The sequence below is a fragment of the Ambystoma mexicanum genome, chromosome 4q (assembly GCF_040938575.1).
Source record: "Ambystoma mexicanum isolate Mex_15411 chromosome 4q, UKY_AmexF1_1, whole genome shotgun sequence".
Lineage (NCBI taxonomy): Eukaryota > Metazoa > Chordata > Amphibia > Caudata > Ambystomatidae > Ambystoma > Ambystoma mexicanum.
In genome coordinates, this window is record NC_090928.1 from 1201643443 (window position 1) to 1201787621 (window position 144179).

The 144179-nt window shown below is 45.9% G+C and overlaps 1 long non-coding RNA gene across 1 annotated transcript; it reads right to left on the bottom strand.

Annotated features, from left to right (window-relative positions):
- Positions 1-3422: 3422 nt before the first annotated feature.
- Positions 3423-112198, bottom strand: LOC138467166 (uncharacterized). Its single transcript, XR_011268088.1, has 3 exons — positions 111985-112198; positions 111797-111884; positions 3423-3503 (listed from the first exon to the last, which is right to left on the bottom strand). It is a non-coding gene; the product is annotated as an uncharacterized lncRNA (long non-coding RNA).
- Positions 112199-144179: the final 31981 nt, after the last annotated feature.

Sequence of the window (144179 nt, forward strand, 5' to 3'; positions counted from 1 at the left end):
GTGGGAATTCCCAGAGAAATCGTCACAGATCGGGGAACTAACTTCATGTCCAATATTTTGAAACAAGTCTGCAAGATTTTAAAAATTGAACATCTAAAGATAGCAGTGTACCATCCCCAGACTGATGGTTTAGTTGAGCGCTACAACCAAACCATTAAGCAAATGCTCAAGAAAACCACTTCTCCGGAGAATAAAGACTGGGATAGACTGTTACCCTGGATACTGTTGACATTAAGAAATAACCCGCAATCGTCAACAGGTTTTTCACCGTTTGAATTACTCTTTGGTAGGCCAGTACGGACTTTGTTGGATGTTTTGAAGGAGAAATGGGATGAAGAGCCAGATCAGGAGTTAACACTTACAGAGTATGCCTCCGAGTTAAAGGAACGCATAGAGAAGCTACAGTCCATTGCCAGAGATAATCTTCTTCAGTCCCAGATAAAGCAGGAAAAGTATTATAATCAGAACTCTCGTCTATGCACTTTCAAAGCTGGAGATCAAGTATTAGTCTTAGTACCAACATCAGAAAATAAAATGTTGGCAGCGTGGAAAGGCCCATTTGAAATACAGGAAGTGTTGGGGCCATTAACATACAAAGTGAAACAATCGGGGAGCAGGCTGCCTTTCCAAACGTATCATGTAAATGTCTTAAAAAAATGGACTCCACCACCTCAAACAGTAGCCATGTTAACTCTTGATGTGTCCCAAGAAGAACATTTTCCACAAGTTAAGGAAAAAGTAGGACTAGAAAGTCTAAATCTAAACTCAGAGTTATCAGCAGCTCAAAAATGTGAGTTAAATAGTTTGTTGAAAGAATATACTGAAATATTCTTCTCCTTACCGGGAAGGACGAAACTAACTTATCATCAGATTGTCACCAAACCAGAAACTGTAGTAAGAATTAGACCATACCGAATACCTGAGGCAAAGATAAAGGCTATTAATCAAGAAATCCAAGAAATGCTTAATCTAGGGATAATTGAGCCATCACACAGTGACTGTAGTTCTCCTGTTGTCTTAGTACCAAAACCGGATGGCAGCGTTAGGTTCTGTATGGACTTTCGAAAATTAAATGAGATGTCTAAATTCGATGCCTATCCAATGCCACAAATAGAGGACTTGTTGAACAATCTAGGAAAAGCGAAATTCCTGACCACCATAGACTTAACAAAAGGTTACTGGAAAATACCTTTAATACCATCGGATAAAGAAAAGATAGCATTTGCCATGCCTACAGGCTTGTACCAGTTCACTGTGTTGCCATTTGGGTTACATGGGGCTCCAGCAACGTTTCAAAGATTGATGAACTATATTATGAAAGGTCATGAACAATACGTTGGGGCCTATCTCGATGACATCATAATCTACAGTCAAACGTGGTCAGAGCATCTAAAACATTTAGAAGCCTTACTCGGAACGCTGAAGCGGGCTGGTTTACATGTGAATCCTAAAAAAAGTTATGTGGCGACCTACCACACTAAGTATTTGGGCTACTATGTGGGTCAAGGTACAATCAAACCTCAGGAGGACAAACTAAAAGCCATCAAGCAGCTGAAGTTCCCAGAAACTCCGAGACAAGTCCAAGCCTTTTTAGGTTTTGTGGGTTATTACAGGAGGTTTATCCCACACTTCTCGTTGTTGGCCTCCCCATTAACCGACTTACTGAGGAAAACTCCACTTCAGAAGAAAATGTGGCAGACAGAGGAAACACTAAAAGCATTTAACTCCTTAAAAGAGGCGTTGGCCAGTAACGCTGTGTTACATTGTCCGGACTTTACAGCTCCGTTCTTTCTACATACGGATGCTTCAGGTACAGGTGTTGGAGCGGTATTATTCCAAAATCAAGGAGAAGAGGAAAGGCTGATCTTATTTATAAGCAGGAAGTTGTTACCACATGATTTACGATATCCAACAATAGAGAAAGAGTGTTTGGCGGTCAAGTGGGCCATCGACGCTCTAAGATATTACCTACTTGGTCGAGATTTTACCTTAATAACAAACCATGCTCCTTTGGTATGGTTAGCACGCAACAAGGATTCAAATCAGAGAATACTCCTATGGTTTCTTTCTCTCCAGCCCTTCTCTTTTAAGACTATACATAAACTTGGCAAATTATTAGCACAGGCTGATTATTTGTCCAGAGCTGAAACCCTTCCCGAGCGTAAGGGCTTAGTAGAGGGGGTGTGACGAAGTGGTTATTACTTATGCAGGTACAACATTGTAAACAAGGAAGTACTTCTCTTTGTATACAGGGGAAATACAGTCCTTTTTTAGTGTTTACATATGGAGTGCTTTGTAGTATGAGCTTTCCTCTAATGAATACATGTCTCTGTTGTTGGTTGCTAGGAGACAGGGGCCGAAGTGGAGGATGTCGAAAATAACGGTCTCAGCTGGGCTTACTGAGATACGGAGAGAAGCCCTGGACAGCTGTTAGTCCATGAGAATCGTTATAAAAAGGAAGTTCCTGAAGTTGGGTAAAGCGAACCCTGTTGGTGTGTACACGTTTCCTGTTGATTTAGTTACGAGGCGCCATTGCGCTCGTTGAAGAGTTAAAGCTGTAAACAGCTGTTCGGCCGCGGTGCCAAGGCGAGGCGCCGTTGCGCTCGTCAAAGAAACAGCTGGTCGATTGAGGAGTGAAGGTGAGGCGCCGTAGCGCTCGTCCAAGGAACAGCTGACGAGTTACGGGGCTGCTGTTATTTGATCGGAAGTTGCGGGAAGGAGACGGGCTATGCTGTCGGTGAGCGGAACGAAGAGAGAACAGACGATCGTTGGTGAAGGGGAGAAACCGTAAGTGCCAATCAGCTGTGGGAGAAATCTGTCCTCTTACGAAAAAGTACAGACTGGGTTAAGGCGCCACAGCACTAAATAAAGAGTGAGGCTGAAGCTGGAAAGGTTCTGATTACCTAAGGTGCTGTCTGCCACGGGATGAAATGGAGGAGTCAACGCATCCCAAGCTGCAATATAAACGCATTATATGAGCATTAAAAATGCATTATATGAGCATATTGTAGGAGAACAGGAGAGCTAAAAAAATCTCTAAAGAACTGTTGAACTGTTTGTCTAGAAAAAACGGAGGCAGGACAAAACAAGCTTAAAGTTAAAAGAGGAGCCGCACTAGTAAAGACGGAGAGGGAACCTTTAAGTGCCTGAGACAACGTTCAGGGTCACACAAGAGTAAAAGCCCTAGAGAATTGTGGGCCACCCTGTTCACATATGATGGTCCTTCTGCATAGCAAAGAGACATACTACTGCGCTCTAGTGAAGAATTTAAAACATAGACAAGAAAGACACAAAAGCTGTCTAAGAACTGTTGAAGCTGAAAAGAGAGGAAAAACTCAAGAGACAAAGAAAGAAAGACAAATAAATATTCTGAAGAAGTAAGAGGATAGAACAAATACTTTGAGAAGAGGAACAAAACTTACCTGAAAATATTGAACTGAATGCTCCTGAAGCAGAAGACGCAAGGAACTCCCTGAAGACGTATCCTTTTTTTCAACAAAAGCCTATAAAAGAAAAGAGTTATATGTTAATAAAAGAATTGGATTCTCTTCGTAATCCATACACCTACTCACTGGCTCTGTCTACTTATTATGCAGATGTTAGCTGAACTGTAACAGGATCATTTTGTAAAAGGGAGCCCCAAGCATGAGTGAGTTGCACATTTCCCTCATCTTTTAATTCTGATTCCAGTTGATCCTACAGTTTGTTATAATGTGTGGTCACCAGTTCCCTCATATGCTGTTGATCCCAATGTTTTCATGTGGCAAAAGAAATTCCCAAACTTTCTTCCAGGTTCCTTTCTGGTATCCTTCCACCAGAGCCATAACCTAGGTTTCGTGCCAATTTATCAACCAACCCAAAATAGCCCTGTATTCTTCTGATGCTCTTAATATTACTCGGGTACCCCATTGTAAATAGAATGTAAGGCGTAAGCTTGCTAGGTTCCGTTCAATGGTTTATCCTTCTTATCTTGGCGGAGTCCCTTATCTTACATGCAAAATGTTCTAGGGCAGTGGCGAAGAGGAGAGGTGGAAGTGGGCAGCCCTGCCTCATCCCTCTGGAAATAGTGAAAGGCTGTGCCCTCAGAAGGCCTGTGGATATGTGAGCAGAGAGAGAGTCATACATCAGCTCATCTACGCAAAAAACGTCATTGAAGCCAACCTTTGTGAGGGTCGGTTGAAAGAAAGACCAATCGGCACATCCGAATGTCATTTTGGCATCGGTCTAAACTAGTGCTTCTGTACCTAATTATGCTCCGTTATATTATGTGTATTACTTGCCTCATGTTATCTGAGGAGTTTCTATCCAGGATACATTTCATTTGATCCGAATGTACCCTGTGATCGATGAGGAATTGGACCGGTCAGTACTGATTTTGGCTAATAGTTTTAATCTGTATTTCAGACGTTAGTTCCCGAATGGAGTGTAATTTTGTACAGTTTTACTTGTGACAAGATCATAGTTTTCAGCCTGTCCTGTCAGATTTCATGTTGTTTGCAAGGTGAAGCAAACAGAACTTTGACTAGGCCATCTACTATCCGGCCAGTGTACCGGGCAGGTCTAGAGATATTCGAGGATGTATTCTTTAGACATACGGTTGGTGTGGCTCATATGTACCATTAATAATATTTGTGAACTTTCTTCCTCTCTTCTTTTTCTTATCTCTTCTTTTTCTTCTTCCTCTGCTTTATTGTTAAGTAGATTTTAGCGCGTTCATTCTTTTAGTTATCAAGTCTGGTTGTTCATCTGTAATTCTGCTTCAATTACTTGAATCTAACGTTGTCATGTATCATCTGTTGTTTATGACAAATAAAATAAATTATCATCTGAATATCATATGGTCCTTCCCAGGTTTCACTATTAGTGATACCGGAGCTTGTCTCCAAAGCTCAGCGGTAGACCCCCGAGGAAAGCATGTGGTTAGAGACTTTTGGCAAGTAGACTATGAGGGTTTTTGTCCACTGCTTGTGAAATTCAGGTGGAAAACCACCTTTGGCTGTGCTTTCTTATTCTGGGAATATTCTATCAAGTCTTTCACTTCAAAATCCTTGAATTTTGAAGTGCAAAGAGAGCTTTATAAGCACGTGCACTCTTCGAGCGTTGCTAAGTCTGGAAAAGACCCTGTGCTACGCTCATGTTGGGACTGTCGAGACTCAGGGCTATCTAGCCTTTTGGTTGTAGCCCCTGAAATTCTATCCGGGCTACAACCAAAAGATCCTGGGCTATAGGCCCCTAAACTGTCCCCCTAACCCCACCCCCAGCAACTCCTCAGCTTGAAGGTCAAGGTGGTGGGACCTTATGTTGCTCATATCATTGGGAAGTGTCCAGACATCTGCAGGCAAGGGTCTTCCACCATGTCTTAGTGAGTCTGCTTTCTAGCTCCTAACCAGTATCAGGTGTAGCGATGAATTCCAGTCTCTTCCTAATATCCCTTTTTCACATACATTGCGCAGTGCCCCGTCGAGACCCTCAGAGATTGTTTTACTCATATAGCGCGGGTCATAGGCCGAGATGGACGTTAGCTCTTTTCGACGCCTAACTTCCTAAGTACCATAATCCATCGAACTTGAATCTTTGCGAGTGTGTTCCGCTTTAAATGACATTGACCCCTTCCAAGAAATACTACTCCATGAGCTGCAGAAGGCCTCCACCTTCGACCTTCTTACCATCTTAAGATGTACCACATAGCGGGGGAGGGAGGATTCTTTAATGAGGGCCTTGCCTACCTCTTCCTCACATCGAAATGTCGGAATAGTTGTCCCCTTAGCTGGAATGTGGACCACATTAACAATTTACCTAATCACTGTCAACATTTGATTGCCCATGGGATGGTGGGAGATTCTCAAACTGTGGAGGCCACCTAGTCTGAGCCCCCTGCCTGCGGAGCGTAAGCAAGCTCGGTTTGCAGTACGTCGACATGTATTGAACGCAAGGGCAGAGTACCCTGGTTCTAGTTGAAGATGAGAAGGCAATCTTAAGGCGTGATGTTAGCATGTTGCTTGTGGTGTTCCCCTGTCAGCGAGTCCTTTTGCATTTCCTCTTTACTTTTCGATTCTCCAGGTTGCCCTCGTTAATCTATTTGGATTTCCTTCGTTTTCACAATTAAGTGTTTTCATTTACTAATCTTGATCAGCTTCTGTTGAAAATGTGGTCTATAAAAGGTTATATTTGTTTCACATCTGCAATGTCCAAAATGCCATGTTATACAGAATATACGTGATACTGGAACAAAGCCCCCCCCCCCCAAAGTAGCATGCTCCTCTCTCCTTTAGTTTGCAGTTCACCTCCTCGATTATCCTTTGTTTATCCAGAGTGACTGGTTTTAGCTCCTGGGAGAAGAACATTCTATGTTTCTCCCATGAAATTTGATTAATTTCCTGTGCCAGCTGTAGAGCCCTCACTAATGTGGGATAATCGAGAAATGTGGTTATAATTGGACGGGGAGGTTTTTCTTCATCAGGTCTGGGGCAAAGAGTTGAGTGGGCCATATCTGCCTGTCTAGTCTTTCAGAGGCACCTGGTGGGTAGCCACGAGGAGACTCAATTGACTGGCGGATTTTCTACCAGCTTTCTGCTGGTGGATTCCTAGTGTAAAGCCAGTGCAGTGCAAACTTAAAATAGAGTCATTTCCACAGCGGTAAAGAGACAGATGTTATATCCACGACACTCAACATCAGGCCTTTGGTGTCCATCACTTGCTGACCCAAAAGTGCCCATAACCAAACTGAGTTAATGCACTGCAATATAGTACACCTACGACATTACGTACACATACGTAGTACTTAAGGAGGTAAAGGGAAGTGCTGATTGGTTAAAACATTATAAAGGTTACTGATACATTAAGTGATAGAAGGTATTTTAAATGTTGGATTACTTAGTGAAAATGCTTTAAACAAATATTACATTTGGGCCAATCAATTCCATATTTTTATTGGAGTTTAAAACTTTGGGAATTCTTGTAAAACTGTAAAAAAAAAATGTAACAACCGATACAATATTTTAAAAGACAAGCAGTGTCAACGCCAATAGTTTGTGCTTTTGACAAGGTACTGAAGAGTGACTCTGGTATTACCATCCTGTGCTCAGCTACTCGAACCTTTTGGCAGCTATTTGCCACACAGACCCAAAAATGTGCATCATCAACAGGGACCGACTTCAAAGGTCCCAGTACAAAACATAGTGGTGTCACTTTCCATGCAATGCTCAGCCACTCTCAAACCTGTTGTGTGTGTGTGCACCTGTGCACTTTGTTGGTGTTTGAAGTTTGTGTGGGGCTAGTGTGTGGGTGAAACGTGTCTGTGTGTGCGTACGTTGGCAGTGTTAGTGAATGTGTGAGTGACTGGCATGCATTTGTAATATGTGTGGGCAGTGTGTTTGTGTGGGGGTCGCTGTTGTGTGACTGTGCAGCCAATGTTTGCAGTGGGTTTGGGTGAAAGTGGTGTGGGGACAGTGTGAGTGGCAATGGTCGAAGTGTGCGAAAAGAAGTAGTGGAGCTATGTTCTCTGCTGGCCAGCCCCGCTCCCCACAAACTCCATCCCTGGCCCCCCTCCCACACACAATCCAAACCTGAAACAAACACACCTGCTCTTTATGGGAATGTGCAGTGCAGTGCACTGAAGTGCAAGATTCAACTTCTTCCTACACTTTTATTTTAAAACTAAACCATTCCAGAACGGTTTCTTTTTCAAATAAAAGTATAGGACCGCTCCCTCCCACTTCGACCTCTGGTGGGTGGGAGCTATGTGTGTTAGGGCAGTAAATGTGTGCGGGCAGTGTTTGTGTGTGGAGGGTGTAGTATCTTTGTGGGTGTGTGTGTGTGTCTGTGGGTGCACAGTGCCCACATTTGGGGGCAGTGTGTGTCTGGAGGAGGAGTGTGTGTGGGGGCAGTGCATGTTGATGTCTGGGAGTCAGCAGATTATGATTGAAGGGGCAGTGCATCTGTTTCATCGCAGTGTGTGGGGGATGTGACAGTGTTAGAAGTGTGTGGGCAGTGTTTTTGGGGAAGAGTGTAGAAGAGCTGTGTTTGTGTGTGTGGAAAGTGTGTTTGAGGTCAAGTGGGTTGAGGGGACAGTGTGTGTGGGGGAAGTGTGTGTGAATAGGAGGAGGACGCTGTGTTTGGGGGCACTGGACATATGTATTGCACTGTGCACGTGGTGGCACTGTGCACATGGTGCAGTGTGTGAAGATTTGTAGAAGAGTGTGTGGGGGGGTCAGTGTTATTTTGTAGGGGCAGTGTTAGTGTGTGTGGGCAATGCATGCATGTTTGCTGCTAGCCAATTTGTGACAAGAAATCTGCATGGGGCTTGTGTGAGGGAAAATCTGCATGGGGCAATGTGTGTGGAGTTAGTGTGTGCGTGTGTTATCGGGGGAACGTAGGGGCTGCTTGTGGGGGCTCTGTATGGTGGTATAAGTAGTGTGTGTGCATGGTGAGTGTTTTGTTGAGGATGTGTGCGGTGGTTGGTGTGTGTGCGTGCAATGGGAGCAAAAAACAAAAGGTCGGTTTACCCTACTTCGCTGGCGGAGGGAAGCAGCTATCAATGTAAATAGAGGTCAAGCCAGCGGGACGAATTGAAGACACTCGAAAAGAAGGCTGTAAGGCCGCCAAAATGGGAAAGGAACCCCCAAGGAGCACATCACAGATCAATCCACTAAAAACGCGATAGTCATTAAAAATACTATATTTATTAGAATTTGTGCTTGGTTAAAATGAGTATTAAATCATCTGGAATTCTATACAAAAAATACGCAGGGTAACAACATTCATGTGTCAATCATAAAGTGCATCAATAAAGTGACTAAGTGCTAGTTTCACTGTTGGCTGTAAAAAGGATTCAAAACGAAGAGAATTACAGTAGACCTTGATGCTATTGAATTGATCCCAAAGAGAGTTTCCTGTGCGGGCGAGAAGCACTTGATGCGGGAAACCTCAATCGCCTATTCTAATCTACAGGCAAAAGGGCCAAAAAAACAGATCAGCAAAAAGCAATCTGGTCACTTGGTGAATCTAGTCGTAAATAAATCATACAGTCAAACGCAATAGTTAGTTGCAATATTGCACAGTATAATGGACACAAGAATCATTGAAAAAACGCAAAAATTAGCCAAGGGATGCTTATGCATGCAATGGGAGAGCATGTGATTGTGGAGGGGCAGTGTGTGTGTGTGAATGGATGGGGTAGTTTGTGTGTAGGAAGTTGCAGTGTGTTTGGGGGAATGGCAGTGTGTGGGAAATGGCACTGTATGTGGGGCCAGTCAGTGGCAGGAATGTGTGTGATGCCGCAGTGTGTGGGTTCGGTTTGTGTAGGAGAAGTGTGTGGATGTAGTATGTAGGAGCAGTGCATGTATGCATGTGTTTGTAGTGGGGGAAATATGTGCATGGGGCAGCTTACAATGTGTGTGGGGAATGTATGTGGGGAAGAGTAAGGCAGTCCGAGTGTGTGGTGAGCAGTGTAAGTGGGGCTATGGTGTGGGGTAATTGTGTGTGGCAGGCAGTGTGGATGTTCAGTGTGTGGGGCAGTGCATGTGATTAATGGGTGTGGAGTGAGAGGGTGTGTAGAGCAGTGTGTGGGGGCACTGTGTATGTTTGCAAAGTGTTGGTGTTTGGAGAGCAGAGTGTGGGGGCTCAGTGTGCATGTGGGGGCAGTGTGTGTGTATGTAAGCAGTGTGGTTGGGGCCATGTTACTGCGTGTGGGCATTGTGTGTATTTGTATGTTCAGTGCATGTGTTGACATGTGTGGGCATTGTGTGCATTTGTATGTTCAGTGCATGTGTTGACATGTGTGGGCAGTGTGTTGGCAGTGCGTGGGGGTATTGTGTGTGCATGTGGTGTGCAACAGTTTGTGGTTGGTGTGCCACAGTCAGTGTGTGGTAGTTTTGTGTGTGTGGGGCAGTCAATGGGGGTGAGGTGAGTGTTTGAGGGGCAGTGGATGTGTAAAGGGTCAGTGCAAAGTGTGTGTGTGTGTAATTGATATCGGATCATCTCAAGACTATGGGGGTCATTATGAGCTGGGCGGTAAGGGGTTAACAGTGTCAGTAATGATGCCAGCGCCGTTAACCCCTTACCGCCCTATTACGAGTCTGCTCGCGGGACCCGCAAAGGGTGCCTGATAAAACTAGGTGCCCTTAGCGGGTCCCGGTAGAAGACCAGGGAGCTAACAACGTGCCCGTTATTAATGGCCCGGTAAATCCTCATTTGAGGAACCCACACCCGGTACCTGGTAAGGAGGTAACCATGCCGCAAATTGCAAATTGCGGCATTGTTACCTCCAACCTCGTAATGGCCCCCTATATCTTCATAATCTATGCAGTTCCCGTACAGGCTAAAAAAAAGCCTCTCTCAGATTGGAAAAAAGGCCCAACTTCATAATGAAGCAAATAAGCTAAGAAAAATGAACAAACTAAGGAATAGGTGATGGTGACCTTCAGGGGATTCAATGGCTGACCACTGTGAGGGCAATTTCAGTTTGTAGTTCCTCTAGTGATCAATCTGCTGCACCTCACAGGCTTGCAGATAAGCCTATGAGACATGAAGTCAATTGACAACATGGTAAATAAATCCACAATGGTCGTGGTTTGGGCAGAGAGGGGCAGGGATGGGGAGGGAATTCACATATGTCTTAGCATTGCCATTGGTGTTGACGGGGAGGATAAATGACGAAACAACATCTGCAGGATGTGCGCCCCCCTCACATGCCATCTCCACTACATCTGCTAGTCCCTTGCCAATAGTTTAGGCTTAATAGGTGCCTAGTGCCACCTAACAGCCCAAAACTAAAAATAGGGAAAGTTCAGAAATAGTTATACACATTATTCGTAACGGTTCCTAGTGATTGCATCGAATGCAAAAGCTTCGAATGCAAAACCTTTGAAAAAAAATGCATCGAAAAAAAGCATTTAAAAAAAAAATAATAATGGGGGGGCCCCCTAATCCCTGTTTTTTTTACCGCTTAAAACCCATTATAGTAAAAAACAAACTTCATTTTCTCAATGTATTTTTTTTCAAAGCTTTTTTCATTCGAAATTATGTATTCGATGCAATGTCTGGATACCTTCTTAACTCTTGACCAATTATACACCGTTTGCAAGCCCAGGGAACATTATTTTCTTTTGTTTACTGCCACCTCATTTTTTGAGTCACATTGCTGGTCAAGGGATCAAGTCTTTAACACTGGGCAGATATGCAGGTTTACCACATGATTGTTGGTAAATATCCCTGGGGTCGTTTTCAGCTCTAGACAATAGGATTATGCCCGGAAATACATTGATTTGACATACTGCAATAGCTGACTCCCATTGGTTCTCCAACTGCACTAGGGTAGAATATGTACTTATTTTTTTGTTTATTTATATTTATATTTATATACAGGGAGGAACAATGTCCTTTTGATCAGAAAATAACACAATATATAAGAAATCCGATGTGATGGAACGCAGCACAGTGAGCTTCTTACAATGTGGTGAGTTTGAATGCCATTGTGCCCAGGTTTTGGAGAGTAAATGGAACCGTCACTGCGGACAATACGTATGTGGACATACATAGCTTAAGGACAACCATCAATGGGCATTTTTAAATGCAGGTAGACGGCACGGCCAGTTGTGCTTGGGATGTGACCATGATGGGTAAAGTTCTAGCATGGATGCAGAGAAAGTGAGGGATAAAGGAAGGTTAGAGGCGAGGGAAGAATGTTAGCTAGAAGGCAGATGAGAGATAGGTTAAGAGGGCAACTCGGAGGTGAGGAGTGAGGCTTTTTAACTTGGTTTTGAACAAAAGTGAGGGAGTTCAAAGAGAGTCCTGGTAGCTAACTTAAAGATCATGCTGTGAGGACAGAAAGCATAGTTGGGGAGACAAAAGATGATACTGGCACAGTAGCCTAGTTTAGAGAAGTTAAGAGTGGTTAAGAGATGAGTCGCAGTGTAGAAAGAAAGGAAATACCTGATTTTCCTAATATTTAGGAGGCGGAGCTGAGCTGCTGTTTCAATTTTGGAGATGAAAGTAGAGAAGGTTTCAGAAGGGTCACTGAGGTTTCTAACTAAAGAAGAGTAGGGAAAAGTGTCAGGTTGGAACTAGATAGGCAGAGGAAGAGATGAGAGAGAACATTTGGCAGTGAAGAAGAGCACCAATGTTGTGAGTGTAATATCAGAGAGTGCAAAGCCATCCAATATTTAATGACGGATAGACTGTTGGACATTTTGATAAAAAAATCAGCAGTGAGTTCATGAAAAGAGAAGACTTGAGGTTGGCCCACAAAGAGTTGGCACGAGAACCTGGAGGAGGAGATATGTGCCCCAAGAGCACAGGTGTAGAGTGTAAAGAGCAATGGACTAGAGGCGGAGCCTTGTGGAACACCACCAGTTAGAGGAGTGAGTTGAGAGGGAATCCATAGAAAAAAAAAAGAAAAAAAGAACAAATGGGAACGAATATTTCAAACAGCCGAAAATAACAAATATTCCATTCGGTGCCACTATAGTGAAAAAACCAGGTCCCTGCGGTGCCTGTTCCAATGCACGTAAGTGAAGGGAACTGGCATCGCAGGGAATGGAGGAGTCGGCAGCACACATCGCAGTGTACCACCAAAAGGTAAGTAAGGGGGTGAGTGGGTGCGGGTTACCAAAATGTCAGCGGGAGAAATAACCGAAAGTCATTTTCATTCAAATAACTTTTGTTTTTTTCTCTCTCTGACATTTTTGATTCGGCTATATCATGGACAACCATTTGAGAGGTGTTGCTGCTCTTGAAGACTGAGTATTGGCGAGGTACCTGATTGGATTCAATCCAGGAAAGGGCTGGATCGCAAATCTCAAGAAGAGAGTATTAACGAGATCAGAGTGATCGACAGTGTCGATGGCAGCAGACAGGTCAAGGAGAATTAGGATAGAGGATAGGTTTGAGTGCTTAGCACAAGAAATGAAGTTTGACACATTTATGAGAGCAGTTTCTGTGGAGTGACAGGAGTGGAAAGCTGCTTTTAGGGGGTCTCAAAGATTGTGGATGTCTAAGTAATTAGTAAGAAGGTTGAACTCAATACTGTTGAGCACTTTAGAGGAATTTCAGTCGTAGTAAAATGATTTGTGGTGGAATTGACCATAGTCAATGTTGCCGCAAATCACTCTTTTGGCAAAGCAAACCAAATGTTGCCCTACACCAGCCCCCCCCCTCCCCTACTTATCTGTTTTCTCGCTGCTGTTTCTCCTGCACCCCTGAAGCATCAGATCCATCCCTCTAACGCAGGTTGGATCCGGCTGCGGGGTCCCTTTTTCTTTTTTCTTTTTTATGTGATATTTGGTCTCCTGCCTCCAATCTTGTGGAAGCGGGGAACACCCCTGCAGACCCCTAAGCCCAAAAATACCAAACATGGGGAGTGGAGGACACCCCCCAAACCCAGCTCCACATGTTCGGTATTTTTAAAAATTAATCGAATGGTACTGGCCAAAATCTGTCAAATGTACCATTCGATCAATTTTATTTGGTCCATTTGGGTAACAGCCTTTAGAGTAGTGCGGAAGGAGAGACACAAGGCGAAGGATGGCCTTGGCTGGTTTGAAAATAGAGGAAAGGCAAGCAGAGTTGAAGGACAGGTTGAAGAGTTCAGCGGGTGAGAGGCCACTAAAGGGGTAACAGACTTGACAAGCTGAGGAGCAAAAAGGTCTGATGGGTCACAGGCAGGGTTGGCCTTCATCAGTAGAGATAGGACTCCTTCTGTATTAGTGTGACTGAAATGTGAGATAGCGGCAGAGGATGATGATAGAATAGGCAGAGTGTAAATGTAGGAGGAGGGAGTGTGAGGAAGGTCAGTAGAGAGTCTCTCATTTTGGAAATTTTTACAGCAAAGTATTCAGCTAGGGCATTAGCTGTGAGAGTGGAGCTGGGAGTCATATACTTAGGAGCAGTAAGGAGTGAGTGTGGGCTACCTTGTAGCCAGTCAAGAGGGTTGAAGTGAGAGTCAATGAGGGTTAAGTAGAATTCCGTTTTTGCTCTATCAAGAGTGCACTTGAGAGAGTTCAGGGCAGAGAGGTAGAGTGGCAGGTCCTCATGTTAGTGGGTGCACCTCCATTTGTGCAGTAGCCGACGTATGGTTCTGCAGAGAGAGCAAGAATGGAATGACCCATCGTTGAGGATGCTGAGACTTAGGAGTGAACGTAGGCAGTGGGATGTGAGAGGAGAATGAGTCATATAGTACGGATTGGAAGCTCTGGAAGGCAATGTCAGTGGACGTGGCACCAGGTGTGAAGGAGGTGAGTATGCAATTTAGGTCTGCGAGGCAGTAGGTTTAAATTTTCTTTTAGTAATAGATGAGGCTAGTGGTGAGAAGAAGTCAGAGGGTGGAAAGGAGATGGTGGTGGAAATAATTTAGTGATGAGATATGAATGGTGTGACAATAGTATTAGTGGTTGACAGAGAGGGGAAGACGAATAAGAAATCCAAAGAGTTACCCCCTGTTAGGTTATGGATAGAGTGGAGAGCGTGGTCACTAAGAAAAGACTGAAGAAGGAAGTTAAAAGCCACAGGAGAGAATGAGGTGATGATTAGTGGAAAGAGAATCAAGGAGTTGCCCAAGATCATCAACGAATGGTTGAGTGGGACCAGGAGTGCGATAGACAGAGATGATGTGAACCAAGTGAGATGGAGCAATACTGGGGATGGTGAATTAAAAAGAGGTAGGAGAGGACGTGCCATTGAAGATTTGTGAGGAATTGAGGTGAATGAGAGTTGGTAATGGATGCCTCCACCTCTTCCAGTCACTCGAGGGGATTGTACAAAGAATGGTTTGAAGTCCTGTGCGGCTTCCAGAGTGGCATTGCCAGATGGAGAAATTCAGGTTTCAGTGATAGCAAGAAGGTCTAGGGGAGGAGAGCTGGAGTGAAAGTAGTCAGTGATAAAGGAGGTTTTGCTGCATAGAGACTGAGCATTCCTGAGTGCAATGTTCAGTAATGAGGCAAGGAAGAGTAGAGAAGTTGAATCTCAGAGGACGAGAGGCGAGGTGGATAGGTGTTAATGATTAGCTCGCTGGCTTTGTTGGAAGGAGGTGGACGAGAGATGGGGAAGTGGGAGTTTTGAGTTGTGAGTTTTATAATAGGGATAGGAAAGAAGGAAGGTGTAGCGTGACTGGAGAAATCGTATGGAGAGGTGAGTAGCGGGAGCAGCAGGAGGAGCAGGAGTGAATGCATTATAGGTGAGTAGTGCGGTGTGGAGAGACACCATGGTAATTAGAAAACCTAAGGTAGTCACAGGTGCAACAGGGAGGAAGGCAAACGCAAAGGCTCATAGACTAGAGGCAAGAGGCTGGCCAATGGCTGGCCTTTACTTACACAGCTGCACCCTTCACTAGGCCGCCCTTGGCTGAACACCGATAGGGAGTTCAAAAGGGATGAGACACGGTCTCGTCACCTGATTGGTTAGTTCATCAGTGGTTGGTCTCTCTGCTATTGTCCCTGGTGTTCATGGGAGGAGGTGGTTTTTTCCTAATTGTTGTTCCCAGAGGAGCCTCTTGTGGCCATCAGCTGAAAATAGGGCAGATCCAAGATGGCCCCAGGAAGTGACATCACCAATCCAAGATGACAGTTGGAAGTGATGTTGCAGACAGAAAGTGAAGCCAAAACCCAGAAGGGATGATCCACGCTCTTGTCGCTGATCCCCTAGTACATACGAATAAAGATGGCATAGCATTTGCCAGGTAGTGTCATGGTAAGTTGTACGCTTTGAACTCACTTGCTCACTCACTCAACAGTAGCTACTACATCTGTCAGTTTCTCAGTCTGGGCACTCATCAGTCACTCACTCACTTATTCACTCAATGTAAGGGCAATATAAATCGCTTCTAAAAGTCGCAGCCATTACTTGAGACTGGCATTTGCTCGAGATGAAAGCGCTTGGAGGAACACAGGTTTGTGTGCCCCCGTTCAGGAATAATGAGCTCGGCAAGTCAGTCACCGCCTCGTGGCGTCTGCTCGGCGCCCTCGCGCACAGACGCAGGTGCTTTAAAGGACACATAATTGGGACGGTGTCATTTAAGAGCAGACAATTACTGCAGCTCAGCCTCCGAATTCTCTGCAAAGATGACCAGGGACTGTGCTGCAAATCCCGCCGAACTCCTGTCGCGGAATGAAGCCTCCGGCGACACCGCGAGCCAATTACAGTCCCGGGCGTTGACACTTAATAACCTGAGAAATTACAGTTAAGAATCTGGAGTTGTCGTCCCTGTTTCTTGCCTGACTTTTGAACCTTGGAGTACAAAACGCTCGCCGAAATCTGTGCTAAATTGTCAGGCGTTTCCTTGCCCTGTGATTGGTTCGATAAAGGCCCGGCAGCGCCATGATTCTGTTTGGTGACCCTTGCTACATTTTTTCTAGGATCCTGAAAGTTTTAGTTTGGGTGAGTTGGTGATATCTACCCCAATTAAGCGATGGTAATATACAGGGATTGTTTAAGGTGTGTAATTGATGTGTAATGTGCACATATGTTTAAGCAGACACTCACACAGAAAGGTGGCAGGTTCGAGTAATGGACCTTTTTGTAAAATATGGGTGTAAACGGAGTAGAGTAGAACATTACCCAGTTGTGCTTAATTCAGTAACCTTATATCAGTGTAAGAATACACAATGCATATACAGTACGAAGGTAGCTTGGTGCAGCTGGCGCCTTGTACATCACGCATAATTAGGGAAGGTAAGTTTGCGTGACTTTCCTTTGACGCGTCTCTCCTTCCATAAATGTGTTCCTGTAATGTGCACATGATGAAAATAGTCCCATCAGTTGGAGACCATTATTTTTTTGTTCATTTTTAGGCTTTCTGGACCAGTTACACTCAGACCGTGTGTTGGGTTTTACGTGCGTGTGCAGATGTGTGTGCCGACTGTCAAGAGCACACCTGCAGGTTTGTACATTTCTGCCCAGTTTACGACTGGGTGGGTATTTACCCCTACTTCCATGACCACGACCTTGCTCCTTTCCTGGGAATGACAACTTGTGCAGGTTTGGTGTACCATTATGCTGAACACAGACAATGATCACACAGCTGAAAAATAAAGGAATCCCACTCAAATCAGTCAGTACTTATGTTAGCGTGGTGAGTGCTATTCGAATTTATTCTACACGTCTAAAAAACAGAGCTTCTCTAAAACATTCGTAAATGTCCTAATTGTAACATTATTAGCCCCCCTTCCACAGGCACCCACAAGATATTTCTTTTCACCACTGCATACTATACGCCAGGGGAGTGGGGGGGCACAGGCAGGGACTTGCTAATAGGGCAATGTCCAAACCCAAAACGCAAAATGCTAGCGTGGGCCAGTTTTTTGGGACAAAGTGGGCGTTTTCTGTGGCCAATGTGGGCCAGTTTGATGAGTTACTTCACTATGTGGCTATTCATTTTGACCATTGTTACTAAATACATATTCTATAAAATGCTCAATTTCCATCACATGTTATCAAAATACTTCCCCTTGCATACTACTCAAACAGTCTTTCACAAAAGAAATGAATTGCCATTTGCAACTATTGGCCACTTTTTAATTGGTGCCCGGAAATGTTTTATTCCCCGGTCCGACCATGAGTGGGGTTTGGGTGGCATGGGGCATTAGGGGGTGTGGGGGCTTGCTTCATGTCATGTTAAAGTCGTGATTTATGATTCAGAAGAGGAAAAACGAAAGGGGTGATGACTGGAAGGTTCTGAATTAATTTAAACCTCTGGCCTTGCTCTGGGCCACCCTCAAGACCATTGTTCTTCACCTCCCAAGTCATTACAAAAAGGAGAAAGACCATATGCAAATCAGGCTTGGTCCCACCTCAAAAGGGGGCAGTCCAGCCCACACTGCTTGGTCCCATCCCCTCATCAGTGAAGGACAATTATTTGAAGTATGTAGAAGCAAGGTAACTCTGTCCTTCCTGTCTTAACGATGGCCATGATAGTCTACCAACAACTGCACATTTCTTCACAGTTCCTTGTGCCGTAACCACTGGTGAAGAAGCACAACACTTCCAAGCAACCTCTCCTTTAGAGCTGATCGGCATAACCATGAATCCACCAGAAGAGGAAAACTAAGATCAATTCAAAGTAATGACTGACAAAGTCCACTTGCCCCATCGAGTACCAATCGCAGCAGCTGCAAACCCTACGAACAACCCGGAGTGGCCTTCAAGGGTAAGACACCTTTGAAATAGGCTCCTCCTCAGCTACCAACCTCACTTCCAAGGAACATCTCCTCTCCCTTTAGAGCTGATCGGCGTAGACGTGAATCCACCAAAAGAGGAAAACGAATAATGATTGACGAAGTCCACTTGCCCCATCGAGTACCAATCGCAGCAGCTGCAAACCCTACAAACAACGACCTGGAGTGGCCTTCAAGAGTCAGACTCCTTTGGAATAGGCTACTCCTCAGCTACCAACTACACTTTCAGATGCATATGTTCACAGTCACACTTTCCCCCACTGAGCAGTTCCCCAGAGGCCAGGTCAGAACAGGGGTCACCACTCTCAGGTGTTACAACTCAGCTCAAATGCTCACGATTGTGGACGAGAATGAGTCGTGTGTCACCGGGGAGCATGTGCACATCACATCAGCATCCCCTCTCCCCCACCGAGCGGCACCTGTGCTGTGTTTGGATATGGGCACCATCAGAGTGGACTCCTCAGGTCAGTTTACTAGTCCAGGAACCGTCTTGGGGCGGTCATGTTGGAGATTTACAAGCAAGATGGCGTAAGAAAAAAAAGTCTTGCAGAGCACTTTGCACAATAATGGTGCTCTACTGTTCTAAGCCATCTTAATAAGGTAAACAGGAAATGGGGCATCTGCCAATGTAGACTGCAGCCTTGTGTCACGTTGTTTCTATTGCCCACTCTTCAAGTCTTCTCAATCCACAGGGATTAGCAATTTGGGGCTAGACTCTCAAGACCTTCTTTTGGTGCAAGTGAAGAGGTGGGCTAGCACAGAAAAAAGTAGCATCCCAATCCACACAAGGAATCTGATTCTGTGAATATAGGTGCTCTTCCCCATAGCCTGCTTGGAACAGGTGTAAGGGGACATGCATTGCACAAGAGGGTCATTTCTAAACCTTTTATGCATTTTCTTTGAAGTGGAAAAGCAGCAGTGTGAACCACGGCTCCCCCACTTGCATTTCTAGCCTTCAAACAAGGATAGAAATGTTGTTTTCTTTTGAATATCATTACAAAGTGACAGCGTCATCACTTTGAACTGCACCTAGAACAGCCATGTGAATGCTGTGAGCTTTTAATACATAAAAATTGCACGCTCAATATTTGTAAAGGAACTGGTTAGCGCATGTTCTTCAGTGCAGCAGAGCCCTTGGACATATGCAGGTCAATTTTGAGAAAAAGTTGATTCCCCTGCATTTATTAAATAACGCAAATAATAAAAGTGCATCCACTTCAAATTATTTTATGTATGATAATTTTTGAGAATTTGGCCACGGGAGTTTGGCACTAGTGTAATGACATCCCCATGTCTAAATGTCTCCCGGGTACAGGTGGGGAATTACGATCTTGTGGTGTACTGCAAAGTAAACGGGTACCCAATCCAGTATTGACGTGGAAACCAATTATTTATTTTCGTTTTAATATTGTTGTCAACATTGAATGTGCATTTGTGCATCTCTTGTAAAACAATTCAAATTCTATGGATTCGTAATGACCAAATACACTGTACATCCTCTGTTCTCTTCAAAAAGAAAATGATTTTCACTGTTTTTTTTTGTTTTTTTTTTTTGTTAAGGGGAGCCTGTCACTTATAAATAGGGAAAGTTCATGTATCAAACACAGTGAAGTGAAAAGCTACCCCTCCCTCGGATCTCCAGTTATAGTCAAACCTCTATTTCTGGTGCATGTACACTATTAGAAATGCACTTCGCCATAATGTCCTTTTTTGTACTCACAAGATCATTTTTATTTCTACTTGTTGAGCACTTTCCAAACTTAATCATACTGTTCAATATGTATATTTCTTGACAGACATTACAAACATTTAACAACATTTTCCTCATACAATATGAGCTAGGATTGTAGTCCTCTCATGGGTTACTATTCAAAAGTGTTTTTATTGAGATCAACATATCAATTTCAATTCCAATCGTTTATACAGTGTTTTTATTGGTGGCTCTTCCACAACCAGAAGGTGTTTTTTCTGTCTAGTGGGGACCAGTTTTGTATCACTTTTCCCTATCTAGGCCACCACCCGTTTTCTTTAGTTATGGTTGCAAAACAAAACTTAAGGCATCGAGTGGCTACATGCAGATGTACATAGTCATCACTATTCAATTTGTTGCTCGGATGTTATTTCACAGTAAATGCGCCGACACAGGATCTTTCGGCCTTTTTAGGTAATGGTGCGTACATCCAGGTGACCATACCAAGCGTAGTTTCCAATAGGCCTTCATCAGGACGGGTGTTGTTCAAGGCACGATGTGAATCGATGTTCTAACCCTTTGTTTAGTGTATGAATCTGGCAATTGCTCAGATCCTGGGGATTGTTCTATTCTTTACAGTGGGTGAACCCTAAAGACCGCTAATCTGTGCTCTGGTATACACCTAATAACACTTTGCCAACCAAGCCGTGTCAGCCGAGCACCGCCTCTAAATCTCCTCCCACTTCCCAGTCTCCCTTACATACTGAACGAAAAACCTGCACTGCTTGACCTTTTTTATTTGTAATACATCAGATATCATCCTCACTTCCACCTCAATGCCACTCATCCTGACTTTCATCAACTTTCTCTGCATTCTAAACAAACATGTGCTAATTGTTCCACCAGCCCGGTGTGTGTCCAGAGGAGATTGTAGACTCTTTTGTTTGTTTGTTTGTTTATTTATTTATTGTGCGCGCCAGACCCAGAGGTAGCAGGGCGCAAGTGACACGAGGGCTTACAGCTTGGTTACAGAGGTTACAAGTTTACAGAAGTTACAAGAGTTACAAGTTTGCAGAGCATGGTAGGACAATTTTCTTGGCTCCACAGAGGTAATAGGGTACAAGTACAAGCGGAAAGTGACAACAAGTCAGCAGGCTGACTTAACAAGACAGCAGATCTGTATCAGGTGCAATATAATGCATGCAGTAGGTGCGTGGGTAGAATACGGGTTACATGGCATTTTCAGTGAGCCATTTTATTGTGTTCTTTCTGAATTTGTTGAACGTTAGGTCAGATCTAAGTGCGTGAGGTAGGGAGTTCCACAATTGGGCTGCCCTAACTGGGAAGCTGGACCCTCCAATAGTGGACAGTTTAAATCTGGGCACTAGGAGGCAGTTAGGGCTGGTTATTCTAGTAGGTCTAGTAGAATTTTTTCTGGTAAATCGTTCTGTTAAGTAGCTAGGGGCTTTATTGTTTAAACATTTGTGGATGAGGGAGGCCGATTTGAGGTTGATTTTTTCTTGGGTAGAGAGCCATTTATATTTCCGTCTTATTTCAGAAATATGTGCTCTTCTGGGGATACTTAGGGCGCTCTAAGTGCGTTATTTTGGAGCACTTGTATTCTGTTGATGGTTTCTTTGGATGCCCCTATTTATAGGGCATTACAATAATCTAATTTTGATAGGATAAGGGCTCTGGATAAAATTAGGCAACTGTCATCTGATAGGAATTGTTTACCGGCTCAAATTAATTTACATGTATAGGCTGTGGATGAGTCCAATGAGTTTACCTGTTTAGTAAAGGATAAGGTCGAATCCAGATAGAAACCTAGTGTCTTTACTTCTTTTTCGACCTTGATGGTGTTCCCATCGATGATGAATGCTGAGTAGTTAGGGTTGAGTTTGGAGATGCGAGCTGTGGTACCCAAGATGATGAGCTCTGTTTTATCATCGTTCAGGCATAGGCCATGGTTGGCCATCCATGCCTGAACGATGCTCTAGACTCTGTTCACCAAAGCCAAATCTTCCACATAATCCCCAGTAAGTGGTAGGTGAATCTGGGTATCGTATGCGTATTGGTGTAGGTGATGCCCAGATTGTCAAGATCGTCAAAGAGTGGCTTGGTGGCTTCCACTAAACCTAACAAGAATGGTACCTCTGCCAGTTTTTAGAAAAAAATAAAAAAATATACCCGTTTAAATAGATTTGAGAAAAATGTTTTGGGTAAAGGGAAGCATACTCATGTACTGATTGAGCTATCACTCTCAGGTTTGCAACATCTGCACTGTGATACGATTTATTTCATGGAACAAGCGCTATACAAATACCTCAATCAATCAATGGAACTGTACAGAGAAAGGTACATCCTGGCTAGGATAACTTTGTTTTTTAAAGATGAAAGGGGCCTGAGGTTGGGGAAGGGAACCCTGCGAGGCATAAAAAGGATTGTGTGAGAAACAAAAGGTCCATCCTAACTGGAAGAACTTTGTTTGTCAGTTGTTAAAAGAAGGAAGGGGCCTAAGTTTGGGGAAGGGAACCCTGAGATTCCTAGCAATAGTTGTGCAAGAGACATTGGGCCTCATTACGAGTCTGGCGGTAACCGAGGTGGTAAAACCGCCTGGTTACTGCCGGACTTGTATCACCATTCTGCCTCCGTGATTCCCGGAATTATCGGGGCATTACAACCCCGGTGACCCGGGAATTCCGGAGGCGGAATGGTGTAAATCCCCATTTCCATTGAGTCCCATAGGACTCAATGGGAATGGGGATCATGGAAACACCGGCACCATCTTGTGATGGTGCCGGTGTTTCCTCGTCCGCCTGCAGGCGGGTGGTGTTAAACCCGCCAGGTCAGACCTGGCGGGATTGCCGCCTCCACCTGCAGGAGTCGTGATCACCCCGTATGGAAACAACGGTGGCGGCGGGTTTACCGCCACCGTTATTTCCATACCGGGCGAGTTGTAATGAGGTCCATTGTTGTTAAACGACGGAAGGGGCCTAAACTTGGGCAACGGAACCGTGAGAGGCCTAACAAGAGTTGTGCAAGAGACATATTTGATCTGTGTAATGAGAGGCCTACACTTGGGGAACGGAACACTGAGAGGCCTGAGCGGAACTGTGTATTCTTTTTCTGTTTAGAACTGGAATACTCCTAGCTTGGGGGAAGGAAACCCCAAGGGAACCAAGGATATTGTGAACTATGTTGATTAGCTACAACAGCCCTGTGTGGAAGGTTCTAAGAGCTCCCCCTTTTGAATTGAACTATCTTGCACTGGCAGAACTACACCCATTGGCAAGACTATCTGAAACCAGCTGTGGTTTACATTTCCTTTTCTTTGAACCACTATCTTTTTCCTTTTTAAAGAATTTGTCACTCATTTTTGTAAAGAGTAAATTAATCCATAGGTTAAGACACAGACAGATTATTATTTTGGACTTTTAGACATCGACAGCCATTAGAAACATCAGTTAAGGCTACCATCTCTTCTGAGCTAGGGCCAGTTAGGCATTACAACAACCCAGGAACCTTAGTAAACAAAGGTTTTGAAACTAGCATCTTTGAGTTTGTGTCTCTCTCTTGATTTATTTATTTATTTATTTTACATTTATAAAGCGCTCACACAGCCCGGCAGGCATCGAGGCGCTGTTACAGGAATTGTTTGTTTTTCTTAGTTGCGTAATTGTGTTTTTTTTGTTGTCTTAGTTCCGTATTTATAACGCGCTTAAACACCTAGAGGTTTCTAAGCGCGGACCCGGGGATCGAACCTGTTGTTGCTTCGTGTCATCTTGCTTCCAAGACGCCCACCCTGCCGCTGAGCTATCCACTGAGCTATGATTACATGCCTGTTGTCCAGCTCCTTAACCCTCTTGTTCTCCACTACTTATCTGGGTGCTGGTCCCAGACTAGCAAATATGTGAACAGTTTGGTTTAAACTCCTGCCAAGCCGTTTATAATAAAGCTGCAGTTCAATGATTTATTTGGCATTAAGGTTAATGTATAGTGAGTTCCGTATAATCCTTCAACTTCTCAAGTCAGGACCAACTGACATTTTCCTTCTAAATCTCCGCCCAATATGCCTAGGTTCCAACCCAAACATTCCAATGTAGTCACAGCAAGACACACTCAAGATTATATGAGGTATTGCCATATATAACACACCTCCTTCCCTTTGGACCACCACAAATAATTTGCAGGTGGTCAAGAGAGAACAGGAAGGGGAAGAAGAAATACAGAACAAAATGAAAAGAGCAAACACAGAGAACACACTATGCTATACAACAAAGATGCTTTATTTCTCTTGACCCCAACAAACTGAGGGGGTATGGAGGGGAAATGAAAACAAAAGGGAAAAACACATCACATGTTCACTCTTTCACACAACATGCGTTCATGACTCTCCCTTTGTTCTGTACATCCCCTCCTGCCAGATGTACAACATTCCCATAATCCTTTAGCACAGTTTTTAGTCCCGACAATTTAGACTCACGTTTTCTGCCCCTTCTGGGAAGCTTAATTTTGATGCAATCACCAGCCAGCATCTCTCTGGACTTGCACCCGTGCTTGGCATCATACCAGTGCTTGGATGCTTCACTGCCCTTTCTCATCCTGTATCCTACAAGTTTGGAATCAGTGTCAACCATCCTGGAGCAATGCAACCAACCTGGAGTTAACAACATGTTTGGTTTGCGATGCCTAATGAGTTCAAATCGTGAAACAACACTGGAGGGATGGGCAGACATCCTGTTTTGAAACACTCTCAAAATCATATCTCTCTAGCAATCTCCATTATTCTGAACCGACAGCGTAACCCCTTCCATGATCGTCCTGTTAAAACACTCAAAAAAACCATTACTTTGGGGATGGTAGACTCCCGTTCTTTTTTGCACTACCCCATTTTTATTCAGCTAAGACTGAAATTCATTAGATACAAATTGCAGTTCATTGTCACTGACAATTTATACTGGCCAAGCTTCCCTCCAGAAGACATTCTCCAGAAATGTAATCACATTTTTAGAAGTGATATCTATGAGGACCCCAACTTCCGACCATTTAAAGGTCCAAGTTAATCCATTGCTATGGTCTTCCATGTCATCTTGGGTACCTCTGTAACGAATATAGGAGGAACCATAGTCTTCAACACCTTTTTTCAGTCCCAACAATCCTCACACTCCTTAACAGCATCTCAATGTACTCATCCATCCGTGGCCACCAAAGATCCAACCTGATGAGTGACTTTGTCCTGCAGATGCCTATGCGAGCATTATGACTCAGCTCCATAACTGTCTCTCTCATGCCACATTGGATCAACAGCCTCTGACCCCTGCAAACAAACTCATCTACTACATTCAATTTATCTTTAACCCTCTTATACTACTTCAAATAATTCTCCCCCAATTCCTGGTTTCCTACCTTCTATGTATCTTGAACCAGTTGTTTGACCTGTTGGTAAACATCATATTCCTGACATGCTGACATGCCGCTACCCACTCATTCTCTTGAATACACTCCTCTATTGCAAATATGTCCTATACATCATCCTCTATCATATACCTGTCTGACTCCTCCTCCTCAACCACTGGATGTCTTGAAAGAACATCAGCAACAACATTGTCCTTACCTTGTACAAGTTCCACTGTGAACTCTAAACCCTGTAACCTGGTGATCCACTTCGAAATCCTTCTCAAAACTCCATTAAACCCTTTGTTATTGAAAATCACCACAAGGGATGTATGGCCATTCTCTACCACAAATGCTCTATCATACAAGTATACTCTGCATTTTATGATGGCCCACATGATGACCAATGCCTCCTGCTCAAAGACAGAGTAGTGACTCTCCACTTCATTGAGTGTCCTGGATGCATATCCTATAGTGTGCATACCTGAACTGCCTTCTTGCATGAGCACCACTCTCAAACCAAACTCTGAGGTATCTGTAAACACTGTGGTGTGGGCTCCTTCTCTGAAACCTGGCAAGATGGATGCATGTGTGATGTTATGCTTCACACATACAAACTCCTCCTCACAGTTCTTAGAACACTTCAATCTGACCCCTTTCCTGATGTGTCTTCTCATAGACATCTTATTGGCCAACCCCCTGATAAACTTGGAGTAATATTCAATCATGCCTAAGAATCAAGAAACCTCAACTTTGTTTTTTGGTGGAGTAATCTCTATAATAGCCTTAACGTTCCTGAGCTTGGGATGTACACGATCCTCAGACATACTGTAACCTAAATAGTCCCCTACAGATTTGCCAAATGTTCATTCATATGGCATCAGAGTTATGCACTGTCCAGCATTTTCAACACGTCCTTCAATCTTAAGTCATGTTCCATCCTGTCGCCACCCGAAACCAAAATGTCATCCTGATAACATTTAACACCATGTATTATCACCCAGAATACTGTGCATCACTCTCTGGAAAACACTTTCTGTTGAAATGAGTACAAACAGCATCCTAACACACCTAAAAAGCCCCACATGTGTGATGAATGTAAGATTGTCATAAGACCTGTGATGCATGCAAATCTAACAATATGCTGACTTGAGGTGCAATAGGGAATACACCTTGGAGCCAACTAAATCAGTGATCAACTTGTTGATCTTGGGCAACGGAAACCTCTCTATGACAACATTCTTGTTGACTTCCCTTAGATCTATGCAAAGTCTGATGGCCCCATTGGTCTTTTTCACCACCACAATGGGGCTGACCCACTCTGATGCCTCTGTGCATTCAATGATACCCTCTCTTAACATTCTGTCAAGTTCCATCTCAACCTCCTTCCGATATGACATAGGAACAGACCTGAGTTTGGTGACAGAGGGCACAGCATCTTTCTTGAGTTTTATTTTATGTATGAATTCGTTAAGACAACCTACTTCATCTCTTAAAACTCTGTGAGCCCACTTAGCTACATCACCTTCACTGAGGGCTTCAATTTCTAACACAGCATTACTGCTACCAGTGTGTACTTGTTCTGTGGCATTGGGATCTAACTTTATCCGCAGCACAACCTGGCAACTCCAAGATAGAAGATTGCCCCCAACATTTGTTAAATACATTCATATGGCTATGCTCCTTTCTATAAATGCCTGTTAGGAAGAATGTTCATTACTGTTGCAATTCCATTTAACCTTAGAGACCCCCAGCTCTTTCGCTGGACTCAAGCTTTTTAATTTTTAATCCTGAGTAAGGGGGGCCTTTTTGTCACTCGCTCATGTGTTTTCCTGACTATGATTATCTGTGTTGCATAATGTTTTATGGAGTCTGGTAAACGCCATAGGCATCTGCTTTTGCATTGTGACACACTGCACCATTTGCATAACCAGCAGTTGGGTTTCCGAGCCACCCATAGCACGGAAACAGCAATGCTCGATTTACAGACGCATATGCTGAGCATAGTTGACAAAGGCAACACTGGGTTACTCATACTTCTTGATCTGAGTGCAGCTTTTGATCTTCTAGATCATGAGCAGCTCAAACAGGCCCTTAACAATAAGGCAAATTGCTCCAAAGATGCAATTGCCTGGCTATCATCTTTCCTTTCAGAAAGGAAATCTAAGGTCCATTGGGGGGATACATTTTCTCATGGGACATCCATATTCTGTGGGGTTCCACAGGTGCAGTTTATCACCACTCCTCTTCAACCTTTCCATCAGGTTCAGCTGTATAGTATTAGATAAAATCGGTGCACATTTCACCAACTACGCAGACGATACTCAGCTGGTGGTAGAACTGAGCGGTAATTACACACAAGACAGTGCAAAGGTTAAGGCACTATATAAGACAATTGAAATCTGGATGGACAACTGGATGTGTCTAAATGGCAAGAAAACAGAGCTGATGATCTTCGGATCTAATCAAGCTCGGGGCAAGTTAAAGCATCAGTATGAGTCTTTTTTTGCCAATGACTCCCCCATAAAAGTATTTGGCAAAGTGAAAACACTGGGGATGTTCATGGAAGCCTCAGTGGGCACTGAGGCTCAGGTTATGCAAATGAGTAAGAACTGCTCCTATTATTTACAGCTCCTCAGGGAAATTCAACCTTACCTGAGTTAGGAAAATTGTGCATCTATAGCCAGAGCAACCATATTGTCCCGGCTGGATTATGGTAATGCACTATTATTAGGGGCAAACAAATGGTGCAAAGCATAATGTAAAATGATTCACAACAACACGGTAAGAATCATAAAAAAGAAAACTAAGAAGGAACATATTAGTGAAGACAGAAGAGAACTGCATTAGTTATCTGTGGAAGACAGAATCCAGTTTAAAGTTCTGACCATGGTTCACAGGTGTATACATGGGAAAGCACCAGTATACCTTAAGGAAAAGATCACTCGCTATGTACCAGGTCAAGGCCTTAGATCAGAAGCACAGGGCCAAATCAAAGTTGAACCTCATACTCGAACAAATGGCCTAGGCAAAGCCTTTCACATAAAGGCTGCAACCAAATGGAACATTCTACCACCATATTTAAGAATAGAGCCTACATGTTCCGAAAGAAACTTAAAAATGACCTGTTTAAATGACTCCTGTATCAGAGTTAGAATAGCCTCCCCCTGACAATTCCACTATGTTTTACGTTTGTGTCTTGTCATCCTGTTAGTACCTTTTCATGTCTTAATGTTGGCGCCCTAATGCCTGTAGGCTTACGGCGTAGTGTAAGCAAATAAATAAAATGAATAAATAAAAAATAACATTTGTGCAGTGGCACTGAGAAGTCCCTTGGACTTCTCCTAATGTTTAACTACATTTTATTGGGTGAACTACTGTTCCCAAGAATAGCAAGATCATACTTTTCTTGTTTACCTTTACTTTATGGGTCCAGCACACACCACCCTATAAAGAGTGCTGAGGGGTTACATAGTAACTCCTTTCACCATTCGTCATATAACATTCTGTTACATTAACTTACTTGAATGGCTGGTGGCAATGTTTTCTTTTTCACTTCCTGGTGACATGTATTTGCAGGCTGAGCAGCTGCAGTGCTACACCCAGTGTGACCATTTTATCAAAATGTCCCCTGTCTTCTTTTTTTGCCATTTCTTGTTGATTAGTTTCTTATTGGCATTTACTTTATTGTTTGCAGGGCTCAAGTCGAGGGTACATGCGGGTGGGGGGGGAGTGGCGGAGTCCACCCACTTTATTCAGAGGGTGGATTCAGTTCCCCCCAGCTAAAATGATAAAAATGGAACGACCTCTTCGAATTTATGAATGAAAGACATCCTCTGGGATCAAATCGGGCACTTTACCACTTCACTATATAACCTGATGACAAATAAACAACTAAAGGTGAAATGTCCCATTTTGGTACTGCAAGTCGCAGGGAAAACATTTGTATTGGTTGTTGGAGTTTAAAACTTGCACACCTTTTAAAGTTTTCAAAAACATATTGAACAAAATATCCTCTCTTGGTTTTGTGTGTGTGTTGATTTTATGAAAGGCAAATGCGATTTGTCCTGTTCAATTTGAGTGGTTATGCAAAGCCAATTTAATGAAATGTGCATATTTCACCTTCATATGCTAATTTCTGACGACATCACATCCCATTGCGTTTGTTGATGAGTCCCCCCACTTTAATTTTTAGGACTTGACTGCTGGTTGTTTGGATCAGGTTTGAGTCCTTTGTGTGCTTTTCCTTTGGCGGGCTTCAGCCCTGAAGCCCGCCCAGGCTCCAGTGTGTCTGGAAAGGCAGGAAGTGAGGGAGGGTGCCGAAACTTCCCTGTCCTTTGTCTCTAGGTGTGCCTGAGTGAAACCAGTTCCTTTTGGCTGGCTGGTTGTCCTGGAGGACAGCCATCCTGTTGAGGGATGATAGCCTAGGGCTGTGAATAAATGGGAACTTGCATAAAAAGTGAGGTTTTTGGGTCTAGTAGCAGAGTCATCCACTGCCAGACAACATACAAAGCAGAAGATGAGAGAAAATGCCAGCAGCACACTCCTGGGCCGCGAAGTGCCCAGTGAAGCAGGATATCCACATCCAAAGTCCCCTCCCCATAGTCCCGGAACGAGGGATCAAGAAACTTCTAACCGAAGCTGATTGTTTTTTGGCGCGGAGAAAAAAAGGTGCCAAAACCACAAAGAGCCGCAGAATTGAGAGAAATCCATTGCTGCTGAGTCCCTCTCTCGAATGCTTCTGCAGAAGGCCACCAGACACCCTCCCTTTCGAGACCACGATCAAGGACCAGGAAGAAGGGTCTGCTGCATTGCATCCAGAAGGCATCCAGCTGGAATGCCTTTTTCAGTTCAAAGGTACTGTGGGCCTTGGGATATAATATCCTTTTGCCATTTGAGGTGCTTCCTATCTTTGGGAGTGCTATTAAACCCTACTCTGAGTTGACCTCAACTCACTTGCACAGGCCTTTCAGCTTGTTCTTTCTAAAGGTGACTCCTCTTGAGTTGCTGTGATTTATTTTTGAACACTGACTATTTAAGAACATTATTAGAACTTTTACTTTGCCCATTCTGTCTCCCTAAATGCCTCCTTCTGAATCTACTGGCTTTGGCAGTGCTTGTTCTTGTACATGTTTAAAATGTTGAACCCCTGGATAATAGACTGCCTGCATCCCTTTGGGGGAATCTAAATGGTCTTATAACCTGTCAGTCTGTTCTGATCTAACCCTAACCGTTCCTTCCTTAAATAACTCAATACTGCAAAGGTGATACCAATATTAATGTTATACTGACCTCAACTGACATCACCCCTGGGTGCTGGAACATGTGTAACATGTGAATTAATTACTCACCTGTTTTATTGTTCACTTTTTCAATTGAAGCCTAACTTGGGATTAATGTTACAACTAATTGCTACTTTTTAAAGAATGCTTTAAATATCTTTGTGTATAGATAAATAATTAATGTATTATTATTTTAAGTGTGTTAGTGTTTACTTGAATACTTATATTTACTGATTTAATTGAATAGCTCTACAGCTCACATTTGCCCCTGGCTGCTCAGTCACACTACCAACTTGTGTAGTACAGGCCTCTACTAAAAGGTGCGTTACCTAATACCAAGAGAGAAATCTTGTGTAGTCCTGCATGACTGCACTCATTCTTACCTAACAATGGCAACTTGGCGCTTGGCTCACCAACAATCATCACTATCGGGTTTTCCCCATAAACCTGTGCTTTGACACTTGCCACTTTCAAAACACATTTGGAAAGTTTATTTTCCCACGAGAACTTGCTGATCAAGGTATAATCAGCCCTGCTATGAACCAGCATTTCTATACCCACTCCATCAATCCCATTCGTTGTTTTGGGTTTCTTCACTTTACAAATCGCATTCGCCACTTGCATTACTTCCACACCATCAAACACTCCATCATCATCCCCCATATTTTCAATGACCACTCCAAAATGACCACTTATCAACCTGCAACATTTCATAAGTTTCCCCTTTTTGTCACATATCCAACCCTCCACATACATGGCTTTACATTCTCTGTCCATTGCCAAGTGATGTGTGCTGCAACATCTGTAACAGTACTTGACCTGTCAATTCCCGGTTCCTTCTCTGCGGAAAACTGTGTTTCATCTCCCTTTTCCTTTGTTCCTCCAGTCTGAATGTCTTTTCCTGATGCTATCTTTCTTGAATGGCGGTTTACTGGCTGATGTGTCGTTACATACGAGTCTAGTGTCTTTTGATTCCTCTGCCTTCTTTTGCCTTCCTTTCACAGCTCCTTGATGCACAAGGTAGTGTGTTCTATCTGCTATGCTATTTCCACTGCTCGATCAAGATTAGAGTCCCTTTCCCTTCAAAGTTCTTTTTGAACTTTGTCCTTCGAGCACTTGATCATTAAATGGTCCCTCAAGTCCTCTCTTGAACTATCTTTCTTTCTCTTACAGGGATCCAGACCCTTGTGTACCTTGATCCTTCAGGCCTTTGCCTTTCACAGAGGTGCGGGTCTCAGATTCACAATGTAGGGTTGTACTTGCTTAGTTTACTCTCCTGCCAAGCATACAACTCCTCCATTGTTACTCCTTCAATTAGGGTCCCAGACCCTTCATTATCATATCTGTTTGGTTCACTCTCCTGCCAAACATATGCTTCCTCTCTCTTGGTTATTCTCGGGGTCCCAGACCCTTCCCTCTCTCTATCTCTCCCTCTCTCTCTCTGTTATTCTCCAGATCCCAGACCCTCTTATTCTTTGACTTTCAAATGAGTGCAGGTCCCAGACTTATAATGTCGCTTCAGGGTCCCAGACCTGCTTTTTCTTCTGGGTCCCAGACCCACTTATACTTTCAGTTCTATATGGCTGTGGCTCCCAGATTCTCAGTCCTGTCTCAGGGTCCCAGACTCTCTTACTCCAACTTCTCTTTTCTCCTCTTGCTTTCCCAGACCTCCAACATCTCTCGTGTAACCCACGTACCTGTTAGTATCTTCATTGTAGGTACCAGTGTTCACCGAGGAGGTGCGTTGCTTCTCGAGGCTCCGGTAGCGTTTAGGTGTGCATCAGGGTCTGCAGCGGCTCTGTGGACGCCTGACTCTGCCAGGCTTTACGTACCTCCTTGCAGGTCATTCGCGGGGCCTGGGGTGCCCAGAGTTTTGTTTCGGCAACAGCGTGAGTGACCCTTCCAGCATGGACCAGGTTTGTGTTCTCCTTTTCCTCCCTTTGGGGGTTCCGGTTCTGCTCTCGTCTGCTTGCCCAGTGCACGGCTCCCGCAGTTCCTCCTTGGAGGATCGTTCTCCTTCTGCGTCCCAGCTGAGCGCTGGTTTGTTGCTTTCGTTTAGGCCAATGACATTCTGTGTGAAGCTAGACTGCTCATGCTGTGATTCTCAGTAACATCTTCTTCACTGAATTGCTTTTCAAACCAGATGCAAAGTACTTAGTTGGTATTTCTGTCTTGTCAAATATATTAGTCTGAATTCTTTGACTATAGAGCATATTGCCTCTGGCTAGAGGGAGGGAAGGAGGACTTGCTACTGGAGAAGGGATTGGTGGTACTGAAGCGGAGGCACACTGTATCTTCTGAGAATAGTGGTCCACTATGTAATAGGGTGCTTCATTCCCCATGTGATCTCCCTCAATGCACCACCCCCAAGAGGATTATTGTCCAGTGGATGCACTGCCCTTGCCCCATTGGAAAGGTCTCCCCCTAGGGAAAAAGGGGTGACATCCGCAGATTCGTCACAGAACACACAAATATTACTGAGTGGCTGCAATGTGCAGCCTCTCCCTCTAAGAGAACCTGAGGAGCTTAGTGGGTGCCTGTGCCCTTTAGGAAGTTAGGAAGCCAAAGAACGTCTGTGGGTGGCTGCGCCCTGTGAGGAGACCCAAGAAACATAGTGAGAAGCATTGCCTATTGAGAGAATGTTAATGTGTGGCTGCATCCTGTGAAACAAAATGGCTGACGGTGCAGTTTAAGAGAACACAGGAAGCTTAGTGGGTGGCTGCACCATTTGAGAGGAAACCTGAAAACCTTAGTGTGTGGTTGGAACCTGTGGGAGAACCTGGGAATCTTCCGGGAAAATTAATTAGTGGCTATGCCCCATCAGCGAACCTGAGAAACTTAGCAGGCAGGTGTGTACTTTGTGAGAATCTGAGAGCTTAACAGGGTGGCTGCACCCTGTGAGAGAACCCGAGAAACTTAGTGTGTGGGTGCGTCCTGTGAAAGAGCCTTAAGGACCAGATGTGGTCTGTGAGAAAACATGAAAAGCATTTGCAAGTGGTGTGATCATCATGAGACAATTGAATGATTCCACAACTTTATTTGCATAATTGTCCTAAAGTTAGCCACTGTCAGGGAATCTGTCACTACTACAGCTATCGTTTCCCAACCACAAGCACCATGAAACAACCCTGGCCCTTATTTAAGTACTAGGCACGGGCTAACAAATGATTATCCTCATCTGAACAGGTGTGTTGGCAATGGAAATACGCAATCAATTGACTGCATTTTTTAAAATATCAATTTTTCAACATGCCACCCTGTGAGGCTTCTCCTGCAGTTAGAGACAAAAGCCCCAACTACACTAAAAACTGTCTTGGACTGCACAGTGAAGGAGAAGCATCTTAATGACTCAACAGCATCTTGCGCGAGTGCCGATGGCCAGGCAGATAGCTTGCTGTACCAGAACGGTAATGGGTCATCACCCCTTTCCAAGGATGAATGATCCAGTAGATAGATACCAAGCATCTGTGCGGCTGAGGCTCCACTGTCTGTTCCTTTTGATGACTGCTCTATATTCAAGATGCCTACATCACTAAGGAGGGTGCCTCACAGACTTTCCTCCCCATAGTCTATGCCCACACTGCTCACAAAGCTTTCTACATGTGTCAGCAATGTACTGCCAGTTTGTGCTGTCAATCTTGAGCTTGGACTCCCATTTTACTTGGCAGAATGTGAGCCAGTTGGTGTTCTTCCTTCTGCCTGTGTTCCTCCTACAGTTGATATTGCCAGTGCTGCAGCAGAGCACCCTTGCACACTTGCAGAGAGTCTCCTCAATTGTGACAAGTGTTGAAAATGATCCTGCCTTGAGATGTGAAAAGCAGATATGTTGACTTTGAAACGTGTGTTTACAAAGGATGCCAGCAGGTACTTAATGTTACTTTTAATTTCAACCTCTTGATTGCCATGCAAGGCTGGAAGTCGGTACCTCACCAGCTGTGCCATATCAGCATCACCTGTCAAGGCACAGGCCCTCACCATGTTGGCAAGGTTCAGCTCAAGCACCTACTCCAGTTGGAGAATTGCATTCAAGGATGCATGTGACAGATATCCTGCTTGAAAGCCTACTTGAACAGGAATAGCTTAGATCAGACATTAGACAGCAGCTGACACTGAAACACTGCTAAATGGCCAGCCTGGAGTTCTGCTGTAAGCATTGAAGAAATCTGTCCAATTTGTGCAATGTGGATTTTTCAGCAGGTGGCCACTGCGGTCTTCAGGTTGTGCAGCGGTAACTTGTAGCATACTGACAGCTGATGCAGTGCTTGTGTGGCATGGTAAGGCCAGTTATATGTAATATTTCTGCATTTTAAAGGGAAAACACAACAAGACTGTTTTTCTTCAGCCGATTTTGTGAGGCCTTTAAAATGCCAACATATAACATAGTTTAGGGAAAAAAAGGGACCCCCCCAAAAAAAACGGGTAAAAATAAAAAATAAAAAAATTCGACCATTTGGTTTTCCACCAAATTGGATCGACAATTTGTCCAGTCGACCAATTTTTTTCGATCAAATGTCTGGTAACCGCGGCAGGTGCATAACAGTTTGATTTAGAAAGGCTGCTCCTTGGATCATTCTAAGATTCTAAATAGTTTTTTCCCCACATTGTTAAATGTAGGTTCTTCACTCCACATCGGTAAGGCTGGCTGAAATGGAAGCAAACCTTCTTGACCCTAGCAACCATTTCTTTCACAGATCCCAATTGCTGACAAAGCCTGTGACCAAAAGGTGAACACCCTGCACAATTCTGGGGTCGTGCATTGCCTTGCCATTTTTGCAAGATAGTAAGGACATTTGGCACATTGTCAGCTGCAACAAAGCCCAAATACAGACTACCATGCCTCAGCCACTGTCCCTGCCCATACTTTACCATCTCCCAGATGCCAACTCCTTTGTGGCTTATGCCTTGACAACGTTTCATGTACAACATTGCCTGGTGCCAAATCGCATACGTAAGTTTCCCCCTGGATTTACTCTAGGACCCCTCTTGGCTTTGTAGAGGATGTAAAGTGAGGAGGGAGTGCAGAGACATCTATGTAGTCAATTTTCTGGCTGCTGGTCGACATGTCATGTTGAAGAGAACGTTTCATCTCAAGGATGGCTGTATTCCTAGCTCATTTTCAGGCTACCCTCAGCCTCCTCCTCTCCTTCCCTCATCTCTGACGGTCTGTCTGCTATCCAAGGAATGGCGTGCTGCCAATGACCCCTGCCTTAATGCCAGTAAGACTGAGATTCTACTCATTGGCACACCCACTCCCTCCTTCCCTGCAGCTCTCTGGCCGGCCTCTCTTGGTCCTCTTCCTGCCCCCACCTGCAACGCTAAAAACCATTGGGGTCATCTTCGACTCCACACTCTCCTTCTTTCCTCACATCTCAGACGTCTCTAAGAAATCACACTACCAGCTGCTCCTCCTCCGAGGTATTCTTCCTTTCCTCTCCTTCCCCCAGAAGCTCACCGTCTCCAGAGCCCTGGTTCTCTCTAAACTGGACTATTGCAACAGTCTCTATCTTAATCTGCCTGCCTCTACTCTCCGCCCTCTGCAACTTATCCAAAACAGGACTGCGAGACTTGTCCTTGGCCTCAAGCCCAGGGATCGTATCTCTCCAGGACTGAAATATCTGCACTGGCTCCCAGTGGCTTCAAGGATTAAGTTCAAAACCCTCTGCATTGTCCACAAGGCCTTCTGGGGCAGCAATACCTTAAACTCTCTCTTCCCAAATACCTTCCTTCTCGAGCTCTTCGCTCATCTGCCTCCAACTCCCTCAGGGTCAGTCGCTTCTCCAAGCAACGAGTGGGTGGACAAGCTCTCTCTTCAGCAGGGGCCTCCTTCTGGAACAGCCTTCCTGCCTCCCTGAGATTTGAGGAGAACCATCTCCGTTTCCGGAAACACCTCAAAACCTTCCTCTTTGCTTCTGCTTTCTCTGCCTCTCTCCCCTGCTGATTTTCCTGTCTGAAACTGCACTGGTTACCTGGCCACCTTTTCTGATCTTGGGTCCAGGCCCCGCACCTGCCCTGCCCCCCTGGTAGCCCCCTGCACCTGGGGACTGTTTTTCTGTTTCCCTACAGTCCCCTAGCAGCACTTATTATTTCTCTTACCCTGCACTTGCCACCATCTGGCCGCTTTTATTGATCTTATTTATTCTTCTATCCCTTGCACTGCACTTTTCCCCTCTTCCTTCCCCCAGGCACTTGCCCTTCTCCCTACCCTTGCACTTGCACGATCTGATTGACACATGGCCTAGTAGGATCGTTGTCTGTCTTCCCACTGTTTCCCCTCCCTTTCCTAGTTGCTCCTAGAAACACTTGTGTATGGGTGCGTTATAAATGCCATATCATATCATATCATATCACTGTAGCCATAACCTTGTTGTATAATTCTGGTAATGCTTTGTGAGAGAAAAAACCTTGGCTGGGCACTTCCCAGTGGTATTGGGTTTTAATAAAAGCCACAAAGAACAGGGTTTTCCACACAGGAAAAGGGCCAAAGCTCTGCTGCCAACTTTATAGACAGGTTAGCATCGAACAGGCACTGTGAGTCAGGATATTGTTGGACACTCTTTATCACTTTCTCAAGTTTCAGAACACTTGCCTGAGGCAATAGGGATCTCCTCTACGCATCGCTTGAGTAAAGGGGGTGGAGTCTTTTGTGTCATACTCCCAAGAGCTATCACAGCTGCATTATTTTCACTTCTGGCCATGTCTATACATAGTGTAGCTGCCTATGGGACTGTATAGACGCAGTACCAACGTTTGCCCCTACCTTCCCTCAGCACACTGCTTTCTAGTAGAGTGTACAACTGGACGGATGCAGTTGGTGTTCCTACTGTGTGAAGTGCTGCCACACTTTTGACTTTCATTTTGTGGGCTAATGCAAGAGCTGTGCTCATGTGGGCATGATGGTGCAGGAAGTTTTTATGATTATGATATTTATTAAGCGCAGACCTAGCTTGGAGAAGCAACAGAGCGCTTTACAGAGGTATGCAACAGTACAGATGCATAACAGAGCGCTTTACAGAGGTATGCAACAGTACAGATGCATAACAGAGCGCTTTACAGAGGTATGCAACAGAACAGATGCATAACAGAGCGCTTTACAGAGGTATGCAACAGTACAGATGCATAACAGAGCGCTTTACAGAGGTATGCAACAGTACAGATGCATAACAGAACGCTTTTCAGACGTAACAACAGACATAATATAACAGCACAGAGGATGGGTGCGGCTGTACCGGGTGGCAGGGAGGAGAGGGGCTGGTGGTGTCATGTAAGTCAGGTGGTGCGAGAGAGGATGCAATGGCCTAGGTGTTGATATTCCTTGAAGAGGTGGGTCTTGAGCTCTTTTCTGAATTGTAGGAGCGTGGGGGAGAGGCTGATGCTGACAGGGGGAGGTTCCATAGTGTTGGGGCGTAGGCAGAGAAGGCTTGTTTTCTGGTCCTTTCATTTTTGCAGAGACGGATTTCAAGTCTGCACGTGTCCTGGCTTCTGGTGGTGTGCTGTTCGCTGGGTTACTTGGGGGCGACTGTCTTATAGATGATGCAGCAAGACTTGAAGGTGATTTGTGCATGATGTGGGTGCCAGTGAAGGTCGATGAGGGCCAGGGTGATGTGGATATATCTGCGTAGACCTTGATGAGGCGTGCTGCCGCATGGATGACACGTCTCAGGAGCTCAAGGGAGGACAAGAGGAGACCTTCAAGGAGTACATCCAGGTGGGATAGGACCAGTGCTTGAATGGTGGATCTAAAGCTGTCCAGAGGGAAGAGGGGCTTGAATTTCCGCAGGAGGGAGAGCTGATACCATGCTGTCTGAGTTTTCATAGCTATGTGACTCCTGAAGGAGGTGTTTGTCGATGTGGAACCCGAAGGACCTGGCACAGGAGATGATCTCGGGTGTGAAGCCCTAAGAGTTCATGGTTAATAGCCAGGACTGTATGTCTCGGTGTTCAGTGTTTTTGGTGAATTCGCTCTTGAATCTGGTTTAGCTTCAGGTATGTACTGGACATCCATGACTGGATCAGTGAGAGGCAGGGTTTGAGGCTATGGTTGTCCTTATTGGAGTAGATATTGAGGTATAGCTGTGTATCATAGGCGTATTGGTGGATATGGATGTTCTGTGTTCCTAGGAGGGCTCCCAGCTGCTCCATGTATAGGTTGAATATCACTGGCGAAAGGAGAACCCTGCGGGACTCCACTGGTGATTGGTAGCATTGGTGATCTAGAGGAGTCCATCTGAACAAACTGCTGGTGGTTGGTGAGGTAGGACTTGAACCAGCGTAGGACAAGGTTGCTGATCCACATGCGCCGATGTACGGTGTCCATAGGTGCCTGGTGGTCTACTGTGTTGAAAGTGGCCAATAGGTCGAGTAGCCCCAGCAGGCCTGCTGGTGCTACTCGACTACACCTGGACTCTGATGGACAATATTTGTCTTGATCACCACCACTCTGATTATCTTCCGTATTGACTGGCTTTACAGCTGATGGTTTAGCAGGGAGCGGCACTTGTCCTTTTACATCTTCTTCCTTAGTCACAGTGTAATTCCAGCTGTTTTACTTGTACAGATGCATGAACCACATGGCAACATGAGACAGGGGCTTAGAACATTTGTTGTGTGATACCTTCATTGCCCACATGCAATTCGAGGCTCCCGAGTACACACAGCAAGTGCTGCAACAGGAGTGAAAAGATGATGAGCAGAAGTCTCCCCCTACCTCCTGCTCGATTCGGTGCTGACATGTTTTTCCAGATGTGTTGTGAAATCAATGACTGATGTTTCACCCGACTCCCTATATACTTCTGCTTCCCTGCAGAAAAATAAGGTGAGTGTGTCTCTCCCACAAGCCACCCAGTACTTCCCAGCTACAACCGCTCCTCCTCCCATGTGTCTCTCTCAATGGCACATGTATTGCCTACACGCCTCAATAGAATGATACAGACTGGTGTGAATCACTGCTGCTTCCTCTCAGTAAAATCAGTTTATCATGTCTCTTCCAGGATTTCGAGCTGCTACTGCTCCTCCTCCCAGATGTCATCTGATGACACATGTCTTGCCCACACACTTCACGTGACAGACACTGAGTGCTCTGTCACCCATCTCCCTAAATCACTGCTGCTCCCTCCCAGCAAAATTAGGCAAGTTTGTCCCTCACACAAACTTCCTTTAGGGATTGCTACCTCTTCTCGATCCTCTTCCCAGGAAAAACCCAATTTGTGCCTTAATGCAGTCTAGTCTGACTGGTGGTACGTCATAAAGAATTGTCAGAAATCAGAAAACCATCCACTCCTTTCATGAGAAGGACACTGATTGGTTTATCACCCAACTCCCCAAATCTCTGCTGCCCCCTCCGAGAAACATCATGTGAGTGTGTCTCCCCCACAAGATGCCCTCAGGGATTCCACACCTACTCCATGGTTTCTCCTGACGGCATGTGTCTTGTCCATTTACATCCAGACACGTACTCTGCCTGACATGTGACCCACCTCTATGAATCTCTACTGCTCTCAGAAAAAATAGGTGAGCATGTCTCTTCTACAGGCTGCTCTCAGGGGTTGCCGGCTCCTCCCATATCCCTTTCCAGGTGTCACTCAATAACATGTGGCTCACGCACATGTTTCAGGAGACAGACATTTGTAGAGATATATTTATTTTGCCATGTTTAAATTTCAGTTTCCTATTGTTATGCCATGACTAATTTAATACCCCTTGTATACATTCCACCCCACAACCCGGAGCAAGACAATGAGACAGTGTATTTCTCAAAATGCGAAAATAAAAATAATAGAATCAAATTTTAATCACAGTGGTCTCCAGCTTTACACCACAGAGGTCACCACAATGCTATGGGTTCAAATGCAGTTAGTCAATTAAACTAATTTTACCTGCCTGTAAGAATCCCGCTACTGGCTCTCATGCAAGCACTCAAAGCAACTTCATATACATGTATATATGTTCTATATATATTACTAGGCATTCTAAAGATTTCTAATGCTTCTATCAAAGCAACACACAATATTTCAATTATAACAATGCTGCTTTTTGGCCAGCGTACCAGTATTCATTTCTCAAATAAGCCAATGCAATATACTATAGGTATGGTATTGGAGAAAAGTTACTAAAACAAATAACCTTTCAAAGAGATATTCCTTTTACTTGCTTCCCCTATAAGAGTGTGAGGTTGGGATTGTATTGGCTTTGTGCAGGTCATCTAAATGTAGACAGTGGGCAGCTTAAATAGGACTCATAGATATTTCAATTCACAAGATAATACTATCAAGGATTATTGTGCTCTGCTCTGAACTGATGGGTGTGCAGACTTCTCAGAATATGGATCTACAGATTTCTCTGAACATGTGGGTGCTGCTTTGAATCTATACATGTGTGCAACTGTCAATCCATGTATTCATGTGCAGGTTTTAATGTCACTGCAGAAGTGGGCAGAGCCTAAAGGGTTTCCTTATGGGAATTCAGGATAACAAACTCACCCTTAGCGCTCAAGAGGTCAAACAAGGGCCAGGGTTAGGTACTACAGTGAAAGACATACGGGGGAGAGTAGAAGAGAGACTAAGGAAGGAGAAACCATCTGGGAGTAGAGGCAACAAGGCATTCAAGGAGAATAGGTTGTTTTGAAGAGTGGAAAGTTGATGGCAGGAAATTTGAAGAGAGTTGGGAGTTGGAAGAGGGGTTCTTTCAATACAGGTAATGAAGGGTTGAATGCGTGCGAATGGGGAGAGGCCCAGGCCCTCAGAAAGTAGACTGGGAAGAAGAGAGAAGCTAGTGAGACAAAGGAGAATGGGAGGTCTATGAGAACCATGTTGATTCAATGGAAAGTGAACAGGCAAGTGGAGGAGGCAAGGCAGTCCATTTATACTGCGGGACAGGAAGGATGGCCTAAGAGTAGGAATGGCAGGACAAGCATCCAGGGTAAATCCCGAGAGTGGCATGGGGAAGACATGGGAGACTAGCAACATGCTTTTCCTTTGAACCCCAACATGATAAAACTATACTGAGGTGCCAACTTGAAAACCAGCCTGGCTGGTGGTCTTCGCTGGTCTGTCAGAGGACTGCCACACCTGCAAAGGAGGCAGCAAGCAGAAGGACCCACGCACCCCCAGCATCGGGCTGCCCAAGAGCTGTTGGTCTGTCACAGAAGAATGTTAACAACCCCATTCAGGAACAGTGGACTGGTAGAACCCCACCGTTATGGCCCTGATAGGAGCAACAATACCATCGGTGACGAATTATCCTTTTGCTTTGACTTTTCTATTTGTTAAGACTTTGTGGAAATTCAGAGTATTATGCTTGGAAAATACCACTTTTTAAAATTTAATTTGTACTGTTTGCTGGAACTTTGATGAAGGTGACTATTATTTTAGGAAACCATTGGCTCAAGAGGGAGAACCATGTTTTTTTGAGAGCCTGGCCCTTCTTTTCTCTTATTATCCTGACACTAATACTTGGAGACCAAATCATCCATATACTTGTTGAGGCATTGTCTTGACAGCTGGGCACACAAGCAAAATGACACTGTATATTCTGTGCTGTTCAGTATCCTAGCAATCTTTTGATTTAGATCGTATATGAACGGGTAATAAAATATTGTCACAGTCTGGCACGGACTAGTTGTTTTAATGAAATGATCAGTAATATGCTTATTTTTTATTAATGCAAATAAGTGTCTGAGCAGTGGGAATTCTTCCAGGAAATTTTCTGAGTGACAGGGTTCATACAGAAAGCAACGTGTTCTTCCGTGAGCTGGGCGTACAAGTGCCTGCTGCAGTTGGCTCACCGCCAACTGCAGCAAATGAGGCCCTGGCAGAGGCCAAGGCTGGTAAGGCGGGTTGATGAGATCCCCAGTAGAGAGGTAGCCGGATGTGGCGGACTGATGAGGAACACGATGGAGAGTGTGTGTGGAGCAAAAAAGGGACGTGAAGTGCCTCCCAACATCAGGGAGATCCCCTGCCATCTCTGCGGGAGATAGTGGAGAAACAGGAAGTGCATGCTGCATCACTATGAGAAGGAGCGCTGCAGTTAAGCGTGGTGGTCAGCGGAAAGAAACCTCTTGATGTGAGCTGAGAATCTTCTGGTAAGTCTGTAAAGAGTCGGTGCATGAACGGTGCACTGGCTCCAGGAGACTCATACTGTCTTCAAGACCACCCCATCAGATGGCAGGGGTGAGTACCATCAGCCGTTCTTGTGTTTGCGGGCCATAACAAATGCCTTTGAATCTTAAGTTGCTATCTGACTCTAATTTCTGAGAACATTGTGGTAAACCAACATCTATTGGCCATCACGCATAAGCAGGGAGCATGATGACCATGCTGCCGCGGGGTGCTCTGCGTGCTGCACTATGTGAGCGACGAAGCAAGGGGGTTATGCATGACCACTTGCACCCAAACCTTCCAGCCACCACTTTGCATCAACATTATTATTGAAAATGACACAAGATCAGTGGCAGCAGGTGAATATGAATAGGGTAACACATGGAAAAAAACAGTATATGCAAAACTGGTGGTAGACTCCCAAGGAGAGATGGCATAAAGAGTGGTGGGCATTGCCTAAAAGGAGAGGGTTCATGCCCCAAACAATAAATCATGAGACCCTGCAAACATGTACTTTCTGTCACTCATCATGGTCTCGAGTGGTTTCGTTTGCACCCATTTTCCATATTGTAAATAAATATTGGTGTCTTGAAATAACACACTCTCTCAATCAGTATTTAAACAATTCAATAAATCAGGCTCCTTTTGTTTAAAGTGGAAATTGCATGCATGAGAGAACCAATATTAGCATTTACGTGCTAGAAAGTTCCCTGCGCGTAATTTTCCACTTTTTCCAAAATGGGGTAATCGCCTTTGCTCTTTCATTTTACTCCCCGTTTTGAAAGCATTGTAAAAACTGTCTGTAAATTACAATTTGTAGACAGCATTTACCATGGATCGCTCTGTAATACAACTGCTTTTAGCAGGTGCTAAATGCATTTGGATTTGAAGGAACATTTCATACAGGATTGAAAGTAGGTGGTTTGAAGGTAGAGTAGGGGTAGAGTAGGGGTGATGAGGAGGATACCAAACAGACTGCAATATGGGATAGACGCAAGTGTCTTCTTTCACACTTTGACCGCGCTGTGGCTTTTAAATTAAGCCAAAGTTAGTAAATTACCCTTTTTCTGTAAATAAATGATTTACAATAATTAGGAGGTGAACACATAACACCATGTTACTTTGCATATAATCCTAGAGTATTTTGAGAACTTAGTATTTTGCGTATTTGAGTATTTTGAGAACTTAATAGTGACCACAAATGTTTATATTTGACTGTGATGGTGTATTAAGCTGAAACCCTTCGGAGCTCATCATGCACACTGGGCTTAATGCTCAATGTATCTATCTAAACACTCACCCTAGCAGTATCACGACTGCCTACAATGAGACATATACACTCATTTGGACAATATTTACTTTCTGATTGAGTGTTGGGCTGCTGCTTTGCTTTCACAGCTTGTATATGGAATGCCCAGGAAAATGGTGGGATGGACTATTTAGGGGACCAAAGACCTTATTGTATATTTTGAGGAGGCCATGACACCCTTAACCTCCCTGGTAGTTGCACCTATGCTGTTACTCACTTGCAAACCCGTGCAGCCTGCCTCGGACCCTCTTGCTTCAAACCGTGCCGAAACACACTGCGCCGTGATGAGTGTTGCAACACATGCTGAGAACTCACGGCCATACCTGCCTAGTAGTCCCCAGGTTTATCCAGGAGACTCTGGGTGTGTATGCTCTTCTCCGGGTCTCCAGGGAAGAGTGTGGCGTCTCTGGGATTTCCGGCCCTTCCAGTAACTACACACACTTGGATCTGATTGGCTACAAACAGATGGATAGTAGCCAATCACATTGAGGTATGGGCAGATGAGTGTAAATCTCGCTCAGAGTGGCGTCAAATGACATTGATTGTTGTTTTAAAAAAATGTGGGTGGCGCGAGTGGGTGGAGTTTCTTGGGAAAAGGGGCGGGCCATTCGATGACAACATCCTCTGGGTTTTTCTTTAGCAAATGTAGGCAGGAATGTTCACAAACTCCTAAGTTTATTTGTTATAAAACATATAGCACTCTTTATCATTAAAGTGTGTGTGACTGGGTAAAAACTCAATTCATCTATTTAACATTCTGATTGGTGGCTTGTGATTCCTGCCAGTCGAGGGGTGCACTGTGCCAACATCTCTGCTCTTGAACGAACGACGCAAGCTGCAAGTGGTGATCACATCGGAGAGGCTGGCACACACTGACTGCTGCCAAAGATTATATGTGAGGGAAAGGGAAAAGGGACGCCAAGGAAGCAACGTTTTGATAGCATTGATTGATAACCTCCATCAAAACGGATTGATTAGGAAGCTGAAGCAGCCGTGCGCGGCCCAAGGGAAATGGGCTGTGGGATTTGCCAATCCTGAGACTCATGCAGGGAAGATGTGAGCAGAGGAGCCTCTTATGGTACAGCTGGGTGGAGAGGATGGAGACAAATAGAAGGGGGATGGGGTGCAACACAGGGCCTGCAGAAGATGTGCGGGGAACCCATTTCAAAAGGATATTCAGGGGCTCCGAGCTTACAGCTGAGAAAACCTGCCTGAACGTGTTAGCAACCGAAATGCACTGTTCTGGTGTAGTTTAGGGGTTCTAAATGCAAAAGAACAGCAGGAAATGGAAAATACTTTTTTTTTTTGCTGCACTAGTAGTTTCAGTTGGTTGAGGTTTTGTAGTTCTGAAGCACAAATCTGGTCACAAAATCAATATATTATGAGGGATGGGAAGAATGAATTGGCTGCAATATAGGTAATTGACTTCTGATGTGGGAAAGGCGGCAGCTGTGTGGCACATTGTTTGTAATGGAGAGCAAATTGCAATGGATGATTTTCCTGGTTTTATCATTGAGGTTGCATAATATGGGTCCCTCACTTAAACTTTGGGATATCCCGGGGTTCTTTTGTTCACACAGCAACTGGGTTATCCCTAGGTATTATCACTTTAATCATCCAAAAAACCCTCCTGGACTGCTAGTATACAGTAAATCTTAGAATTTCAATTTCAATCAGTTATTTCATAACATATTAATCCAATTAAATGCACTTAATATTAACGACTTAAAACATGTCTTCATACAATTCAACAAATTCAGATATCAACACATATTTCTAAAACAATTATACATTTAAAACTTTGTAATAAAAACAATCTTAAGTGCCATGTGCAATCTGAAGTGTCTCCACGTTAAAGTGCTTCCAGTTGTATTCTCCTCTCCTAGTGCACATCTTACATTTACAACTCAGATCTATTTATTAAATCTGCTTTCAATTAGAAATGTTTCATTCCTCAATCTTAGAGTTTAAATCATTGGGAACTTCTTCAGGGGATTGGTAATTGTTTCTACTGAGCTATGATATGAAATCTTCAGTAGCCTATTTCTTTATTCATGTTTATCTGAGGGTACTACTCTGGGCTACTGGGAGCCTCACATTCTAAGGGGCTTCTTTCTACTTGTGCGTTTGCACGTTTAAATTATACTGACATAGGTTTCACCTATTGCAATCTTTTGTATTGCTTTGCTGACCGTCTAAAGTTAATGCTGAACCGAGATACAGACCGTAATAAGCACATACAGACCAACCCAGCGACGAGTAAGTGAAAGCAGAACACACTTGCAACGAAACTAAGAAAGTATGAGTCAAATAGTTCAACTTAATAGTCTGTCTGTGTCCCAAACCTATCCATGCCCTCACAACTAGCACCAATAAATGTGTAGAGATATCAAAGTCAAAAGGAACACTGTTTAACGCAAAGTTATGAGTTTCTTCCAGCTCACAGCTTTCTTTCAGCTCCCCTTCCCCAAGCATACAACAGTTCTCCCCAAGCATATGAAAGTTCCATTAACGAAAAGTTTACCTTCTCCAGTTAAAGGTGATAAAGTTCAAAACCAATCCTTGGGGTTGCCTTCCCCAAGTTTTAAGATGCACAAACCAAACAAAAAAGGCCTCAGGACTTTGTTCCCAAGACAAGTGTTATAATACCTCAAGCCTCAGGATCCCCTTCCCCAAGATTTCACTTGCTTCAGTCTTTTCAAAAGAGTTGCGTGGTTTTGTTGGGCTTATTTTGTGATGCCCTTTAGTTTTCACCATTCAGAGCTCTCTGGTGTAGGCACACTTGTCAGACCGCACGGTCCACTCATCACAGGTCACACAACCAGGATCCCTGGGCTCCTTAGCCCACATGCTGGTTTCTTGGCATTAGCTCCTATGCACCAAGTCACATTCACTTGACTCATTTTATTGGCATCTTGGCTATAGGGTTTACTCTTATATTCTTCTGGCTTCTCCTTGGTCGCCTCGTGGCTCAACCACCATGTATCACACACCCCTTGTCAGGTTGCAGCTTTGCCACACGGTATCCAGTTAAATTTTCAAAAACACATTTTCGAAATGCGATTTTGTCGAACCAAAATTGCCCAAAAAAATTCTGAATGTTTTTTTATTTTATTTTATGTTTTATTTTTGTTTCGTTAGTAAAAAAAAAAGTGTCAATAAATAAAAACGGGGAACCCCCCCATTTAAACCCCCATTTAAAAAATAAAATTAAAAAAAAACATTCCAAATTTTTTTTGGGGCATTTTGGTGTCGAAAAAATGGCATTTCGAAAATGTGACGTTCGAAAATGTCACTATACACCTTGCCACACTGCACTCGGTCATTGCCGTTCATGGTTTAGGCTTCCTTCAGCCATTAACATATTCAACTTCCAGGTTAAATGTAACTCTTTGTGCAACATAGATTCATTATGGTTGAATTTTACTTACTAAAAGTGGTTTCATGTTGCTTAATTATATCCGGTTTGAACCATACACTTGTTTGCTTCGAAGCCAAACTAATATTGAGTTCTATATTCAATGTGTTTGCATGCCTAAATGTTAAGTTTTCATATAGTTTGGCATTCAATATATATTGGTTTTCTTTCAATTTTAAATGTTCATAGAGTTTGGTATTCAATATGTGCTCAATTGTTAAAGTTCACGTACCGTTACTTAATGGAGGTCCTTTAGCAGCTTCCCTGTGCCGGTCTCTGACACTCACCAGCTTCCTTTGTGTTCGTCTGATGGCTCCCACAACTTTCAGCACTAGAAGCCAGTAAACCTACAGGTGAGAGCTTCACATGCGCACCGTGTAGTTTCTCCATCGTGCCGGAACCGCTGACGCTTGTTTTCAAATGCAGATGACATCCTTGGAGTTCTGCACTCTCCAGCAGCTCCTGCTGCTTGTGCCAAGATTTGGAGGCTCCCAGGCTCTAGGAAAATACAAAGCCCATTTACCGAGGATCCATCAAATCCTCGGGGTCCTTTGCCTGCGTCTTGCTTCTTCCTCCTGGACCAGCATGGCTGCCTCCTCACGTGGGTCTCCTGCTGCTCCTCCAGACTCAGGTCTCCCTGTTGCTCCTTCTCTTTTAGCTGCTGGGTTAGTCTCCATTTATATATCTGCAAGCCCCTTGACAGGCTGCAGGTGTGAAAACCTGACTGGCCCAGCCTGACTATGATTAGGGGGACATGCATGACCCTCACAGTTCCTGCCAGGCATCTTTTTCATCCCAGTACCAAAGTGGTGAAAAGAAGTAATCTTCATCACTCTCAGTTGTCTCCTCTTTGTCTCAGTACTGTCAGGTGCTGTATGTTGAAAGATGGGGGAAAGTGGCTTGTAATAGCCCATAAAAGATGGGGGTGGGTTAGGTTGACTGTCACATGAGAAAGAAGGTACCATGTCTCCTTAGTAAGGCCCTCTCTTTTCCCCTGCTTCTCCATCTTCAAGGGTTATGACTCTTCTTGATGTTAACCTGACCAGAGGCTTCTGGAATTATGAGTTCATTATGAAATGGGAAGGGAGAGTACTGGGCTTCCCTCAGGGATGTCCTCCCTCCAATCCTCAAGGGCCTTCCGTCTAGGTGATCTTCCATTGCTTTTCCACCCCCAGGGTGGATACAAAAGCAATGGCCTTTCCCTGCCAACCTGAGAGGAGGACCCAAGGGGAGTAGATGTGAGGACGGACTCAGGTTTCTCTTTCTCTACTATTCCTCTAAAATCCCCAACATGTATGGTACTCCTACAGCCGTCCTCTCTCTGACTCCCCCTCGCACCTTCTGTCCACCACCTTTTCCTACTCCTTCTACTCTGAACTACTTCTCCCCAACCTCTCCTACCAAGTGAGCATCCATCCTTCGCAGTGCCAACACATCTTGCGCTACTATCAATCTGGATGCTATTCAAATGTTCAAAGACATAGCCTCAATCACCTTCCATAATCTGGCGAGCTCTTCAATGGCTCTATCCCAGCTGGACCTTTTCCTGACTCCTTCAAATCTGAAACTATCCTACCCATTGCCAAGAGAACCTCTTCTGACCCAAACATCCCCCTTCCCTATTATTCAAAGGTCCCTGCTTGGTTGGTCATCAAACAGATCACTATGTACCGTGAGGATAATGGCATTGCAGATCCACTTCAATCTGGCTATTGAAGTAAACACTCCCCCGAGTCCAAACTCATGCATGTCTCCAACTTTCTCTCTGATGCTCACCTCTCCAAACTCGCTTTCCATCGTCATTCTTTTGAAACATTCTGCCGCTTTTGTCACTGTTGACCACACCTGCTTCCGTGGGTTTCACAAATCTACTTTTGCTTGGATTTCATCCTATCAGGAAGTACACAACTTTAAAATCTACCTGAATTGGTAAACAATTTACCTCACCCCTGTTCCTATCAGCGTCCCTCAAGGATCAGTCCTTGGACTTCTGCTCTACACCTTCTATACATCTGCCCTAGGAAGACTTATATCGTCCCCTGGCTTTCACTATCAACATTTTACTGATGACAGTCAAATATCTTTGTCCTTTCCATCATTCACCCCAGCCATAACTATCTCACAGCAATCCGGCAATAGATGGCTCTCTGCTGACTCCAATTGGACACTTCGGAAAGGAAGGAATCTTTCTCCTGACTTTCAACGCCATCAGTACCCACCCCACTCTGCTCCTCTATTTTTACAACCTGTTCTTGTTCTCTTGCACAGCTCTCAAAACCATGAAGTCCTTTTTGATGGTGACCTCCACCTGCAACATTTCATCATTACTGCTTCCTCTGCTGCTCGCATTACCCATCTCAATATTCTGAACATGTGCCCATTTCTTATTCTCAATGCTATGAAAACACTAATCTCCACCCTTGTGCTCAGAAAGGTTGACTGATTGTGCCAGCGCCTTGGCCATCCGCTTTACTCCATCCTCCCTCTAGAGGAAGTTTCATCTTCACTATTCTCCCTCTCTAGAAGCCACCTACATCCTCCCCCACTTCTATCTACCGTCATCATGCTAGTTGGCGCTGAAAGCACAAGCATTCCCTTTGGAATTCCCACCCCTACTCTACAAAGCTATTAAGAGTCTTCCTCCTCAGTACCTGTCGGACTTTCTCTGACTACTCATGGTCTTGTTGCCATTGCTCTTCCTCTGCACTCAACCTCACTGTCCCATGACCCTCTGTGCTTCCTCTTGCCTCCTCTCTTCTTCCTCTACTTGTACCGCTCCACTGCCCATAACAATCAAAGCCACCGCAACTGTTTAACTCTTCAAAGCTTGGCTCAACCTTCACTTACTTGCCAGAGGGTGGTCCCTGTGCCCTTTGACCGATCCTCCCTACTTGGCCCCGCCCCATGTCCAAGAGCCGCGTGATCATGTAATTGTGTATATTTGTACAGTACCCCTATGTAGTTTGAAACACTTGGCCCTCTAGACTATGTTACCTTTGTGAGTCATCTGTTTCTTATATTTGCATTGTTTACTTTGTTTTGTCCCATGTCTATGTCCCACTTTTTCTCACCCTCATAAACTAGCTCATCACTTCATTTCATCCTTGTGCTTGAGGGGGATGCCTTCACCATTTGCAAATGTCTTATTGCACATCATTTCTGATCACTGTTGACGTCCCTGTTCTTCAAATAAATACAAATATAAAAGCTGAAAACAGGGCAAAACATGTATGTGACGATGGGACGCCTTCTGAAGAGCGCTGTCTTTTGTTCACACATGTAATGTGACTCTGCCTTCAGTTTCCTGGGACTGATGCTTGCTCAGGAAATATGTGCATACCAACAGTCCTAATTTGCAGCTTCATTCTGCGGCAAGATTCTCGATGACACAATGGAGGTAGGGGGCGGGTGGCTGTGCATTGTCATGGGGTTGTAGGTTTATTGGCCCTTGCACAGCAGAACAAAGAAATACCCACTTAATAAAAGCTACCAAACATTGTTTATCAGAGTCAGATGGAGGCCTCAAGGTGCAGTAGTCCATGTTAATTGGAAACAATGCTGGGCTTGATGGGAGTGGGGGGGTGAAGAAGAACTACACCGTACCTAGTGGAGGGCCAAACATTTGTACGTTTTAATGGGGTCCAGGAGATGCAGTGCTGCAAACATGTGCAGAGGAAACGCTGAACTGTTAAGAATCAGCCCTGAAACCTCGACTTCTGCAGCCCTCACCCAACCCCCCCCTCACCCCTCGTATGCACTTTGCATCTCCCAATTAACACCCTTCTCTGGTGTTAATACACGGCCATGGTGTCAAGCAGAACAGCTGCTCTTCAAGCAAAGAACGTCAAATGAAGGCATGGGAGCAGCAAAGAAAGGCGCAGACTCAGTTCAGATGAAGATTAACCATGACCTAAGGGACACAGGCATCTCGACCAAGCAGCTGTGTCCAAAGACTGTGGCGACCCAGAGCTCCTGGGTCCAGTAGGTGACCACTAAGGTCGGTCTATGGGCTTACAGTTCATCTATCCCTTGCCATGTCTAGCAGTATTGCCTTTCAACCCTTGTCATTGAAGTGGACTGTCACCTTGCCCCCTCCCGCCCACTCCCCGTTACATATACCATGTACGCGTAAGACCTTTCCTAAAGGGACTGCCTTTGTTCTTCTGCGCAGAGGCCAAAAGAAACTGCCCCATGCTAATCTGCAGCCACTCGCCCCCTCGCTCCATTGCTTTATCTAGGATTTGGCCACAGAATGAATGCCCAAGGTGGGCTGATGCTATGTAAATATTCTCTATAGAAGGAGGCAATGGTGGTCATTGACTAAGGGCTGTGCCACTTCAAATGTGCCTTTGCTGGGATCGACGGGCCTCTCCAAAAGGTGTTCAGTAATCACAGCCATGTTTGACCTTGCTTTCAGCTCTTGGGTGTGAGGCAGCGAATATAGTTGGAGATTAGTGAAGTTCAGGGTGGAGCTCATATTTTGCACCCAATTGATAAAACCAGCGAACTCGCCCATTGAATTGTGGTCTTGGAAGCATATTCTCCATTACCATGTGTGTGTGTGATTGGTTATTGATAACGCGCTGCGCGGACCCGGGGATCAAACCTGTGATGCTCTGTGTCGTCTTGCTTCCAATGTGAGTGTGTTGCCCCTGAGCTATCCTTGTATGCACCACACAGCTGCTTCCCCAGATTCGTTTACCTATGTTGCACTGAAATCAGTCTTGCCATATTGGTAGTGATACGACACAGCATTTTTACCATTTTTCCACTGCCCTTTTGTGATTTAAAATCTTAAAATACAACAGATCTATGCATTTTTGTTGTTAAAATGCACAGGTAGGTTTTCTCGCCTGTATGCGAGGGAAACCCCAAGCATCATTTTGCCACCGAACCCCCTGCCCCCCCCCATCTCCACATATCTTCTCCTGACCCTGCACATCACGAATAAAGAAGCAGCTCAGCATTTGAAAGCAGAAATATACAACCGGTGTGAACTTGAGTTTAGGGATAACGCACAATATTATAGGGCCTCATTATGAGTACAGCGCTGTGGCAAAAAGTGGCGGTGAATTGGCAGTATGTCTATTACCACCACTTTGCTGCCACATTACCACATTGCGAGTTAGAAAGCAGGATGGAGGATGTACTTCCAGCAAACGATTTGGAGGTAAACCCTCTACCCTGACCCCAGAAATGAGCCCCAATGGAGTCCCAGGGACTCCAAAAATGGGCACTAACACAACCTTGACGGTACCTGATTTTCTGTGACAAGTCCACCCGATCAAGTGGCAGTAACGGTGGTAAATACCATTGGTTTACCCCCAAGCTCATAATGAGGCTCAGTGTTCAGCTGATAGATGCTGGTCCTTAAATGTGCAGCTTCCCCGTAACATGTAACTTTTGAGATGTGCATTATGGTCTTCTCGGCCATGGGCCAGACCAGTTATGGTGTCCGGGCAGAGGGCAGGATCTTTGACGTGAACACATCTGTTTTGTCCCACAGACAATCATACTTGCATGGTTGGAGATAGCAGAATTACTAAGCAGCAAGCATGTAGTAGCTCATGCAGAACCTGGTGCATTTTAATTATGGTTATGTGGTTGAACCCCGCCGGTACCTGCGGGTTACCCCTATACTCGTAACACTATTCTGGCATCTGATATCCTGGTACCACCGGGACATTACAAGTCCCGACAGATCGGGAAGTCAGGCACCAGAAAATGTTGTTCCCCATTCCTGTGGAGTCCCAATGGACTCCATGGGACAGGGGAGACAGAAGCACTGGCGCCGTTGCTAACGGTGCCATTGCTTCCGTGACAAGTCTGCCTACCGGACCATTGCGCCCAGCGGGTCAGACTTGGCGGGGGCAACAGCCCTTGCAGGCAGACTTGTAGTGTGGCGGTCTGCAAAGGGTGCCGGTATGTTCCTGCTGGCACCCTTCTTTCTGGACAGCCACACTTGTAATGAGGCCCAACGGCTAGTACGCAAAGTGGGGGATAACCATCACAGCTCTTTCCGACTCAGCAGCCAACCAGGCAACATATCTCTACCTCCCACAACTGACCCTCTACACACCCCACAAAGCACAAGCTCCTTGGTGGAAGATCCCTCAAGCACAGGTCTTCAGGATTGGGTCTCTACGGTCTAGACCTGCCTAATTGGTCGATACAAACCAATGGCAATAAAACAGATCTGTTCTATGCAGTGATGGGCATTGACCTCCTGTGAGACTGTCTATAGTGCTTCAAGCACCAGCGTGATCTAAGGAAGGGCAGGGTGAGCCGCTCAGCTCACACTGATTCTTGATTCATGGGATCTTGTGCAGATTGATGGGTTCTTCAGGAGCTTGTTTTGGGAGGGCAAGCCTAGTGTAGTAACAAGTGTGAGGGCAAACCTTGGCTTTCCTGTCCGGATTGCACATAATAACAACTGTGAATGACATCAGAGTCCCCATGGGTTTGAATTGTATTCTAAGCCCTTGTTCCAGAACAGATTGTGGGTAAGGCAGAGAGGGTTTTTTCATGTCTCTTTGCTCGACTGGCAACCATTGGAAGGATTTCACAACTGGGGGATTCGTGTACGGGTTTCTCAGACACAGTATGGGCGTGTGTGACAAGCAGTTCTTATCTGGGCGCTCTTCAGTTTAAGCTTGTTGTAAAGGGACTGCCCCTATTGTATTTGTAGGTTAGAAACTACAAAGTTGGTTGACCCCAATGAGACACCAAGCCCAAAAGGTAAACAAAACTGGGAAAAGCCCCTTGACTACGTGGGATCAGTGTCTCTGTTCCAGAGAAGGAGGGAGAGCTGCAAAGACTTTCAGATCCAAAGACGGTGCATAGATAAGTCTTTGCCCTGGCAGAGCGGTTCATTTGAGAAAGCCCTCTCTGATCATAATTTCAACAGATACCAGCGGTCTGGGTAGGGGAGCAGAAAATTGGTGGGTCGAGTGGCAGCATTAGGAAAACTTGGTCCTTCTGTAATCAGGTCCTCTAATTGGGAGGGGCCTGACATCTTTTTAAAGGTATGCAGTCTTTCCATCGAAAAGGTTTCCAAGGAAACTTTTTCCATCGAAAGTTTTCCAATTAAAAATCTTCCATCGAATGCATATATGTGTGGGGTAAAAGGTTCATTTTTTTGGGGGTGGGTTTTTAAGGGTAAAAACGGGGGGTTGGCATTCCATAGAAACATTTCCGTTGGATAACTTTCGATGGAGAAACATTAGTTGGAAAGTTTTCGATGTAAAGACCTGTAACCCTTTTTAAAGGCCCTGCAAGTGTTTGGCCCCAAAGTATTGAACATAGCAGTGATAGTCGGAATGGATAATACGTCAGCAATGACATCTGTTGACAGGGAATGGAAGCAGGGAGAAAGGACAAAGCACAACAAAGAGGAAATGTGAAAGGAAGTCATGCACTTTAGTGTGCAAGGTCTCTGCAGGATCTGGCAATTATATCTGTGCTGCTAATCTGGCGACTGATCCGGAAGCAGAATTTCATCATGATAATTGAGGCGGATCCAACCAAACAAAGCGGCCATCTTGGATGGACAAGAGGAGGAACAATTGGAACAAAGAGAGTGATCAGCCGTGAATATCCCCCAGCAGCCACCAATGGCAGATGTTACATTGGGCCAAGTGACTATTAACGGTTGACCCCTTCTAAGACCAGGGGCATTTGGTTTCCACGGATGACAATGGCAGAATTTCTTGTTCAAGCGAGGGGTATTCACATAGGCATTAGGTGTCCAGGTTCTGTTGCAAGGATTACATTCTTTCCAAACAGCCAGATAGTGGAAACATCCCCCCTGGGGTCTGGAATCACATATGCTCAATACCTCATATGCGATATTCCGTCGGATACGGCAGGTCGAGGTTTATGATATGCACCGATCTCTCATCTAGCTTTGTAGGGTTTCAACAGCGAAGCATGACATATAGGATGGATGCATCTTCAGGGTCAGGTAACTATCCTAAGTCCACCAGATTGATCTGTTCCAGGATGTTGAATGGTCTGATTTAGGTCGATTTTCCTTATTGAGTGATATTCTCCTCATGTTGTGAGTCCCCTGGCATTTTTGCTGGACTTTTGATTTTTTTGACTGATTCTCCTGAGTGAGTGGGAACCTTTTTCTACACTCACTCATTCTTTCCCTCTGACCATGGGAACCCTTTTTATTTCTTTTAGATACTTTTTAATGGAGTTCTGCTTTCCTCCATATTTTCTGGCATCTGCATTTTATTTTGCCAGCACGCAGCACTTTCTGTGCAGTGTTGTAGGGAGCTGCTTGAGCTTTCTGTTTTATTTTACCTGTGTTAGCGCATGTTACCAGGGCCAGGCGACACCCTTTTGTCCCACCTGTGTTTTATTTTACGGGATGAGCACACCCCACCTTAACTGGAATGCTGAGGGGAAACATTGTCTCCCTTTTCTACGTTTTACGGTAACGTTTAGTTATTGTTACAAGTCCATTTTACAGGCTGGTGGCAGTGTACCTTTTTACATAACTTTCTTTAAAACTTTTTTTGCAGGCTGCCTTTGCGGCTGAAGTAAGGGACACAAGTGTCACCATTTGCCAAAAATGGTGGCTGTATTTTTCTAAGCCCTGTTCTTGATGACTTATTCTACTTGAGCCTTCTTCTACCTGCCTGGCTGGGGGAGGTCTTGAGGGGTCTTTTGTCTTTGGCACGCTTCCTTTGGAAAGCCTGAGTACTGTGTGCCTCAATACACCCCTCATCTCATCTAGGCTAAGCCTGCGTGCTCAGCCATTGCTACCAAACCCTTAGATAGTTCATCCAAGATTGTCTTTCTAAAATCTTGTCACAGACAGGACTTTGCTAAAATCCCCTAACAGTCTGTAATGCTGGGGTGACAGTCTTGGGGGCATCAAGTGCTTATGGAGATACCTCAAAGACAACCATACTGTCAGGTGTATTGACCCATGTTCGAGTTATTATGCTGCAACATTTGGTGCTCTGGGCTTAGAAAATCCAAGATGGCCGAAAAGCCCACATTTGCGCCAGAATCCAGGGAAACTGTGCAGTATTGCGCACACCAAAATGGTCGCCTGACCTGCCACCCACCAGTGCGAGCATGATGGGCCAGAAGCGCCATGAGTGAAACGTGGTGCCAAAGGAAAAACAGCAGTGCCTGTTAGCTCAGAAAGCACTTTGAAATCACCTTTGTTTCTCTGAATGCAAGCTCAAAATGCATATTTCAAACATTGCAAGATAGTTAATACAGGAGACTATTGCCAGACCCTATCCTTTGGCTGCACACAGAGCGAAATCAGTGCAAAGCAATATGGTGCTGTTCAAAATCCATTTTAATTTATGTCAAACATTTCTAAAATCATGAGCACAAAACCACCAAACAAAAATCCAACTTCTGGTTGGGTGTTCTACAGTACTCTACTGCAGAATCTACATCAATACAATGTTAGCAAGGATCATATGCCATCAAGTAAAATCCCCATTTTGAAATGCATTAATTCAAGGCAGCTGCCAAAAAATGGGTGCAGTACCGGTGTTTGACACTGACCGGCGCTAGCGATCTCAACTCTGACAGGAGACCTGTATTTCAGGAGCTGAAAAGCCACCTGAGTCAGCTGGGACTTCAAAGCCTTGCTGGTCAATGAGAATTCTTCACACCTACTGTTCCCAGGCCCTATACCAGAAGGCAGTCTGAGTTAATTAAAAATTCAAGAGGCCTCTGTCCATGGGAAACCTCTGCTGCCCCCACCAAAAGGAGATCATACCTCTCTGATTGAATCAGGGGAGAGGTACCTGGGACTGCAGGGAAACAGAACAATGAACTTACCTTGGCTCAAAGCAATTTCTAAATCAGGGGTCGTAAATGGCTACCTCTTGGAAGGAACTGGGAGGGGCACTGCCTCTGTGAGCCAGCTGAGCTTGTAGGCGGGGATGAACAAGGAATTCCCCCTTGTGCTTTGGGACCTAAACACGCCCATCTGGGCCAGAGCATAATTTTAAAAAGATGGATAATTCATAGTACAAAATTGTCAAAAGTATATAAATAATATCATTATTCCTGTGATTTAGGTATTAGGACTCTGTACAATGTTCTGAGACTGATTTATTAATATTACAGACACTGTGGTTATCTCAGAAAATTGAAAACTTATTGTAATGTGCCCAGAGAGGGGGTTTACCTCCAGGGAAGATTTGATGAAAAACCAATATGGTGAAACCCACTAAAAAGCGCAAAATGGTTTCATTTCTGAACCCAAGCTCGCAGGAACATGGGGCTTGAACAGAGAACTGTCTTACATTTACCTGTGATGTGTACATGCATTATGAACCGCTTGTGTATCTGGGAAACATGTTTGATTATGAAATATGGGGTTCTAAGTAAAAGCAAAGGGGCGTTTCTTCAATAGATTGTAAAAGGGTAACATAACTCTGACTCAAAACTCAGTTATCCAGTTAAAGGACAGAAAATCCTCTAGCCTATCAGGATCCTTTGTGGGTCGGGCATAGAAAGTTAGCCTTCCCACCCAATTTCAAAAGACATAAAAAGAGCCACTGAGACCTAGGTAGGGACATTCACTTCCCACTTCAAACTGATTTCTTGCAAAGCACTTTGACGGACGACTCCAGTTTCCAGAACTTTGAAGCAGAAGGCCTACTGCAAGCTAAAAGTATTCTCAGCTGGCCTTACAATCTTGCAAACTGATTTTACCGCAGACTTCCAAGGGGCACATCAGAACAAAATAGCCGGGCTGTGCTGTTTCTTTGCCAAGAACTTTCGCCAGAACCAGACCCAGAGAGTAGTGCTGTATCCAGAACCGCAGACCAGACCAGACCAGACCAGACCAGAGCGCTGTGCAGTGCCAAGAACCTTTGCCAGAACCAGAGATCCAGACCAGCAGAGCAGAGCTGACCCAGATAGCTGTGACTTCAGAACCACCCGCCAGAAGTCCAGTCTAAACCTGTTGACCAGATCTTTACGCCTATTTCAAATTTATAGTGTGAGTATCCAGCCAGAGCTGTGCAACACCAATCTCTTAATTTAAAATAATCTAATTCAAACCATTTCCACCTATCTAGAACTGCATCATAGAAATTGTGTGTCCATTCTGTCATTTCAAACCTGTGAAAGTGTCATTTGCCATTTGAACCTTACTTTATTTCTGAGAATCTACCTCCTTTAAATTGTCTGTATCTTTTGAACCGCACGTCCGAGATTTAACTTTCATTTTAAAACTAAGATCCTAGGCTTTCCAACAAACCCAGAACGACATTCCAACTCCTTATAGTTTTTCCGTAATCGCGATTGACACACTCGGAAAAAGTGCCGCAAATTGCAATTTGACTCAATTTCTCCACCTGTCAAAAATAGCTGTCTTTTGCTTGCAACTGCTGAAATTAGTTTTCAATCTGATAATCATTCCTGAATAATTGCTAGTGTTGACCTGAACTAATTCAAAGTAGCTGTCACCTGCCCAGAATCTCCTATAGGGAATTAAAATCATTTTTAGCATATTTTTCACTTAATTGCAAATTACATTTATAAGTATGTTTTACTGTTTAAAAAGCATACCGGTCGCTCTAGGCTGGCTAGGGGGGAACGGGAATTTGAATTGCAATTTGATTGTATTCCTGATAACTGTGTGCTCTTCTTTCCATCTCTTTATATGGCATCAGGTGGGGAGTGAATTGCCACAAGGGGAAAAAGTGATCATATCATCTCTTGTTGAAACCATATCAGTTTATTTCTGTGCTGCATTCTTTCCATCATTGCTTTTCTTGAAAGCATAAAAGTATTCTCTGCTACCTTATCCTTTCTATACCAACTCCTAAGTAATTAAAGAAGTGTGCGAGTGTAATATTATCCATTGTTGATCACTGTCATATTCATAAGTGTGCTATCGAATATTAATTTATTTATAAAAGTGTGATATATAACTATTGTTTAATCTTTCCAATAAATCTTTTAATTTGCTAAACAAACCTACTTCTTGGCTCAGTGAGGTCAGGGGGATTCAAAGAGAGGGGCGTTATTTAAGGGTTTATCATCCAAATTTATGAACTTGTCATAGAAATATATAAATAAGGGCTTCCCTTGGGCATCCCAGACTAGGCATTGACTTAGTTGGAGTGCTGAATTGGAGTCACTTACAGAGTGGGGGCTCTAGCCGGAACGTCTGGATTAGATCTACCACTTGTGCAGCTTAATACAGTGTGCTAACTGACAGGATACATAAATCCTGTTGGATCACCACGCTGTGTTACACTGTAAAAACACCCCTCAAAAGAAGGACGCTCTAAGGAGATGGTCTGTTTTGCAAAATAAAATACTAACTTCTGTAAGTCAGGAAGGAAATCAATTTCCAGAATGACAACCTTGGTAGATATCAAAATAGCCAGAGAGCACCTCTTACATAAGCTATTTGTGAGAGGCGAATGGACGGAATAGGACCAGACGGTGTGGTTGCAGACAATCGCACCCCAGATCGCTGCAACAGGGTCAGACATATGGAGAGATCAGGGTCCATTACATGTGGCCCTGAGTGAACTATATATGGCCCCTAAAGCCAAAGATGAACATGACAAGATTGTCAGGATAGCGGCATATTTATATTTATATATGGGAGCCATACAAGACAAATGTGCTGAAGGCCAAGATCTGGCAAATAGGCAACAGATGGCATTAGAGAAGGCCCAATCTGACCTGGTCTCTTCTGACCAGAGGCTGCACAGGAGCCAGGAGTCAGAAAATGAGAGCAGACAGTATCTCATTAAAATAAAAGAGGATATGGGGATACTGCAACAGGAAAAGACAGACCAGGATACCAGATTTCTGGCTTTGCAGAATGAATACCAAGAACGTTTGCACTCCCTACTGCATAGCCAGAAAAAGCTGGATCAACAACTGGACTTCAATAGGGCATGCGCAGAGCAGGTAGTCACCCTGCAAAGCCACCTAGATAGGGAGAAGGCAGAGAGCAACAAACTGATTCTGAAAGACCTGGATACCCAGATAGAATTTGAGGAAGAGCGCCAGAAAGCTGGTGCTCTTCAAAGGCAGAGGGACGACCTGGCGGCACATAGGCAGGCTCTTAGTCAGGAAAGGGACACCTTAGGCCAGGACGTCTGCCACTTAAAAAGAAAAATGGAAGAAAATCACCTGGCCCTTCAGGGGCTGGGTGACCTCCAAAAAGAGCATCAGAACTTGTTAGAGCACACAAGGAGGGTGGAAGATGCTCTGGCAAGAAAGGAACAGGCCAGTAGGGACGGTACCCAGCAGGTAACCCTCCTGCACCAAAGACTGGCCCAGTACTCCAGGACAAGCCAGGAGGCACAGAGAGAAAATTAGGCTCTCTGTCAGCACAATGATAGGCTCCAGCAACAGGTAGCCATGCCGGAGAAACTGATAGAGTCTAGTAAGGCCTTGATCGAGGAACTGAAAGCGCAGGCTCTTGCATTGCAACAGGGAGCAGGGGCTGACAGAAATGAAGTTCGCTGGGAAAGGGAAACACCTGAGCATAACCTCAGGAGCCCTAGTAGCAGAGGTGAAGGCCTCTGCTACTAGGGCTCCTGAGGTTATGCTCAGGTGTTTCCCTTTCCCAGCGAACTTCATGGACTCTGCCACCCCCATGTCCCCTGGCGCACATGAGCCCAGGGCCACGGGGATGGCAGACTACTATCCAACCAGAAGTATGCGGCTCATAGGCCAGTACCACCCAGGAATGGATGGGCGGGCATCCGGGTATGGGCACCCAAGTACAGTGAAATTTAGTGGGGAACCCCAGGAGAGTAGACCCACTAAGGGCATTCTAAAAGCCTCTGCCCAGTTAGGTCAGTGGGGGGGTACTCATCAAGTCCTGGCAGCAAGGAGGAATCTGAAGACTCCTCTGAGCGTCACAGGACACAGGAGACCAGGTCCCCACATTCTGCCAGCCATTCCCAGGCTCGCAGAATCCGGGAAAACCTGGACGATCAGAAGGGCACCTCTGGGAGCAGTGCTTCTGAGTCAGAGGATGAATGGACCAGGGGTACCCGAACCAAGAAGGCCAAAAAGGCAAAAAGTGCCTTGCTTAAGGACCCCTTAAAACAGATTAAGGCAATCAGGAGTGTCATCACGCCTTATCACAAGAATTCCAAATATCCTGTTTGGGAACACTTGGAGCTCTTTGGGAAAATGATGGAGACTTTCCATTTGAAAGACAGCAGTAGCTGCATTTGGTGTGTAAAATGGACATTCTCCCCAGAATACTCCAGCTTCTTTGCGGGGCTGGAGGACCAAAATCATGCAAGATGGTCCACCTACAGGGCGGCCATCTTAAAGCACTTTTCTGTTCAATGGAATCCCCAAGAGGCTCGCAAGGCAGCCTAAAATTTGCAATGTGCAGGAATTGAAGCGTGCCTTTGCGCAGACTACCAGACAGGTGCGCACGGACAGCAAAGAATTTGGTAACACTTTTTTCCATGCCTTGCCCAAATACATCATGACCCAGCTAGTGAGAGATTTTCATGAGAAAAGGTCACTAGACTGGGTCATTGAACAGGCTACCCGGATCTATGAGGTGCAGAAGCCCATAGAAAATAAAAATAACGCCCAGAAAAGCCCCAAATCAACCAGCACCCCTGCTGCTGCTAAGGTGGCAAAGGTAAAGGTTGCCCCCATTTTAGATTTGGAGATGGGGGGGCCTAAAAACTTGCCTGCGCAGAATAACTCTAAGCCCAGAAGGCCCTCGGGCCGGTCCTCGGGCCGGTCACAAATAGGGAGTCAAGGAGGTAGTCCCACAAATGGGATCCCTCATTCCCCTGATTATGTAAATCCCGTTACAAGGGAAACCGACCCATCCTCGGTTATGTGTGAACTCCTCCGGCCCAGGGGGGGGGGATCCAGCCAAGCCCCTAACCCAGGGAAATACCCCAAATACTGGGCAGAACTTTTTCCCAGGTATCCACAACAATTTCCAACCCCAAAATCATCCATCCTTCTTTCCCCAATTCCCTGAGCCCAGACCACTTAATCCGGGAGAGGGGAGGCGAAGGGTGGAGGGGTACCCAAATCTTCCCAACCTGGGGTACTACCAGAGAAGAGATAGCTACCCTTCCCGGGATCAGCCCAGGGGAGAAAACCGAACCCCGTATTAGCCTGAGCGGGTTTCATAGTTAGAGCGCCAGGTCCAAAATATGGCACGAGATCTGGGTCACATGCTCATCTGAGGGCTCAACGGAACCCTCAGATGAGCATGCCGGCGCAGAATGCCCCAAACTCTGGGCCTGGTGCGCCAGAAGAATGACGGGGGCAGCACCCCGATAACCCACCGGTTCCCAGGGAGGAGGCACAAGGGGAAGGGGGGTGAAAAGCCTTAGAGGAAGCTTCCTTCCCCTCTTGTAAACAGCCCCTGTAAACCCAGGAACCGGAAACAAAATCTCCTACTCCTGAAAGTCTGCCACCCAAGGAGCAGAGTGGAGGTAGGAGAAACAAATGACCCAAACAGACCCATTTTGTGGAGGAGGTACAGATCTTCCAATATGAGGGAGAGGGATCCTCAGAGAATCCTGGGGAAAGGATCTTCTCCTTCAGAGATGGGGGAACACCTCCCAAAGAAAAATGGGTCCAAAGGGATCCAAATCCAGATTGGGTAGATGTGGGGACTGAGCTAGCGCCACCCATCATCTCATCCCAGAACCAACAGCATCAAAATCCCCTGGTTGAAACCCATTCTTGTGACTGCCTCCAAAAGGGGGGGGCGGCCCAGAACCGGAACCAGGGGAACCCACAACGGCTCTGATTTCCAGTTGCCAACTTTTTCTTGCAGATTCCCATGACTCTCCACAGAATTCTGCCCAGATCTCTTCTCTCGCAATGTCCAAAACTAAAAAATTAGCCCACCAGTTGTCCAAAAATGTGCATTATCTGTGCCCCCTTGAGGAGAAGGAGGGAAGATACTATGCCCCGGAACAAGTACAGGGGCAGGGTACCATTTTGGCACTGGTGGACACTGGATCCCAAGCTACCCTTTTGTTCAAAAGGACCTTTGAAGAACTAAATGCAGGAAGGGGGGAGAATTACCGTATTCCTCTCACCTCTCTTCCTGGACAACTTCAGAACTTTGACGGGAAGGAAATTCCCATCGAGGGGACTGCAGATTTGGACATTAAAATTGGGCGACACAAGGTGAAACACCCGGTCATAGTAGTGACTCCAGAGGGCACGCCTTCTTTACTAGGGAATGACCTCCTGAGAAGGTTGTCACCCCAAATAGATTGCCTAAACAAGGTCCTCTGGACCCAGACTAGCCGACCAATAAAATTAAAACAGAGTGTCAGCCACGTTAGTTTAAACGGCACATGAGACATGGTTGAACAAAAATCTGACCAAGTAGAATTTCACTTCCAGAACAACCAAATTCCAGACGAGACAGTAATATCAGTAGGACAACAGACCGGTGATGCGGGGTCCTCTCTATTTCTGCAAATCAACCTTCCTTCCAGTTTAAGGTGGTATTCCACACTGGAAGGAAACACTCTGAAATTCTTTACTAATCTACAATCAGACTTTCCCACTCCAATAGTCCAGAAAGATGTGAAATCAGCTAAGAGCCTGGCTGATATTCAGCAAATTGGAGAGCAGTTGTTCATCCCTGTTCAGTTAAATGATGTTCTCGCCCGAGTGTGTGTGAACAAAGGTAAGAACTTCATCAGCGAAGCCATGTTCCACCAACTCCCAAAAGATCCAGCCATTGCCACATTCAAACTGATAGACAAATGGGAAATGGACCTGGAAGCACCCAATTCCAAACAACTCCTGCCAAGCAGGTGTATGCTCAAAATCTCCATTGGCAACAAGAGCATAGTCCATAATTTTTGGGTCGTGCGAGACGTCACAAGCGCCTCTTACTTAGACAGTGACATTCTCAATCGCTTTGCCATTAGTTTGGACCTAATAAACTTCAAAGCTTGGTCCCGATTAGCGGATAATCCCATGGGATTTGATGATCCAGAAAAAGCATTTAGTTCAGCTCAATTGCTACTTTATGCAGTTGAAATTCAGATTAAAGAGGAAGTCACCATCCCAGAAAGGACCCGACAATTCTCCCTGGAAGTGAAAGTTAAAAGCGGACAAAAATTGAAAAACCCTGATGCTTCTATTCATCTAAATGCTTCTCTCCAACAGCAAGGGTTGGGGGTAAACCCAACACCATTAGTCAACATAGAACATGACAACATTCCAATAGAGGTGGATAACAGTGACTTAAAGAGTATTACTCTAGCCGCAGGCACCATTATTGGAATTGTGGTTGATGACCGACATTTTTCCTTTGATTTAGGAAATGAACTGTTAGGACCAATCACCAAGGACTGTTTTGACAGTGACAGTGATGACAATACAACACCAGACAGGATCTTTACCCGGCATGGGGGGAAGTTCCTGGTGTACACTTCCTGTCCTTATGGTAAGGAAGATGTGACTTGTGACTTCAGAAGGGATGAGGTGATTTTCCAGGTCCATGAGAGCTGATTTTCCCACCTGAAGCCTCCAGTCCAAATCAGCACGCTGACCAGGGACTTCTCCACCCAGCTGGAGGAGGCCGCTGAGATAGCAAAACCAGAAGTCTATTCAGGCTTCAGGCAGATGGTGGAAGAGAGAGTCAACCTAGCTGATGCCTGTGTGACTCTGGAACAGAAGCAAAAGTTGAAACAGGTTTTCTTGGATTTCCAAGATCTCTTTGCGGTAGACTCATATGACTGTGGTCGCACCGACATCCACAAAACAACAATTCCCACGGACCCTGGCATGACTCCAGTGTTTGTGAAGCAATATCACTTGCTTCTCGCATCCATGGAGTCCCTTACTGAAATAATTAAGAACCTTGAGTCCCTGGGGATAATCCGTCCAGTTCACAGCACCTTCAATAGTCTGGTGCTGGGAATATTGAAGCCAAACGGCCAGTGGAGACTCTGTGCCGACCTTAGGGAGCTCAACAAACGGGTCCATACTTCTCGATGGCCTCTTCCCTACATTGACCAAGGGCTGTCCCAGATCTAGGGGTCACAGGTACTCACTGCAATATCCCTGACCAATGGATACTGGACTGTGCCTGTCAGTAGGGAGGACCAATACAAGATGGCTTTACCTTTGGGAGCCAGCAGTACACATGGACCCCGACTCCCTTCGGATATCTCAACTCCGGCAATGAATTCAACATTTTCCTACACAAGGACATGCCCGACCTGGGTGCCAGGGGTAACCTGGTTTATGTAGATGATGTCCTCATCAAAAGTTCATCTGTGGAGGAACACATAGCGGAGATCCGTTATGTTCTGACACAGTTGAGGACCGCCGGAGCAAAACTTTCCTTTCAGAAAGCACAGCAGTGTAGAACCCGTGTTAGCTTCTTGGGGCATGAGATTACTCCTCAAGGTCTCTGTCCCCAGGAAAAGAAAGTGGAACCTCTCAGAAATTGAAGGAAACTACAACTCTGCGGGAACTAAGGAGCCTCCTTGGACTGACTAATTACAGTAGAAAGTTCATTGAGGGCTACGCAGAGATCACTAGACCCCTGATTCATCTCTTGAAGGGGGGGTCAAGTGGGAATATGGTCCAGAACAATCCAAAGCAGTAAGACAGCTCAAAAGAAGCCTCTCACAAGCGCCGTGCCTAGCTTACACTTTCAGAAACAAGGGGTTTTTCTTGGAGACAGGGTTCTCTAAAACATGATTGACTGCAGTATTATATCAAAAGCATGACAAGGTCAATAAAGTAATCTCCTATGGTAGTAAAACTTTATCCTCTGTGGAGGAAAAATTCAGCAATTATGAGAAGGCACTCCTGGCAACGGTGTGGGCATTGAAGCATTACCGCCCGTTTATCCAGGGGGAACACATCATAGTGGAGACTCCACACCAGCCTCTGCAATATCTCCAAAGTGACAGAATCCGGGCCGGAAATGTGAGTAATTCCCAAATTACTTCCTGGATTCTGTCAATGCAAGGCTTTCCTGTGGAGGTCAGATATAGCCAAAACAAGAAGATCCCCCTTGCGCAAGGTCTGGCTGACTTGCATGATTGTGCCAGAGAAAACTGTCTCGAGGACGAAAGTCTAAAAATCAAGGACAACATGGAGGCATACCTTAATTCCCCACACAAAGTCTTTGAAGAAGACAAGTGTGAGGGAATGCCCACTGTTTATGTGGATGGACGCTCTTACCATGTTTACAACAACAGGGAGAAGGAACTGGTGGCCGGGGTAGGGAATGCATGGGTGAAGGAGTCCCCAGAACCCTCCGCTGGGTACAAAATTGGTCCCTGAAGTAGTCAGGTGGCAGAGTTGATGGCAGTGCATCAGGCCATCCTCACCGCTGTCCAACATCAACTCCACAAATTGGTCATAATCACAGACTCGGATTATGACCGGAACGGGTTCGTGGAGCACCTGGTTAATTGGAAAACCAGAGGCATGTTATCTGCTAATAACAAACCCTTGAAACATGGGAAGTTAATCCAAAATATTGATGATCTGGTCACCTCCAACGGGATGACCATCTACTGGAATAAGATCAAGGGTCATTCCAAAGTAGAGGGACCAGACAAAACTGGAAATGACTTAGCTGATCAGCTGGCCAAAACCGGGACCATCCAATGGAATCTAATAGAGATTGAGTCCCTGTTGGGGGAAATCCAGGTCACTGCTATCACTAGGTCCCAGACAAATGCTCACAATGATCTTTCAACTGCACAATGGAGTAAGGAGACCCCAGATGCTGATTTGATTACGGCTCAGAAAGGTGATCCAATAATTAGTAAGTTTTACCAACACATTGAGGACTCTGAGAACTTTCCCCTGATGGATACCAATTACATTGGGAAAGAGGACCTTAGAGTCAAGGAAATCCCAAGCTGGCCATGATCAGTGGGTGGTTCCTACCTCATTCCGAAGCCTGATGTTAAGTCACGCCCATGATGCGGCCACCGCCGGTCATAGGGGGTTTCATACAACACTTGAAATCTTAAGAGAGGTTGCATACTGGCCACATATGGGGCAGGACCTCAACCAATACTTGAAGGGATGTCTTGTGTGTGCACAATTTCAGCCAACATCCCTCACACACCGTGCGCCTCTCCAAAAGAGGGGGATGACACTGCCATGGTCAGATGTGCAAGTCGACTACATAGGGCTCGTGATTCGCTCCTCTAGGGGAAATAAGTACATGTTGACAGTGACATGCTTATTTACTAAATGGATGGAATGTCTCCCGGAATGTCTCCCGGCCCCAAACTGCAAGGCAGAAACAGCAGCTGCCCTGATGATCAACCACATCTTTTCCCGTTTTGGTCTACCCTAAAGGTTCGAGTCAGACAGAGGTAGCCATTTCACTAGCGAAGTAATGACAAAGATGTGGAAGATACTTGGGGTTAAAAGGAAGCTACATATTGCTTACCGGCCAGCTTCTTCTGGTGCAGTAGAACGTTACAACCGAACCACTGTGACCATACTAAAAAGGTTTGTGGCAGATTCTGGGCCAAGTTGGGATATTCGATTACCTCATGTCCTAATGGCCATCCGATCTACCCCTTCATCTGCAACTAAAATGTCACCTTTTTCGCTGATGCCTGGACACAGGATGGTGCTTCCCCAGCATTTGCTCTACAGGACCCAAGAGCAAACATTGATCAATGCCTCCACAACGCATGAGTATGTTGAAAATTTAAGGAAACACCTTCAACATGCTTTTGCCTATGCTCAGCGAAACCTAGAATGCCGATAGCATGAAGAATCATTATGATTTAAAGACTAATAGGAAAGAATACAATGTGGGAGACCGGGTCTATCTATACAATTTCCAAAGGAACTAGCCCAAACAGCAGAAATTTATGCCTACATGGAAGGGACCTTTTGAAATTGTAGACAAGATCTCACCAGTCGCCTACAAAATCTGCATCCCCAAAGGCAGTTTGGCGGAAGGGGAAGACAAGTGGGTCCATATAAATCAGCTAAAGTGTTGCCATCCCAGGCACACTATGCAGCAACTGGAGGAGTCCTCTGCAATCGCAGAGGGGGCCGCTCCAGAGTAAAACAAGTCCAACCCTAAAATATTCCACATATAGCCTATATAATTCTATGATTCTTGAATGCAAATGTCTCCTGATGTATAAAATGTACATGTTCGCCCCACCATTAATAGTGGTGGGGAAATGTCTACGAATATGTTTCTGCCGCTTTTGCTTTGTCATCCTAGCTGAGAAGAGAGAGAGATAAACCATGGAGACTGCCCAAGAAGGATGACCCAGGGACCGGGAGCCAAGATCCGAGGGGCCCGGGTACCGTCCGAAATTCCCATCAGGACTGGTGAGGAGAACCGACTGATCCACGCTGATGGAGGAAAAGATGCTGAACTGTGCCATCTGCGGAATCGGAAGAAGATGGTGCGGACATCCCAGCGCGTGGATCAAAACATACTTTGCACCCAACTCCCCCTCGACTCGAAATCAATGCGCAGTCGGGCGGGGGGGCTTGTCGGTGTATTGACTCATGTTCGAGTTATTATGCTGCAACATTTGGTGCTGTGGGCTTAGAAAATCCAAGATGGCCGAAAAGCCCACATTTGCGCCAGAATCCAGGGAAACCGTGCAGTTTTGTGCACACCAAAATGGTCGCCTGACCTGCCACCCACCAGTGTGGGCATGATGGGCCAGAAGCGCCATGAGTGAAACATGGTGTCAAAGGAAAAACAGCAGTGCCTGTTAGCTCAAAAAGCGCTTTGAAATCACCTTTGTTTCTCTGAATGCAAGCTCAAAATGCATATTTCAAACATTGCAAGATAGTTAATACAGGAGACCATTGCCAGACACTATCCTTTGGCTGCACACAGAGCGAAATCAGTGCAAAGGAATATGGCGCTGTTCAAAATCCGTTTTAATTGATGTCAAAAATTGCTAAAATCATGGGCACAAAACCACCAAACAAAAATCCAACTTCTGGTTGGGTGTTCTACAGTACTCTACTGCAGAATCTACATCAATACAATGTTAGCAAGGAACATATGCCATCAAGTAAAATCCCCTTTTTGAAATGCATTAATTCAAGACAGCTGCCAAAAAATGGGTGCAGTACCGGTGTTTGACACTGACCGGCGCTAGCGATCTAAACTCTGACAGGAGACCTGTCAGGAGCTGAAAAGGAACCTGAGTCAGCTGGGACTTCAAAACCTTGCTGGTCAATGAGAATTCTTCACACCTACTGTTCCCAGGCCCTATACCAGAAGGCAGGCTGAGTTAATTAAAAGTTCAAGAGGCCTCTGTCCATGGGAAATCTCTGCTGCCCCCACCAAAAGGAGATCACACCTCTTTGATTGAATCAGGGGAGGGGTACCTGGGACTGCAGGGAAACAGAACAATGAACTTCCCTTGGCTCAAAGCAATTGCTAAATCAGGGGGTCTGAAATGGCTTCTTCTTGGAAGGAACTGGGAGGAGCACTGCCTCTGTGAGCCAGCTGACCTTGGAGGCGGGGACGAACGAGGAATTCCCCCATGTGCTTTGGGACCTAAACACGCCCATCTGGGCAAGAGCATAATTTTAAAAAGATGGATAATTCATAGTACAAAATTGTCAAAAGTATATACAAAATATCATTATTCCTGTGATTTTTCTGTGCACATTTTAAGAGGTGTTAGGACTCTGTACGATGTTTTGAGAACGAACCCAGCAATTTATTAATATTACAAACACTGTGGTTATCTCAGAAAATTGAAAACTTATTGTAATGTGCCCAGAGAGGGGGTGTACCTCCGGGGAAGATTTGACGAAAAATCAATATGCCGAAACCCACTAAGAAGCACAAAATGTTGTCGTTTCTGAACCCAAGCTCGCAGGAACATGGGGCTTGAACAGAGAACTGTCTTAAATTCATCTGTGATGTGTACATGTATTATGAACCACTTGTATATCTGGGAAAGATGTTTGATTAGGAAAAATTGGGTTCTAAGTAAAAGCAAAGGGGCGTTTCTTCAATAGATTGTAAAAGGGTAGCATCACTCTGACTCACAACTCAGTTATCCAGTTAAAGGACAGAAAATACTCTAGCCTATCAGGGTCTTTAGTGGGTTGGGCATAGAAAGTTAGCCTTCCCACCCATTTTCAAAAGACATAAAAAGAGCCACTGAGACCTAGGTAGGGACATTTATTTCCCACTTCAAACTGATTTCTTGCAAAGCACTTTGACGGACGACTCCAGATTCCAGAACTTTGAAGCAGAAGGCCTACTTCAAGCTAAAAGTATTCTCAGCTGGCCTTACAATCTTGCAAACTGATTTTACCCCAGACTTCAAAGGGGCACATCAGAATAAAACAGCCAGGCTGTGCTGTTTCTGCTTTTTTGCCAAGAACTTTTGCCAGAACTAGACCCAGAGAGCAGTGCTGTATCCAGAACCACAGACCAGACCAGAGCGCTGTGCAGTGCCAAGAACTTTTGCCAGAACCAGAGATCCAGACCAGCAGAGCAGAGCTGACCCAGATAGCTGTGACTTCAGAACCACCCGCCAGAAGTCCAGTCTAAACCTGTTGACCAGATCTTGCCTATTTCAAATTTATAGTGTGAGTATCCAGCCAGAGCTGTTCAAAACCAATCTCTTAGTTTAAAATAATCTAATTCAAACCATTTCCACCTATCTAGAACTGCATCATAGAAATCGTGTATCCATTCTGTGATTTCAAACCTGTGAAAGTGCCATTTGCCATTTGAACCTTACTTTATTTCTGAGAATCTAGCTCCTTTAAATCGTCCATATCTTTTGAACTGCACGTCCGAGATTTAACTTTCATTTTATAGCTAAGATCCTAAGCTTTCCAACAAACCCAGAACGACATTCCAACTCCTTAAAGTTTTTCCGTAATCGTGATCGACGCACTCTGAAAAAGTGCCGCAAATTGCAATTTAACTCAATTTCTCCACCTGTCAAAAATAGCTGTCTTTTGCTTGCAACTGCTGAAATTCGTTTTCAATCTGATAATCATTCCTGAATAATTGCTAGTGTTGACCTGAACTAATTCAAAGTAGCTGTCACCTACCCTGAATCTCCTATAGGGAATTAAAATAATTTTTAGCATATTTTTCACTTCATTGCAAATCACATTTAAAAGTATTTTTGACTGTTTAAAAAGCATACCGGTCGCTCTAGGCTTGCTAGGGGGGAACGGGAATTTGAATTGCAATTTGATTGTATTCCTGAGAACTCCTTTCCATCTCTTTATATGGCATCATGGGGGGAGTGAATTTCCACAAGGGGAAAAAGTGATCATATTATCTCTTGTTGAAACTATATCAGTTTATTTCTGTGCTGCATTCTTTCCATCATTGCTTTTCCTTGAAACCATAAATGTATTCTCTGCTACCTTATCCTTTATATACCAACTCCTAAGTAATTAAAGAAGTGTGCTAGTGTAATATTATCCATTGTTGATCACTGTCATATTCATAAGTGTGCTATCAAATATTAATTTATTTATAAAAGTGTGATATATATATATATATATTGTTTAATCTTTCCAATAAATCTTTTAATTTGCTAATCAAACCTACTTCTTGGCTCAGTGAGGTCAGGGGGATTCAAAGAGAGGGGCGTTATATAAGGGTTTATCATCCAGGTTTATGAACTTGTCATAGAAATATATAAATAAGGGCTTCCCTTGGGCATCCCAGACTAGGCATTGACTTAGTTGGAGTGCTGAATTGGAGTCACTAACAATACTCTGTCCACAATCTTGTGGGTGTGCAACCTCTGAACATTTTCGATCTTCTTGTATATTAGACTTCTTTTTCATATCTTCCATACTTTGTGTGGCTGTTCTTTGAGCATAGTGAAAAGTTGGAAAATGTGTCCCCATGGATGGAACAGGTGTCTTTAGGCTTACAACCAGAGAGAAGGCCTTGATTTTCCTGTAATCAGTTTAAGCATTCAGTTTGCCCGTTAGCTTCTAGATCAAACCCTGAAGATAAGTTAATTCTGGGTTTAATGTCTTATAAAGCTGTGTCCAAAAGGCAGGTATACTTAAATGATTGTATTAGGTATCTGTGTAAACGAAATATTTCTAGAAAGAACACTTTGGACATCTCACTTGTTGCACACTGCTTCGCTAACAGGAAGACATGTGTCCATTTCATATAGCAATCCACATTTACCAGTATGACTGGCCATCTCTTCAAAGATGGTAGGTCCACTCCAAAGTCAGTGGAAATAATTTGCCACGGACCTGTTGGAATGTCCTTTTGCAGAAGCTGACGAGGGATCTTGGACTGGGCGCACACTGAGCGCAATTGCCCTCTTCAAAGGCCTCATGTCGTCCTCCCTTGTGCCCCTGCGAAGTGTCCTACACGCAGCGCCACACTTCATCAAGGGTCTACGCAGATACGACCACATCACCCTGGCCCTGATCGACCTTCACTGGCTCCCACTGCATGCACAAATCACCTTCAAGTCTTGCTGCATCATCTATAAGGCAGTCGCCCTCAAGTCACCCAGCTATCTCGCTGATAAACTCAGCATCTCAGGCGGACAGTGCACCACCAGAAGCCAGGACACATGCAGACTTCAAATCTTCCACTGCAAAAAGGAAATGACCAGAAAGCAAGCCTCCTCTGCCTGCACCCCAAGACTATGGAACCTCCTTCCAGTCAGCATCAGACTCGCCCCCACGCTCCTACAATTCAGAAAAGAACTCAAGACCCACATCTTCAAGAAATCTCTCTGCCTCTACACCTAAACCATCACATCACCCCTTGCATCACCTCACTCGCTAGATGGTGCTTGCCCCTCTCCTCCACACCATCCCATACAGCTGTACCCCTCCTCTGTGCCCCTCTGTATCCCACCCACGGCTGTATATCTGTTCTGTTGTCACCTCTAAAAAGTGCTCTGTTGTGCATCTATACTGTTGTATACCTATGTAAAGTGCTTTGTTATGTATCTGTATTGTTCACCCCTGTAATGCACATGGTTGCTTCTCAAAGCTAGGTACAAACTCAATAAATAGCATATAATAATAATAATAATAATAATAATAATAATAATAATAATAATAATAATAATAATAATAATAATACTAAACAGAAAGAAATGTACTTCAGGACATTTCTGGTCAAGGGAGCCCACCAGACGTATCTCTCAATGAGCTTCTTCATAGAAAAACACCTCTTTGTCACTCTCTGTGATAAAGGGTTGTGCGGGAACACGGTACTTTAGAATAGAAGCCAACACAGACTTGGCTTACAAGCGTATAATGGCTTCCCAGTTATCAGCATTCCAATGGAAGTGTTTCTGTCCTGCAAGTGTATTTATAATCGGGGCAGCTAACTGGGAGAAGTTGGGAATGAACTTCTTGTAAGAATTTGACAAACTCAAAAAGGTCTGAACCTCTCTGACATTGCCTTGTTCCGATGAGGACATAATTACTGAGACCTTTCTGGGGTTCATGGATATTACCTTTTTCCCTGCAAACCCTGTATCCTGTGTAGGCCTGTGGAGGACCGATCAAAACGACACTTTTCCGGTTTAGCAGACAATCAGTGTTCATGAAGTATGTGGAGTATGTCACAAATGGTGATGGTATGTTGGAATTCTGATTTGTAAAACACCAGAATGTCATCCAGGTACACTGTTACACTGTGGTATGATAGATCTGGAAAACCGAAGTCCATGAACCTCTGGAAGATGGCCGGTGCCTCTGCCAAGCCAAATGGCATAACAGGGAATTCATAATGGCCAAAGGGGATTCTGAAGGTCATCTTCCAATTGTCTCCTCCTGTGATTCAGATGAGATGGTACGCTCCTCATAACACTAATTTAGTGAAGGTTGCAGCTCCATGCATTGACTCCAAAAAGTCCAGTATCAAAGGCAGAAGACATTTGCCTTTACACGTGGGCATTGTGTATCTTCACATTTTGCTCAATATTTTACCATTCCCGCAGTGCAGTGTGTATGCGTGCTCCTATTTCATCCATCTTATCACTGCCTGAGCACCAGTTTCAATGTGCAGTTGCTAAATGCCATCTCCAGTTCCCGTTCAGGGGTTTTCCATGTTTGATGCTTTAACATCCTTTGTGTCAATTCATTCCATGCTTCCATTCCCTCGCTCTCCTCGTTCATTCCTTTTTGCCGTGCCCTATGCCACACTATCGTCTCAGCCAATGACCAATGTCTCCGGTCTGCCCACCAGGCCCCTATCCTGGGTCCCTCAATCGATTTCGAGGCCATTGCTATCCTGCGTTTCGCCAGGATACTTATCAGTTCTTTCATTTTGGAGAGGTGAGCAGCCCACTTCCCTCCTCTCAGAAACAGTCCCAACAAGCAAAACTCTGGGGGCAATGTATGCATCTGGATCTCCCCTCCTTTCGCCCTTTCAGCTATGCTCTGCCAGAATCTGACCATCACATGGCATGTCCACAACATGACCATCATGCACCCGTTCTCCTAGGTGCATCTCGCGGAGACCTGGTCAGTGTTCCTATTTATGCGTGACATCCTATGCTGGGTTAGGTACGCCCTATGCGTTACATATGTTTGGGTGAGTTTAAATCTAGCATTCTTAGGGACTTTCTTAGTATGCAGCAGCACTCTCTGCCATTCGGCGTCTGCAAAGGCCTTCTCCACATTCCGTTCCCACTGCCTGCGTGCCTCCAGATCCCCTGTGCCCAGCCCCTCCAGTAGTAGGTCATATATCCTGGAGACCAAATGTCCTCTGACACATCATATAGGGTGTCATTATTGCGTTAGTTTCCCTCCCATCCCGTGTGCCCGGCCATCTCCTGTCCGTCCTGCCCACCATGCCCAGGTATGTCAAAAACTGCCCCTTATGTATTCCATGTTCTCTCACCAGGGACGAGAATTCCAGCAACTTATTGTCCTCAAGGAGGTCACCTACCGTGGCTATACCTTTGGTCTCCCATTGCTTCCTTATCTGTTTTACTATGATATGATATGATATGATATGATATGATAGGTTATTTATAACGCACTTAATAAGTGCTAAGTTCTAAGCGCGGAACCGGGGATCGAATCGGTGTTGCTCTGCGTCAGCTTGTTTCCAAGGCAAGCGCGTTGCCGCTGAGCTATCCTCCCGAGTATATGCCTTGTTGTGGTCCTATGATGCCTGCTATGGGAATGTTTCTGGAGTACGGGTCCGGGGTTCAATAGAGTCTCCAGGCTCTTCGCCACAGGTCCCTGCCTAGTTTCAGTAGCCCGGAGGGTCTTGGTAATTCCAAATCGCCCACCCATATTACTTCTTTCAGGTAGTGGAGTTTCAGCATTGGTCGCAGTAGCTGGGTGTCTAGGGTCACATCGTCGCCGAGCCAATTCGCTACAAACTGCAGTTGCCCAGCCAGATAGTACAGTTTGAAGTTAGGTACTCACATCCCACCATTGCTATAGTCTCTTTGTAGCATGCTAAGGGATTTTCTATTTCTCCCCACCCCCGTATGAATCACTGCGTCAGTTCATCTAACCACCTGTAGAATCCCCTAGGTATGGCGTAAGTCACATTGGTAAACAGAAGGTGCAGGAGTGCCACCATTTTTAACAATTCTGCCCTAACCGGTACTCCGAGGGGCGGTTTCTCCCAGAACCTCGTGGAGCTCTCCACTCCCTCGAAGACTTTCTGCGTGTTGTCTCTGTGTGTGGAGGCTGGGTCGTGCAACACATTTATTATCAGGTATCAGAAGGTTTTCTCTGTCCATTTCAGCCCCAAGTTTGGCAATTGTTCTCTAGCTAGGCCCCTCAGTCCCCCCAAACAGAAACAGGCTAGATTTATACCTATTTATTCGAATACCTGAGAGCCTAGCAAACTTGTCCACTATGCCCAGTAAGTGTAGTAAGTTATCCTCGGTTTGGGTGACGTGCAGTAGCATATCATCCGCGTCACGGGACAAAATGTGTGCTACCCCATCCATCTCTATTCCGGCTTCCATGCATTCTGTTCTTAGGAAGGCCGCCAGGGACTCCAAGGCCAAGATGTATAGCATTGGTGCCTTTCCATACTCCTGATGCCAAAAAGATCTGTTTTTCTGTTTGCACTCTCACCCTAGGTGCTGTGTACATCATCTTCACCCACTTCATGAAAAAGTTGCCCATCCCAAACCTGTCCAGGGTCCCTAGAAATGAGTCCCACCTGACCGAGATCAAGGCCTTAACTGCATCTAGGGAGGCTACTGTGCAGTCTCTTCCCAGGTGGTTTGTGCTATCTAGCACATGGTGTAGGTTCCATGAAGTGCAGTGCGTCGGGAAGTACCAAGTTTGATCTTTGTGAATCATGCTCCCATTCACTCTCCTGAGTCTGTCGGCCAGTACTGCTGCTAATATTTTACTATCCTGATTCACCATGGAGAGTGGCCTATGAGATCTACAGTCCTGCAGGGGCTTCGCTGGTTTAAGTATGGGAACAGTTATGGAATCTCTGAGGCTGCTTGGCAGTATTCCTGCCTCATATGCACAATTCCATCAATCTTACCTCCCCCCACCTTCCCTTCCGCAATCATACTTTCTTCCTGTGCTATGTCATTTTCCATACACTCCAGGGATCTCTGTATGTCCGTAAAGATGTAATCCATTTGAGTGTGTGTTCCATGGGGGGCCAAATAATGCAAGTATCCCTGCTCCTCTCCTTGCCCCTCTCTCCAGAGGTCTGCTAGCTGTAGGTTTTTCAGTAGGGCTCCCAGTGTCTTAGCCAGAGGTGCTGGCTTCCTATGATTCTCATCCGACCTATCTAGTTTGGGGTTTAGTGTGCAATTAAAGTCACCTCCCCACACCCACGTTGCTCCTCTATATATGTCCAGTTTCGGGTATAGCGACCTGAAGAACACTGTGCTTCATGGTCTGGGGCGTATGTGTTTACAAGGCAATCTTCCCTCTTTTCTAGCAGGACGTGCACCACCACCATCCTTCCCTCCTCATCCTTCTTGAATTCCAGCAGCTGGAAGGTGACTGAGGGGGCTATTCACACCAGGACCTCTCTGGCGTAAACTGTAAACGTTGAGCCGTACAGCTTCCATACCCATTTTCTGGCAATCACAGCCTGTGTGTCCACTGTGAGGTGTGTTTCCTGTAGCATCGCTATTTGTATCCCCCTCCTTTTCAAATATGCATGCACCCATAGTCTCTTAATGTAGTTGTTCAGTCCCCTGAAGTTCCAGGTGACAAAACCCAAGCCATTAACTCCCATCTCGGTTGGTCTCTCAGGGTTGAGCCCTTTCCACTGCCCTGTCCTCCCGTTCTCTCACCCTTCTCCCCGCTGGTCGCCCCATCAGTAAGGAGGACCCAGCCCCTCTCTGTTTGTATCTCTTGCCCAGAAGGGTGTTTATGGTTACTCCCCCATACGGCAATCAAGTGTCTCCCTGCTGACCGTACTTCCATTGCATCCTTTAACACAGTGTATGTCACAGTTTAGACAGCTACTAACCCATACAACCCACTTTTGACAACCATTTGCCCTGGTCGGCTGCCCGCCCCCAACTTCAAAGAACTACAACCAACAAAAAACATTTACAAACGGTGGATAACTTGCCTAGCCGCATACCGCATGGGCTGACACAGCCGCTTCTCCTGGCCCTCCCCCTTCCCCTCCCTTCAGTGGCATGCAGCAGCTCGATGCCTTCCACAGGCATCTGGTTCCTTGGTGGAGGCAGCTGCCTGGACGCTGGTGTCTCAGTCCAGTGATGATTTTAACGTGAGACTCCCACCTTTGATGTATCAATTTTCATCACTTGTGTCCGTCCATTGGTCTCTCAAATAGCACCTGGATTTTATTCACTATGCTGTGGCAGTTACGTTTCTGAGTCTGTCAATGTTGCTGCCTGGCAGTTGTGAATCCCTCTTCATACATCCAGGAATGTGCCTCCTGCGTATTCTTAAAGAAATGTGATCTACCGTTATGCAGGACTTTTAACTTAGCCGGATACATTAACATGTATCATAGGTTGGCCCTCCTTAGTCTCTCCTTAGTCCTTCCAAACATTGATATTTGTTTTTACAAATGGGCCGTGTAGTCTGGGTTGATTGCCAGTTTGAAGGAGTTTCAAGTAATCATGCCTCCTTCCCTCTAGAAGGTCAAGAACCTGTCTCAGTCCCTAAAGTTCATTATTTTTGCTATCACAGGCCTCAGGGGCACTCTGGGCGGGGCTCTCTTGGCCAAGGATATGTGTGTCCTTTCAACTCTGAACCCTTGAGTCATCATTCTAGTCCCTATCTCCTGCAGCAAGAAGTTCTCCACGTAGCTTGTCGGATCTTTACCTTCCTCCCCTTCTGGAAGGTGTAGTATTCTAAGGTTGTTTCTTCGGGCTCTCACCTCAGCATCCTCCACTTGATCATCTAGTGTCCGCACTCTCGCCAATATCTCCGCCATCTGGCTTCATGTGCTGGCTATGTTCGTAGTGTTCTCCTGTACTCTCTCTTCTGCCGTGCCCATCCAGTCTGCTAGCTCGTAAACCTCCTGGTGCAACAGTCCCACATCCACGATTACAGCATCTAACTTGTAATCAAGTGCTGTTGGTACCAGTATCGGCCCTACTTTCTGCAGGCTGACCTGTGAGTTCCCTATGCCACTGCTGCTAGCTGATGGCAGGGTCACCTCATTGTCTCCTTTCTGGGCGTATTTGTCCATCATCGTCTGTTTGCCTTTGCTATTACGTGCCTTGTCCGACATTTAGTTTAGTACCCTGGTGGCTTGCGGAATGGTGTGAGCGTTCCTTGTGCCCAACTCACTAAGATGGTGCCTTCTGTATGTGGGGGTCAGGCGCATATAGGGTGAATTGTCTTGCCATAAGTCAGTTCCCTACTAGCTATTTCATAAGCAGGGTCTCCTTTTGGTTATCTATTATTTGACCAGTCTTGCAGTTTGGGCCAGCCATTCCTCGACCCCTGCCTTTCCCGTTCTTCCACTCGTGTCTGTGCACTGTTCTTGGGGTCTGGCCCTGGGGTCTGAGCATGGTTCCTGGTGCCTCCCTGCTGCCTCCCAAGGTCTGACAAGCTGGGTGGGTGTTGTTGATTCTGATTGAGCTGGTACCTTCACCTTGGGCCGAAGTGAGCATGTGTTAGTATATCATTGTGCTTTCGCAATTTATTGCTTCCTACTGGCTGTATGAGCAGTTCTGTTCTCAAATGCCTTCTTGAAGGTTCAGACACTGTTCTCTGTGGTAGTTTTCCCACTTTGTAGTACTTTCCTCACTAGGCACTCGCTATATGCATCACAGCCTATTATGGTGGCCTTCCCTTCATTCCACTGGCCCCCTTTCTTCTCCACTGTTTGATTTACCGTAGCTTCCAACCACGCGGGTTTGTACTGCCCAGGCTGCCCATGCCATTGCAGGGTAGGCGACTTTCCTTGCACCTGTTGCCACTTCAAGTGTTCACTGGTCTCCGCCTCGGTGTTCCCCTCACTGCAGTCTCCTCTGGGGGCCCCCCAGCAGTCTTGCCTTAGGCTCCGTTTGTGCCCATGCACTTGAGAAGTCCCATTCCTCAGGAGCTCAGTCCTGCTGATCTTCACTGCTGGCTGCTTCTCACCTCCCTCTTTCACTCCACTCCCAGAGTCGATCGTCTCTTTTTGTTCACCTGTGCTCATTCCCATGCTCTGTGGCTTCAGTTCAGCCACGGACGCGAGCTCAGGCAGCTTGAGTCTCAGGCAGTGCTAGTGACGCTGGTTGCCATTTTGGGTCCGATGCGATCCCAAATATTTGGAAGGTCATAACTCGGCTGGGCGCCCGTCGTCTCTGCTAAGACTTCACAGGGATATGTTTTATCTGCAAAACCGGAAACTGTCAAGTATTATCTGCAGGATGAAGCGGGAGCTCACGTTCCTTGCTGCCTCACTCCATGGCAGCTAGCCATGCCCCCTCTGCCTTTCACAGTTAGGCTACTTAAGACATGATAGTCAAGGTAAGGTCTAAGCTCAGGTGTATCCTTTTTTGGAACAAAAAAGTGTGACGTCCCCTCAGATGACTTGGTATCAGTTAAAAAGCTGTTCATCAAGTTAGTGTGTAGGTACTCTTGTAAAATAGCCCTCTGGGGTTCTGGGAATGGTACTGTTGATCCAGGAAGCAGATCAATGATACAATCAACACTTCTCTCCTATATGCTGGAACACGTCCAAGAAATCCGAAAATTTATCAGCTATCACAATCGCAGTGGATATCAGCGACGTATGCAAGGGTTTAGCCTGACATTGTTCCTCTGATTCACAGGCACTGTTCTGCATGCAATGATGGAGACAGTAGTCAGAGCCCAAAAAGACCAGTTCTGCAACCCTGTTTATTAACACATTGGGCATCATTACGAGTATGGAGGCAGCCATGCCCTTAAGAAGGGCATGGCTGCCTCCATACCGGGTTCCAGGACCGGGTTCCTTCAATGAGGAATTACTGGGTCATTCCAACCTTGGAGGACCCGGTAATTCCTCATTGAAAAAACCCATCCCCATTCTCATTGAGCCCCAAAAGAGCTCAATGGGATTGGCGAGGGAGCTAATAACGGGCCCGTTATTGGCTCCCTGGTCCCTTACGGGACCTGCTAAGGACTTCAGGTCTGACCAGACATTCTGAGCGGGTCCCGCAAGGGACCTCGTAATGGGGCATCCGTAATGAACAGTGCCGGTCCCGTACCGGCACCCTTCATTACGGGAGCGCCAGGGTCGGAATGAGGCCCATTGTATTTCTTTAGACAAGATAATTCAAGAATCACAGGAAAATGGGTGATCCTAATATGATCAAAGGATCCTTTCTCATCCTCTCTAGGGATAACCATATATTGGGGGTCGTTACGAGTTTGGAGGTAGCCATGGTGCTATTAGCGCCATGGCTGCCTCCAAACTCGTGTCCGGGTCTGGGTTCACAGAATGGGGACTTACCGGGTCATTCCAACCTTGGAGGACCCGGTAAGTCCATGTTCTGAAAACCATTCCCCATTCCCATTCGAGCCCCCATAGGGCTCAATGGTAATGGGGAAGGAGCTAATAACGGGCCTGTACATTACGGGCCCGTTATAAGCTCCCTGGTCCCTTAGCGGCTCCCGCTAAGGACGGCTGGTTTTACCAGCTGGCCTTAGTGGGACCCACTAAGGGACCTTGGAATGCGGCGGTAAGGGGTTAACGGCACCGGCATCCTTACTGGTGCCGTTAACCCCTTACCGCCAGCCTCGTAATGAGGCCCACTGATTCATTTCATTTATTGAGTATTTATAATGCGCCTATACAGCCAATGATGTTTCAATCAAGGTGCATCAAGTCAAGGGAGGGGGGCGGTAAGGGAAGAAAAAAAAAGTTCCTACTAGGTCTTGAGATATTTGAATAATACAAGCGCTGTAACAAAACATAAGGGGTGGGGGAGCAGAGAAGGCTAGGGGGCCGGGGAGTAACAGGGAAGAGGACAAAAAATAGTATTGCTACTAGGTCGTAAGACAATTCGGATCATGCAAGTTCCGTACCAAGAATGACAGGGGGATGTTGGTGGGTGGAATAGGGAGGAAGACAGACAATAACGATCCTACTAGATCACGAGACAATTCGAATTGTGCAAGTGCCATAACAAGAATGCCCAGGCGGTGGGGGGTGAAGGTTGGGGGGTCGGGCAGGAAAAAAAGCAAGCAATAGCGTTCCTACTAGGTCTACTAGGTCATGAGACAATTCGGATCGAGCAAGTGTCATAAGAAGAGGGGTGAGGTAAAGGGTGGTGGGCGAACAGGACAGAAGACAAACAATAGCTTTCCAACTGGGTTGGGAGACCATTTGGAGCGTGCAGGTGAAGAATAGAAATGAGGGTGCAGGGGAGAGTAAAGTGCAGGAAGGGAAGGAAGGATGATGATCAGTGGGGAGGGAGGAGAGTGTCCAGAATGCAAGTGAGCAGGTTCACTTGCACTTAGAGGAGAGGGTGCGCAAGGTAAGCTTGAGGAGAGGTGGGAAAGAATCTACTACCTGATGATGAAGAAGACAGTGAGCCTCATTACGAGATTGCAGGTACCGTTGTATCCGGACTGGCAAACTCCGATTTGTGCTCTCGGGTGCCTTTCATTCCACCAGGTCTGACCTGGCGGAATGAAAGGCACCCGCGAGCACAGAATGTCTGATGCACAGGCACTGTTATTAACGGTCCCTGTGTATCCGGCTTCCCCATTCCCATTGAGCCCTTTTGGGCTCAATGGGAATGGGGAAGAATTTTTTCCAGCCCCCAGGAATGGCCAAATACCAGGTCCGGCAAGGCCGTAATGGCCTGGTAATTGCTCATTTCTGGGCGCCAGAAAAAAAATGAATACCGGCGGCAGCTGTGCCTGTATTACATGCACGCCTACCGCCATCCTCCTAATGAGGCCTAATGTTTTTGACATCTCTGGTGGTGTGCGGAGCAAAGGGGTTATTGCTTTTCTTCCTGTGTTATTCATGCAATTTCATTTCTAGTCACTGCATAAATGTGTCTTTGCAGTATTAGTTGAACGCCCTCCCGTTTTTCTTGGGTTTTTGGAACTAGAATGCTTGAGGGGCACCAGTCACAATAAAAGGGTCCAATCCCTCCAATATTTAGCAACTCGTGGCATATTTCTGCACAATGGGCCTCATTACACGGTATGCGGTAACCATGGCGCTATTAGTGCCATGGTTGCTGCCGGTATTTTACCGTGTCCGCCTTGGTGGATGGCGGAATTACCGGCCTACTCCAAGGTGAGCGGGGCCGGTAATTCCCATTCACCAAGGCACTTCCCCATTCCCAGTTTTGCCCCCATAGGTCTCAATGGGAATGGGGAAGGAGGGAATTACGGTACCGGCAAAGGGACCTCGCAGTAAGGCGGTAAGGGTTTACCGGTACCGGTGCCCTTACCGGTACCGGTAAACCCTTACCGCATACCGTGTAATGAAGCCAAATGACTTTCCAGGCACCTAGAAGCTGATGTGGCCACTGAAGCACTATGGTATTCGGTGTCAACTTAATGCAATGGGACATGATATTGACCTTGCTTGTTTTTTCTGAGAAAGACATTTTTTTAAAATAATTCTCTATTTATAGTGTCATGGTTCAATTATTGTACCTTTCACCAATATACAAACATTATATAAAAGACAAGAAAAAGAAAAAGAAACAGGAATTGACAAAGAAATAATTTTAAAAAAGGAGGAAAAACACAGCAACAACAATAGCATAACATGAACGTAGCAAAATAGATCAAGAGAAAAAACAATAAATACACATAAATACATAATTTGCAATTTTTAAAACTTTAGGTGCACATCTTATCCCAGCAATTATCAACGAGGTACTCTCCCTCCTGAAACACAAAGCCACAGATTGCCACATGAGCTCTCATAAAGGGGGAGGAATACAAGTCTCCCTGTGACTTCAAAGCCAGACACATCATTATTATGTGCTCCGAGGTTTCAACCTGTCTCGCGAGATTACAAAACCTGCACCCACAATGCTCGCAATTCAGCTGTTGCGGGGGACCGACAACTTCCGTTGTTAGCAGAAGGTTTAGTTCAGTCTCAAAAACGCAATACGCCATTTGCGATTAGGACATGTAGTTACATATGGGAAAATAGAGTCACACGGCTCCTCTACACTTTTTTTAGAGTTTATACTTTTTACATGCATCAATCATGCCCATCCAATCTTTTCTGCGTAACCTCTGTTTTACCCGGCCCGATCATCCTACACCACATGCTCACTTGGAGTGCCAATGTTCTCCTTAAGTGAGTCACAGCTTTTTACTCATGTGCTCAGTGCTGTGTTTGACGCATTATTCATACATTCATTCTGCATAGAAAATAATGCATTTTGTGGAGGACCCATTATTTTTGCACATAAGGTGAGAGATTTCCATTCGATGTGGAAATTGAGGGAATCTAACCGCCAACCTGGGGATACGCAAAATGATGTCCTCAGTTGTTTGTCAGGGGGCGGCACGGATACAGGTTCCCGCACTGGCGGCCAAGTTTGAGGGAAAGGTGTGTCCCTCCACCAGCCTCATCCCCAAATCAGAGATGAACTTACATGTATCCAGAAATATACTCAAATCTCATTGCTTGGAGGTCCAGCTGGTCATGGTCCTTCCTGAGAAGGTATCCAAAGGTGATTTAAGGCTTCTTGTTTGATCGTTAAGACTACAGTATACTCTTGCACGCATGATTTCCAGAGTTTCAACTAGTTGAAGTAGCATCTGTTTAGTTCACTGCATTCCGGATGGTGGACTTCAGAGTTTACATTTCTGGCCAGCTTCAGGGTTTGGTAGAGATCATGGCCCATTGAGGCAACAGCTGTTTCTCATGACTGAGCACTAATTCTAAGACCTGATCACAGACCTGAAGTACGCAGTTATTGTTGTTATAGATGCTCTGCTCTTTTTCTTGGCTTGTACTCGTGTTTTCTCTCACCACCTTACGAACCATTCCCTGAACCAACTTGGCTTGATTGGCAGAGTGTTCTCCTGCTCCTCCCAATCCACCATGTGCATATGCGTATCTAGAACATTTCCGGGGTCGCCTCCATCCACCAGTTTGAATGGTCAGAAGACAGTTCTTTTTTCCTGGTGTCAAACAGTATCTATGGCAGCAAAATGTCCCTGTCCTTCCCATCCTTGTCTACCATTTTCCAACAAAAGTAGTATCAGCCTCTTGTTAAATTGCTCCGTTAGGTTGCCTGTCTGAGGATTGAAAGTGGAGGTCCTTACGGTTTTGTACTTTAGGATATGCGACGAATTGTTCGTATTACAATTGTCCGAATGTAATTGACCTTCTGCACAATTGACCGAATATAAATGGTCAACTAGGATATATATGAGGGGGAAAAACCCCTGCAACTCCACACCCAATCCACCCCCCAAACTCCCCACCCAATCCCCTTATATTATTATTACCCCATCCCAACCCATTATATATAAATAAATGACCATACGATCAATTGTGCAGAAGGTCACTTTGGACCACTGCAAAATGGTCAATTGTGTCATTCAAGCAATTGTACTTGAACAATTCGGGTAATACTGATGAATCCTACAGAGTCATCAATGATCCTGAGCATGAAGCCTCCTTCCATGTGCCCAGGGGAAGGCATCCGCTACATGATCCTGAACATGGGGGTGGCATTCTGAGGGGGGAGTACATGGGAGGAGATGGCTGTAAGGGGAGAGTGGCGACTCCACAAGCAGAGAAACTATACTCTTCTTTTTATATGCAAAGAAGCAATAATTACAGGGTTTTTGATGGCTTGCTGCCATTACTCAAAACCATCTAATTCTAAAACCATGATAAATACACTGTTTAAACAACAGCTAGGTTGGAAGGGCCGGCGCAGAGACCCAGAGTGTCAAGAAAGACCGGTGGGGGGTGTCTGTACTTCTGCTCTCTATATGGTAGAAGAGAGGCACAGAGGACCCCAGCCAAGATTCTCTAGTACGGTAGCAATGGACGAGCAATCAAGGCCTAGCTTCTCAGGAGGTGATGCAGGCTGGTTCTTAAGTACAGTGTACCCCAAGCCCCCACAAAGGAATGTCCACACACTGTATTGGTTAGAACACAGTCTTTATATAATCAATATTCAAGGTTATGTACACTTATCATAATAACTCACTTTGTACTCAGGGAAATCAACAATGGCAAATATATACAATTCTAAAGTAGTACCACCCTTTGTATTAGATCTCATTAAAGTGCATCAACAATACTGTAACAATGTCACACAGATCAATAGAGTGAAACCAGCAATAGAGAGAGGAGAGAAAATAAGATGGTTGAGCAATAGGCAGAATACTGGCCCCTACCACTAGACACAGTTCTGTGTGGAGATCCCCCCACCTGGGCAACCTGTAGAATAAAGATATAGCACAAGCCCAGTCCATATATTGTTCTGCAAGTCTTATTTCCTCCTATAATGTTTTAACCCCCCCAATGTACCTGGTGGAGTCGAGTTCTTCGAAGAGGCGTCGACAGATCCTTCTTGAGCGACCCCTTTTCAAGCGGGAGTCACGGATCGTCGAGAGGCGTCGAGAAGCGTCGAGGAACTCGGTGTTCGGCGACGGGGCATCGACGGCCCTTCTTGAATGCCTTCCCTTTCAAGCGGGAGACACGGGGCGTCGAACGTCCGTCGACAAACAAGGTAGAACGGCGTCGATGAGGCGGCAGCTTCGTCCGAGCGGTGCTCGTCGGCGTCGGAGCGTCGGCGTCCTGCAAGGCAGAGGCGTGCGGGGCACCTCGGTGACAATAGTTCTGGACCGAAAAGATTGTGGAGACGGAGGCCCAACAAGGGCGTCGAGTCGTTCGGGTCTTTGTGGTCTTCGGGTGGCGGGAAACCCACCGGCAGGTTTCTCCTCGGCGCGTTGGTCGTCCTCGACTTCTCCGGCAGGATAAAGCGGTCGACGGTGCGGACGAGGGAGTCCTTCGATTCGCATATTCTTAGGCAAAGAAGCGGACGGCTCCGGTCGTCGGCGGCACAGCGTCAAGTGGTTCCCACGGCTGGGCAACACAACTTCGACGGGCCTCCAGCGGTTACACAAACCTGCGAACCCTGGTCGACGGCAATGGACTTCGACGGCGTCGATGTCCGGGTGCTTCACTTCGATCTCCTCGGCGGTCCCGTCTCGGGTCGGCAGCCTTTCGAGGGTCTGTCTTCCAGGGCGCTTCGGCGAAGATGGAGCGGTGCTCGATGGTCCCTCAGAGCACGGGAAGAGGGCGCCTTACCAGGTCCTCTCTTGGGTCAGTCTTCGACGATTTCGGCAGCCTTCGGATCGGTCGAAGCAAATGCCACAGCAAGTCTTCTTCTTCCAGCTGGACGTCGAGGATCAGCAGTTCCAGTTACTCTTAGAGTGGAGACTCAGCTCCAGAACGCTTCTGAACGTTACGAACGTTCCCTGAACCCCTCTACCAGTGGTGAGAGGTCCCCAGATATACTATTCTGTTTCTCATCCACACTGCTGGCACACACTCAGCAGCCAATCAGACAGAAGGGCATTCATGCAGTCAGTCAGCCAATCAGGCACACAGTGCATTCAGGCCACACTCCTCCCTTTCAGACACTCACAACAAGGAATGTGGATTGGGACAAGTACCCAGCCATTCAACACTACACACTGCATTCAGGCCAGTTTCGGGCAGGGCTGTCTCAGTCTTTGTCTCTCATGCCAGAAACCAGACAACCACAACAAGGAGTGTATATTGGTCACACACTCCATTCACCCAGGTCCCACCCACAGGAGGTACCCACAACATACAGTCACTGGGAAGGCTCCAGTCAGTCTAGCTGGGCCTTCACAACAACACCATATATAGAACTTCCACCCAACAGCCAGTCAGTGGGAAGGGACAGAGTCAGGGCTTCCCAGGACTTTGGGAAAAGAAGGTAACAGGCAATAGAAAGCAAGAGGCCACAGGGGCCATCTTGTTTCCTATCAGGAATCAACTGATCCCAATGGCAGGGCCTGGGTATCCCAAAATGGAGGACACCCAGAGCACCTGTCAAATTCAGCATGGAGCTGCCACCAGCCCATACCCTGCTCTGTGGGCCACCCACAGGTGCCCACAAACATACACTAGAGGCACAGGGTTGTACCCCTACCCATGGGTGCCATAAGGGTATCCCATGGGTCTGTTCACCAAACCAAAAGAGAGAGCTGCACTGCCAGGAGTCCCACATGGACTCCTGGGCAGAAAACATGACAGAACACACGATAAAAAGCAGTAAAGGACAAGGATTCAGAGGCCCTGTCCCTCTGATGCATTTCCAGCATCACAGTGGCCCCCTCCAGACTGAGGTGGAGGGTGTCTAATCTCCCACGGGATAGACACCCTCATCCAGACGGTCAACATACCTTCTGGAAAGGCCATCTGCATTATCGTGACTCTTCCTTGGTCTGTGCTCTATGGTGAAGTCTAGCCCTTGCAGGCTAATGGACCACCTGAGCAATTTCAGATTCTCACCCTTCATTTGCATAAGCCTCTTCAGGGGCTTATGATCTGTTTGGACCTTGAAGGTAGACCACGTAAGGTAGGGCCTAAAACGCCTAAGGCTCCAAACTATGCTAAAACACTCCTTTTCAACAGAAGCCCACCTAAGTTCTCTACCCTTGAGTTGTCTACTGATGAATATGATAGGATGTTCTCTTCCTTTGTCATCTAACTGGGACAAGACAGCTCTAATTCCGGTGTCGCAGGCATCCGTCTGGACGATACAGGGTCTGCTGTAGTCAGGCGCACACAACACAGGTGCCCTACACAGACTTTCTTTCAAGCCATCAAAGGCCCTCTGACAGTCTTCGGTCCAATTAACCTTCCTAGGCTGTTTGGGCGAAGTTAGAGCTGTCAGGGGTGCAGCTATGGTTCCATAGTCTGCCATGAAATTGCGATAGTACCCAGTGAGGCCCAAAAAGGCTCTCACCTGGGTTTGAGTAGTGGGAGTCTCCCAGTTCTGTACATCCTGTACTTTACTGGAGAGAGGTTGGATTTGACCCCCTCCTACCTCATGACCAAGATAGGTAACTTTCCCCTGAGCTATCTGGCACTTGGTGGCCTTGATAGTGAGGTTAGCCCTTTTCAAGGCCTGCAACGCCTTATCCAGATGTGTCAAATGCTCTTCCCAGGTGGAACTGTAGACGGCAATGTCGTCTAAGTAAGCCACACAAAAGGCTTCCAGCCCACTGAGCGCATGGTTGACCAATCTCTGGAAGGTGGCAGGGGCATTCTTCAACCCAAAAGGCATGACCCTAAACTGGTAGAGTCCCTCAGGTGTTGAGAAGGCCGTCTTTTCCTTGGCATGGTCCGTCAGAGCTATTTGCCAATAGCCTGAGGTAAGGTCAAAGGTGCTCACAAATTTGGCAGCCCCTATGGTGTCCACGAGCTCATCAGCCCTGGGCAATGGGTGCGCGTCAGTTTTGGTGACGGCATTGACTCCTCGGTAGTCCACACAGAACCTCCAATCCTTGGTACCCACCTGGGAACTGGCCTTGGGGACAAGGACCACTGGACTGGACCAGGGACTGGTTGAGGGTTCAATAACACCCAGATCCAACATCTTGGCGACCTCAGCCTGGATGTGGTTCTTGACGGTATCTGACATACGGTAGCACCTGCTTTTGACAGGCACACTGTCACCAGTGTCAATTTCATGCCTACACCACGGTGTAAGGCCTGGCGTCAGTGAAAACAGAGAGGCATACTGTTGGAGCAAAGCCCTTCAGGCCCTCTGTTGCTCTGTTGTCAAATCCGGAGAGAGATGTACTCCCTCCACTGAGCCATCCTGAGGGTTGCTATGCAGCAAATCAGGAAGGGGCTCACTCTCATCCTCTTCTTGCCCTGAAGCTAGCAAGAGACATGAGACTTCTGCTCGCCGGTGGAAAGGCTTGAGCCTGTTGACATGGAATATCTGAGGGGCTACCCCAGAGGCTCCCATGTCAACCAGATAATTGACTTCGCCCATCTTGGAGATGATCCTGAAGGGTCCAGTCCACTTGTCTGCCAGAGCTCTAGGCTTGGTAGGCTCCATCACAAGGATTTCCTGTCCCGGAGTCCAATCCACTTGCGAGGCTTTAAGGTCATGCCAGTACTTATTCAGTTCCTGGCTGGCCTTGAGATTTGCTGTTGCCTGACTCATCATCTGTGTCATCCTCCGTCTGAGGCCTAACACATAGTCCCCCACTTGCTTGGCGGGACCTGGAGGGGTGGCTTCCAAGCCTTCTCTGATCAAGGCGAGGGGCCCCCTCACGGGATGTCCAAAGAGTAACTCAAAGGGGCTGAAACCAACACCCTCTTGAGGTACCTCTCTGTAAGCAAACAGCAGGCATGGCAGGAGGAGATCCCATTTCCTCCTTAGGGGTTCTTCCAAAGCCCCTAGCATGCCCTTGAGAGTTTTATTAAATCTCTCAACCAGACCATTGGTCTGGGGGTGGTAGGAGGTGGAGAACTTGTAGGTTACCCCGCACTCTTTCCACATGGTTTTCATGTAACTAGACATGAAGTTTGATCCTCTGTCAGAGACAACCTCCTTGGGGAATCCAACACGGGTGAAAATGCCCAGGAGAGCCCTGGCAACCACCTTGGCAGTAACAGTCCGAAGGGGTATTGCCTCAGGGTACCTGGTGGCATGATCTACCAAGACCAGGATGAACCGGTGTCCACCTGAAGTGGGAGGGTCAAGGGGACCGACGATGTCGATGCCCACCCTCTCAAATGGTGTGCCAACCACTGGCAATGGCTGCAGTGGGGCAATGACCCTGCCTCCAGTCTTGCCAGACAACTGACAAGTTGGGCAGGTCCTGCAGTGGGACTCCACCTCTACTCCCATCCGTGGCCAGTAGAAATGGGCAGAGAGCCTCTGCTTAGTCTTCTTGGTCCCAAGATGACCAGCCAAGGGCACCTCATGCACCAACTGCAGTAGGAAGGGCCTGTAAACCTGGGGTACCACCAACCTCTTGAGGGTACCAGGTTCAGGCTTAGTGGGCTCACTAACAAGGAGCTCACCCTCCCAATAAATCCGGAATGTCCTAGGCACTTCTCCTTGTGCCTGGGACAGGGCCTGTTTCCTCAGTCCCTCGAGAGAGTGGCACTCTCTCTGTCCCTTACAGAAGTCTGCCCGGGAGGGTCCCCCTTCAGCTAACAAGCATTGAAGGTCGGGATGATCCTCCGGGTTGAGAACCTCTCCCACAGGAGAGTCTTCTGTCTCTTCTCCCACAGGAGTTGAGTTTGGGTTTTCCACTGGACCCAGCACGTCCGGAGCATGGATCCCAATGGGTGCTGTCGGAACAGCAGGAAGAGAAGGTGTTCCCTCCACAGAGGTAGCCTTCTTGGTCTTCCTTCTTCTTGCCTTAGGCCTCGCCTTTGGCTCGGGTACCTGACTCACAGCCAGACCCGGTGTCACCTGTGACCTAGTGACTGCAGCAGCAGTCATGGGAAGACCATCCGAGATCAACCCCAACTCTACTAGATCATTTCCTAACAGAATGTTAGCAGGGACATTGTCCTGAACCAGGACAGGAAGCTTTGCTGTCTTGTCTCCAATCATGAGTGTGACTAAGGCTACAGGTGATAATTTGGGAGGCCCACCAGCTAACCTGGTGGTTTGCAGAGGAGCACCTTCATAGTCCTCTGGCTTGAGCAGGGTCCTGTCCACCACTGTCATGCTTGCCCCAGTGTCTCTCAAACCAGTAGAAGGCTGGCCATTCAAGAGGACACTTCTCAAAAACCTACGGGTGTTCTGTGGGATAGTCGCCAGTACTTCTGCATACTGGTCCCAGGCCCCAAGGGACACTAAGGAAATCTCTACTGGAGCACCAAATGTGATCCCGGTAGAGGAGGGGAGGACAGTGGCCTCCACCTCAGACACGGGGTAAGGGTAGGTCAGGCTGACAGCCTGTACTCCAAGTGCCTTACCTTTACACTTGGAGTCACCCCTTTTGTGATCCAGAGCCCCACATCCCAACAAGCGCCAGGAGTGCGGGGTACGGTACTGGAACCACCGGGAGCCTGCTTTGCAGCAGGTGGACCACTACTCTTTTTCCCACCCACAGATGACTTATCCCCACTAGATTTTTGGGTCTTGGGAGGGGAAGGTTTAGGTTTACCCGACTGTGACTGCTTGTGGGACTCCTCAGCTTTCTGAGAGGCCCCCTTTTCTTTGTCCTTGTCCTTCCCACTGGAGTCCTTAGGGGACACCCGGTGGGAGACCCACTTGTCAGCCAACCTAGCCAGCTTAAAGGGGTCCAAAATGTTCTGGTCAGCCACATACTGACGCATCTCTGGCGAACAGGCTTCAGAAAAATGCTCAAAGAACAAGAGGTGGGACAATTCAACAAAAGTCTTAACCTTGTATCCATCGATCCACCCCATCATGTTCATGTGCGCAGCACTCACCCAGTCAACCCAAGACACATTCTCTCTTTTCTTAAAATCCCTGAACCTTCTAAGGTATTGGGTAGGTGTCTTGCCAAACTTGGCAATCAAAGCAGACTTCATACACTCATACTGACCCCTTTCTTCCACACTCAGCTTCAGAATACAGTCATATCCAGTTTGAGGCACTCTGCTTAACAAACACTTAGCCCAATCTCTTTTATCAACATCATGAATCGCACAAGCCATTTCAAACGCTTCAATCCATTGGAGGATATCTGAACCCTCCACAAATACACCAACCAAATCTTTCATAAACTTGGTGGCTGGGGACCTGACACTCTCACTGGTTTTAACTGAAGTCTCCACTCTAGCTTTCTCTAGCTGGATTCTCTGACATTCAGTGTCCTGGCTCTTGAGTTCAAGGTCCTTATTCTTGAGTTCAAGATCCCTATTCTTGAGCTCCACTTGTTGAGCCGACTCCTCTTTCTTAAGTTCAGCATCTATTTCCAACTTGCGGTATTCAAAGGCCAATTTCATCCTTAATAACTCAAGCTCCAAGGAATTGCTGGGGTTTGGAACAGAGGCAGCAGGAATGGCGGCATTCCCAGAAACAGATTCAGCAGAAACCCCAGGGGCAGAGTCCTCATTGGTTGCATTCCCCCCCTCATCAAGAGTTTCACCATCAGTCTGGTAGTCCACCAGGGCAGCTATCAGCTCAGCCCTAGACTTATCCACAAAGTCTAACTCCCTGGCTTCACAAGCACTCTGAAGAGCCTCCAAGCTCATCCGAGTCAATTTGCCATTTGCAATAGACTCCATTGTTTGTAATGCAGTTATCTTGTACACAACTAAACCTTAATTTAATAAAGTGCGGATATCCTTTGTAAGTGGCACGGTTATACACTGATTCTTAAAACCATAAGCATCCCAACGCTGCCACCAGCTGTCAAGAAAGACCGGTGGGGGGTGTCTGTACTTCTGCTCTCTATATGGTAGAAGAGAGGCACAGAGGACCCCAGCCAAGATTCTCTAGTACGGTAGCAATGGGCGAGCAATCAAGGCCTAGCTTCTCAGGAGGTGATGCAGGCTGGTTCTTAAGTACAGTGTACCCCAAGCCCCCACAAAGGAATGTCCACACACTGTATTGGTTAGAACACAGTCTTTATATAATCAATATTCAAGGTTATGTACACTTATCATAATAACTCACTTTGTTATCAGGGAAATCAACAATGGCAAATATATACAATTCTAAAGTGGTACCACCCTTTGTATTAGATCTCATTAAAGTGCATCAACAATACTGTAACAATGTCACACAGATCAATAGAGTGAAACCAGCAATAGAGAGAGGAGAGAAAATAAGATGGTTGAGCAATAGGCAGAATACTGGCCCCTACCACTAGACACAGTTCTGTGTGGAGATCCCCCCACCTGGGCAACCTGTAGAATAAAGATATAGCACAAGCCCAGTCCATATATTGTTCTGCAAGTCTTATTTCCTCCTATAATGTTTTTACCCCCCCAATGTACCTGGTGGAGTCGGGTTCTTCGAAGAGGCGTCGACAGATCCTTCTTGAGCGACCCCCTTTCAAGCGGGAGTCACGGATCGTCGAGAGGCGTCGAGAAGCGTCGAGGAACTCGGTGTTCGGCGACGGGGAATCGACGGCCCTTCTTGAATGCCTTCCCTTTCAAGCGGGAAACACGGGGCGTCGAACGTCCGTCGACAAACAAGGTAGAACGGCGTCGATGAGGTGGCAGCTTCGTCCGAGCGGTGCTCGTCGGCGTCGGAGCGTCGGCGTCCTGCAAGGCAGAGGCGTGCGGGGCACCTCGGTGACAATAGTTCTGGACCGCAAAGATTGTGGAGACGGAGGCCCAACAAGGGCGTCGAGTCGTTCGGGTCTTTGTGGTCTTCGGGTGGCGGGAAACCCACCGGCAGGTTTCTCCTCGGCGCGTTGGTCGTCCTCGAATTTCTCCGGCAGGATAAAGCGGTCGACGGTGCGGACGAGGGAGTCCTTCGATTCGAATGTTCTTAGGCAAAGGAGCGGACGGCTCCGGTCGTCCGCGGCACGGCGTCAAGTGGTTCCCACGGCTGGGCAACACAACTTCGACGGGCCTCCAGCGGTTACACAAACCTGCGAACCCTGGTCGACGGCAATGGACTTCGACGGCGTCGATGTCCGGGTGCTTCACTTCGATCTCCTCGGCGGTCCCGTCTCGGGTCGGCAGCCTTTCGAGGGTCTGTCTTCCAGGGCACTTCGGCGAAGATGGCGCGGTGCTCGATGGTCCCTCGGAGCACGGGAAGAGGGCGCCTTACCAGGTCCTCTCTTGGGTCAGTCTTGGACGATTTCGGCAGCCTTCGGATCGGTCGAAGCAAATGCCACAGCAAGTCTTCTTCTTCCAGCTGGACGTCGAGGATCAGCAGTTCCAGTTACTCTTAGAGTGGAGACTCAGCTCCAGAACGCTTCTGAACGCTTCCGAACGTTCCCTGAACCCCTCTACTAGTGGTGAGAGGTCCCCAGATATACTATTCTGTTTCTCATCCACACTGCTGGCACACACTCAGCAGCCAATCAGACAGAAGGGCATTCATGTAGTCAGTCAGCCAATCAGGCACACAGTGCATTAAGGCCACACTCCTCCCTTTCAGACATTCACAACAAGGAATGTGGGACCTGGGTGAATGGAGTGTGTGACCAATATACACTCCTTGTTGTGGTTGTCTGGTTTCTGGCATGAGAGACAAAGACTGAGACAGCCCTGCCCGAAACTGGCCTGAATGCAGTGTGTAGTGTTGAATGGCTGGGTACTTGTCCCAATCCACATCCAGCCATTCAACACTACACACTGCATTCAGGCCAGTTTCGGGCAGGGCTGTCTCAGTCTTTGTCTCTCATGCCAGAAACCAGACAACCACAACAAGGAGTGTATATTGGTCACACACTCCATTCACCCAGGTCCCACCCACAGGAGGTACCCACAACATACAGTCACTGGGAAGGTTCCAGTCAGTCTAGCTGGGCCTTCACAACAACACCATATATGGAACTTCCACCCAACAGCCAGTCAGGGGGAAGGGACAGAGTCAGGGCTTCCCGGGACTTTGGGAAAACAAGGTAACAGGCAATAGAAAGCAAGAGGCCACAGGGGCCATCTTGTTTCCTATCAGGAATCAACTGATCCCAATGGCAGGGCCTGGGTATCCCAAAATGGAGGGCACCCAGAGCACCTGTCAAATTCAGCATGGAGCTGCCACCAGCCCATACCCTGCTCTGTGGGCCACCCACAGGTGCCCAAAAACATACACTAGGGGCACAGGGTTGTACCCCTACCCATGGGTGCCATAAGGGTATCCCATGGGTCTGTTCACCAAACCAAAAGAGAGAGCTGCACTGCCAGGAGTCCCACATGGACTCCTGGGCAGAAAACATGACAGAACACACGATAAAAAGCAGTAAAGGACAAGGATTCAGAGGCCCTGTCCCTCTGATGCATTTCCAGCATCACACAGAGGGACTCTGCCACTATCAGGAGCAGCTCCCAACCACTGCACTGCACGAAGAGCTGGTGAGTCAGCCTTATAGTGAAGGGAGCCCTGGGACATGCTGAAAAGCATATTTAAAGTAATGATTAATCCTGATGGAATAGAACTACACGGACAAGGTGAATGTGGTGCAATTCTCCTGACATGACATGTCAGTTGGAGGAAACCTGGGACCAGCATTGCCTAAGCCAAGAGATATTGCTAAAAGAACAACAGGGGCAGATATGGTGCCATTCTCCTGACTATGCAGCGTTTATACTGTACAGTAGGTAGTAGGTTATAGGGGCTCAAGCCACACCAATAATTCATGTATATGGGCTTGAGAGACTCCAGAGTCAGGCCGGTATCTAACAAAGCCAAAGTGCAAGTAAATACAGTGGGCCTCATCAGGGGTTGGGAGGAGTGCTAAAAATGTGGCGGTAACACTATTACCGCCACATTATCGCTCTGCCCAATCATGAGTTTGGACAGAAAGTGGGAGGTTTACCTCCAGATTTTTGCTGGAGGTAAAAGCCTCCCCTTTCTGCCCATTTTGGTGCTATTAGCTCCGGCAGTAATAGCGCCGAAGAATACATGTGGATTAACAGCGTCATCACAACTCGGTATCTGGCGCAAATTGCGCCAGACTGAGTTGCGGTAACGTTGATAGCGTTGGGCTGTATTCCTGCGCATTTACCACTGGGATACCACCCAACTCGTGATGAGGCCCAGTAACATTTTCACCTTCACAAGTTTCACTTTGTTTGCAGACAACTGCTGCGTTTTCCCAAACTATTCACAACTTTAAGTCAGACTTGCAGGGTGTAAGTGCAGCAGTGTCAGCATATTTATACAGTGGGGCACCCTGCATGCATTCTAGCCTCCTCAGGTCTGTATGGATGCATTACTCGCCATAATAAAGATATCACTCATTCATGATTAGTATCTATCAAGCTGCAATGTTTCATCTTCAGATTGATCACATTGCAATCAGCTTCCCGCCCTCTCCTCTTCAGGACCCATGTCAGCGTTAATAGTAAAAGTTAACCCTTTATGTGGGCTCTGCCAATAGTGATTTGGGCCCAAATGCTGATATTTCACTCAGGTCGGGAGATACATTCAAGAGGATACATTGGAAAGCAAAAAGTGATGTGTGCTCTCATCGGTACTGAGGGGAGTTCAGCTTGACCTCCCACTGCCTCAAGTACTGTGCAAGTCTCACACCTGGAATACTCCGCTCTCACCCCTTCACTAAGCAAAGGAATGTCTGCGTCCCCAAGCAATGTGTGCTCTCATCAGTACTGAGGGGAGTTCTGCTTGACCTCCCATTACCTCAAGTACTGTGCAAGTCTCACACCTGGAATACTCCGCTCTCACCCCTTCACTAAGCAAAGGAATGTCTGCCTCCCCAAGCAATGTGTGCTCTCATCAGTACTGAGGGGAGTTCTGCTTAACCTCCCATTACCTCAAGTACTGTGCAAGTCTCACACCTGGAATACTCCGCTCTCACCCCTTCACTAAGCAAAGGAACGTCTGCGTCCCCAAGCAATGTGTGCTCTCATCAGTACTGAGGGGAGTTCTGCTTGACCTCCCATTACCTCAAGTACTGTGCAAGTCTCACACCTGGAATACTCCGCTCTCACCCCTTCACTAAGCAAAGGAACGTCTGCGTCCCCAAGCAATGTGTGCTCCCATCAGTACTGAGGGGAGTTCTGCTTGACCTCCCATTGCCTCAAGTACTGTGCAAGTCTCACACCTGGAATACTCCACTCTCTCTCCATCGCTAGGTGAAAGCACTACATGTAACTTGTTTTGTTGCAGAAGGGTCAGACATTGATGTGATGTGTCCACTGTGCTGTGTGCAACCCTTTAACGGACTGGACTGGACAACAAGAATTAACTTAATATATATTTTAGTTTTAATTAAATTGTTTATGATTACATTTGAACCTTTTCACATTTTGAACATAACACAAAAATGTTGTTTTGACACAGATCACTGTGAATAGTTTGCCTGAAGCGATCCAGGGGAAGGGAGCCAACCCTTGCATACAAGAAGTGTTTGTGTTGAAATGATATGTTTGAGTTGTTGCACTTTTCTGTTGAGTTAAACCTTGAAACATTTACCTTGCACATTTTGTTTGTAAGTAATAGTGTGAGGTTTAGATTGAGTTTGGGCACAAGGGCAACATGTTTTAGTTTTAGTTTTAGAGGAAGGGACCCTCTTGTTAGGATAGGGAAAGTAAGACCTTTATCCCAACACCGTTCTATTAATAAAATGGCTAATGTTGAGAATGATACCTCTTTGTGTCCGCCTCTCATTGCAGACCCCTCACAGATAGTTTAGTTTAACATTGAGTTTAGTTGAATATTTATAGCATGCTAAATACCCATAGGCCTCAATGCTTTTATATCCTTCCAGGATCCCGCCATTAACAGTGCTCCCTTGTACAGTGAGAGTTTCCCCTTGAGAAACCGCCTCTGGTAAAATATTGAATCAAGACCGTTGCTATATATTGTGTGGTGTTGCTTATTCGTGCGAATACTTCTGGGGATCGCGTTGTGTAATCAAGTATTACTTCTAATTGTCCAGCCCTATCCATTGCAATATGTCAAATGGGATGCGGGTGAATGCCAAAGTCTGCAGCCAGAATGTTAGGAACCTCTTGTCTGTTAGCAAAACTCACACAACTGATAGCATCTATCGATAGTGTTTTGGAGACACACAACCAATAGACACAGATGAGGGCATACTCCTGAGTGTTGGCAATTCCTAAATGAGTGGCAATTAGATGAGTGTGCGCACAATATTTGGCCTCTTGCGGGAATGGCTTCCGTATGAACAATTGAATTTAAGGTTGTCCCTTCCCTTTTGTATCTGCATCTACTTACAATACCCAGCGCTTCTCTGTTAAAAAGATCTGTGGTTTATTAAGACCTTCTTCGTAGTTGATTTCTTCTTCATTAATAAGGCGTCTTTCCTCTGGTCTCTGGCTGAATCCAGGGATATTGTGCTGTGTGGCCTGTGAAAGAGGCTGGTTGGTTCTTTTGTGCTTCCCCAGAGAACCAAAACTCTTGGGCACATCTGGCGGTGTGATCTCATGACCTCAGCTGTAGTATCCATGTATATCTGATCTGGTCACATGTGTTCCTTGCCTCACACGTCAAAGGGTTGGTTGTTAAAGTTACAAAGGAGAATACCAACAGCACCTCTGTAATCTTCCTTGACTTCTAGTGCGCCAAATTTTTGAAAAGCTCCTCAGTGCTAATCCTGAACTTAGAAATATGCAACAGTGAAATCGAGAAGGGAGTGCCATCATAAATCCAAGCTTGTGGTCTCCTCCAAACCATGTGTTGGTGGTCGAGATTGAAAAATTGCAGGAAGGGTCATTGTCGGCAGAATCTTACGCCCCTCACGACACGGTGACATGAAAATCTCGAAATGTTCGATCTGGTTGAACTAGGAAAAATCTGAGGGATTTCACTCGCTCATTCCTTGTATGTAATACCAGTTTGCAGTAACTGCTCTGATAGCAACAGATTGTGAGTTGCTGAGGAACCCACAGACCAACCAAGCCATAGAAATCCAGCTTCTAGTCCGAAAGGAAGCGTTTCATTGCAACCTTTTGGGAACTTTACTTTTCATAAGGAGCCACGAGGTGCTGAGTGGAAGTTTACTCTGTAGAGCATCTCAGACCTTAACACAAATGTCCATCATCCTATAGAAATCCCAGGCTATGTGCAAGAACCAACCTACATCTTCCTCTCTGCATATACAGCATTTATGCAAAGTGTCTGGAAAAATAGGATGGAGGTTTCTTGTTTTATACTACACCTGATGGATACATTTATAGTGTAGCAACACAACCATTCTGTATTTGGCTTTTAGGGTGGCTGGGGCGACCATAGGCTTTTCTCCCATCCATATCAGTCTAGGCACCAGTTGCCTCAGCATAAGGAAGAAGGCGGCAGGCCGGATTATTGGCACATTTTGGGAAACATAAAAAAGATTGGGAGTAACAGCCATTCCAGACGGAAAGAGTCATGCGATGATTTATATAGGGAGACTCACGCAACATTGGGCATTTTCCTGAGGGTATCAAGGGCCGCAAAGTAACTGTCCAGATAGGACTTTGCAAGGTGACCTAATATCTGGATCAACTATCCCATCGGCTTTAGGTGTTATGGCAGGAGTAAGGATTCTTCCCAATTTATTTATAGTACAGCCTAATCACCAAAGTCGCATATCTCTTTCATTATCAGGGACAGATTTGATGTGATGCCAGGAATATACAAGAGCATTCCACTATCTTATAGCGACACCCTACTCTTTTCTTGAGAATATCTCAATGCATCTATAGTTGTGTATTTGCAGCAGTATGCAAGCCAATGCTACAATTCCAAAGGCAAACACAATAAGAGATGGGGTCCCACCGTGGCGTCTACTTTACGATGGGAAGAAGTATGCACACCATTTGCCCAGACCATCTTTAGAGGGAGCTATATAACAGTCACACTAGGGTTATACAATAATCCCTTATGCCAGACCTTGATAGGACCTTGAAGATAAAAGGCCACTAAGAGCATGGAAGGCCTTCTCTATATCTAAAGCAACTGGGAACAATAATAGGTGGGGACTGATATTGTGTATCAAAATGAAGAGGGGTCATAGGTTATTTTGTGTGGACCTTCTCGAGTGAATCCCGTCTGCTAGTTGATGGTCAGATACGGCGTGATTGGTCAGGTTTTGGTCAATATGAACATACGCATTGATATTTAAAAGGGGGTGGTAGGAGGAACAATGATCCAGTGGCTTGCTATTTATAGAAGAAACAGGAACATGACCTTCCTGTTGTCCACGGAAGTCCCAGCTTCATTGGTTTTCTGGGCATCCTGTATAAGGGAGGAGTGAGGAGGTTGGCATATTCTATGTAAATATATTTTTTTTAAGGAAGGATGTCTGTTCATCAGGACTGGGCATGTTCACAAAGACATCCTTATCTGGAGACCTAGCCAATCCACTTCTAAAATTTTGAGAGGCTTTCAAACACAGAAAACAAGCAGGAGGGCTCTCTGATGACAAAGGAGTATCAGATGTTGCAGCCATGCAATGCACACACCCATACCCTGAAGCTATCCAAATGAGTATACACGGTTCATGGTTACAAACACTTTATTCTTAGGGTGAGTGTTGCTAAAAATGAAATGTCCAAGTATTATATGCTTAGTAATTCAAGGTTACAACCCTTTCACCATAAACAATTTTCCAAATGTTAAGATAGGCCCAAATATAGCAATAAAGAGGAAGACTCAATAAACGGAGTCAGCTCCAGGCACAAGAAAACGCAGCTTTATTAAACGGACGGCTGCGTACTAAGGACAATCTCAAAATGGCGTTAGAATCAACAACTTTTAAACAAAAGAATCCTCATAGCTGATGCCATAGTATATTCATAAACAACTTCTTTTCTCGTTTTGATTCGTTAGAATCTAGATCATACAGTTATCTCTAGTGAACCTTGTTTCTATTGCTTCTTCTACAGCTAATAACTCCTTCTAAGTTCAACCTTCTACAAATGATACATTTCGATCTAACATGCCTTTGGTGGGCATCCAACTGCACTAATCGGCAAGAAGAACAGGCCAGTTGTGTGCTCATTTGGCCTCTGGCACTTTTATGCGTTGCCAAGGTACATGGGAAGGAGAGATGGGGCGAACAGCTATGATTCAGTCCAAAGAAAAAATTCCCCTGTGTTCCCGGGCCTAATGGCTTATCTGTCTGTCTTTTCCATGGCCTTGGTGCATTGTCTCTGTGTCTGGTTGTGCTAAGGAAATGGCAGGTGCACTATCTAATTTTGCCAATAATAAATAACCATTGTGTGGATCACATGGTAGAAGACCCTTGTTTGGAGCCCTCAATTCTATTATTTATTGGATTTTCCAATATCCTAACGAGTGCGTGCTTTCCTTTGCCAGCTACTCGAGCTGCTGTGAATTCATTTGCTATGGGGTTAATTGGCACAGTGCCCACTTGCACCTGCCATTAAAGGACATGTGTGTTTCTCACTGCTGAAAATAATTCACCTTAAGAATTGAAAGCAGTGTGCTCTGGAAAACATCATCTGGTGAGGGTTCAGCTTCTAAGCAGAACTGCCCTTGGCCCATTGACCTTGGTGTCTGGGGCTTGTCTGAGCATCGTGAGGCCTAGAACCTGTTTTAAGTGATTTTATGTCATTCTGCAGATTTTCAGATTTGATGCCTAGCAGAGTTTGGTCTAGGTAATGTGGGCACTTCTGTTTATTCACCACCATGTTGTTTTCTTCGTGACTTGTATGTTGTGTTCTTCATGTCTATGTATGGTGAGGAGGGATAGCTCAGGGGCAACGTTTTTGCATTGGAAGCAAGACAATGCAGCGCAACACAGGTTTGAATCCCAATCACGGGCCTAGAAACTGATTTCTGTTATTAAGACCATTATAAAAGAATGTTTATAATGTATTATCCTTATGAGTGTTCTTTGTGTCTACTGCTAGTGTTCTTTGTGCCTACTGCAATTCACCATTTCATTGCTCCCTGCCTGTGTATGCAGCAGACTCCTTATGTGAATGCAACTACCTGTCACCCTATTTGTGTCACACACCCTATTGTACTCCTAATAGCGGCTACATGACTCTTATTGTTTTAATGTTTATGGACCAGTTCTCAGCTTGTATTTTCAGGCATACTCAGGAATGGGTGGGGTCATGGCCAGATCTGGTGCAACGCTCATCTCGACTATTACACAAATATAGTTCACTGCGGTCATTCTTATGTTCCCCAAAACCTATTTGATGCTATGCAAAGCAGCCAGTAACCATCATTGCTGTTATTTGCCCAGTTCCCTATATTCATTAGGGTATATTGAAATAGTACAATAGCAGTTTACTGGCCTGTTCAACTTGGAATGATGACCTTCTCTCAGGAAATAATTTGTATGGTTATTGTAGTTATGTAGTTTTTGCCAATCTTTTTGACTTAGTAGGAGAAGTGAAACATTCTTATTATGACTACAATATATCCAAAAGGGATGATTAGACATGATTTTTGTAAAGTTTTGAAGTGGTGCTAGTCTACAATGTTAGTACAATTAAATAATGTACTACTTTTAATTTAAATAAAATCCCCAGAATTCACATCATTTTTTCGTTTTCGCTCAAAATGTCCTTTCTTTGTGGGTGGAAAGGGCTGTGTTCAGATTAAAACCAATGTTACAGTATGTACAAACACTAACAATTAACAAAGGAAGAATGGAAGGAAGGAGCAAAGGAAGGAGCATGGAAGGAAGCAAGCAAGCCTTTATGGCTGTACACTCTGCCCATTGTTGAGCCAAGAACCAGTCATACTGGTGGTGTACGGGCCTATTTAGATCCATACTAGTCTCTGTAACGTTTGACACATGTATTGTTAATGCTTATTTTGTCCTTCAAGAGGGCCTTGTCTTGCTTTGATGTTGGCAGGTTAGCTTCAGCTCTAGTTTCCCATGTTAGCAGTAATTTCCATTATAATAAATATTTAGCTTGCTAAGATGTACACACATACAATAATTAAAATATACAGTGGAATATGTTTATAAAAAAAAAGTTTATTAGCAGTTTCGCACATGAGTTAAATATGATGTGAAATATCCACACCAGCAGCTTCCAGGACTGGCCACTCCCGGCAGCTCCCAGCGGCCACCGCGTACCCTAGAAATATACCCTCCTTGAACTCCTCCAGGTTAAGCCCAATCTTTCCCAATCTTTTTGTCTACTATGGAAGAGATCCTTTGCAGTTGTCCCAGAGCTTTCTGCTCACCCTCTACCGTATCTAGCGAGCCACGTATAGTTTTTAGGTTGCCATTTCCCTTCAAGGGAGGCGCATACACTAGCAAGGACTTTGAGGGTCTTCAGAACTTTGCAATGGCTGTCATTTTCATCTGGGAAAAGTGCAGTATCACCATTGTTAATTTGCATATTCAAGTAACCCCCCTTGTTAATTTGCATATATAAGTAGCTTTGGGTCTTACCCTTAGTTACTAGGGGAATCCAGACGTGGACCCCTTGCTCACTATTCTTAGCGAGGCACAGCTCCACCCTACTGATGAGGACCAACCAGACCAAAACACGTGTCTGGGGTTGCTGTTGCTACTCTTGTTCAGAGGAGAATCGCCTAGCATTTCGGTGCTGGACTGCCCCAGGGCAGGTCAAAGACTGATATGTTTGGGATATTTCTTCTCTGTGAAAGATAGTGAGCTAAAGACTCTAGGTAAGTCTCTCGTAACCAGGACTAATGTCTGGCAGAGGGACTCCCAGGGGCCCCACCTTGTTAATTCACCATAAACGGAGCCATGAAGACGACAGGGATTATTTACTAAAGCACCTGAAACACCAGAGCCTCTTGGCATCTGGATGTTCATCAGCAGTGTGAGTGGAGTGGCGATGGTCAGACAACGTCCACTGTAATATTGCTTGGCAAGGTTGAACTGGTGGTGGACATTACATATCCACAAAAACGCAAAGCTCCTAACGCTATTGTTGATATGGGGGCGTGGCCATGACCCACTTTGTAGTGCATGAACATCCACACCCCTTGCTGTCAATCTGCGTCTCCCACCTCCACCTCAACCTCCACCTTGAATGTCCTCATGACATCATGAATTGCGAAATGTAGGTACTTGTTCATTGGTGTCACTACTAAGGTAGCGCCGAATGAAACGGATGCTACATTAGTGGGTGTTATATAGTTCTTGGGATGAATGCAGAAGCTGGTGATGCAAGAGAGAATGATGGGTGTGACTGAGAGAGTGTGTTTGTGTGTGTGTGTTTGTATGTGATTAAGAAAATGTGTGGTGAGAAGGTTCATCTTGATGTAACTGACTGAAGCTGTAATTAGGGAATTATACTGGAACCGACCTGTGAGTTGTGAGGATCTTAGATTATTACACTAGCTGCGAGTTGGTCTTCTTCAAGATTGGAAACGGACATGCGTGGCAAAAGAGAGAAGTTTAAGGTGACCAGTCTGTTGCAGGGGGTGCAGTAAAGAAGAGCGAAGAACCACTGCCCCCACAAGTAAGTCCTATCAGCCAAGGCAAAAAAGAGGGGCAGCTGTAGGAAGTCCCAAGAGTTAAGAAGCACATGTCGACAGAGCAAGACCCAGGGCACTGCACCAAACCCATGGCACTGCAAAAGTCCCAGGGAGGAGAAAGAAGAGGGGGCTGCTGGAAGTCCCAAGGGTAAATCCAGAATACCCAGGGCTAGGTAAGGGGGTGTAGTGCCCAGAGGAAGAGCCAGGGCAAAGATGAGGGGAAGTTGGGCCCTAAAGGAAGACCCAAAAATAGAGAAGGGAGAGCTGTCGTCTATTAAGGAGAGGTGGAGAGCAGTGTCCCAAAATGACACAGGGCCAAGGAGGTGGTAAAGGAAGTCCAGCTTCAATTGGAGAAGTGAGAAAAGGTGGGGTCTGTGTGCATAGGGGACCCATTAACTGTCTCACATGGTCCCTGTAAGCGGCGACCGGTGGTGTGCCGGTCTGCAGATATGGCCGGTGTGTCGTGGAGCTCTGCTGCGGGGTGTTGTCAGGGAGCATGTGTTGCAGATGCTGTAGCAGAGAGGGTGCTGTTGTGAACAGGGAGCCCTGTCATCTCAGTCCACCTGTCCACGAGGCCAGGAATAGTCGTTGGGAGCAGGGAGCCCTGTAGGGCCTGCCATCCTTCTCCCAAGTGATGATGTTGCCTCAGTGCGCAAGGTGATGGCGATAAGCTGGTATGCGGTGAGCTCACAGTGAGCTAAACACTATGGGTAAATTTGCAATTGCGAGACATTGAAAGAAAGGACCGTCTCATGTTGACGTGATAATGAGGAAGTTGCTGTGATATAATGAGGAAGTTGCTGGATACGGAATCAGTGCCCCGGAACAGTTATGTTTGGAGAGGTAATGGACTGCTGGGACATTGCGTTTGTTTACCGGCAAGACATGGTATGTCAATTTCGCTGCAGGGATTCAGAAATAAAGCTCTGTTTGAAATGATGGGCACTTACACCATTTGGAAGGAATAAAATGGTTTTATTTAAGTGCAATTGTTAACCCACCGCTCTGTCAAAAACACCAACAGCAATGACCTCTCAACCATCTTCCAAGGCATCTTTCCCTCTGCATTCCAAGTTCTGAGTTCTACATCTATGAAGATAGCGCATCTATGAAGATAGCGCACATAACCCAGTAAGATATTACACTGTTTCAAGTGGGACGGCGGCAAGATGTTGTGTGTCTCTGGATGTGCTGATTGAGGGAAGGCCGAAGTTCCGAAGTGAGCACGATGAATAGATGAGGTTATTTAAGGTACTGTGTCCAAACGGAGTAATGCTCTATTCCCTGAGCAAAAGAGAATTACGAGTGTGTCCTTGGCGGCAAAATTATGTCGCAGAAGTAAAAAGAAAAAAAAATATGCAGTGTTTTTTTTGTGAGGAATTAAACACTGTGTTGCATTACTGCAATAAGTGTGTTAGCAATGGGTAGATTTAAAGCTGATCAATGTAATATCAAGTAATGGGATATGTGTGAATGAAAGTTTATCCCATAGGTGTGCAGCTATGGCCTTTAGGTTAAATGCGTTGTGAGAACAGTTGACTGGTAGTACATAAGGCAGAGTAGTAGTGATTCTAGAGCTGCAAGGATAGCGTTGGACCATTAGGGTGTGGTGAACATTCATTACGTCAAGGTCACGTCTGGTCACAGAAGATAAGATACGCAGAGTTCAAGTATCAAATGTGAGAATTCAGCTAGTGATAACATGTTTGAGGCTGTTCGGGTTAAAGCTGGCACCCGCTAAGGGCGTTTAGCTAAAAATGTGGCACACTGACAATCTTTGCGTTTTGAGCAGATGTTTTGAGGGTCGAGAGTGCTAGAATAAGCACATTTGGAGGATTTCAGGATTAGGGCTGAGAGAGTTGCCAGGGACGTGTAGCTAAATGTTCCAAGAGGTTTACAGTGGATATGGTTTAACACACTGAATCTGAGAGATCTGGGGAGTGTTATTTGATGAAAGGTGCTTGCTTGTTTTGCCAGAGGGTAAAGACATGTGGCTTCCACTTGCCTTTGTGTTCTTGCATAGTAGTTGGTGCTGCTCCATCTTATTTAATTAGTTCTATGTTCACCCAGAGTGCGGCTGTTGTTGGTAGTGGTGAGTGTGTTAGGTGTACGTGTGTGGATGTTGCTTAATGTGAAGAAGGGAGATGTGTTGTGATGGGCTTCATTGTGTTTTGGTGAGATCTGGAAGGAAGGGAGATGTGTTGTATAGTGCTTGGGATGGATGTAGAAGCTGGTGATGCTAGACTGAATGTTGGGTGTGACTGAGAGAGTGTGTGGTGAGAAGGTTTTAGAGCAAGGCGGTTGGAGAGCCCCCTGTCTTTCAATATTCAGGATTCAGATGGTCTATGACCAGGGTCTGCAGGCTGTGTTTCTATTTTTAGTTCCATACAAAAAACTTTAAGCATACTTAACAATTAAATAAAACAATATAAGTGACAATTTAAATAGCATATAAAGAGAAGAAAACAATGAGTACAACAATTATTACAAATCGTTCCATACACTTATCATTCTGGTGTTTTGCATAATACCACTGCTTCATGTTTATGCTTTTTAACCTTTGTCACTATTTCTTTCCATATGTGATATGATGCTAGCACTACAACCAACGATGCTGCACCATACAAGTTCGACCAAAATTGGTCACCTGAGCAGTTTTCTAAGTTGGTGACACAATTTGCATATCCACCCGTGTAATAAGATTTCAAAGACCTACAACTTGTGAGAACATAATGACAGGTTTCTACCTCCATGTGGCATATGCGACAAAGCCTTTCCTTATAGGGAACTTTGGACCAAGATCCGATAAAATCCATGGTAGGCAACACATTCAAGCGCACACACAGAGCAAAAAGTTTGAGATCAGTAGGGCAAAGTTTAATTAAGTAATGAGTGGGTAATTGACCACTAAAGTGTTGCGTAGACAGATCGTGGTGTCGGGGTTTACTATGTAATTAATCAACATTATTTGGTAGATTCCATTGCACTATTATTATGGAGGTGGCTGCTAACATTCTCAGTAAAAGAGGTCACTTTGCAATTGCAAGACAAATAGAATTGCTACAGTTAAAGTCAAAATGGTCCTGCGTCTAAGGTCGATATATAGGGGTAACAGTAAGACGAGCTAGTACACGGTGTGGACACTATATAGAGCTCCAGGCTATTAGTGTTGTTTTCAAACCCAAAATGGCCTTCTTGCCGATTTTCTGGAAGTGGGAGGTTGGAATGTGAACATAGGCTCCCTGTTGGCAGCACCCTCTCTGAAGTGCAGAGATATAGAAAGAGAGAGGTACAAAGGGGGAGCGGAATAAGGTAGGACACTGTCTTTAAATGCATTGGTCGAGTTGGGTTTTTCAGATACACTAAGAAGAAGACGGCATTTGAAAGTGTCAACTAGGGATCCGAAAAAGGGCGCCCCTTGCTCCTGGAAGGATGACTACATATTTGCAGGGATATCTAGTCTTGTGCTTCTTGCCCCAGTATCCCGAAAACCCAGCATGGATCCAGCCCTCGAGGCCTGGAGTTGGACAACCCTCTATCAAGCCATAAACTAACAGTTTTAACCATTTTTAAAACTAGTGATGGGCGAACTGCTCGAATCTGATTCAACCCTTTGCAACAATGGGGCTTTCAATCTGTCGGAATAATTAGAACCCTTTGGTACTGACATTCAAAAGGACGGCGAAGATTCAAACCTCTTCGACAGGTGAGAGTACTTGCTGGCTCTAGCGGGAAAGAACCTTTTATACATTTTTCAGTTTCTGTTTTGATTTTTTTTGGTTTCATGAAGCTGGACCCCCCGATGAAGGCACTCCCTCAGTGATCCTCGCCTACCAGCCTAGGAAGGCCGCACCTGGAGGAACGCTGCAGGAGAAGCCCCTCACTGAAATCTACCTGCTGCAAGCTTTAAGGTAAGCCCTCTGGGCTATCCGAGCATGACGAACTCTGCCAATGCTACTGCCTACATCTAGTCCCAGTCTGACTAATTTATTATTTACACTGGGCCAGACACACATCCAGTTGTGCAAATATGCTTCACTGCGAATAGCAGAGCTGCTATCTATGTTTCTGTGTTACTGGTATTCCAGCAACACGCGGCTATTATGATCCAAGATGGCCGCTGCAATCGTTCCTCGCTACAACTAGCCCTTCTGCACCTACAACCACCTTGCCTTCATGGGATTGGTCCCCCAGCTGCCTTTAACCAATCCGGAGGACCGGCAGGCAAAAGCCAGCCGCTCGATGAAGGCACCATGACAAAGGCACCTGTCTTAGCCTGTTGTAGCCATTTCAGTGCAGCGGGGCACGCCACACTGCCCAAACCTGTGATTCCCATGCTCACTGATGAACAGCATAAGGTAAGATCACTATCCGTTCTCCTCGTCGATGAATGCATATCTTTCCGTAGTTGTCCTACCTTAAACCAACAACTACCCATTGTCACAGCATTGTCCTGTACCCGATTGTACATTTAAGTGTCTACATCGTCTGCTTTAGCATGCGCACCTCAGTACACCTATCCATCTCTACCTACAGCTGGGTAAAACCTTTGTTCCGTTATACTATACTCTGTCCCGCAATACCTGCCCATACTGTTGCCTACTGCCGCCGCTAATTTATGATATACTGCTGAACAAACTACTGCAATTGTCTACACTGGTACTGTGACGGATCGTGTACTTCTTACATGCCTCCACCGATCACGGCCGCTGCTAACACTCTTTCTATTACTAAGCAACGCGTTACCCTCTACTGTGCATAATGTTTTTATACTAGACACGCTCGCCTTCGCCGATCAACTGAACTCAGCGGGCAACCGTATCCTGCCACATGCCCTGTACTTTGCATTCGGTTGAATCCCATATTTTGCTGCCTCTACTGAAAGCTGCATCTTGCCGGCCACCCTATCCTGCTGTTTTTAATGAAAGCTGTATCGTGACGGCCATCATATTTGCCACACGCTTTGAATCTGTTCTAATGTATAATTGTTGAACTTAGTTGAATTCCATATTTTGCTGTCTGTACTGATAGCCGTACCTTGCCGGTCACCATATTTTGCTGTCTCTACTGATAGCCGTACCCTGCCGGTCACCATATTTTGCTGTCTCTACTGATAGCCGTATTTTGCTGCTTTGACCAAAAGCTTTATCTTGCCGGTCATCATGTTTGATACATGATCTGAAGCTGATCGAATGTATAACTGTACCTGACACCATGCAATGTATCAATGCTCACATATTCTAAACGTGTATTCTAAATAATTGCTGCACTGCATTACTGCTGTTTCGCCCCCAAAGGGAATACGCTCCAAACCTGCAGTTGATCTTTCTGCAATTGTACCTGACATTCTGCAATACATTAATGCTCACTGATCTCTTAGTGTATTCTAGATAACTTCTCCATCCCCCAGCACCACTCCAAGGTAGACCTTACTATGCATCCTCCACCCACCATGTATGCTGCCTTGATCAATCTGCTGATTTACACCTGCTACTGCCTGACCCTATAATATTTCAGGCCCCCCCTGACACCCACTTTCCCCAACCCCATCCAGGCCTTATCAACGCTACTGGCCATAACCTACTACAGAAGGGATGTGACCTAGCAGTTCGGGCTGGACTTCCCCTTTTGAGGTTGGACCAAGCCTGATTTGCATATGGTCTTTCCCCTTCTGTAATGGCTTGGCAGGCGAAGAACGATGGTCTGGAGGGTTGCCCTGAGCAATGCCAGATGTTAAGATTCAGTCTAAACCTTCCAGCCATCACCTCTTTGTTTTTGCTTTGTCACCCCGAGTGGGACGGGTATGCCCAGACATGGGTCCCGTGCCCGCTGGGCCTAGAGACCCAAGCTACTCCTCACTGATGAGCCCCAACAAGGGTGAAACATGTTTGGGGATGCTTGTGGTCTCGTGCAGAAGGGATGTGACCTAGCAGTTCGGGCTGGACTTCCCCTGTTGAGGTTGGACCAAGCCTGATTTGCATATGGTCTTTCCCATTCTGTAATGGCTTGGCAGGCGAAGAACGATGGTCTGGAGGGTTGCCCTGAGCAATGCCAGTGGTTAAGATTCAGTCTAAACCTTCCAGCCATCACCTCTTTGTTTTTGCATAACCTACTACCACCTATTGACGCTACAGCTGCCCAACAACCCACCCACACCACGGGGCAGACACAGCCTGGGACCTATGTGACCCCCCTCCTGGGCTAACCTCCGTGCGCAGCCTCTCTTGCCCCCTAGCACACAGACAATCACACCTTGATGCCAGAACCCACAGCTCCAGAGACACCTCAGGCACCCATGCCCCTACCATCAGATGCAGAAACTCACTCCTCACATAGCACACAGCGCACCCCATTTCTCAACCCACCACCCACCTCCCTTAAAACTCACAACTAAACCATCATGGGAGCCGTCATCAATGCCAGATCTCTTCCCGCACACGCACTTGACATCGCCGACATTATCACTCGACTTAACTTAGATTTCCTAGCGATATCAGAAACCTGGCTCAACAAAGCTTCAGGCCCAGCTTTGTCCCTTGCTGTCCCTGACAACTACTCCATATACAGAAGGGACAGACCTAATGCCAAAGGGGGAGGAATGGCCATCATAGCTAAATCCTCCTTGAACATGAGAGAAGTGCCATCTACACCCCATACCTCCTGCGAACTCCTCTATGTGAAGCTCTCAGCGACAACGACAATAAATATCCACCTCATCCACCGTCCACCTGGGCACACACACGTCTTCGAGGATGAGGACACCCAACTCATCTCATCTAATACTAAACCCAAATCTCAAACCATCATACTGGGGGACTTCACCCTAGGACTGAATGACGGAATTTGACTTCAATGCTCTATCCCTTGCCAACACCATATCAGCACTTGGCTTTACACACAGCATCCAGAATCCCACGCATGCGAAAGGTTGCACTCTCGACTGGCTTGCAGATCCCAAATGCATTGCCGACATCATATCCAACTCTCCCTGCCACTGTATCGCTCACCTGGTATCCACGGGGACGTCACTCAGCCTGTTCTGACCTCTTACGATCTCGAACTCTTCCCTGGAGTCTACTCGACTGGAGACTGGGCCTGAAACACAGGTTTGCTAGAGTTTAACTCTCAGTTGTCTCTGCGTGCTTGAACCCCTTTCCTCCCCGGGGTCCAACCCTTCCCCTGGTCCACAGCTCACCTTGTTTTATTAAATGGTGTGCTCTCTGTCCTGCTTACTGCACAGGCTCGTGTTGATTGATGCGGACTCGTTGCTGCCTAGTTGCTTCACAGGCGAGAGTCAGACCGGTAAGTATAATGAGTCTTATTAACAGTTCTCTAACCTTCGTTTCTTCCTTGTAGATGATGGACGACGTCCGGGGATGGCGGCGTGCTGCCGAGGTGACTAACTGAAGGTGAGTGAGAGTGCAATGCGTGATTCGACCCTCTCGTATCTGTATTGATCTGAGTTTGTCTTTCCTGTGTCTTTTAGGTGCTGCAACGTTTTCAGCGCGGATGCCGGTTAAGAAGAATAAATGCGGTGAGTAAGCACGGATGCGGTGCCTCAAAATATTTCCAAGCTAACCTGGTGTGTCTTTTTCCCTCTTGTAGATGGATGGGAGGGTCCGGAGATAAAGTTCCCCCAGAGTGGCTGGGATTCAGGTAAGCGTTTGTATCTCGTACAGTCTTTAAAGTAAGCGATGATTTGCAGAATGCTTACTAATGCCTTTTGTCTATTCTTTTCCCTTTCCTTAGGAAGCAACGTCCCGAGATGAGAATGACACCGCCGAAGGTGCCCGCAGAACAGAAGGAGCGATGGAAGATGGGCTGAAGCTCTGCAAGGTAAGGCTGTTCCTAATGGTGTTCTTGTTCTTGCAGGTGCTGAGCGCAGAAGAGAGATGCAGGCCCTCTGGAGACCGATCCGAACACGGTGAGTGTCACGCTGCAGGTGCAGAAAACGCAAAGCGTGTTTCACAGCCTAGGCATGGTTTAAATAGTCCCTGGGTATCCCAGGTGTCTCTGGGCTGAACCACACCCAAAAGGCTAGACTGCATATGCAGTTCTAGGAACCAGAATATGTGGGGGAATCCATATTGTCCCCATTTATGCACTACAAGTGCAATGCCCAATGTTATCCTATGGGAGTGAGTGAGTCTGGTGCCACAAGCGCCAAGTCTGACTCCAAGTGGGTCTCTGGGGAGATTGAGGAGCCCTTAAGGGCCATGTAGGTGATCGTGGCCTGGCTCCAGCCAATGTCTTGGAGGGCTGGGGACATGAGGGGCAGGAATCATGACAGCCACTGGACTGATCACCACCGAACCCCCTTTAGCATAAATACTATGAGCAGCCCCAGTATCCTTCCCACTACAGCACCAGAGACTCCATCAAGAAAAAAAAAGAACATCACAGCTCACAACCTGCTCCCACTACTGCAACCCGTCCTGGATTCTCCCACTGACAATACCACGACCCCTCCATAATGACCAGTCTTTACAATGACACAACCATGTCTGTTATTAACAAAATATCTCCGCTCGCACTACGCAAAGCGAAACAACCGGCCCACCTCAACGCCTGGTTCACCCCCGAGTTAAAAGATCTTAGAATGAGTAAAAGAAAAGCAGAATCTCTCTGGGAAAAAAACACACACTTCCATGAACAAAATTCTCTTTGACACTGCTGCCAGGGATTACAAACAAAAAGTACTTCTCACCAAAGGGAAATTATACGACGACAGAATTGCCAACGCCAGCTCCAACACCAAGGAACTTTTCCTAATCCTTAGAGAGCAAGGACCCCTATCCCACCCCCAAAAAGTTGCAATAAAGACGTGGACTGGTGCAAGAACATCCAAAATGCCCTCTAAAACTAAATCAGCAGCTTCCAGTCTACCATCGAAGCCAACAAAAACAGCCTAGACAAACTACGCAAAACCACACCCCCATCTACCACTACCACCCTCCAGAAGGAGCACCTCCAATTTGATTTCACGGAGGTCTCCATCCGAGAAGTCTTGAAGATCATCTGTAGCCTATAACCCTCTAGATGCCAAGGAGACCCATGCCCACCCACAGTCATCAAAGACTGTGCCCCCCAACTCGCCCCATTCATCACTAATCTCTTCAATACCTCATTCAGAAGCAACTGCGTCCCATCAGACCTAAGAAATGCATGGGTTCTTCCCTTAATAAAAAAAACACCTTGGACCCCAACACTCCCACAAACTACCATCCCATAACAACGGTACTGTTTCTATTGAGAATTCTGGATAGGGTAGCTTATCTGCAAATCCAGAACTACCTGGAAACTAACAAATTCTTGGGATTACGTCAGTCTGGATTCCGTCCAAGACACAGGACGGAAACAGCCCTACTGGATTTAAAAATCCAAATGGACAATCTTATGGACGGTGGGAAACTAGCTGTGCTTCTTCTCCTAGACATATCATCTGCATTCGATCTGGTGGACCACAACATTCTGTGTGATCATGTAACATCAGCAGCAAACTTCTCCCCGAACGCAACACTCTGGATAAACTCCTTCCTCAGTGACAGAACTCTGAAAGTCTTCTGCCCAAAGCGGAAGCTCCCCCTTCCCCAGCCACAGGACCCTGTGTGGACCCCATCTTATATAATATATTCACAAAGTCACTTTTCGACTGCCTCGACAACCTCAGTGTCATCTACACCAACTACGCAGATGACACCAAGGTCCTCATACCTATTTCAGGAGACCATGACACCGACACAAACACCGTATATCGATCTATCCAAAACTGGATGGTGCAGCACGAACTATGCTTAAATGACGATAAGACAGAGTTGCTTATCATTGGCTCTCAACATAAAATCGCCAAACTTACTCACCTCATCCAGTCATTTACCATAGATGAACACACCATTAAAGTCACCAAAGAGGTAAAAACATTGGGCTTACATCTAGACTCCTCACTCAATCTCAACAAACAAATACATGCCACCACTTCAGCCACCGCTTACACATGTAGACTCATTAGCACCTGCAGAAAATTCCTCTCACCGACAGCGGTCTTACTCTAGCCAGAGCCCAAGTGCTTAAGCGCCTTGACGACTGCAACGCACTGTACGCAGGGACGAAGACCCAGAATATTCGGAAGCTACAGGTCCTACAAAACAATGCCCTTAGGACTGCGCTCAACATCCCTAGATCTGCACACATCTCAGCCAGTAAACACCAGCAACACTGTCTCCCAGTACAGGAATGCATCATGTTCAAATCACTCACCCTTGCACACAAATGTCTCCACCAGATGGCCCCCGTCTACCTGTCCAACAGCATGACCCTGACACAGCGCTCTAGATCCACCAAAACAATATATCGGCACCGCCTAGCCATTCCCATAGCCATAGATGGACAGAGATAGAAATATGTAGAGGGATATGTATGTAAATAGAACAGAGATAGATATGTAGACTTATGTAGATGGATGGACAGAGATAGATACACAGATAGACCGATAGATTGAAAGATAAATACACAGACAGATACGGAGATAGATATGTGGATAGAGAGACGGGTGACAGATAGCTATGTAGACAGATGTATGTGGATGGATGTTAGAGATAGATCAACATGTAGAAACATTGATAGATACAGAGATAACAAGATGCAGGGATAGACCGGTAGACAGGTAAGTAGATGGGGCAATGGTTGGAGATGAATTGGAGATAGAGATAGAGCGATAGAGAGCTAGGAAGATAGATACGGAGGTAGATAGAGAGAGGGATGGAGAGAGTGATAGACAGATATGTAGATAGGTCGATGGGTGGAGATGAATTGGAGATAGAGAGATAGAAAGCTAGGAAGATAGATACAGAGATAGAGAGAAGGATGGAGAGAGTGATAGACAGATATGCAGGTAGAGAAATGGAGGGAGATGAATTGGAGATAGAGAGATAGAGGGATAGAGAGCTAGGAAGATAGATACAGAGATAGAGAGAGGGATGGTGAGAGTTATAGACAGATATGTAGATAGAGAGACGGATGGAGAGCTAGATATACACAGAGGGATGAATTGAAGGTAGAGAGAGAGCTAGATGGATAGATCGAGATAGAGAGATAGATATAAAGAGTGATGAAATTAGATGGATACAGTGATAGGTAAATGGAGGGATGGATAGATCAATAGACTTGCAGATAGATATAGGGATATAGATGCAGAAATAGAGTGATAGACACACAGATAGAGCGATGGATGGCGATATATATAAGTAGATGGTTGGATGAATGGGTGATAGATACAGAGATAGACAGATATGTAGATTGGGAGATAGAAGTAGAGATAGATATGTAGATATGTGTAGATGCAGAAATAGAGTGATAGACACACCGATAGAGCGATGGATGGCGATATATATAAGTAGATGGTTGGATGAATGGGTGATGGATACAGAGATAGACCGATATGTAGAGAGAGAGAGATAGAAGTAGAGGCAGATATGGAGATATGTGTAGATGCACGAATGGGTTATCGGTAGGATAGGCACCTGCATGGATAATAAAGACGAGATGAACAGGAAACGGTGGCCTGTGGGTGTTGGGGCTGTGAGGGTGGGGGGCTGTGGGTGTGGGGGGCTGTGAGGGCGCGGGAGGCTGCAGACATGCATATGCGCTCCTCTCACTGCACTGGTGATCACGCAGGGCCGTGCACTGCGTGATAAGGAAGGCGGCACACGCTGCTGACGGTGCTTCCAGTAATAATCCACTTCTAGCAATTTTGATGGACTGCAAATTGGCCCTGCCTTGGCCTCCCGCCGCCGTCCCGAGCTCCAAGTCCTTATCCCGCTGGTAATGACCGCGACCGTGCGGGTTCTGCTCCAATTACAGCGCGCGCAGGTCGGTGCGCGAGCGCTTACGCCGGGAGATTGGTCATTAGCTCCGGCTGTCACAGGCGGCTCCTGCCGTTCCCGCCTTCAAAGGCGCAGCCTCGTGCGCGCTTTATCGCTAATCGCTCATTACTGAGCGCCGCAATTAGGGAGGCGAGCGCCCCCTGCGGCCGGCCGCTGCACTCCCTGCTCTCCAGAGGGCTGGTCCCAGCGGCTCGACCCAAAACCGGCCGGCCTCCCTCCCTCCCACGTGCTGCTGTCAGCGTCCCACACTTAATGACACACATACACTGCACTTTACAAGTAAGAGGGACGTTCAGAGACGCAACTTGGCAGGTAATCTCGGCAAAATAAGTTATTATAAGCAAGCACCAGCAAAACCCAAAGTTGTGTGCAGGCACCGGGACAGGCACGTGACTGCGATAATGCTAATATAATACAGTGTGCATAGCTCACCTGGGCCGGTCATGATTCATTTCCTTTTTGGTTTTGGCTATTAAATATCACTTTTGTGACACCTTTAAACCAAAACAATTTATTTTTTAATACAAATAGGATGGAGATTTGATGTGAGGGGCACCCAGCTTGTGGTGTTGTTTGACTTGCCACCCACCTAGTGACTTCCCATCCCTATACTAATTCCCATGGCTTTCCTTCCCACTTCCTGACCAAGACTGCCCAAAACAAATTCTATTTGAGGTAACAATAACGTGTGTGCTGTATAAACAGTCTTCTGGGAGTGAATGACTTAATTGAAGTTGTACATGATCAAGGGTAGTAAAAATGTCTTAACAAAGTGTGCCTTCAGTCACATGATTTATAAGCAATATGTGTGTCCTTGCGTCTGTTCCTTGCAATGCAGACCTGTTAAAAAAAGGCATTGACAAAGGCAACAGTTTTGGCGTGTGTATAGGTATTAAATAAACACTGCCATGATATTCCCAGGTATGCACTGCACTTTCCAGATGTCGCCATCATGTGGGCCGGTAGTACCTTTATCGCAGTGCTGGGCAAATGCCTATCCCATGCCTACACAAAAACAATGTTTGTTTCAACTGAATGTACAATAGATCGCTATGAGACAAGTGCATGGCCGCAACAAACACCCCAAAGCATGTGAAAACATAACAACGTGTGTGTGATCTTAATCCGTTGCTTGATCACCACTGCTGTTCCAGCATCAGGAAGACACACAATTCTGCCATGTAGTCTTTCTAAACTAGGCAATTGCGCGCCCAGATGTCCTAGCCCAGGTGTTAACACCTATTTGCAGGACCACCAAAAAGGGGTCTGCGCAAGATACTAGCTCTTGCATCACACACTTAAGAATTTCTAGAAAATATCTGCTGTTTTCGTGGCCTTTGTGGATGTTATGAAGACTGTGTTTCTAAAGTGCTTGTATACCATGCAGGCTTCCTGATGCTCAAGTCACAGACCTCACCCAATAGTACCTATTCGTATCAGGGCTGAATTTGGACAAAAAAAACGGAAGTATTCAATATGAGTTTGACGGTGTGGTAAAAAAAGTGGTGGGTAATTCTGTTGGTGCCACTTTGTTTACCTTTATGGGAATTGCCATATTTTTTTACGCAATGCCAAATTCAGAGTTCGGAGGTAAAGACAAGTGTAGGCTTAACTTCCAGCAAAGTGGTGCAGGTGAACCCTGCATTGGTGGAATTTTGCAGTGGAATTACCGCTCACAGAAATCACCATGGACTCCAGCGGTAAATTCACAGGACTGAGTAGCAGTAACGGTAACTGATTTTGCTGGTAATTCAGCAGATATACAACTGAATTACTGCCAAATTTGTAACGAGGACTTGCTTCATGAAAGATCAGTGATGGACTGAACACTAAGAGAAAAAATGTTCCAAAGGGAGGTTCCCTGAGCAATACATGTCCTTCCACTGACTGTTGCAGTTCTACATGTTGGAGGCACAGCCAGTTTTCTCTGGATGATCTCAGTGACCATGGGTTTTAGGTCATAAAAGCCCACGGGTCTAAGTGGAAGTGCTGCGGGTTTAAGGGTGAAAACATGCCCCCCTCCCCTGTGAGGCCTGCCTAATGCCTGGTTGAGTCTGGCTGCTGTGCCGGGAAAACTTCCTGCCTTGCCAGACTAGCGAGACCGGCCGATTAGCGAGACCGGCCGAATACCTTGAAAATATGGCAGAAGCACCTTCGATGTAGTAGGATGTGGGCAAACACTAGTTAAGTTTACAGAAATATCATGTGACCACTGCTGGTGAACACAGTAAATAGAATTGTGCATAAAATCATTTTAGGAATAAAATAAGATTTGGCATAAATTGAATATTGGTGTTTTCATTTTGCAGTAGTTCAATTCTAACCCCCTAACATGTAAGCATTGTGTTGTGTGTAGCAGGTAGACACAGAGAACTATTTGGGGCTGCAGGTCCATAATCGGGATTGGGAGGATTTGCGAGTACTGACGAGTTTCTCCAGAGGCCCAAAATCGAGCTCAAACGTGCCTGTGAGTTTAATGCTGCAACCATACTCTCAAAAGCCCTGAGGGCGTTCAGACTCCTAGGCTCTCTATGGAGGTTCAGTGTCAATACAAAAGGCCCAGCTCACTTCCTGTTTCTCAACGGGTTGTGCTTGGCTGCTAGAGGTAGAAACAGGGCTGATCCACAAGAGGTGACACCAGGAGAGGAGGCCCTACAACAAACTCACGCCATCTTCTATGTTTTTTTAGAGATTGTTTGCAATGTTTGATACTTTTTGTGTTGTCTCTTGTAGGTTTGGTTAAGTTTCTTAAATTGTTACTTTCACATTCGGGAAAGCGCTGTTAACACCCTTGGTGGTTTTTTGTTTTTTAATATCATTGCCTTACCTTCCCGGCTTGCAGCCAGCATAGAAAAGGGGAAGCCATCTGTGAAGCATGGAGTCACTGAAGGAGCTCCCCCTACTGCTGAAGGAAGAGGTAGCAACGCCGTGTGTGGGGAGATGGTGGCTGTGGGGCAGCAGCAGATGCGGCAGCAATTGAGGACCTGTTACTGTGGGGGGCTATAGCGGGGGGCGACAGGAGAAGGAGGAATAATAGGCAGATTTGAGAAAAGAGGAGCAGGAAATTGAGGGGCAGGATGTTTAACACAAGAAGACAGAGATATAGGGAAAGCAGGAGAGGCACTGTGAGAAGACGGGCAAAAGGCAGGAGGAGGCACAGCAAGTGATGCACAAGGAAGAGGAGGAGGGGTCGACGACAAGATGAAATCGAGAGCACCATTATAAGGAGTAGACCAAACCATAGCCAGTAATGCCAGGTCATGTTCCCAGGCCTAGCTTGGCTTCCCGGCCACTTGTGGTGTAGAGGGTGGTTGTGATAGGAGCAACTGAAATGGTATTGTGTGAAGTTGTACATTGCCTGCCTTGTGGGGTGGCTGCTCAGCTGGGGGTAATTGAAAGTAGTGTAAGAGGTGGCTCATCTGTAGACCCATCACCCCAACACTCTCGAGCAAATTGAGCAAAGTGGGAGAAAGGCTAACAGGGCCTCTTTCAGAACATGGGATTGCAGCAGATGCTGTGTGAAGGAGAGCAAGAGGGACATGTGTCGGTGCAGGTATTGCATGGTAGTCAGACCAAGAGAAATGTAGGCGGTTGCAGCTGACATGTGACCTGTAGACCCACATAAATAACCTCATGTTTATGGCTCACTTAAAGCTAGAGCAATATGTACGATTCTCCTGTTTGCGGTTGTAGATCATCACGGAGAACATACCAAATGTTCATTTTTCTGGCTATCATGTAACAGCGAGAACCAGAACAATGCTCATCTTTGCTGCTCTCGTGCGGCAATGAGAACCAGAACAATACTTATGTTTGCTGCTCTCATACAGCAATGAGAACCAAAACAATACTCATGTCTGATGCTCTCATGCAGCAATGAGAACCAGAACAATACTTATGTTTGCTACTCTCATGCAGCAATGAGAACCAAAACAATACTCATGTCTGATGCTCTCATGCAGCAATGAGATCCAGAACAATACTTATGTTTGCTACTCTCATGCAGCAATGAGAACCAAAACAATACTCATGTCTGATGCTCTCATGCAGCAATGAGATCCAGAACAATACTTATGTTTGCTACTCTCATGCAGCAAAGAGAACCAAAACAATACTCATGGCTGATGCTCTCATGCAGCAATTAGAACCAAAATAATACTCATGTTTGATTCTATCATGCAGCATGAAGACCCAGAACACTGCTCCCGCTTGCTGCTCTCGTGCAGCAGTAAGAACCTGGACAATGCTCATGTTTGCTGCTCGCATACAGCAATGAAAACCAGAACAATGCTCATCTTTGCTGCTCTCGTGCGGCAATGAGAACCAGAACAATACTTATGTTTGCTGCTCTCATGCAGCAATGAGAACCAAAACAATACTCATGTTTGATGCTCTCATGCAGCAATGAGAACCAGAACAATACTTATGTTTGCTACTCTCGTGCAGCAATGAGAACCAAAACAATACTCATGTCGGGTGCTCTCATGCAGCAATGAGAACCAAAATAGTACTCATGTTTGATTCTATCATGCAGCATGAAGACCCAGAACAATGCTCCTGCTTGCTGCTCTCATGCAGCAGGAAGAACCTGGACAATGCTCATGTTTGCTGCTGGAATACAGCAATGAAAACCAGAACAATGCTCATCTTTGCTACTCTCATGCAGCCGAAGGCGCGCTTAAGACAAGCCCGTCTGTGCCCGCCCGTGCGCGGAGGGAGCAAGAGGGACTGCATGCCCTGAAACCACTCCATACACTGGGTTGCCTTTCACGCAGAACGCTGCTCTCCCTGGCCCCAGCTAATACTAAATGGCCTATAGGTTTCAGGAAAGTCCTGACTATTAGGCCAGTAGCACCCCCAGAGGCATTACAATGTGCTCTACTTAATGCACGATCATTAGTTGCCCACCATATGGACTGCTATGATCTTTTGTCTCGCAAAGGTCTTGATCTACTTTTTCTCACAGAAAATTGGCTTAGAGAAACTTCTGGCCCTACGATTGTGCAATCTCTTCCAGACGCTTATTCAATAGTCCATGAGGTTCGCGCGTCTCTCCATCCTGGGGGGGGGGTTGCTTTAATCTACAATACCAAGTACAAAGTCCCCTGCACGGTCCCGAAGCACTTCCTTAAAACGGAGTGTTACCTGACTCGTATATTTATTTCGCCCACATATACTCTCACAGTTTTGCAGGTCTATCGACCCCCTTTGGCTGATACCTTGTTCTACACTGAATTCCCTGCATTTATAACAGAACTTCAAATCAAATACCCTGATCTGATTACTATGGGAGATTTTAACCTTCCCATCAATTCTACTAGTGCAAAACTGGTTGCCAACTTCACCATGTTGATGGCTGATCTTGGCCTCCTACAGGGGGCACTTTCTCCCACCCATAAAGGTGGGGGTATTTTGGACCTCATCTTTGCTCCTCCTTTCTTTGCGGCTGTTGATACTCCTATTCCACTTACTTGGTCCGACCATTTTTTGGTGCCCTTCTCTATTCCACTCACAGCTCCTGCTGCTGTAGCAGCTAGGCCTGCGATCCACAGGCGTATCTGGAAAGCTGTCCCTAAAGATAAAATTATCAATATGCTTCAATTTCACTCTGATTCTGCTGATAGCTGCTTTCTTATCACACTACAGGCTGCCTTTCCTGCCAATGCAGATGCGGTGGCACCTTAAAAACTATGTAGGCAGTGCAGTCGACCACCTGAGCCCTGGTTTTGGCCTAAGCTCAAGGACCGCAAACTCCTGTGCAGGCAGATGGAAAGAAAGTGGTGCCGCAGCTACTCTCCAAATTCCAAAATCTAGTATAGGAACACATTAGCTGCCTACCACAGTGAAGTGGTAAATGCAAAAAAAGCCTACTTCGCTCAAACCGTTGAGAAGGCTTTTAACAAGCCCAAGGTCCTATTTGATCTAGGGCAACCTCTTTCCATGCCAAAATTAGCACAAGATACAGTCCCCTCTTCCCAAGAGCTCTGCGACTCGATCTCTACTTTCTTTCTCTCCATAAATAACCACCATTCGAGATAACATCATGGTGGAGGCTGCCGCTATTGCTGACACCCCAGCTTTCCCACCGCCCCCTTCGATGGGAGGTTGCTGGTCATCCTTCCCCCTCTTTTCAAATACTGAGGTTCTTTCTACTATTCAAAAACTCAAATCTGCATCCCCTACTGATGCTATTCCACTCACCCTTCTGCAGGAGACAGCTGTGGACCTGATTGATTTTATCACGTCAGCAGTCAACAACTCTTTCACTACGGGAGTGATTCTGGATTCACTTAAACATGCTTTAGTGATCCCCTTGCTTAAAAAGCCTTCTCTCAACCCTGAAATAATGGCCATCTATCGTCCTATTTCACTCCTACCTATCCTGATGAAGGTTATGGAGGTACTTGTATCGCCACTACTATCCATATTTTTGGAATCCACACAGTTTCTTGACTCCTTTAAATCTGGCTTCCGACCTGACAGAGGGACCAAGTCTGTCCTTAACTCGGTGATGGATGACCTTATGCACCTTGTCGACCAGGGCGGCGTTGGAGCAGTTCTGCTTTTAGATCTGTTTGCTGCGTTCAACACCGTCGATCATTCTCTTCTTATTTCACGGCTCTCTGAGGCTGGAATCTCAGGTCAAGTCCTTAATTGGTTCACAGCCTTTGTCACTAATCCCTCCCAGTTAGTCTCTCCTCCTCCTTTCTGCTCTGCTCCTGTTTCCCTCTCTTGTGGTGTCCCTCAGGGTTCGGCACTTTCCCCTATTCTGTTCAACATCTATATAAGGTTTCTGCTGCTCCTTATCGAGTCTCATGGGTTTCGTTTCTATTCTTATGTGGATGATACACAGCTACTGGTCCGTCTTGACCTAACCAAACTTGAAACAGCCTACATATTAAAAAAGTGTCTGGAGGAACTTGGTCTAAGGATGATGCTGAACTGGCTTAAGTTAAACAGCACAAAAACTGAAGTCTTGGTTGTGGGTACCTCTACCCCTCATGTATTTTGGATGGCCGACTTTTGGCCCCTGTCACTGGGCCCACTTCCTATACCCGTCTCATCAGTTAGAAACCTTGGAGTTCGTTTCTCGGCCACCCTGACCATGGATGAGCAAGTCTGAGCAGTTTGCAAATCAGGTAATTTCAAACTTAGGGTTCTTCGAAAAGTCCTCCCCTTCATCCCCTCCGCCAGTCAGGCCCCGGTTGTGGCTGCCTTGGTCCTTAGTGTCCTTGACTATTGCAACTCACTTTATCTGGCGCAACCTGCCTACCTGATTGGCCAGCCGCAGCTGCTTCAAAACGCTGCAGCTCGTTCCATCATCCGTCCTCCTTTTGGAGCCCACATGACCCCAGTACTGCGACAACTTCACCGGCTCCCTGTTGCCCAGCATATTCTGTTTAAGTCTATGTGCAGAGTACATCGGGCGTTTTATGGACTTGGAGCAGAATATTTGCAAAGAAATTTCAACCCCCCGCACCCTCCGTTCCCTTGCCACCCAACGGGTGGTTGCACCTTACTTTAAGCTGGCCCGTAAGGGTGGCCGTGCCTTCTCTATTGCTGCTGCGAGAATGTGGAATGACCTTCCGCTCCCGTTACGCAACACTACCAATCATCTTGCTTTTCGGCGAGGATTAAAAACCCTGCTTTTCTAGCGTCATTCCTTTCTGCCCCCCCTCCTCAGCACCAAGATGCCCCCGGGTGTACGTGCGCTTTAGAAGTGCTGTTAACATAACATGACATAACATAACATAACAGGGAAAACTAGAACAATGCTTATGTTTGCTGCTCTTGTGCAGCAATGAGAACCAGAACAATGCTCACGTGGGCTGCTCTCTTGCAGCAGGGAGAACCAGAACAATGCTCATATTTCCTGCTGTTGTGCAGCAGGGAGAACCTGAACAATGCTCATGTTTGCTGCTCTCATGCAGCAGGGAGAACCAGAACAATGCTCATGTTTGCTGCTCTCATGCAGCAGGGAGAAAGAGAACAATGTTCATGTTTGCTGCTCTCGTGCTGCAGGGAGAACTTGAACAATGCTCATGTTGGCTGCTCTCATGGAGGGCGGAGAACCAGAACAATGCTCATGTTTCCTGCTGTTGTGCAGCAAGGACATCCAGAACAATACTCATGTTTGCTGCTGGCATGATGCAGGGAGAACATGAACAATGCTCATGTTTGCTGCTCTTTTGCAGCAGGGAGAACCAGAACAATGCTCATGTTTGCTGCCCTCGTGCTGCCGGGAGAACTTGAGCAATGCTCATGTTTGCTGCTCTCATGCAGCAGGGAGAACCAGAACAATGCTCATGTTTGCTGCTCTCATGCAGCAGGGAGAAAGAGAACAATGTTCATGTTTGCTGCTCTCGTGCTGCAGGGAGAACTTGAGCAATGTTCATGTTTGCTGCTCTCACCCAGCAGGTACATCCTGAACAATGTTCATGCTTGGGCTACAGGGAGAACCAGAACAGTGCTCATGTGTGCTGCTCTCATGAAGCAGGGAGAACCAGAACAATGCTCATGTTTGCTGCTTTTGGGCTACAGGGAGAACCAGAACAATGCTCATGCTTGCTGCTCTTGGGCTACAGGGAGAACCAGAACAATGCTCATGTTTGCTGCTCTTGGGCTACAGGGAGAACCAGAACAATGCTCATGCTTGCTGCTCTTGGGCTACAGGGAGAACCAGAACAATGCTCATGTTTGCTGCTCTTGGGCTACAGGGAGAACCAGAACAATGCTCATGTTTGCTGCTCTTGGGCTACAGGGAGAACCAGAACAATGCTCATGTTTGCTGCTCTTGGGCTACAGGGAGAACCAGAACAATGCTCATGTTTGCTGCTCTTGGGCTACAGGGAGAACCAGAACAATGCTCATGTTTGCTGCTCTTGGGCTACAGGGAGAACCAGAACAATGCTCATGTTTGCTGCTTTTGGGCTACAGGGAGAACCAGAACAATGCTCATGCTTGCTGCTCTTGGGCTACAGGGAGAACCAGAACAATGCTCATGTTTGCTGCTCTTGGGCTACAGGGAGAACCAGAACAATGCTCATGTTTGCTGCTCTTGGGCTACAGGGAGAACCAGAACAATGCTCATGTTTGCTGTGCGAGAGCAGCAAGGAGAACCTGACACTTTTTTGAGTGTTCTCTGCGCCCTGATATAAGATGGCTCTTTACTGTGGCATAAATAGGTCTCAAAGACAAAGCAATGACATCACAAATGCTAAATGTATCTCATTATATAACACTGATAAGCACATAGTCACTAGAACGATCAATGACAGAACCACAAGCACCACTAAAACACGTCACCTCAATGTGTATGGCTTGAAGCAGAAACATCATCGTCATCATGGGAGCTATGCTTTGGCTATTTATAAGTGCCTAAACATATAAAATGTAGTGCTTTTTGATCTTAAGAAATGTCAATTATTTATTGTGAGCCACGTGGAGGATTCTCCTGCTTCAGACACAATAGGCCTGGCAGCATAACGTAATCATTGTTTAGACAGTACACTGGCTGGAGGAAGCTGACATCCCTGCTGCTTCGCTGTTGCACTGTCTGTCTGCCTGACTCTGTTCTTAATACAATGCACTTTAGAGCATCTTTGCACATCTGTATGGGTTTTCCAAGTCTACATTTGACTGGGTTAACCAAATTCAAATCCACCACAAAGCAGCTCAAAGCAGCCATTTGACTCTTAAAGTGTGGGTCACACAATGATACCAGGAGACATTAAGTGTTACCTTTTAGTGAGACCTTAGGTCGATTGGCATGCAAGTGTTTGAGTACATCCCTCACCAGCCATACAGAATCTACTTCACCAGCTAAATCACGGGCCTTTGCGTTGGACAGGTTCAGTACATGCAGGTACTCCAGCGGCAATGCTTCACTGACTGGTGCACGGTTCCACCTAACTTGCTACTTGTCCTCCTCCAATGGCTGCAGGACAGAACAGACATCCTCGTCTGTCACAGTCTTCTAATAATAATAATAATAATTTAGTGCTACCAACCTTTAGGCATCAGAGCGCTGCTTATTATCACCCACAATGTGTGGTGCTCATTTATGGACCCCGGAAGGATGAAAGGCTGAGTTTGGCCCTGCCAGGGTCCGAACCTGCACTGCCGGGATTCGAACCTGCATCAGCAGGCTCTGCACATATGTCAAAGTGATTGCTCTACTCACTGTGCTATCGGACCAGCATAATAATTGATAATACTCAATCTAATGCGTGGCCATGCCTTTTGCAACAATTGCCAATTCACTGTATTGCTCACTCAGTCCACAGTGTTTATTTTACACTAACAAAGAAAACGAAACCAATATTTTTACAGACTGCGCTGTGGCGCTGAAGGTATGCACTATTTTGTGTTTCTGGTCCGGTGTGAATGACTGGTGGCTGTGGCTGAAGAGATGGAACAGTGTGGATACACCAGGTACTGAACGGTCTTCAGGACAGTTTGATCAAGTCAGGTAAGTAGTGAGGTCCATCGGCCTGTTGTCATTCACACCGAACCAGAAACACAACATAGTGTGTCGACAAGGCTAAATGTCTTATCATTTAAAACAACATATGTAAAAAACTGTGTTTGTTTCACCTTGCATACTAACCCACAAATATGCATACCTTCAGCGCCACGGCGCAGTCTGTAAACATTTTGGTTTCGTTTTCTTTGTTAGTGTGAAATAAAAAAAAAACCTGTTTTTGTTACTATCACCTCTTCAGGTGTTTGTTTGTCTATTTGAGCTAGCAGCGATCTAGCTCCACTGCAAACCTCGGTGACCCTATGTCACTCTCTTGGTCAGGGTAGCTTTGACTCAATTCTTGTATTACTGTACCTATTACCCTCCCGAGTCAAGCCCCCACACAAAAAAGAGGGTTTGCCCACCTTTCTCTCAACCACAAGATGAAGGACATCTGCATAGCAAAGGAAAGGCACACTCCTTCCTGTTGGAAAAGCAGCAAGGGTATTAGATCCAGTGCAATCTGCTGCAATCCACACGGTGCTGTTTAGCCACCATGCCACCACCTCTGATACCTTCTCCCAGGTGTTATCGCCACTGCAGCCTCTGCCATCAACTCTTTGCATGCACAAAGTAGCCAGTTGCTGAACTGCAGCCCCCATGATTAAACCAGGAGTTGACTGCCCTCACAATTGGAGGGGGAAGGGAAGGTCAGAAAGTATGCAGTGACAGCAACGTAGTCAATGTTCTATCTGCTGCTCTACATAGCTATGGTGAAGAGGATTTCCAGGCTGATTGAGTGCCTGCTCACAGTAAAAAAGAACCTCTTCATATAAAACTCCTGTAAAATCTTGCATGAAAAGTAACCGAAACATGGTGTTTCCAAGCGCGCGTAGTCTTTCATTGTCTCTTGGAATAGCTTTGTTTTTCGTTCCCATCTCTGTATCTGTGTAATTTTCTCTGTGTCAGTGGTTTTCCAGTATCATGTGTTATTGCCTTTACTTGGAATAGTTATAATCTTTCAATAAAACGCTATTAAACCCTATTTGCGCCCTTCAATTAAAACATTTTCAAAACACATAATCCATGCTGTAAGCTTAGTTACACAACATTTGTGTGGAGGCACACAATATCTTCACACTGACACAGTATAAATCAAACACTGAATGATGATATTCATTTGACGACACGAGTTTCTCTTGGACTCAACATAATCTTCCTAGTTGAGTCTAGTGAGTTTCTTGAAGGCTGTACCAGTATCCTCATTCTGTTTACAAACTTCAACATTTATTTCACAATATACTTTTTCCAATCCTCCTCGTCTCTGTGATTAGCTCAATACATTCTAGCTTCACTGTTCTTTACAGACATACTGATATTTCAATCTTTTTAAATATCTTTCTTTCAAAATGATTCCTGTGCCCCGATAAGCACATGGTTCTCTGCGTTCCTCCCAGAGTAGAACACATTGATGTCAGGGAGTGATTGCTTTTCACACCCTGGGGTTCGACTGTGGTGCAAATAGTGTATTTGGGAGTTGGGCACAAGCCCAATCTCCTGTAAAAAAAAAATAAGATGGCCACTGCCATAGGAAAAGGAGCCTAGTCACTTTTATATTTCCATGGCAGGAGGAGCGCCTGGACTGGGGCACAAAGTTCCGGCTCAGCAGGTACGTGATGAGGGAGGGAGGTAGAAGGTGTGGGCTGTCCTTGGGAGTGGGATGGAGGGTGGTATGTGGGAAGACAACAGGGAGAGGCTCTATGTTGCCTCCCGACAATCAAGATCGTGCTCTCCAGTGAAGGACCTAGCGTGGCTGGAAAAGGCAGGCAGTACACAGTGTGTTCTCGCCCGCTTTTCCAGCAACCTGATTGGCTGAGCACCTTTGCCCAGGTGCGAATAGAATGCCTTGCTGACAAAAGCGGTGAATGGACTTTCCTTTCCTAAGAGCTATGATCAAAATCAGAGAGAAATGAAATAAATAAAATGTGGGTTCATAGGCATCCCTGAATAGAGATTTATGCTGAGTTGTCTTCATAATGTGTTTGGGCAAGATTTAATAAACCTTACACTTATCAAATGTTACTTATGCCATAAATATTTCAATCTATCAGATCAAAGGCTTTTTCTTAGTCTAAGAAAGCCGGAAATATTCGCCCTCCCCTGACCTGCAGTACTTCTCAATAATGTTAATAATGTTACTCAGAGTGAAGCAGTGGCCCACTGTGTCAATCCCATGACTGAAGGCTGCTTGGTGGGTTTTTAGGATGTTATTACAGTGGGCCCACTCGTCCAGTCTGCAGCAGGCATTGGAGTAGATCTTGCATGACGTGTCCAGGGAAAATGGCCCTAGAGCAGTGGGAATCGACAGACAAACCTTTTTTTTAAATAGGGAAATGAAGGTCATAAAGATCAGCCCGGCTGAATTGGTGCGAACAATGAACAGAACCTCCTCCTTCTCCCACCACTGTACCTGAGCATGTACTACTTACTGACCCTGCACAGTTGGTGCTGCTTAAAGCCAAAATTATGTCTTCAATTTATCACACATAGTCCTGGCCTCCCCAATGCTCAAAGCAGCTAGCGACTGCGGCTGTCTGATGCATAAGGTCCGCTTGCCAAATGCTTCCCTTGCTCACATGCACATTAAGGTGTTCCCAACATGTTCATACTCAAAATGAGTATATTTCCATTTTCCCCAATTTAGAGCTAAGGAAAAAATCTCCTTTTGCATCCAAAGAACTGAGAGACTTTTTCACACAAGCAACACGTATTTCATCTGGCCATAAAACGACCCATTCTGAATCCACCCTATTACCTAAAAAGAACTCTTAGATTTCGTATTTTGAATTAGTCATGCAGCAAGTATTTAGACTAGCCACAAAAAATGCCTCAATGAGTTATAGACAATGGGCCTCATCATGAGTATGCCGTTATCCCGGTGGTAATACCGCTGGGATACCTCCAGTGCAAATAGCGCTACTGCTACTCGGTCTGGCGCCGTTAGCGCCGGATCACGAGCAGCGGTTTGGTGGTTATTACCCATTCCCTATTGGGTTCATTTGGACCCAATGGGGTGGGTGCTTTTGGTAATTGTGCCGGCGGTAATAGTGCCAAAAACGGACAGAAAGTAGGATTTTTACCTCCAGAGAAAGGCTGGAGGTAAAACTCCAAACCTTCTGCCCAACTCATAGTAGGGCCAGCCCTTAAATGCTGCAGTAATAGCGTTACCAATGTATTTAAGGGCGACCGCCCAACTCGTGATGAGTCCCAATATATGTAATCTTCTGCCTCTGCCAACCAAATCTGTGATGCCCTACTTCTCTAATTCTCAAGCAACGGCATATGCTTTCCTGTCATTCAGGATGGTTATAGGGATTGTCCCCTCCCTAGGGCTGAGATGACCAACTGAAATGCAGCTGCTGAAAATAATCTCCTCCTGCTTCCAAAGGATTATATGACATGGCTATGCAAGCAACAATTATTTGACCTTCTTTGCTTAGATACACACACTGGTTGCACTCTCCTACATAAAAGGAATTCTTAAAAAAAAAAACAACAATGCATTTGGGTTTGCCAGAAAAAATGGCACAATGAGTTTTATCCATTATACATAATCTCTCCCCACCTCTATAGAATTATAAAACTATTCTATGCAAGCAAAAGTATTTGTTCTGACAAAGAAAATACAATGGGCCTCATTACACGGACGGCCGTAAGGGTTTATCGGTACCAATAAGGGTACCAGTGCCGGTAAACCCTTACCGCCTTACTACGAGGTCCCTTTGTGGGACCCTACCTTAACGGCTGGTTTTACCAGGATGGGGTCCCCAAAGGGACCTAGGAGGTAATTACGGTACAGCAATTTGCGGTACCATAATTACCACCTTCCCCATTTCCATTGAGCCATATGGGGGCAAAAATGGGAATGGGGAAGGGCCATGGTGAATGGGAAATTACCGCCCCCACACACCTTGGAATAGGGCGGTAATTCCGCCATTCACCATGGCGGACTCAGTAAAATACTGGTGGCAACCATGGCGCTAATGGCGCCATGGTTACCGCCGTCTGTGTAATGAGGCCCAATGTTTTTAATTATGGAAACTGGAAGCACTCTCAAAAAGATTCTAGGATATTGTATTCACATTTTTGCAAGCAATACGTATTTTGTCTGGACAGAAAATTATAACTCCTTGTGTTACAGACAATAATTGTAATCTCCTGCCTGCCACTATCTCTAAACTATTCTTTAATGCCCTTCTACACTAGGTCAAGCAATGGCATGTGAGTTTATGTCATGTAAGGTGGTCACTGAGATTCTTACCTCCCTTGTAATGAGCTGGCACACTTAATTACAGCCACTGAATATATTTTCCTCCCACCTTCAAAGAAATATAGGACAATTCCCCACAAGAAACAAGTATTTGATATGGTATAAAAAAATAACAGACTCTGTTACAGACACTGAATACACTGCCTTGCCTGAAAAGATTTCTAAAACGTTTATTATTCGCAACTTTGCAAGCAACAGGTTTTTGGTCCAGCAATAAAATGGCAGCACACTGAGTTGTAGATGGTTCGTATAGTCTCCTCCTGCCTCCAAAGAGTTATAAGACATTTCTCTGCAAGAAAGAAGTATTTATTTGAGCAACAAACAGGTAACAAAGTCACACTGAAATCACTATATTAAATAAAAAGAATTCTAAGACTTTTTCTTTGCAACTTTGCATGTACAAATTATTTTGTCTGGCCACAAAAATGGTGCATTGAGTTACAGAGACTAGATACATTTTCTTACTGCCTCCAAACAATCATTGTGCCATCTGAATTGCCGGCCTCAGCATTTGCGATGCAGAGCTTGAAAATCAAATAAGGGTGTTTTAAGGCATTTTCATGGTTGCTACATGTGTGCTGACTGTGCACTTGAACTTTTTACCAGGCCTGCAGCTGTGATATGCATGTCATTTCCCAGGTTGTGTGTGCTGTCCATGCTGGGAAGAGACTCTGCCATGTCTTTTCAGCCTGCACTCTGCTGTATGTGACAGTCTGGCCTAAGTCAAGTCACCATGTACCTTGCTTGCCCTCACAAGCTCATTCTATAGGCTGGGGGCTATAGTCTGCGTCTAAGTCTATGGGGGTCATTAGGAGTAAGACAGTCCAGAAAAAAAGAGAAAATGGCTGGGACTACCGGCTCCGGCATTCTTTCCGGATTGGCTTACTCTGAGTCTGCTGATAGGGGCAGTGAACTACGGGCAGACCCGACCCGCAGAGTAATCAATGAAGCAACGCCACTGTTAGCAATGGTGCTTCAGTAGTTCCCATCCCATTGATTCCTATGGCACTCCATGGAATGGGAATTTACCACCATTGCCGGCACCTGGAATATCCAGATAACACTGGGATATCAGGTGCCGATAACAGTGAGGAGAGTCTGCCGGTGACCTGTCGACGCGCAATGAGGCCCTGTGTGTCGATTTGTCACTTGAGAAACTTCTTGCTGACACGTGTGCTTGTTTGTGTGTGTAAGTGTGTCTAGACATGTGTATACGTGTCTTAGGGGATGATGTACTGGATGAGTTGGCTGAGTGTCCTGCACTTGTGAAACATTTGTCAAGCCTTTTATTGAAAGCCATGATTGATCAGGCAATCCTATGTTTCTGTTCTTGCGCAATCTCGTAGCTCTAGAAAAGGCTGGGATTTTCCTTAAGGGGGAATAACCCAGGAATCCCAGATTTGCCAGATGTCCGCCGCTTTCATATGTACCTATAGGGTTGATTGTGCTGGATCCCACCTGCTATTTGCTTATTGTAGTAGAAACGGTGATGGTAGTTGTACTAAGAAATAATGTACTTAAAATAGAAGAGCAGCTGGGATTTGTGATGCTAATCCCAGAGTATCATAGTGCCCCTGCTGTTGGATATTTTTTAACGAAGCTTGGAATGTAATTGCTTGGGTGTTTAACATGACCACATGGACTATGCAATTTGCCAAACACCATTTTATAACATTTCCCAGAAAGCTTTGCTGAGATGAGCCTCCAAAGGATTCCGTGTATTGAATACCACAAGACACACTGCAAAGAAATGCGCTTCCCTGTAAACAGGACCCAATTCAAATGTAAACACATTTTTATTAAGTAAGTTTACACTTTTATAATGCCCCTTTTTTTCCCCAAGGAATTGTCTTATACTATGCACTTGATGCTAGTCAATAGCATTGTTGCCAACATGATCCATTCCAATCTGTAGGTGCTTATCCAGTCCTGTTGTATTTATTTGCATTTTGGGACCTGTAGCCTGAGTTACCTAATGGGAAAAGTGGAACTACATGTCCCAGAATGCAAAGAAAAAAAAACAGGACTGGACAAACACCTACAGATTGGAATGGGTCATGTTGGCAACTATGCATAGGGGGAGCTGCCTCGGGAACATATTTGGGCTCCCGTGATTGGATTTGCTTTGAAGGGTGTATAGTATGGTAAACATTTTCTCATAAACTCTGCAGATTTGCACATATTTATTGCTGCACTATGAGGAGCTGCTTCACACTGCAGCAATTCAGAAAACATGCCTTGTGTGTGGGGCAGTGACTCAGTGGACTAATCCATCCTCTGCAGTAGCCTGTGTTTGATCTCCTGGTCAAGGCTTGAATTTTCACGCCTCGAAACACTTGTGTATCGGCGCGTTATAAACGCCGTATCATACCATATCCTAGCAAGCTGAAGTACATGTGCAAAGTGCAAACCACCAGATTTCTGAGTGGTTTGAGTCCTCAAACAAACCGTCAGAACTTCAGGATGTAGAGTTCACTTAGGTGTTACCAATGTGGACCCTGAGAAGAAAAGCAGACTTTTGCCATTTCCGGAACCTCACAAAATGTCCTACTGTCCCAGTGACCTGGCAGGCCACTGTGTGGAATTGGTGGTGCATGTTACACTCCACTTTGTCTCTATTTTCAGCGATTTTGTTCTGGAAATAGAAAAAAAAAAGTTTTAGAATGGTGTTGGGGTGCTGGGGATTCAGAGGGGTGTTGGTAGTGATGATGGGGAACCATGGATGCAGTGTGGTGCCGGGAGTTGTTTTGCACCCCCACATATGACCTGAAAAATTTCACAGGCCACCAAACCTTTGCGTCAGCTGCCCATGCAATGTGGTGGGCTCTCTTTTGGGGGTACTGTCTCTTTTAAATACGAGGGCAGTGGAATAACTTTTAATTAAGGTGTGTTAGAGACTCTCAAGCAGTAGAGGTAGGTTTTAGAGGTTGTCTTTAAACTGTTTCCAAGCTGAAGCGGTAGCTGTGCTATGGCTATGTGGGAGGTTGTCACTTACCTGTAACTCATTTGCATGTGACGTATGTGATTAGGTTGTGAAGAGCTGTCTTTTGGCTGTAATATAGTCTCCAAATTTATATCTTGATTGATTTTGACCACCCGACTATCGCTCTTGGCAATCCTTGAAGAGCTATACTGCAGCTACAGCACACAACTGAAAATGTAATATTTGAAGATATAAAGCATTGCTAAAACACTGCAACCACATATAAACTGAAACCTTCAACATGTAAACATGGGCACTTTGACATCAGGCTTCTCCCTCCTCTTTATCATTGTGGACAGGAATTAGGAGTTTTGTCCTGGGATTTGTTTCCCCCTTCTCATCTGTGTGTACTCAGTTCATCCAAATGATATGTTCCAAAGAGGTGTGGTGTACCCCAAGGTTAAATGTGAGACCTCCTCTTTTTCAATCTCTACCTGGAGCCTCCAGTTGATCTGTTGGAGGGCTTTAAAGAAATAGTTTGCTTAAAAATGTTTTTGTCCCGATCGTTCAGGCATGTATTTTTAAGCATCCTTTAATCGATCTTAACATTTGTCCTATGCATCTTAACTTAGTTTTCCTCACGTTTACAGATGCAAAAACAACGTGTTGGGCACGGCCATCTTGTGCTAATCTTATACGTTGATGCATCGCCCTAAATTCAAGTGCCCTTGCGGCACTAAATAGTATCACCCGCCCCTGAAGCTGACATCACTAGTCAAAACAATATGCTCCACCTATTTTAATGACGTTTGTGCCCAGCGTAGTCAAACATGTCCAGTCCTCACCCACACTATAACGTTACTTAACGCAAAACCAGAAAGATAAACACACACATCCTCTGACAGTGTGTAACTTTTCTTTCTTGTCCCAAATGGGATAGCAAAACATTATTTTGTAAGAAAACATCAATAATCTGCAATGTAACAAGTGTTTTTATCAATCAAAGAACACTCACAATAGAATATTAAGTCGACAAAATGAATATATTTTTGCCATACAAGTAATTGCTAGTGAACATTGCATGCTTCGAATGTTGTTTATAACTTCCTCATGGTACGCCGATTGTGATCAATGATCGATCAATCCCTGTACTCCAATTCTTATGTGTCCTTATGTTACACCAGCAAAACCTTCTAATGACGCACATGGTGTTCCGTTCATGAGAAGATATGTATTCTTTGCACTTTCAAGCACAACACTTTCGCTTCAGCACGTTGTTACATCATGAACGCTGACAAGTTGCTCCTTATTGCTGGTACGGCCAAAGGGCAGATTGGTCCCTGTTAGTCGTCTCACATAACGGTTATATGATAAGCACTGTTTATGATTATCCTCCAATGTTGAATGAAGAATCCATCGGGCGGCAGCTGGAAACTTTGGCATACGCAGAACGGTACAATATATCTGTGTAGATAACAGAATAAAAGAATATATTTTAGTAGCCATTCTGTAATCGAATATAACAAGTTACCGTATAATTCAGAAAAGTAGAAACCTAATCATAAACACCAACCATACAGAATGAACACACACATGACAGCATGGGGGAGTATTTGAGACCATGACATGCATGAATGGTTAGCACTGTGAAGTAGGTATAACTCCCAATTGGATGAAGAACCAGATGCAATCACTTAACATAGCGGGCCCTACCAGAAAATAAGGGCAGAGATAGTAACGTTTTATGTTGAACCACAGACAGATGGCATTATAACAGAACTTGTAAGATTAGTGATCGAAAAGAGAACCAAGGGCCCACTGAAAGGTCAGCCCCTGCTCCTCCCCCAACCATAACAAGGCCAGTAATAAATATGTCCAAAAGAATGAAACCTCTATTTACTCCTCTTTAAACTATACACAAATAACATTCATTACCAGACAGATAAACAAATCGCGAGTTACACACTCAGTTTTTTATAGTGCATGGTAGAAATAGCATTCAACATAACGTAATGTACTGTGTCAATTCTTTTGGTCAAATTGCATATTTGCATGTCGCTGAACTAGTCATTATGCATACAACATACATGCCATTTTTTATTGCACAAATATTAGGTATAGTTGAGCTTGCACAATTTCAGGAAATTCTGTTGTCTCGTTGTCATACTGAGTAACTGCTCCGAACAACAGGTCACAGAAACGAAAACTACATTTTTGTATGTCCACTCTCAATATAGTAAATGTTATCTTTTTTTGTGGGTATTCGACACATTGGGCCTCATTACACGGTAGGCGGTAGGGACATACCGTTACCGGTAAGGGATTACCGGTATCGGTAAATCCCCTCCCCAATCACGACCCGGACATACCGCTATTAGCGGCACCGCAAAGTACGGTGGCACTATTAGCGGCAAGTCCGTGAGCGCGCGGCCCCTCAGACCGGAAATAGCGGCATAGCGCTAATATCACGGCATCACGAGCCATGCGTACATGGCAATACCGGCATGTAGTAGACCCAAAGAACCCTTACCGGCAAGGCGCTAATACCGGCATCGCGAACCACACGTTAAAAGAGCACAGCAGAGTTCCCACCTGCCACAGGTGGACAAAATCAGCACAGGTGGAGGCAATGGAGACTGGCAGCACATAAGAGCACACCACACCCCTCCCCACACCCATTCCCACACCAAGATGAATGCAATACTAGCAGCATTACATGGGCTAGAGGACATGATTGCTGTGCAGCAGCTACAACAACAGGCAGCACAGAGGAGACGCAGGAGGAGGAGGAGGAGGGCAAGACAGGCGCAGCAAGCACCACCAGTGCACCTAGTGATACCACAGAGGCAGCCACCAATTCCCAGGATCAGAGCCAGTCCAGTCAACCTAACCCCTGAGCAGATACACACCCTGTACCGTCTGGACTGGGATACCATCACCACCATAGTAGACATGATATACAACGACATTGTGAGTCTCATTGACATCCGTACTGCCATCCCCCCTCTACTGAAGGTAGTAACAGTGCTCCACTTCTTGGCCACAGGCACCTACCAGCATACGGTAGGTCAGATGCATGGCATATCACAACCAGTATTCTCACGCACACTGAACCAGGTGCTCGATGCCCTCCTGCAGCACACAAGTCAACACATATACATGCCACGGACTGCCCAGGAGATCTCCAACACCAAAGTTGGCTTCCATTCACTGGCAGGCATCCCAAGTTGCATCGGGGCCATCGACTGTACCCATGTAGAACTGCTGGTCCCACATGCCAATGAGGTAGTGTACCGTAACAGAAAGCAATACCACTCCATCAACGTCCAAATGGTATGTGACTCCAATAAGATCATCACACATTGCTGTGCCCGATATCCCGGTTCAACCCATGATGCAATGGTCCTGCGGAACTCGACAATACCACGATACATGGAGCGACATGCTGGACAACGTTCGTGGCTACTTGGTGAGTAGCAGGCCGACCACATGTCAGTGTGATGTGGATTGTGAGTGGGGGGGGAGATGCATACTCCAACTGGGCGTGAATGGGGGGGGGGGGAGATGCATACTCCAACTGGCCGTGAATGGGGGGGGGAGATGCATACTCCAACTGGGCGTGAATGGGGGGGGGGAGATGCATACTCCAACTGGCCGTGAATGGGGGGGGGGAGATGCATACTCCAACTGGGCGTGAACTTGTGTCATGAGAAGAATGGACATACATATTTGCATCACTGTACAGTGAGGCAGCCCACAATGGACCAGAGACAAAACCACATGCCGGAAGTGAGTGCCACGGCAAACATATCAATCCATTACGCCAAACAGGCCATTCCAAACAACATGCACACCGCACAACACACCATTCCCCCATTACACAAATCAGCAACATGCATATCAAAATCACAACTGAAATGTACGCTGAACAACATCAGAAATGGTCCGCGCACATGAGTGCATACAAATGGATCCCCTGTAGCCATTGTGGTGAGGCACACCCGTACCCCACCACAGAATTGCCATCAAACAGTATGGGGACATCAACTAAGGAATGGCAGTGTACTAGCAGTGTGGCACTAACGTTGCCAGGGCCAGGAAACACAAATCACTTAAACTCTGGCGGGACATGGCAATCCCTGCTGTATGCATGCATGGTGCATGTCCACTTGCAAGGACCACCTCACCTTCCCACATTGCAGTTACCCTGATTGCCATGCGTGCTTGGATCAGTGGATGTCGTTGAATATGCAATGTTTGTTTGTGTGATATGTGCACGCTCCACATTATGTAGACACTTACACATACCCATTGTTGCACCCATGCAGGTGATGCAGGTTATCCCCTGAAGAGGTGGCTCCTTACCCCTGTGCGGAACCCACAGAACAGGCACGAAGAGGACTACAATCATGCACACACCCGTACCCGCGTGGTGATCGAGCAGACATTCGGCCTATTGAAGTAACGCTTCCGGTGCCTCAGCAGGTCGGGCGGGGCACTCCTGTACGGGCATGAGAAGGTGGCCAAGATCACCATGGCATGTGTCATGCTTCACAATATGTGTATCAGACGGAATGTGCCAATGCCCCCTGACATAGAACTGCGATCACCGTCTGAGGATGATGACGGGGATGAGGATGGAGGAGAGGGGGCTGCAGGTCATGCAGGTGGCGATGCCCATGAGGGACGTGCTGTGCGGCAGCACCTGATAGACCATTGTTTCTGATGCACATGGATTAGGAGGGTGCAATTGGTGTTCAGCTCAGGGCACGGGGTGTATGGAGGACATAATCACAGTGCACCCTTCAACAATAAAGCACACATACACAATTATCAATGTCCAGTCATGTGATTATCCATGCCATTACGTGTGTATTGAGCATTATGACATTCAAACGTGCATGTACCCTCCACCCCAACAACCCTCCCCCCCTCCCCCCACAACTCCCCCAAACACCCTACCCCCCCTCCCCCCACAACTCCGCCGAACACCCTCACCCCCCTCCCCCCACAACTCCACCGAACACCCTCACCCCCCTCCCCCCACAACTCCACCGAACACCCTCACCCCCCTCCCCCCACAACTCCACCGAACATGGTGTGCACATCAGTGCTGCATTAGTTCCCAAGTGTCAACAGGGACAGGCTGGCCCTACTTCCCTCCTCCACTATCACCATTGGGGGGTTGTGAGTCTGACCGCCGCAAGGACCGGCTGGACCTGCGCAGGATGGTTGTCTGGTCGGAGCTAGTAGACGAGGGCGTGGCTGGTTGATCTGCTCCCTGTGAGTGACGCATGCTCTCCATCGCCTCAGCAATGCGCGTTAGGACCTGCCTCACAGCGGCCATCTCGTCACATAGGCGCGTCGTGTTGCTGTCCATGGCAGCTTTCATGTCCCTTGACAACACCCGGATCTCCTCCCTGGTCGAGGCAGCCTCGCTCACTTGCCGGGCAACCAGGGCATTGAGCTCCTCCTGGCACTGGCGTATCAGGCTCATGGTGTCGTCTGCGGCCCTGCCCCTGTTACTCCTCGGCGCAGCTTGCTGCATGTGGCCGACATCAGGTGAGCTCGCCACGGGACTGAATGACCCATCCATTGCATCTCCGGCATGCACCTCATGGATGCTGCCATTGGATGTGTTGCATGGGCTGTGGAGTGGGGACAGCTGGGGGCTGGGTGTACGCTGCCCTTCCGGTGTCGGACATGGGTCGTCCACATCACTCATAGGTGCCATGGCTGCTGCTTCCCCAACGGAGCTATTGGCTGCGGACGGCGTGCCTTCTGGCACTGGCTCCTGAGTGGTGGGGGTGGGTGGTGGGGGTGCTGCCACAGTGTCGGATGGCATTTCGACCCTTGGTGTGGTCGTTGCGTGGGTGGCTTTTGAACGCTGGGCCACTCCAGATATCCCAGTGCCCCTCGATGTACTGGGCCTGGTGCCTGCATCCTTTCCCTTGGCCTGGTTTTTGGGTGGTGGGGCCTGCGTTGCAGAGTCCAGCTCCTCACTGTCAGATTGTGACCCTGTGGGGGAGCAAGACAGGGATAACATCAGTGATGGGTCAACGTGCATCATGCATATGTTGTTGTTGCTGCAGTTCTTTGGATTTGGACATCTACTTTGGGCCTGCAGGTTGTTGGCCAGATGGGTGGGTCATCCGGACATGTGTCAGGGTGACACGTGTGTGAGGTGCTGCATGCATGTGGTTGTGTGGGGATGTGCAGGGCATATATGCAGGGTTGTGTACATGTGTGTGTGATGACCCCATCCATTAGCTGATTCCCAATTCACATTTGGGGGAGGGACTCATGCTTGGCATTGCTGTGTCTTGCGTGGTCACTCACCTCCGTCTGACGTTGTTGCCACACCACACTCCATTCGGCCCACTCCCTCGATGGATTCTATGCCAATGGTGCTGGCACATGTCTCCTCCCACTCCTGCATCTTCATCGGGGATCCACCTCCGCCTCCTGTGCCCATGGCCAGATTCCTGTTGGCTGATAAAATGCTGCGTACACGGAGGCGCAGATCATCCCACCGCTTGCGCACGTCCTTTACGGTGCGGGGGGTGGAGCCCACCGCACTGACTTTCTGCGGCACCTCAGCCCAGATTTCCTTTTTTCTCAGGAGTGCCGGGCGCCGCATGTCGCTAGCGAACACTACGTCTGCATTTGCAGCCAGGGTGTCTGCCAGCATTTTCAATTCCTCGTTTGAGAAGCGTTCTTTGCGCTGGCGCGCATCGGCTTTCTTTAGGGCCTTGGGCATTGTTTGTTCTTCTGGGATGTGGTTTTGCCAGTCGTGGTGTTGCTGCAGGTCCTGAGTGCAGGGGATGGCAATGGATTGTGTTTTTAAAGATGGCCGCCGGGCTCTTTCCCGTTCCGGTGCGATGACGCTATTTCCGGTTCCGGTGTTTTACGGTGACCGCTAATAGCAGTGACCGCTAATAGCAGTGACCGCTAACAGCGGTGGCCGCTAATAGCGTGCAGCATGAGGGCGGAGGTGCTATCAGCACTTTGGTCGGAGCCGGTAAGGTGCTTTTCCGCCATGGCGGTGGGGTCATTTACCGTCAATGCCCTATGCGCGTGTCCGCTAACTCGTAATGGTACGCTATTAGCGGTCTCCTACGATGGCGGACACGCTAATAGCGCCATGACGGTAAATCACATTTTTTAGCGCCTACCGTGTAATGAGGCCCACTGTGTCCTTCGAACAGTTGCAGACTTTCGCTTAAGGCCAAATTACAATAGCATCCTGTTTTCATTTACTGCAGCCAGAGAAGGGTAGGTTTCGATTTTGTGAAAGAATGGCACAAAAAAAATAACAATTCTGGAAAAGATGCTGCTTCGGGCAAGTGGTTCAGAAAACCAAAGACAGTTACAAACAGCTATGTAAAATATGAGCTGCCACAGGAACGTAAGAACAACCTAGAAAGTTATGTGTTGCTGCTACCTCCAGGGATATATCATCTCTGTAAGAAAATTCAATCGAAACACCCCTTCTCCCTCGTCCAGCACTATTTCATTGCACAAAGCGCAGAATGTGTGGGTCAGTGTGACTGTATCTCTTCCTCCCTTCCCCCTGGCACCAGCCCCCGAGCCTCCCAGGTGCATGCCAAAGTGATGTAGTAGTAGGCTTAGCATATTATCATAGTTTTCACAATGTAACGTATGAGAGACCTGACCTTCACTCCATGAAAAAACTAGCCCAGCTGACAGATGTGGGAATCAACAGATGGCTGAGAAACAAACCAATAGCCTGGCATCAGCTATGGAGCAGGATCATGTATAGCGTCTTACAAATCAACTGTGCGGGTTCAGACCCTATATGTGAAGTCATTACTGAAGCTGTGGCCTCTCAAAAGGCAACAACATTCATTATGGAGTCTAAAAATCCTCGAGCAGCAGGGTCCTTTGCTGATAAAATGTGTATGCTGTACAGTTAAAACCTGTAATCCTTGCAAGGTGTCTCTGGCTTCTTTCCTTATAGGGTTGTATTCAGTCTGGCGTGAGCGTAACAGGGGACTGCCTTCAATTGCATGGTGCTTATCATAATTCATGCATGTCCGTTCATACTCCCTTGCGCACCTGAGGCAGCCATCTCTACCACCATGCGAGACAGGTGATATTGCGTGCCCATACTAGATAAGTTACATTGATGCTCCGACTAGGCCTTATTTGGAACACCTAACAGGAATTCTTAGGAAGTCAAAACCAATATTTACTTTTAGATTACTTTGAAGTAATACCAGGGTAGTAGACCCTATCAGTTTTACTGTGACGCTCAGCAAGAAATCCCATAATCATTTCAACTGGACAATGTACTTTTCTGATCTAGTGAAACACAGATACTAGGCAAAGTTTAAAACTATAACTCTGGATAACACAGTTATTCTAGGGGAGTTGGACGTTGGGGTATAATATTCAATTACAGTTGCTTTTCAGTTTGCAGACTAAGGGAAGCAGTAACTGTAACTTATTTTAGGACAACACAGTTACACTCAAGGTAAGTAAAACTAATACACTTTCTAAAGGAAGTATAAGCAACTTAAAGGCAGTTGTAACCTAAGACTCTTTTTGTGTCTGTCTAAAACAGACCAGGGAAAGCAAAACCCAGTGTTACACTTTATGAATGACCCAAAGTTATTCCAGGTAGGTAAAACCTAAGGCAGACTTATTCTGGATAGGATAACAGCAAGTCAGGGGAAGCAAAACCCAGTTGGGACACACTTATACAATTATCGTAACAGGAATAATAAAGCAAAACCAACAGCATTTCTTGTGTGGAAGAGGCATAACTAATTCACAGGTGAGTAAAATAACCTTATATCTACTTTCCAGAATGGCAGAACATTTCTTGCAACCTTTCTGCAAAGTATACACAAGGTAAGTAAACTAACCTTGTGTATACTTTGCAGAAAGGTTACAACATAATTTCTTATAACGTGAAGACAGTTTGAATGCTCTAATGAAGTCAAGGCAAGCATTTCACATCAGTAAAGGTGTTCAAACAATTATTGCCACCAAGAATTAATGGTGATTTTCTCCTTGTAAAATAAATGGTACATTTATTTAAAATGAGAAAGGGGATACACAGTATCTCCCCACCACTCCGTATAAGGTGGGGGGTGCTGGTCACACTTAATAAAATGTAAAAGGGATCCAAAGATCCTTTCTACCTTTGGGAACTGTAGTTCTCTCAAGGTTAACAAGAAAGTGATCACCTAGGGCAACCCAGCAACAACAGGAAAGTATTTCCAAAAAGGTTCCAAAGAGTATACATTCTCAAAGACACTATCGAGAGCTAACAAAATCACACCTATAAAAAGAGTAAAATATTCTGTAAGTGTGGAAAAAGGTTCCCACTCACAGAGGTATAAGAAAAGATAATTCATCAGTAAAGCTAAACGTTCTGGGGCTAACACGGGTCAGGAAGATGTATAATTGCTATGAAAATCTTACCTAACAGAGGCCATCAGCGCAAGCGCCGTGGATTGCATGTGTGCATGGGGTTTGGGTCAAGCAGAGGGTTTGATAGACACCAAGCCTCAGTGTTCCTTTCACAGATGGGAAACAACCATTTGCATATCAGTCTTTCTCCCAACCATATGGGCAGTCAAGTAACGAAGTGCTAGGGCATTTCGCGTATTAACAATAGCACCAATACCAAACCACAGACACATTTCCTCTAGACAGAGGATAAGCAATATAAATGAAGGAAAGGGAAAAGATATACATGAATGCATCACAAACCTGATTGTATCGGCTTAAATACATACCTTGTAATACAATATCTAGCATT